Source organism: Grus americana, chromosome 17 (assembly GCF_028858705.1).
Source record: "Grus americana isolate bGruAme1 chromosome 17, bGruAme1.mat, whole genome shotgun sequence".
Taxonomy (NCBI): Eukaryota; Metazoa; Chordata; class Aves; order Gruiformes; family Gruidae; genus Grus; species Grus americana.
The window spans coordinates 15,722,319-15,866,497 of NC_072868.1; the positions used below are offsets into that span (position 1 = coordinate 15,722,319).

Consider the following 144,179-nt stretch of genomic DNA (forward strand, 5'->3'; position numbering starts at 1 on the left):
TCCCAGCTCTGCAAACAGCCCCGTCTGGGAGTAGCCTCAGTAAAAGCTTGTGGCTGCGTGGGCAAGAACTGAGAGAGGAACAGGCTCCTGTAAATTTGGGATCACTGTGTTTTGACCACACCGTCTCACAACACCCACCTTTGCATAGTTCCTGCTGTGCTGAAGTCCTCTGGCACCAACCCACCCTATGCTGTTGTGGGGTTTTATGAAGTACAGTTGCTTCCACATAGTTACATCTCTACTTAGTCCTAATTATCAATGTGAGCACCTAGGTGCACATCGGGGTTCACGGGAAGGTAGGAGGATGTCCCGTCCTGTGCTGCCATGGGCTGATCCGTTGTACGCGGCGTTGCTGGCCGAGCCGTTCCAGCCATTTCCAGGTACCGGATAGTTTTTATTGCATTTCTTACAATCAGCTGTGCCTAGATCTGTGCTGCTCACATTTCACCTCCCCACGGGAGGATTAAACGAGTGGAGACATTCACTGCGTAGTCTCAACCCAAGCCGGTACCGAAGCTAGCCAGGAGACATGCTTTTCCACCCAGAAGGCATTCCCTCTGGCACCATTCCCAAAGGCAAAGTGCAATCACTCTGTACTAACAAGACCGATGGCTGCTTTCACCCAACCCACATTTGTTTCTGGGCTTTGTTTATCTGATCTATAATTTGCTTACTTTTGTGAGCGTTACTCATTCAGCTATCACCTGGATTGTTTTATTGTATTATTTCCTCAATGTTGATTTGTAGAGACATGTAAGGCTTTGTGATACTATAGGAATCTGGGCAATATTGACTAGAGATACATAATGGGACAGAAACTTAAAGTTTAGGATGTTACAAATCCATGAAATCCCAGGGAATGCCATTTTGGTCATGTGTCTGTATAATGAGCTAGTTCCAAAAAGCCCTCCTGCAAAAGGTGTATTTTCTAAATACCACACAATCACCTGTTCTGCATCACCTCCGTCACCGTGATACCAGCACCTCTAGTCCAGTTACTCAAGTACTCGAGAATACACTGACGGATCAACGCAACATCTGAAGTCAAACAAATCCTCGGATGCCTGGCAGCGGGCAGGGGGGAATCCCCACTGTTTGTCCTTGGAGGAAAACCTGCCAGGGTTTGAGCTGGCGGTCAGAACATCACCTCTGCCATCCGGGGCTTGTCTTTGAACTGAATTTTGGGTGGTATGAGGACTGCAGTGGGGCCACAGATAGGAGAATGTGGTTACAACCAGTCCTGAAGGACAGGGAAGAAAAGACTTGACATTAAGTTCTCACCTTAAAAAACCACATCCGTGACATTTTCAGGTTCAATTGTGAGGGGACACAATTTATACGCTATTGAAGAGCAAGCAATCCACAGTGTTTGGCAATACGTCTTTGAAATGGGGGAAGAACAAATGTCTTCTTGCATCTCTTCAAGAGTCTGAATGTCTTTTTTTTGAAGCCCAAGAACAAGGACTTGAGGTTTGGCATCTCTTTAGATGCTTGGGAGTCCCTTTGCAGTAATATCTGAGTGCTTGCCAACCCTCTACACACTGGTGCTGAGCATGTGGTTGGAGGGAAAGTTGTCATTCGATTTTACAAGTGGGCAAAATGAAGCACAAAGTTGAAGGTTACATCGAAAGTAGAAATCCCAAGCCTTGGTCATGGAGGACAGGTCAGGTCATACCCTGGTGATCGAACGGCCCAGTGTGTCAGATAGTAACCTGTCCCTCCTGGTGACCTCTATTTAAATTAGGTGAATCATCTTCATCTAAAGCACAAAAACTGATTTTGAATCCAGAATAATTACTCCAAGCTGCATCAGACCTAGAAATCTTCTAATGGTTTGGGGTTTTTTGCTGATTTTGAATTCAGATGTGACAAATTAAAATCAACTCAGTTTCATTTCTGCCCCGGAAATATTGCTCCTCACTACAAAATGACTCTCAGAGAGCTTTCGTTGCAGCACCGGTCCCTTGTGCGAGGAACCGCACCGGGAGGTCAGAGCTGAGTGTCAGAACCGAGGGTGAGAGGCAGGCGTTTGGCTGCTAGCGTTCTTATGCACAGCTCTGCCTTTTGCTTTTGAGAACTTACAGTTTTAAATATTAAAATTGTTATGAAGTTCCTATCTGGTAATATTATCCCCTTCAGAAAATGTGTGATATTACTGGATTTGAGTATTACTGATTTTACTGATAATGAGTTACAGTTAGACTGCAGATCTCTTGAGCTGCAGTATGAATTCTGACTATTTTGATAACTCCTCTTTGCCTCTTTTTTACATCTTCACAATTTTTTTATGTTGATAATTAATCAAAGAAAAAACCAACAAAACTATCGAAATGTTTCTAAATGCATTCAAGCATAAGCACTGAATCAATACAACAATGAAATCCCAAGATGCATGTCATATTTTTTTGCCCATGAACAACTGGTTTCATGAACCAGGAGGATTTATGAGAAGTCCTCCCGTGCTGCCTGAAATTCCTGCTCACTCGTGTCACGTTCCCCATCTGCTGAGCTAATCTGCTGGTGGAATGTCACGGGCGGCCGTGGAGCTGTGCTGAAGGACAGGCCTCTTCTGGTTAAAGCTGGGACTTCTCCTGAAATAAAGCTTTAGCTCGTAACAATTAAGAACTTGCTGAGTAATACGGCGGGGTCAGGGAGTTTGAGTGAAGTGCTGAGATGATGATTCCAGAGAGGGAAGGGGCAGTGCAGGGGCTGGCAGAGGTCATATCTGATATTTCAGTGGAAGCTCATCTCCAGTGGTAGCAATAAAACCGTGTAATATTCTTATACTTCACAGCCATTCGCTGAAATTAATGTTTCCTTCTGTAGTTTAAAGCTTTTACCCCTTCAGTGTACCGACGGTAGGGCTAGCCACGCTGCTGTGTGCACTTGACGGAAGTTTAGCAAATCAGTGTCTTCCAGGAAGGAAAATTGGCTCCAGCTGTCCTAACCCTGCAGTGACCCGAGGGACCTCCCCGCGCCCAAGAGCAGCAGGAACCGCACACTGCAGTGGGAAGGGAAGGGGAAGGGGAAGGGGAAGGGGAAGGGGAAGGGGAAGGGGAAGTGGAGGGAAGGGAAGGGGACATTTTTCTTGGCCCAAAGTCATGAGGACAGCTGTTGGTGAGATAAAGGTTTAAAACCAACACCATGACAGCAAGGCAGGACTGCCGACACCACTTCACCTTCATGGCAGCTGGCACCAGGCATTTGCCAAGCCAAAACCTGGCTGTGCCTGAAAAGCCAGCGCTTATCCCCAGCTCAGCCCACCCCATGGCTGCTGGTACAGTCTTCACCTCACGCCTGGCTCCTCCCCAGGACAGAAGAGCATCACGGCCGGGATCCTCATGACGATCCACCCTCTTAAAGATAACGACTCCTCTTCCTGCCAATGCCGCTGCAGGTTCCTGCTCACGGTGACCGGGGTAGTTTCTCACTAGAATGAAGAATGAAATACGTGGTCTGCAATAAGCCTTTTTCCCCTACTTTTTCTGTTTAGTAAGCCAAGCTCTTCACGTTTTATATTTCGGTCATAGGAAGGGTGACAGACTGGCCGGGGGAAGGACAGCCAGCAGGCTTCAAAGCTGGGGCAGCTGGCGAAAGTCGTCACCCAGCCTTTGCAGAAGCTGTATTAATGAAGTGAAATATTTAACATAGTATTGTTATCATCAGTGCATATTTGACGGAAACATAAAATGCTCATACAGGAGAATAATTGTGGTTCAAATGCCTGTCCCACCCACCAAGGCACTATGTATACAGTAACTCTCTGTTTCGATCCTGACACAGTAACCTTTTATCTGTTGTAGAAGCTCCCACATGAAGAAATAGCTGGTATATATTTTGTAATTCTCCCTCTTTAAAAAAAAAGTGACAGCAGGAACCTGGTTTTTTGTGAAGGGGGAAGGAGGGACAGTAACCGATTACCAGTTCTCTTCCTACATCAACACTGTGAACCGCAGTCAGCGTCTGGAGAAACCAGAGGTTGCAATACGTGGTTTGAAAAATCATGTTCAGGCTCTTCCTGGTAAGCAGCACAAGCAAATGTTTCTCATTCGGTGGTGTTTCAGCTGAGGTGCGTGAGCCAAATTCTGCTCTCACATTAGCGTGAATCTGGAGGGATTCCACCGGGTCTGGCGGAGTTATTTCGGAGCGAGACCACAGTAACTCCAGCTGCAGCCTCGCTCGCGGTCCCCGCTGAGAGGTATGGGGAGCATGGTAATAATTACTGATGATTCTGCTTCCCTGGAGCTCCCTGCACTGAAGCAATTATTCTCTCCTTTTCATTACCCATTCAGACCGCATTGGCTAAATACAAGACAGATTCAACAATTAATATGGACTCCATAAGAGGCAGTGGGGAGAACCTACTTGCTGAAAACATAATTCTTCAGTAATCACTAGGAATCGGTAACTGTAAGGGAGCCAGATCCAATAAAGCTTAAAACTTAAGCAGAAACAGTTTTTCCTGTAACTCTGAGTCAGGCATTTCAGTTTCGGCGACACGTGAGTTCAGACGTGCTTTTCTTTGTCTAGTTCAAAACAGCACCTGCCCTCCAAAAGATGGGGATGTTTGCGTTGCTGCTGGGATGCGTCTGACTCTACCTCTGCACCATCTTTCGAGCTCATGTCTGTCCCAAGGATTATGGATTTCACGCCAGGGATCAGGTGTACAGGAACGCCAGCAACTTATTTTGGGGTGCAGCGGTCGTTGAAGCCCCGGGTCTGTAACAGCATCAGTCATTGCACTGCCCCTGAGTTTCCGGAAGCCTGCTCTGCGGTGGGTTGCTGGAGTGACTTACACTGGTGTGACAAATCTGAACCGCAGAGCTCTCGCTCAAAGCTTCCTAGAAATGCAGGGCTACACCTGAAGACTAAGAGTCGCTGTGCGGTGCCATCTGCCATCTGCGCTGAAGCGTCGGCGGGGACAGCATCTCTCCCTTTCTTCTGAAACGACTGTGCCAGTGTGCAAAAGCTCTCGCTGCCAGGACAGCCCTCCCCGAGACGTGGGATTAAATGACACATTTGGGCAACATTTTCATTGGGGAAAATTCCCACTGGGATATTCAGATGATATTAAATGTGGTTTGGACGTTCAGATTAAGCTGAAACCACAGAATGGTGGAAAGGGAGATGGTTCTGTAGCTCCTGATTTATTGAGTTTCCAGAGAAAAGACTCTACGTCACCAACTCCATTTACTTTGGTGTCTGCTTCATTCCGGCGCTGGCTGGAACCAAATCACCTACTTCAGACTTGCAACCTGGCTGGATTCCTTGTGCCTCAGCCTGTTTCTCTGACCAAAGAAGGCAGAAATTTACCCTTTCCACAGCATTCCTGGACAGGAATGAAATTGAACTCAATGAACTTGGAGTTTTTCACTGTAAACAAAGCATCTTTTAGTTCACAGCTCCTCCCTGTTCACGGCTGTTACTCAGCCCTCGGTGCTGGGCAAACCCTGCAGAGCTCGGAGGCCGGTGTGTCACCCCTCGGGCCGGCGGTCCAAACCTGCCCGGGTGCTGAGGGCAGGCGGGTCCTGGCTCAGGGATTTGGGTGGCTCACACGGCTCTCCCTGCTTGGGATCCAGGGCAAATTAAGCAATGCAAATATTGGGCTGGTCCTCCCTCATCAGAAATAAGAAGGAAGTCCATGACTCACGTCATCCATCCTCGGGACTGAAACAGGAAAGGCTGAGTCAAAGCTTCATTTGTATTTTGTCTGAAACTGTCAGAATGTGACTGGAGTTGTGCCTAATTTATTTATTTTTTTCCTCAGCTGTTCTCCTGCAGGTTCCCTCCCTCAGCTCTCTCTGGTGTTGCTGACGGTGTATTGCTGCTCTGCTAAATAAACCTGGACCGTAACAGCCAGATGGAAGTCCTCACCTTAAACTGATGTCAGCCCCTTTCCAGACTGCATCTAGCAAAAGGAGATGCAAATATAGACCAGTATTAATCTGCTTTTCAATTGTCAGTATTTGAATGGTGTTGGCTCTCATTCTGGACAGTAATAAAAGAAGCTGGCTAATCATATATAATTGTTGGGAGCTCCGTGCCATTAATTAACAGGAAGTTTTCTGCAGCTGTCATGCACAAGCTGAGCATTTCCTGCAGGGGAAAAAGATTTATTTGGTGGCAGTTTCATTATAGGTTTTGGATAGAAAAAAAAAATGCATTTTGATCACTGAAAAATGATGAAAGAAACACGCAGTTTGCTCTGCTTTGGCAAGGATTCTCCTCCAGGGCCACCGTCCTCCCTCCCCTGCCTCCCAGCTAAATAATTCCTGAGCACGAGGCAAACCACAACTCACCGTGTGCACCTCTGCTCTGTCCTTGATGAATACATGGCATGTCTTTGAAACGGCTGGAAAGGAATAATAAAACCAGAGCCGAGATCTGCCTCAAAGAATGGATGGATAATTGTCCATTAAGGTCACATAACTGGGAAAAATTAAATCGGCATAAACCTTGCTCTGATCTCTCTAATTTAATAAGGTTACACCAGTGTAATCAAGAGGAGCATCTCAGCAACTGCACAGCAGATTAGCTCTCAGTATAATTGCACTGATGTTGGAGGAGGCACAGCAGAGAGACATTTCCTCCGATACTTGCTGTAGTTATTTCTGTGGCTGTAAGCGCTGCCGAGCCGGGTCAGAGGAGGATGAGCTACGAGGAGAAGGGGAGGGAGGGACGGCTTTGATCTCAGCACAAATAGCCCTGATGCTGCGGAAAGGCAGACGGGGACGCGGAGGGTATTCACACTGCCTGGCTCCAAGCATCCAACTCGGCTGCCAAAATCCAGGGGTCGGACTCGAGGGAGAAAAGCACTTCGGACGGGCGGCACAAAGGAGATTTGTCCCCTCACTTAAGCACCTACGTTAAATACCCAGAGCTACTGACCTTTTCTTTTACAGGTTTCAAAATTATTCCTGCCCAATTCAAGTCATGAAGGGGAAAAAATGCCTGGATGAATAATGGCAAACACAGTTCTGTGGAAAATAAAGGAAAGCGTACAAACATCCTTTAGCAATACTAACATCTGTTTAGGCTCAATTCTAAGAATAGCCTTTTTTGAGGAAAAGCAGTATTTTTATTCTTATGTTCACAGCACATGCCATAAGGTGAAGTATATGATAATCCAAATTATTTTCTTCATGCTGCACATTAAGTTTTTAAGGCTGAATTTGATGACATTTTAGGAGCAAATAGCTCCATGGAAAGCAAAATACGGTGCAAACATATTCTGAATCTGAATGACATTTTCTTAAAGAAACGAAATATTTCTGGAATGAAATATTTGCATCTTGCATTTCAAAATTATTTCGTTATAATACTTAAACCCAAGAAGAAAGACCAAAAAATACTAAAAACAGTGAATGAAAACTAGTCCAGAGTCACTGAATGGGTGGCTGGTTTCGCAGCCAGGTTGGCGTTTTGTGCCGTAGCCTGCAGATACGTTTTGTTGCCACCACCGCATGTGCCGTCCAGAGACCATTCCCCAAATCAAATCCTTTCTCTAGACAGGACTATGAGACTGAACTTGTGGGGTTTCATCCCAGCTTGGAGGCAAAGATTACAATATCTAAGGTGATAAAATAAGGGAAAAATGATAAAGATGCTTGACCCAGTGCTTGAAGACCTGAGGGAATCCGAATATCCACTCATCCTTCCATGCACTGCTGCGGTGGTGGACATATCAGGAGCTCTGTTTTCATGCTTATAGTTTCTTCATCCTCCTCTGAAGCACCTGACATCATTCACAGCCAGCACATCACCCTTGTTACAGACCTGTTTCCGTTTCTTTATCATGGCTAATTACGGCATTATATTCAAAACCATAAAGCAACGCAGAAATAAAAGTGCCAGCTGGATGATATAAGCAAGTCATAGGGAAAAAGATCGCAGGGATTGCGATGATATTGCAGTTTATTTGGATCTTGAGACGCATACTGTGCAGACAATGCACCACTTGAAACAAGCTGATTAAAATATTTGAACACTTGAAGCTGACAGAGAAGTGATCTATGTACACCAGGCTTGGATGAAAGGAAGCCTAAAGAGAACTTCTGGGAATCCCCAGCCTCGGGATATTTCATTAATAATTTAGGAGAAGTTGACACTGTGCTTTTAGCATCCTCACATCGTGACAGTGTGAACAGGATTGCTGCTGCCACCCGCTGTGCTGGGGAGCAGCGTGGTGTCTCTCGGAGCTTTGCAGCAGGAGCTCCAGCCAGTCCCCACGCTGGTTGATGGTATCGCCCTGGGTGAGCCTTTCACAACTCTTTGCTATCGCTTTCTCAAACTATAAAACAAGGAATTTTTTTGTTGGTGTTACGACAGCCTGTGGGAACCCCGGTTCCCAAAAACAAGTTTTATTGGCTGAGGTGGTGTGAAAATTCAGAACAAAAAGCCTTTCCCTGCTCCAGACACCCCCAGTCTGAGCGTGGGCTTAGTGACTCACGTAAGGGAGCAGTAAATTGGGACAATAGGTTAAAAATATAAACGCTTAGTCAGTTTACACGTTATGGAAGGATAGTAAGATCCACTTTGACTACAGCAAACAGTCATATCATTAAATGTACTTTGGGGGGGGCGTTCTGCCATTGTGGGAAAAATCCGTATTTGGAAGGGGTTTTGGCTCTTCGGCACAGCGTTGCAATTTCCAAGAGCATCCATGTCAGGGTGCCCCAAAGCCATAAAGTCAGGTATGCATTTGAACAGGTTTGGGTGGCCAGAACACTCAAGAACAGAAAATATTTTGAGAAGGGCTGGGAAGGAGGACTACCCCACCCCTCCGTGTGTTTGCACCCAGTGTTTGAGAGCACTCCCTGGGCTGATTGCAGCCGGGGCTGGGCGAGCAGCTCCTCGCCCTGACCAGCTCCAGCTCCCGGGGGTGCTGGGCGCCCCGGCTGCCCTCCCCCAGGTAACTCCTGCTGCTGCTCTTGGTTTGGCTTTTCTTGGGTTTTGCTCTTGCTCGTCCTCTGCTGCCACTTCTGTCCCACGCTTGAGTAGAGCCCTACATGTGCTCTTGAGCTAAATGATCTTGGGAGCTCCTGCAAGTGCTTGGCTTCTTTCGTTTGGCCTTTCAAGTGCCCGGTATAAATGTTCCCTTTTGGCATGCTGGCTTTTTCTGCAAAAGGACAGAAGAATAAGAAGACCAGCTTTCTGACAGAGCATTTCTACCAGCCGGGTTGGGATTGTTCACCGTTGTGGCATTGTTGAACTGTTCCCTCCCTGAAAGCCCAGGGTGTGAATGTTTGAACTATTTTGCTTTTCCCATTTGGCTACAGTGCAGAGTGGCTGAAAGAATTGTATTAAAAACTGCCCCTAGAGCCTTAAGGACTGCAATTCTGCGTGTCCTGGATGCACGGCCAGCTGCCAGGTTGCTATTCAAATTGTTCTTGGGTGTTTCTTGTTTGCCCTGGGGTGAGTCATCTCAATCCTTCCTTCTCCTGTCCCTTCACCACTGTCTGTTGTGTGTCCACTTCTCCTCCTCACCGCCGACAATGCTCAGATCCATCTGTCCCCTGGTTTCATCATACCCAGCACGTGCCTGAGCTGTCTTTTTCTGCAGGAGAGCAGTTGAGAGCCGCACTGAAGGAAGGTAAGGAGACTTTCTAAAACCCTATCCTATGATGAGTTCTGCCTTGTCTCCGCTTGAAACAGAGCGGGAGCTTCTGCCCTTCTAGCTGGACACTGACGGACACGTCCCCATGTTCGCCTCTTCTCCAAGAGGCAGGATAAGGGCCAGGGCTGTACTAAAGAGGAGCCAGGGCAGGCTGCTTTCTGCACGAATTAACGCCTGCGAGGTCCTTCCTCTGCCTCTGGAATATACGCGAGTTAATATTTAAGTCCTTCCCCGACGCTTGCAGAGTGGACGTATCTATAATGAAATGAGACGCAAAGAGAACAAAGTAAAAAGTTGATTATTATTATTTTGTGATGGTTAAGTACAACATATGGCAAGTTTTAGTGAAGAATTAACTGGGTACTTTTTGTATTAACAGACACTGTGACACAGGCGATTGTAATATTCTGGGTTGGTCAATACATTTGAAAGGTCAGGCGTATCTGGCTTTTGCCAGAGTACACAGTAGATCATGGATTTTGTTGTAATTTTCTCTCAAAGCTTTCACTGCTCTGCCAGGACCAAAACAATGATTTTTGAGAGTGAGAGAAAAAGGAGGATTTTACCAAGCCTTGAGCTCATGCTCGGGGCACACTACAGTTCATATAACATTAAAAAAAAATCTAAAAAATACAATTTTCTTTTGAGTTATTTTCTGCATTACAATAGAAGCAGTGAAGCATAATTTGGGAACGGAACTGTTTCAGAGCTGTGTCTGATCGGGAGGCTGGCAGCGCATGTTCATTTTAAACCAGTCGGGCTGCATTCCAGCTGGTCTGAATGAGCCCCCCACAAGGATAATATCCTTGAAACTTAATCGAAAAATCTGTATCTAGAAAGGAAGCCTAAGGATGACAATGAGCTTACTCCAGTTCCTCTTGACTTCTAAGGGTTCTCTTCTCATTTTGAAAATAAAAGTGTTCTTGCATCAGGATCATCTCTTTTCCGCTCTCAATCCTTGAAAATTGTCTTTAAATGTTGTCAAACCTCCTCTCATAAAACAGACATCTTGCCAGCAACCCCTCACACGTCTGGTGGAGGTTTGCTCCATACTCACAGCTTACTACAGAGATCAGCGTTGTGCTTTTCAGACGTAGAACCAAGGACACAAATAGGTCCTGCCCGGTGGTTGTACCGCTAATAAATAACCATGATTAATAGCCGAGACAGACCAAAACCACCCAACGGAGAGACCAAGTCAGCATCCCAAGAGATAGCGTAGGGTTCTCAGCTGGACAGAGGTCCTCAGTGGTTGACAGCATCCGATTCCGCCTGCTAGGAACAGGCGTGTGGCCAGACCCTGGGAGGTCCCCAAGACTGGTGGTTCTCAGGCAAGTCCCTGCACGCTGGGAGCCCTCAGCATCTTTTTAAAGCCCACTTGCTTGTGTGAGGGCTTCAGCTGGGTGACGAAATGGGGCTTGGTGCTTCGCTTTTGGCAGCCCACATTCAAAATGGTGGTCTTTGTAAACGCGTTGGGGAAAAAAGACACCAAATGAGAGCCTTGCGTGAGTCCCTTATTTTTCCAAAAACCTCCTTGGCTCCACATTTAATAGTTTTAGCTTCAAGAGAAGGTGTTTCAAATGAAAGAAAAAAATGGATGAGTTCACATAAACTAGAGTACCGAGCGCTTGGGGAAAAAAGTAACCATTTCATGTTAATGACCGAGCTGGAATTGCTCGTTTATGCAAATCTAGAACCGCATATGGGTGCAATCAGATGCAACAGTCTCCGCAGCAGCAATTTCTAGATGTGATGGCAGAAGCGAATAGCTGTGACATTACTTGCTTGGCAACTTGAAACTCTGCCAGTTTGATACCATTTTGTATGTGTGTGCTATCACTTCTGCTGATACCCGCTTTTGTCTATAGGTGGCAGTGACCTTTCATTTTTTCTGTAAAATAAGGCAGACGCATACCTACATACGTGTCTTCCTAATTTTACTACAGGATCTGGGCCAGGGCCGTGAGGCTGTGCCACTGCCTGAGCTCTGTACCCGGAGTGATGGCCACACACCGGTCCCCGTTCCTCAGTAGCCACTTTGCCCCAGAGCACGCCAAATGGGCAGTTGTAATCAGCGCAATAAAATACTCAGTTACTGTTGTAAGGAGGGAAAAAGTCTGAAGACGTATATATGTGCATGGTGGAGAACTCTGTCTGGTGTTTTGGGATCATATTCCCAGAGGGTTATGTAGCAAGTTTGTCCCATTTTCAGCAAAAATCACCTCCAAGTCTTGTCCAGCTTTCCATGAGAGAGAGGGAAAAATCTTTAAAATTTCCACATGACCACCGTGTGTGTTTTATTTCAGTGAGAATTATAAACTTGATTGTAGAAAATGGGTAATCTCTCCTAGAGTAAAATATGCCAGAGATCAGAGCCTGTGATCTCTGCTCTGCATCAGTAAAAGATAACTTACTTGACGTGAGTAGAGCTGCATCAACAGGAAACCAGAGTAATTGAGAATCAAGCTACAAATCATTGTCAAAATAAAAGAATAAAACCCAAGGAATTTGCTTCTCTTACTCCCCGCAGATACGTACTGATTTTACAGCACATGTGAGAAAGGAAGCACGTAACCTGCAAATATTCCATCCTCTGCTTAAGTTGTCTCTTGGCATAAACCAGGCGGCCTTGTGAATGGAAAACAAAAGTAAATCCTCCAGATTCAAGCAGATACTAAATTTACTATCGAGACTAAGCAGGAGGATTTGAATCTTGTTTTCTTCTCTTCCCATAGGATAATACTTAAAGTTGCTAGGAAACAGCATTACATAGCGAGGACAAGAGGCCATTGTACATCCATGGGGAAACGTTGGCTGTTTTCCACCATAAATCAGAAGTTCTGATTTATAGTGGAAATATCAGCTGAAAAGATAAAACCCCTGTGAAATAACTCTGCACTCTGAAATCGAGGTTCAGTCCTACAGCCGCTACTTTTGCGGCGATTCTCAGCAGCACGACCGCAGTTCACGTTTCAGCATCAGCGGGGGCCGCTCAGCGTCCAGCGCAGCACTGGGCACTGACAGAGAACAAAAACCATCTCTGGAGAGAGGCCTGGCTTGGATTTCACCTCAGCTAGGATGCAGCATAAAATAGAAACCAGATCTGGACCATCCCTGTAAAGCAAAGGTTTGCAGATTGGGGTTAGCAAAAGCCCGCGGCCAGCCTCGCTCTGTAACCCGGAGCCGGCAGCAGCCCCGCGGGGCCGTGGGCTGGAAGGAGAGCCGCCCCCGGCCCTCGCGTTCAATTTCTACTGAACGTGATTTAGCAAAACTACGCTTTTCCTTCTCTTCTCCGCTAGCCAAGGGCTGTTTAATTAAAACGCTGAAGCAGTTGCTCTCATCCACGCCTCTGCAGCTTCACGGATCCATAGAGGCGTAAACCAGAGCGCTAATAAAAGAGCAGAGCTCTTGTCGCCCATGGTGATCCCCGTGGTGGCTGGGCAGGACATCCAACAGGATGAGCACCGAGGCTGGAGCTGTGCCCAGCCCGCTGCCTTCTCCTCTTCGGAGACCTTCCTCTTTCAAGGTGTGGCTCAGAATAACTTGTCCTTATTGTTTATTTGTGTAGCTTTAACAGTATATAAACATATATATCCTGAGCCAAAGTCAATAGGAACCTTCCTCTTGACTTCAGGCTGGTTTGCCCTTCAGCCATGCTGCAGGGAGTGTGTTTGGCCCCAAACGATTTACAGTCCTAAAGCACAGTGAGCTCAGAGGGTACCTACATGTATTTTAAGTTAAGGGGAAGAAAAAAAAAAAAAAAGAAAAAGAAAACCAACCAAAAACCCCCCCCACCCAACAGGTTTATGTGTAGTTGTACATAGGAAGGAGGCTAAAATGGAATCAAGCGCACTGCTCCTGAAACACAGTTTAAGGAAATCAGAGCAGTTTCGCCAAGTGTTGGGCTGTCCAATGGCCCGATTCCCCAGCTGGGATTGTGCCTGGGTTGCAGTGAGAGCAGGGACCCCCGCGGGTACGAACGTAACAAAGCCATTTTAAACCGACCGGCTTGGACGTCAGCAGTGCTGCACCCGTGGCAACACGAGATGCTCGAAACGCACACCCAGGGCCCTGGCGAATGCCGCGGTGGCTGGTTCACGTTGTCTCTGCCTGTCTAGAGCAGGTCCCACACTTCCACAGCCACAGGCGAGAATTTTCCCCAGAGGATTTGTTGTACATAACTACCTGACATACAGGGCCTAATTTTCAGAGTTTACATCCACAATTTCTTTACATGCTGCCTCTTTTCTCTCTTTTTTTTTTTTTTAAATGAAAACCAAACAAAAGTATAAACCCCCACCAAACTGCTGTAATCTATTCATATATCTTGGTCTTTTTCACTTTATTCTGCTGCTCACTCCACGTTACTATCTATTGAGCCTTAATGAATGATGCAGGTGTGATTGCACCCAGTTTGCCCCACCCAACAAGTTCGTTAGGTAGTTTGCACCATTTTTAGCGAGCAGCTGTGAGCCCCAAGCAGGGCTGGGGAGGGCTGGCTAGGGCAGCCTGAGGGGCAGGGCCGTTGGGAAAGCAGGCAGGGCTTATCAGGAATTTAAACAGCCTGTCAAAGCCTGTCACCATTGGCTGTCTCTTAATTTGAATTAGGCAATAAATTCATATTAACGAGAAAGAAAGGGCTATTTGGGTTTGGTTTTCCCCTCTGTGTTACAGGAGCGATGGGGAATACCATGAGTGTCCCGGAGGAAGCAGAAGACGACAACGCGTGCACAGTAAAGAGCTATCAGGTAACGGAGAGCTGCCCGCTCTCATCTTCCCTGCCTGTTGCACATTGCTGCTGCTTTTCAAATCCCGCGATGCGCCCAGTCTGAAGAACTGTATTATTTGCTCTTTCAGGCTCTATCTGAATCTCCTGACAGCATTAAGAATGGATCTGTTGCGTTTGTTCAGACTCACTCTGCTGCAATGAACGGTGAAGGTACGTACTGGGGAAGGGTGGCACGTTTGCACCTCCCCTGCCACCAGACAGAGGGAGGTTTATGCTGGAGCAACAATAAATACTGGTGCATAGTCTCAAATTAAAAGATGATGCCCTGTTTCAGCTCTTATTTGTGAATCAATACCTGTGGCTTCTCAGAAGCTTGAAAGGTTGAAGATAAAAAAAGAGTAAAATAGGAAAATATGTCCAAAGTCCTCTGGAAGCTGCTGTTACAGTATTGAGTGTAGCAAAGGCTGATGGCATCACGTGAGTCCAAAAGAAATTAAGTTATTAGCATAAATTATTTAAAGTCCAGAGTAATATTAGGGAAACAAAAGCAAAAAGAAGGGAGTTGGAAACTGGTTTGGGGGAGCTTCTTCTAGTGACTGCAATGAAAGACATTATTTTGAAACATTCTACATGCCCTCAGCCTTCTGGGGGTGTTTTGAGCAGTTTAACATTAATAAAAGAAAATTTGGCAAAACTCTTTGCAAGTTGGTTACAAAAAAAAAAAAAGTAAAATATAATCCGGGTCATAGCTATGTGTTCTCATCCCCAAGATTGTAAAGTCTTAGAAACTACCTCTGTGGGTTTTTGTGAAACCATAGTTCTGATACTTTCAGTAGCAACTTCAACAAGTGATATGATAAAAATGTGAGCGCCTTCTTGTTCATCTAAACTTTTCTACCTTGTTCTCTGATTTCTGGTCCTGTGTTCCTGAGTAGGCGCATTGCTTCGACTTCAAAGACACCAAACAATTATTTGCTGACAATGAAATATAGAGAGATACACGTTTTTCTGTCCTGTTTGTCATTTAGAAAAAGTGAATGGCTGGCAAAATACCATGAGGTGGCAGGCACGATACCTGCAGCGATGACGTTACACCGTAATTGCCTCTGGACCCGAGGGTTTGCAGTGAAATGCCAATGCTGATCCTGAGCTGGGCTTTAGTGGTTTCCTTCACATACAGAAACCTACCTTGCTCTCAGTTCAGAGGCAGGCGACCCCCTTGAAGGGAGCAGAGTACGTCTAATCTGCAGTGAGATCTTCGTAAACAAAATTTAACTATGTCAGCTGCCGCCGTTTGAATTGTAGAGAGTTTAGGTGTAGCGCAGTAATGTATAGAGCCAGGTAAGCGACAGCTGGGAATGCAGCACGGCTGACAGCGTTACTGCCAAGAGGTCAGTCCTATTTACCAGAAGTTACTCAAAGTGTGTCACAAGACCAACGTAACCCTGACCACCTCTCTCCCGTTACTGTTACGGGGTGTATTAGGAGTTACTCGACTACTGCCGGGGCAACCACAGCACTGGGGGCTCGTTCTCGCGCTCTCTGTCCACTGATGAATCCAACTGATCTGCCCCCGTTATACGTACGCCGTGGGTGTCAGTGCAGAAGTTGAACAGTGTCTGGCACAGCGTAGCTCTTCTTGCACACTGCTCTTCTATGCCATGCAAAGAGAGGAGAGAGAGAGGTCTCAGGTACTTTGGGGTGTGGTAAATCACCACTCGGGGCACCCTATTTCAGAGCGACTTGGGTGGTGTTCATAGCCAGACAGCAACCGGGTTCTGCAGTGAGCCCACGAGGGCAGGCTGGCCCCTGTGCTCCCCTGGCAGCCGCTGAGCCCGCTTCCAGCGCTGGCGTCCTGAAAACCTGGTGCGATCTGTATGGCCTGAGCATTAAAAACTTGATCCAAGTAGTTTTGAGAAGTTATCTCCACGTATCCATGGGCAACTGCGCTCATCCACAGACATGCGTCTCTCGCCTCACCTTTCGGTGCCTCATTAATTTCTCCTCCCACCTCTCGTTGGCTTTGGAGCCTTTCTGAGCAGCATTGAGGCAGCACCCGTCTGGAGCAGCGCTGCTTCGGTTCACATCTCTGCAGATTCGGCCGCGTTAATTTTACCAGTGTTTTCCTTGCTTGGGACTTCCTCCTGTTCTCAGAATACAATAAAACCCAACAATTCTCTCCGATCTCCGCAAGGAAAGAAAAATATTATTTTATTGTTCATTGTTAAGAGAACCCTCTCAGCCTGTTACATCCAGTCAAAAAAAAAATCTAAGATTAGACAAAAATAATCAAAGACTGGCATGGAAATATGCAGATGGTACTGATTACTGCTCAGAATCCCTGTTCCATGGGTAATTTCCTAATGCCATCGAGCTTTAATAAGGCAGTTTAAACTGTTGCCTACTAGAAAATAAAAGCCTGTAGCTGTGTGTTTCTGCTGGTGTAAACCAGCAGAGTTCTGGGAAGTAAATAAAAACCAGATGATTTACACTGTCTGAAGACCTAGAAAATAAGTGTACATCTTACTCTTAACATATAAAATGAAGCATATGGCATTGTTTTACTTAAATGGATTACCTAATTAATGTAATTACTAAATCCATTTAAGTAGCAAGTTGAAAAATTGGACTGTCCTGTGTTGATATTACTCCTATTTTAAGTTCATTAATGTTTAAAAAGCAGTTAAAATCATTAACTGTTTAGATACCACTGAAATATCGCTGGTTTCTGTAACGTAATCAGGGTCTTGGTGAAACAAAAGTGCAAGCGCTGTTTGGAGATAGATGTTATTCCTACAGAAAATGTAGTTGATAGTATTTCTAAAATGAAATAATGCAAGGAATAGTATTGTAATCCATTTTATGGTCATAAAGAGAGCACTTCTGGAGCAGACAAAAGAGCTGCAAAAAGGGCAAGTGAAGCAAGAGGATTTCATTAATAGCGCTGGATGTGTATTTGTGGTCTTTGTCTTGTTAGTTTGCATTTCTGTGATTGCCAGTGATCTCACCATGTGCTGTGCATTAAACGGTATAGTTGATAAATGAGTCTATGAAATCTATATCTGCTAATATAATGAAAAAAGAATCCAGAGAGTTAACTTAATATGACCAGAGGAAGTAATGTTATTTGGAAGAGTCCCGTCACCATCTGCTTCACATCTGGGTGAGCAGATTGGCGACTGGTTCCCTACATTTGCTGCTTCTGCTCAAACAGGCTGACAGATGTGTGGACTTTGGGATTCTTTCCATGGCTTGCCTTTCCTGCTCCTATGGGTTAGCAGGGATGCAGACACTGCACGGCGTGCTAGCATCCACCTTCTCCTCCAGCAACGCCACGTGAATAGCGGCGGTGCCCTTCCTGCCACTTCGCGACGTGTTGCTCTGCAAGTAATAGGATAGCAAATCTGATCCTGACTTTTCCTAATGTGTTGCGTTGGCCTTTTAGAACCTCAAATAATGTGAGTACTTGGTGGAAAACAGGCGAAGGGAAAAGGGCCAGAACTAACAGCTGTGTATCCGAGATTTGCACTACATGGAGTAGAAACGTATCAGGACAAAACGGGAAAAATTATGTTTGTATTTGGTTGGCAATTATGTGCAAATCCTTAAACCAGTGAGCAGCTTACTAATGCTCGTAAACAGAAAGATTGCACAAGAAGGAAAAGATCAGTTAAGATGCAACTCCTCTGTTCCAGAGGATAAATCTGATCCAGGAAATCCTGCTGCTAGCCAGCATCTAACAGAAATGGGTGTATTGCAATAACTCTGTGTGCCTGTAAGGTGTGAAACACAAGGCATTTCAGTTTGGGGGTTTTTTTTAAAGAATGATCACTACTATTCTTGCTGCTAGCTTCTCTTTCTGTATTGCCATTATTTCCAGTAAATCTGTTAGGTAAATTACAATGCTGGTTAACTTAGTGAAACAAAATTATTCTTAGAGCAAAAATGTACCGTCAATTTTATTTGTATGGAATAGTCGAGCGAGATTGCAAAAGAATATTAGTACATGTTTTCTTTTTTAAGAAAGGGGGGGAAATGCCTTATTTTAGAATTCTCTAATGCTTCTGAAAAGTCAGTCATTTAGTCTCATCAACAGTTTTTGGGCATTTCCCACACAAACACAAGATACACTTGGAGATCTGAAAATTCTACGTCTACCTTAGCGTTATGATACCAAGTCTGTTGTAAATATTGGAAGGAAAAATTAACCTACACGATATCTATAAACATAGATCCGAAATGTAAATTAGAAAACTCACTCTTTTGTTGCTAGGTATTTAGATTTTTAAGCCTAGTATTTGCTGCAATAATTCATTCAGGGCTATTACGATCCGTCATGCTGGCCTACACTGATGGACTTCTTGGTGCCAAATGTTGCCTTGTAGCCCTTAATGGCTCCTTCATGGCCATTAAAATCTATTGTCTCCATGATTGTCGGAACTCCAGGGAAGGAGACAATGCTGTGGTACTACAATTACATTGCTAAGCAAAAGATCTGTTTGTAACTGGCTTGTATTCAAAATAGTCAAAGATGCTAAAGCCACCTTTGTAGCCGATGGCCTGCTCAGTTCAGTTAAAAAAAACAAACAAACCCTGATTTTTTTCTAGGTGTGAAACACAAGGCATTTCAGTTTGGGGTTTTTTTTTAACGAATGATCACTACTATTCTTGCTGCTAGCTTCTCTTTCTGTATTGCCATTATTTCCAGTAAATCTGTTAGGTAAATTACAATGCTGGTTAACCTAGTGAATTATTGTCCAAAGCAACAATATCAGAAAACATTTTCTCATAGTATTTATTTTATGGCATGTTCACATGCTAATGGCCTACAGGAGATGTCTATGCTGAAGACCTTGCCAGTTCAAGTTGTTCCTCATTCAACAACTAAAAATGACTCGCACTATGGAAAAGTCAGTAGGATAAATGGCAGGAGGTGAGAGGCTGCCTACGTAAGACATCCCGGGACCTTATTTTAGATGTTCCCTACACGTAAGTATTAGCTGCGAGGGTGCGTATAAACGCTGAAACCAGCCTAGCTATCAAAGGCTGAGGAAAAGGTGCCAGCTTTACATCCTTCAGATGCTGTCTTAACTCGGGCAAATTCAACGTCAAAAATAGATGCCTACCAGTACATGGCTTAGGCTGCTGCCAGGAATTAAAAAAGCAAACAAAGCTTCAGAGCAAATCAGGTTACGGTGGAGAAGGGGGAAGGCAATCTGGGGGCGCTGGGCAGAACTGCTTTTGGTCCCACTCGAGGGAGTTCGGCTGCCATCTGCTTCGTGCGCCAGGCCGAAGTCTGGTTGTGTTCCCAGCCATCAGCCAAAGCAAAATCTGCTGACGAAAGCCGGGGCAGCCTTTTCGTTTGTCAGACTGGCGGCTCTGAACTTCCTTTCCTGCCAGTCGCATCCTCGGGATTCCTGCCCGCATCTGCCGTTCCCTCTGGCCGAGCGCCGATCCCGGTCCCAAACGCGTGTGGAACAGGTCTCCGCCGCAGGCACCCTGCACCGATGCTTCCGTGGCTCTCCGGGCGCGTTAGGGCCCATAACGAACAGCAAGAATTCCATACCGATGTGATCAGTTCTGCAGCTCGCGTGGGCGACTTAAAGCTTATGCCCACCTTAAGGCTTTGTCCGTTAGAATCTTCCCTTTGCTGGCTCTGTCTATTAAAACCTAAGCGCTTGCTTTTTAAAATTCAGTGATAATTCTGCAGATTCGATCCCCGTCTGTGCCAGCAACCACAGCGCTGTTGTTCATCCTCAGCCTATGGAAGTGCTTAATGCTAAAGTCAAGGATACAAAAGGAAGGGGGAGAAAGTCTGTTAGCAATTACTTCTGAGCAGGGAAACGGTATTGACATAACATTGCACTAACTATTACTCTTCTCCGTACAGTTTTTCTTATAAGAAAAGGAAAAAATGTGGGTCCAATTTAGCTAACGTCAGAAAAAAATGTCCTTATTTTGAGTGTGTTCTTACAGAAGAGGGACTTTGTGCAGTTATAGTATTGCCTTTTTTACATCCCCTGATGAAGTAGAGGGAAAGGAAGGACAAATCTTCTGTCGTGTGACTGTCTTTTGTTAAATACTTGAAAGGAAAATGCCTGTGTAGTAGCAGTATGAAATGCAATCTCACAGCAGTGCTGTAAATTGTATATTGATTTTCGTTTCAGAGCGGTTATTAATCTCATTCAGAGTGAGCAGCTTTGATCTACTTGCAGATCTGGCCTAGGATTTGGGAGGGTTTGCTTCTGTTCCTAATTCTGCCTCTGGATTGTGGAATAATTTGGGGAAGAATGGCACTTCTTGTGTCTCTTAAAAAAAAAAAAAAAAGTCATGCACTTTCAGCTCTGGCTTGTAGCTGTCTGTTTGAATGAATGCGACAAACGGCGTGGGTTTGTTATCAGGGTTCTGACAGAGCAAGGGGACAGTGGGACCCTCCTGGGGGTACGGAGACCGGGTGCTCCCCCATCAATGGGACAGAGGAGCAAGCAGTGGGGAGCTGCTGAGTTTGCTGCCGTACTGGGCTCAGTCCAAGTGCCGGTGAACTTGGAGAGACGCGTTAAGCTTTAATCAGGGAATCTGGAGAGGTCAGCTGGGAGGAGGTATCTGCGATGATGCTCTCAGACCTTGCGGACATCGTTGTGCCTTTACAAGCAATCGCAGGGACTCTGGATACGAGTGAAGCTCTGTGTGGGATCAAAGACTGAAACGAAATGTTGAGAGGTTGAACAGTGTTGTCAAAACCCCAACATTTTCACCCAAATACTACAATTTCAAAACCTTTTTCCTTCACCATTTTGCTGTGAATACGGCACGAGTCAAACTTCTGTTTGGCCCACCCCAGTAGCGTCTCCTTTCCGGTGGTGGGATCTGCTTCGCCTGGTGCCTGAGCAGACCTTCCCTGAAACGGTTCGAACTGTTTTGACACAAGAGACATGCTGCAGAGCTCATGCCGGTGATATTTGCCAGGTCTTTCATTCCTTCCATGATAATTAGAGATAAAAGGAGCTTGATAGGTTCATGAGCTACTTTTTGTTTGGTTGGCTTTCTTAATGATGAGCCTATATTCCTATTTTTACACTAACGACAGTTTTCTTGCGTTTCGCTTTTATCTGTTACACAAAGCAGAAGTTCAGCATCTATTACAATTATTTTCCAATGGATATTGTTTCTGCTTTCTTTCGCTGGGGAAGGGTTTGCTTTTTGCTTCCTTCCCAAGTTTCCAACTATAATTAGAAGTTAGTGCTTCAGTTCTTTTTCATATAGTACTACAGGAGGCTTAGGAAACCCTACCCGACACTCGGTGACCCTGGCTGAATAGGCGCCTGAATAGCTGCTTGCTTGTACCTTTCCTTTGCGTGTCACTATGTTGAAAGAGGTGCTCATGAAATACTGCAGAAGAGTATTACTGGCAAAGGACTCTTGCCAGCCTGAGTCATTTTCTTACATGAATAGTAACAGAGAGAATCCAGGGAAAGAATTTTTCCTTTATTAGAGTGCACACAAAGAAGTGAAAATCTATTTACCTGGACAGAACAGGTTGTACCGCGGCGCTCCCGCCCCGCTGCGTGCTTGCCTATGCCCAAAATACAATAAGAAAGCAAATGTCAGATTAAAAACGTTAGAAGTCGAGGAGTTAGGAGCCAGGTCCCCAGCAGCTGGTGGAACGCTGGCGGCAGTTGTGAATCCTGCCACCACAGCCCACACTTTGTCAGCCGTTGCCTTCGCTGCTGGCAAGCGGTTCAGCAAAGTCACTTGGCATTTGCGCCGGCACGCTCCGGCACTTCTCGTCTCTCGCGTTCATGGAAGCTCCCACCTCCTGCCAGTCGGGACGAACGCTGAACTGTGAAGCAAGGGTCTGGCGGGGACTCTCGGTCACCGGGTTAACGCGGCGGGAAGGGGATGTCACAGCTGGATGCTGGGGCTCTGTTCTCCTCCCGCATCTGCCCCGGGATGTGACCGGGGTCCCCGGGCGCTGCCGCAGGAGAACCGCATCAAACGGGCGCAGGCTCGTGTTGCGCGGTGCCTGCGGGTGCTTGCGTGGTGTTACGCAAAATCCGGGGGGGAGAGCGGAAAATTGGGGTAACTTTGCAGTGAAAAGCTAAGGGGTAGTTTTGAAAGCTGTGACTTAAAAATGTTTGGCTTTCCTTATCTTAAAGAGGAATTTAAAAACGAAACAGAACACTGAAGATCTGTACTGGGGAAGACAGGCGTTTTAGTCAGGTTTTGGTATCTGGGGGTTTATTCCTGTTAAATTAAAATGTGAAGGCATAATATTGACTAGACTATTACAATTATCATTTGAAATAATTTCAATTTTACACTGAAACTGACAATTTTAAAATTCTAATTTAGCAAGTCAGTTTGAGACTGTCAGTTTTTCACAGTTATAATTAAGTAGATCTAAATTCATCCTTGAAATCTGTGGGGATGACTGACAGGGAAATCAGATATATATTCTAGTCAAAGTAGGGAGGAGAAGCTCAGGCTGAGGGGCTGCTGCAAGGTTCACCTCTCGACAAGCCTCCTCTTGTTTACTGGGGTTTTGCACCGTATTATCTGTGATTCAGTCTCCCATCCACAAAAGAGATACAAGAAAGATTTTTTTTTTCTTTTGTCTTTTTCCTTTTGTCTTCTGTAAAGCAGGAGCCTTCTCTTCCCGTCTGCACCTACAGTACGAGGGATTTCCACCTCAGCCGTATTATCAAAGTGCCATTGTAATATAAAACCATAATATACACTTCTAAGATTAAAGATTTTTTTCACGTTTAAAGCGTGATGGCCATGTGTGCACACAAGAGGGAATTTTTGGTGAGAATTTTGAGGGGAGGGGAATGTGATTAAGAGCCTTATTGCTGGTGGGTAAAGAGGGTCAGCACCGTAAGGATAGAAAGCCTGGCTCAGATGTGATTTACAACTATTCAAATCAGGCTTAAACCAACCTACAGACAGTGGGGGAGAAGTGCAAGTCGAAACTGCACTATGGAGAGCAGGCAGCAAGGCGAGGAACAGCGCTGGAAAGATGAGTGAAGTTATGACCGCAAAGCCCTGTGGGGAGTTTGGCAAGCCAGGAAACGAAACCAGTCCTCACGGTTTCCATTCTTTTTTCCCATTTAACTTTGACAGAGGAAAGGGTAATATGCTAATATATAACTTTGTCTCAAATTTTATTGAATTATTATTTTTTTTGCATATCAGTTCTTTAATTTTAATTGGAAAGTAAAATATCCTCAGCAAGTCTGCTGGGCTAAGCAGTGAAAAACCTGGGCCATTTGCCTTTGGCAGCTGCGAAGGGGCTGTGGAGGACGTAAAATTTGCACCAACTTCAATGAGGAATGGCAGGAAAGAAAAATCAGACGGGCATCTGATAGATGAGCGGCAGCTCGTATTTAGCACAGGAAGACAACAGGGTCTCTAACCAAGCTGCGCGCTGTGTGGTCCCCCCCGAGGCTCCACGTTTCAGAATCAGTTTATTAAAGAGCGAGGTCACTGTGATTAATGGATACAACCAGTATAACTTCTTTGCTGTGCTAGATAATTACTGTTTTATGCTTCTGTTTGTAGTGGATGCAAAGGCAAGTGTTGCCCGGGATAATGTGGCCGTTTCTTCCCCGGAGACAATGGAGCAGAGCCCCGTTCCCGAGGCGGGCGGGCAGAGCCCCGGGAGCGCTGCCAGGAGAGCCCGGCCATCTGCTAAATCCCGCTCTGTCTTCGCGTTTTCATGGGCTGTACCAGGGCGTACTGAAGACCCAGCTACAGATTCATCAGTTGGATGGGCGAAACTTGATGTCAGCTCAGAGGCGCCCGGAGCGAACAAAGCACCGAGTGACAGCGCGGAGGTTCCCGCGGCAGCTGCGCGGGAGGAAGGCGCACATAAAAACCTGACCCGGGCCCCGCCGGCAGCGTCGCTTCACAACATCGATCTCACGGCATCAGTGACACCTGAGGGAGAGGATGCGGCTGCCTCAGAGCCAAAACAAGTAACCTTCTTTGACAGGATCTTCAAACTGGAGAAGGGAAAGGAAAGGAGTAAAAGGCAAATTGATGCCCGGGAGGAAAGGCAGGCTGCAGACCTTCCCGACGGGCGCATCACGGCGAAGGAGGCTGCTGGATTACAGAGCACGTCAGACGGTGTCCCGCAGGGGAAGGCAAGTGTTTGAACAGGAATATCCATTTCACTCTTAATGAAACCTCTTGGGAATATTAATAGCTCAGGACAGCTTGATGTCATGTTGGCTGTGTGAACGGATCAGTGTTGCTCTTACAATTATCGTGGGTAAGCCCCCGAAGGGGCGGCCGAATGGAGGTATGGGAGAAAGACCCGTGGCGGAGTGGTAATGGCTCTGATGTCCGCTTCGTGACCGAACGCTGGCAGCTGACCTCCAGCTTAACTTCATTTGTATTTCTCTGAAAGGTTTGGGCCACATAGCTGTCTTGAGGCTCCAAGTGCCAGGATGATGAACAGCAGCCAGCTACAAATGAAAGCAAAAATACCTGAAAGTAAAATTGTTTCTCCTGCTTTAGGAACTTGGAGTTTGACACTGGATGGCTTTAAGATGTTTTGTGCCATTCTTATAAAACAGTCACTCTTCTTAGGCAATAGCTGCTTCTTGCATACCCTATATACCAGAATAAGGAATATTACACAGGACCGATTTTTGCAGTCTTGGCTAGTGTGGTTTTTATTTTTAAATTAAGGAAATATGGTCCTTAGAATTGATTTTACAGGATGAGAATGTCATATAAGAAATTAACTTACCTGAGAGAGCACGCTAATTAAAAGAAAGGAGCTGAACACAGATCTGAGTTTAGATATTTACATTTCCTAGAAAGTTTGATATCAGCAAATATACTATAGGATGAACTTTCAGGTAGTTAACTACTGAAAAAGTCCATCTCCTGCATGGGGATAAGTGGCACAACCCTCATTAGCTCCGCTGGAGAGGTGCCAGGACACACTACCTGGGATCCAGCTCAAGTCCTCTCCAACGTCAGGAGCAGGAGGGAGGAACTAGCTGCATGGTTCCCCCATCAGAATCGGTGTGTAAATGCCATTTTAATAGGAACTGCTTTTATTGGCCCGGTTCAGGCTTACGAATCAGACTGCTGTATGATCGCTAATGCTTTGAACGGTAGTGAACGTAGTTCACGAGTTGCTCGCGTCTTGCACTGACGACATTGCAGGTTGTCCCCAAAGGTCTCTTCCATTTCTGTTCTTTCACCTTGTCTTCCCTGTATTATGCCTCCTCAAATTTGAAGATCATATTTCTTGTGTGAACTTGTAATATTTTTCTGAAGATTCATTTGTAAGACTAAACAGCTGCATTTTTGACCATTGCCCTCCAAAAGTGGGACCCGTCGCTAGAATTTCAGACAGCTATATCTGCACATTTAAGTAATCTGTAGCTCCAGCCCAGCAGAATATCGAGTCATTCACTGCATAAACAGAACGGGGTGAATAATTCAGAATGAATAATCTATTCAGTGCGCACTGGCACTTCTGTTTGTAGCTATGAGACTGAAGCTTTCCAAGACTGTAAATTCCCACAGATATTTTTGACTAATACACACAGAATAAGTTTTGCCTGTGGCTCACAAAAATTTACAGTCAAATGCAAAATTTATAATTTCTTATTTCGCTGTGATTGCAAACTATGGAGCGTGAAACTACAGTTCACGCTGTTGTAGTACAGCGTGGAACTCTGCAGTGAAACAACAGTCTGAAGTAGCTTTAGCCAGAAGCCTGAGTTAAACGCTTGCTGGTAGCAATCGTCACCTTGGGAGAGCTCCAGTAAGCGCGTGTTTGTAACGAGCAGCCATCGGGGACGGGACAAGGCAATCGGAATCTTATTCTGCAGTTCAAATGCATACTAGAAACGCTGTTTGTTCAAATCAAACGTCTCGATATCCATGCTGCCTAGCTTTCTTATTAATTTTGAGTTCTGTTCCAGTCTTCACCTTATAGCGATCCGCTCCCTGAACCTCACTAAAGGGATCAATCGGGAAGTCCCCGGTGCCCGTCAGCGGGAGGTTGGTTGCTGTGAAGTGCTTGCGGGGCTCCAGCCCACACCACAGCTTTTTGGTGCCGGCGAGAGGACGGGTCTCCTGTTGCACGGGATGCCTGTACATCTTTTACACGTGTGCTTCAAGCTGTGCTGCTGAAAATGCTTGAGGAGTCACAAAATCGGGGTTCAAGCTGCTCCGTGTAAACGACAGTGGCACAGAACTCTATCATGGGGAGAGTGAAATTTTAACTTTATCCTCAAATTTCTGGACTATAATTTTAGTCTGTGTTCAGATATGAGAAGGAGTATACTTGGGGGCAGAGAGGAGTTAAGGACCTTTTCTGAGAAAAATATATCCACCAAACACTTCTGATGTGTTGCCAAACTTTAACTCCATTTCTAAAACAAAGGCTGCGGCTCTGCCTTGCAGCACAGTTGCCCTCTGTTCCCTCTAAGGCTGCTGGTTCTCATGTAGGATGGGAGAATGACCAACGCTAATTTAATTGCTGTTACTGTGACCAAATAATCATACTAAAAATCCAGATATTGCTGCCAACAGTTTCTTTTTTCTTTTTTTTTTTTTTTTTGGGTGGATTGCGACTTGTAGTATCTGTAAAAGCTAAAAGCAACGCAAAGTTTCCCTGAACTGAGTGCCAGCACAAAACAAACAGCATTGCTGGTAAGTAAGAGAGAGGCTCCACAGTTGTAGCTTAAGAGCTGCACAAACATTCTGTGTTTGGTGAACCACTCTTTATTTTTGTGGTCTACAAAACTACATTCAGAACACAGCATAATTAAAACAAGGACAGAATTCATGAATTCATGAAGCATTTACTATGTAAGCCAAAGAAAAGATAAATTATATGCCTGAAATGTTTCACTGAGCCATGATTCATGCAAACAAAAGTGCTGGCAGGAATACATTCTTTTGATATGCTTTTCTAATGACTGAACTGAAACTACAGTATTTAAGGTGTTTATTACTCCCAAATTTGGCTCCCCAAAGAAATGAATTGAACATTTACAGAGTATCTGTTAACTTCCAATACTGGCTTTCTTCTCTGATTTCTAGAGTTTTCTTTCTTTATTATTGGCCTCCGGGGCTTTGCGCAGCATGTTACGCAGCGAGCTGCTGCAGAGCTTTTTGTGATTATCTGACTGTGGCTCTGAAAACGCGGCACTGTAGGGCTCCACATTATCTCCCTGATTTATACGCCGACGGCCTGAGCCTGTGCTCCTTCCTACAGCAGTATTCCCACGAAAGCGCGGGATGGATCACGGCATTTATCAAAGTTCAGATCCGAGTTGTGTCCCGGTAGCTGACGGCAGCCTTGGCTTGGGCATCCTGGCGCGGGGCTCCCCGTGCAGCCGTGGGTCATTACGGGGCCCGCTGGCGTTCAGGGATTTCGGGACGGCGTTGTGCCTCCAGCTCTGCACGGTCTGCCCCAGCTTTCACATCCGCAGGGCAAAGCGTGGCTTTGGCGGGGCCGTGCTGGCAGCGGTGGTGCCTGTCACCTCTGGAGCCGTGCCGGTGGTATCTGCTGCTGCCAACAGCTGTGCTCGCTGCTCGGCAGAAAGACGCCTTCCTCCAACACCAGGGCTTGGCTTCCCTGGGTGAAAAATAAAGTTTGCTTATTTTGTGTTTGATAACATCAAGTGGTGAAGAGTTTGATAGCATTAAGGTCTTCAGTAATGAAGCTAGTTTTGCTTAGCAATGTATCTTCTGCCTCCTGCTTCTGTGGTCTCTTGCCTTGCGCCTTTGTTGCCCCTTTAATATTTGGACTAGAGCCGGCCGTTCCCATGGGAAGCGGGGCTGCCGAAGCCGGCGTGGCCGCGCGTGTTCTGCGCGGGACGTGCTGTTCTTGGAGCCGCTCTGGCCCGTGACTGGCAGCTGGACAAAGTGCTGTGTTAGACCCTTGTAAGAAACTTCTAAAAAGCCTGTTGGAGGACTCTGAACTACTGTGCTGCGCTTCCTCCCGGGTAAACTTGGAAAAGGGTGGGTGGAGAATTAGACGGGAGTCTGTTCTTGCAAGTAAAATCTTGTGTGTTTTAACTCCTTAACTGCTGCATGGAGACTGGCTGCTTCGTGGTCATCTTTCCTGACGCCAAATTAGCCCTCTGAAGTTCTGTCTCATGCATCTTAGTCTACTCATTCCTGTAGTGACCTACAGAAATGTATGTCCTCTGCAAATCCTATACAAATATTGTTTTTAAATCTCCTGGTACAGGGAAAGGTTCTCAAGAGTACAATTTAAAATTTTCCTAGTAAAAATGGCACTGAACAAGTATGTCCAATTAGCAGGTCAGGAAAAAACCCTTGGTGCAGTTTAAACCTCCAGGCACTCTTTGAGGGGCTGTGACTGAAAGGTGCTGTTTACTGGAGACACCCAGACAGGCTCATCTGTTTTATTTCTTGTCCTAATTTTTCCTCTGGAGTAATCTGGGCATCTAGTATCCGAACTGCTGCTTCTCCAGCCAGGGTTTCCTAAGCGACCAGATGTGTGCGGCTGTCTAAATAGTTGGGGATGATAACTTCTGCAGAAGACTTACGGCACTGCTATGATTGTCCGTTCGATAATGTCTCAAATCCTCTACCGAAGTCGAGGCCGCCATCGTGCTACGCGCAATTTAATAATTAACAGATCCAGCCCTGTACTTACAATGTAGGCAGATAGACAAAAGGGAAGAAGATTATTGATAACAGACTCAGACATTACTGGCCAGATGTAGTACTCGCAAATATTAAAAAAGGAAAAGGTGAATGGGGCAGGAGGACTCGTCCCAAGCTGCGCTCTCCTGCACGACGTTGGTGTTGGCTTTGCCTCTGCAGGCTCGAGGGGAAAGCGGCCGGAATGGCAGGTGAATTCAGTGTAAAGGGGTGCTGAGCTCTGCAAAACTGGTCCAAGAAGAGGGGTTTGTTAAAAAACAGACCCTTGGTTAGGTGTCTAAACAGAAACTGAGGAACTTTAATATTACATAATTGTGAGTGCTTGAGCACTGGAAAACTATTTTTGGGCTCTGGGAATTGCAATTCCAGGAAGAAAGGAGGCAGCTCCATCTGGCTCGGAAGAATTACTTTGGGTTGTTGCCTTTTTCATTCTTTTAATCCGTACCATGTTTGTGTTTGCTAGACAAAAATTATTTCTGGAATTGCAGAATACAGGCTATGGGAAGCAAAATTTGTACGGTACAATCAGACACTGAGGGGTCAAAGGCCAAAATCTCAGCGTTTGTTCCTATTCACAAGTTCAGCCTTGAAAAGAGAAAAGCGGTTGTTTGGGATGCCGTGTGCAACTTCACTTGTGTTTGTTATACTTGGTAGCTGAGAACAATGTTCCTACAACCAACGGCAAATGCTGAATATATTAGAAAAGAGGGGAAAGAGATGTATAAATGCTCGATTGTTCTGAATACGTAGGCTGGAGAACTATGGTTGGAATTAGGGTTGTGACTCTCAGAGCAACATAATGCAAGTCACAAATGTTACTTTTGCATTCCACTGGAAATTAAGCAAGCTAGGACTGAGGAAACTCTGCCCCCGTTTTTTCAGGAGATAGATGACTGCAACCGAAAAGACCTACGGCAGGACTCGGCAGGTGTCCACGGTCTCGCTGCTGAGCAACCTGACAAGGCAGAGGTAAAACAGGACAACCCCCAACCAGTTGCTGCAGTAGACAACTCCGTCATGAGTTTCCTTAAAACGCTGGTAAGCTTTTGTCTTTCCGTTTCATCTCTAGGCTACGCTTTAAATTGCTTATGAAAATCCCCTCTGGACATGCTGAGCTAAATGTAACGTGCTCGCTGTCACGGGCACTGAGAAGTAATGAAGCCAAACAGATGCCTTGGAGAGTAACTTGAGTGGCAGAGAGATGTGTAGGTACCATGCAGTTGTGATCAAAGGGTGATGACCTACTCTGGAAACTTCCTCTTCTGCACAGATGCTTTTAGACCTGAAGATATTTAGCCGTCTTAAATATTTTCTGCATGTTGAAACTTTTTGTAAAAATCTCTAAAAGTTCATTTTTATGGATTAATTGGATGTATAAGCGTGAATAACACATCTTTGGTCCAGATATTTTTCATTTTAGCTGTTGACTTTAGGTTGCTATCAAGAAATACTTCATAACATAAACTTTTCCACATTGGGGGCAGGAAGTAACATTTGTACTTCTTTCACCTTTGTGCTAGAAAAACCTGCTAGTTTCAAACAGATGAGCTTTCAGATCTTTGGAAAGATAAGTGGGTGTGACTGGTTTTTTTTCTCAAATATATTTAAGGTCTCCCCAAGTAAAGCTGAAGCCAAAAGTGATTCTGAAGACAAGGTAGGCAGACTCTTCATTCTGTCACTGATCACTAGATGTTTTTCCCCAAATGATGTTATCATTTTGAAGTAATTTAAAATATTTTTCCTCTGAATAAATTTGAAAGGAAGATGAGTATAAACAGTGCAATTCTTCATATCACAGGTTACAATCGAGATCTGAACTGTAGTATTTTCTGCCAGTTGATGATGACCTGGTAATGCTTTTGGCTGTTACTCTGTCTTGTCCTTGACATAAAAAGTTATGGATCTCTGCAGTAAAATCCTCCTGATTGGAGGAGAAAACTCCATTTGCTCACAGAGCTGGGTCTTCATGTCCAGTTGTGTATATGCATGTCTCCTTCATCCCTCCCCACACCTGCTGGAGTTGCCAGGTCCTGGTGGGGAGGACAGGCAAGGTCCCCAGGTCCCCCTGCCTGTGGCAGCTCTGTGGCTCCCACCCTCCTGCCCTGCACCTACAGCTACTGCTGGGACCCCCTTGGGGTGCAGGAGCTTGGGGGAGGTTCAGGTCCTCACTGAAGTCAAAAAGCAGGAGGAGATCTCTCTGGCTGCCCAGAGAGGTGGTGGAGTCACCATTCCTGGAGGCGTTCAAAAAACGTGTAGACGTGGCACTTCAGGACATGGTTTAGTGGGCATGGTGGTGTTGGGTTGACTGTTGGACTTGATGATCTTAGAGGTCTTTTCCAACCTTAATGATTCTAGGGTTCTATGAACATTTCCACTCTGGGCCTCTGGCTGCAGCCCCGGTATGGACCGTGCTAAGTCAGGGTAGATGGGCTGTTCCAACACAGCAGCCGAAACCTGAGGAAGAGGATGGAGCGGCGCTGGGCAGGACCAGAGAGCTGTCCTTCCCTGACCACTCTGGATCCTTCCCTTCACGTGCAGAGATGAGGATCAGGATCTTTAAGCGGGGTGAACTGAACAGCCAAGCTGTTCGAATAGCAGGCGTTAGGCTGACCGCCGGTGTTTGACGTTCCCACGGGGAGCTGGAACCCGTGTTGGCTGGACGGGCACAGCACCAGCCTGAGGAACGCTCCTCCGTGTAACGGGCAGGTGTGGCCCCTTGCTTTGCTCTGTACAGATAATTTCTTCTTGGATTCCAGTGCCAAGAGGAAACTTGGTTTTAGCGTCCGTGAGCAGCGATGATCCTTTATTTGTGAATTCAGAAAAGCTTCAATGTTATAGCTTTCATTTGTTATTGCAGATACTGAAAATATCAGATTGATCCAATGTGTTTACCAAACTTAAACAAAAAAACTGTGGGGAAAAAACCCTAAACTGTAAAAAAGCTTGAAATTGAAAACATAATCTTCTAAAATGGAAAAACGTAGGTGTTTAAAGACTTCTCCTTTCCCCTTCTTTCCTGTTAAGTTAGTGCCAAAACATAGGTTGAACAGAAGCAGAAGAAAGACAATTTGTATTAAGCTGCCTTCTATCTTCTGGTGTTTCATGGCCTACAGGCGTATCACTGACTGTCTGCGTAACTGAGAACTTCCAGATTAAATGTCTTTACACAGTTTTTTCTTGCAATACCTGTGATAAAATTTAATTAATACATAAAGAAGAAAACCCTAAAAAAGGAAATGGTCTTTCCAGGCAGCTATTAGGTAGCCAAAATTATTGGCATCAACATTTTTGTTTTCATCCCATTTTTTTATCCCTCTTGTCCCATTCAATTTTTATACAGCCTGATACTAAAAGGGTGAAGTCAGTCTTTCCAGAAAGCTTGGTGAGTACATGGGGGATACACATCACTCCCTGATTATAGCTCAATAATTCTGGAAATCATCAACCAGGGCTGAGGTCTTCCAAGATATCCAGAAAAGGCAGATGTCAAATTGCCCCGTTTCAGCGAGACTTGCAGCTTTTTCAGCAGCTCCTGAAAAATCCAGTTGTTCAGTCCCGTTTGCATACCTGACTTCATCAAACGCCCCCGGGTGCTGCTATAGCAGGTGACTGGTGCAGGCGTACTCTAACTGGGAACAAATATGCTGTTTGGGTTTGGTTTGCTATCACACCTCTGAGGGTAAACAAATCCAGATGACTAGCAGGATACGCAAACTCATTATATCGAGGTTAAATGGGAGTTGTTTTTTATGAAGAATTCCTTTATCTTTACTAGTGTTTTCCTGACAGAAGGAATGACATTTTCACTATATTAAAGGAAAAAATATGTTAAAAAGGATAACTTGGCAACTGCCGTATAGAAAAGCTGCAGGTTTTACAGCTGAGAGATATATAGTTGCATAATGGCCATTTTTCCCTTGAGAAATAACTTCTGTCTCAATGGTAAAGACGTGCTCTCGAGCGAGCTTTCCCCTTCATGCAGCCCGAGCTGTGCTGAGGGCCGTGGGGCTGCGGGGTGGTTTGGCTGGCAGAAGGACCGCGGTGCCTTTGCGTCCCGGCAGCACTTCCACGCTGGCTGCTCGTGCACCCGGTGCCAGGGAGGAGCCGGAGTTTATCACGCCGGGCCGGTACGCTCCCGGTGTCGCTCCGCAGTGCTCTCCCTCCCACCCGCCCCAGCGTGCGCAGCAAAGCACGGCCGCGCGCTCCCTCCTGCCGCGATGCAGAGGTGTGCGGCGTCAGCGAAGCTGAGCTCGGCGTCATTGGAGCAGTGCGCTGTCATCAGCGACGCCTCTGGCTTCAGACACGTATGCTGTCGGCAGCCTGGGCACACCCGTAGGGGTTGTCACTTCATCCGTGTAAACACAAGAGTTTAACGTGAGTTGAGTCATACTTCCTTGGATTAATTGATCCTTTGCAAGTTTATACCCACCAACGCGGCATTCGGATCAGACCTGCCCCGGACCGTTTGCGTGACCCTCTGTAGCACATCCCGACTTGTTCCCGCATCGCGGTACGTGTGGGAATACCAGGAACGCACAGAGCACGGCACGGGCGGGCAGGCGCATTGGTGCGCGGCGCTTGGCAGGAACCGTGCGGCGGCGCCGCGTGGAACCGTCTTCAGAGCGCGGTCTCGTGCTCACGCGTGTCGCGTTCGGTGCTCTGGACCTCTCCTCCTGTCACCTGTGGCCAAGCACTGTGCTTGATTGATGCCTCGCGTTGTGAATACTACAGGCGGACTGGTTCTTCGGAGTTTGGGTCTCTTGGTGTTTCTGTAGTTCCTGGAAATTGTTGTCAACTCATTTTAAAGCTTTTTAGCGTTTGGAAGCTTTTATTTTTGCCTTGTTCAAGTGTAAAAGAGAACAGAATGAAGCTTGCAAAGGGACAAGCTAATTACCCAGAGGGTGAACACTTGAGTCATTTTTCATTGAAATACAATTTTTTAAATTTGTATTTCTTTGCTATATATGGGCCTGATTCTTAATTAAACCAGAAAATAGATTGCCTAAGGGAGACCAGAATGAAGTGCAGGATATTAGCTAGCAGTCAGTAAAAGAAATCCTACATCCTCCTTTGTCCTGGGTAATCAAAGGCATCTCACTGCTTTAAAACCTGACACTGAGACACTGCAGGGTGAAGAATGCCACCCCATTTGACTTGTGCTTAGTCACACATTGTGGGCACACGTACCGCGCGGTTGCCACAGAACACTCTTGTGTTAACTTGCTCGTACGGTGAAGCTCAGTTGAGCAACCTTGGAAACTTGTGGCTTTGTGTCCCCCTCCTTTTTTTATTATTGAAAAGGTGAAAATGGTGGGGAAGGAAGGAAAAAAGGAAGGAAAAAAGGAAGGAAAAAAGGAAGGAAAAAAGGAAGGAAAAAAGGAAGGAAAAAAGGAAGGAAAAAAGGAAGGAAAAAAGGAAGGAAAAAAGGAAAAAAGCCGATTGTTCCTAACAGGAAAACTTAAGCTTTTTTCTCAGACTGGTAAATCCAGAGGGTTGTGTGGAAGTTTATGGGGGAGGAAATCTGAACACAGAAATTTTGAAGAGGTTCTTGAATTTGGAAATGTATTTTTTCAATGGAACGTTTTAACAAAGGTTACGCAAGTTTTTCCAAGCCTTGTAGGAAAGTCCTGTATTTGAACAGGCCCACGTCTACCCTACGCAGGGCAATCAGAGCTGCAGGTAGTCTTTGTTAAAACAGCCTGATACTGCTTTTTCTATCTAGATATCAATATCAATGTTTTTCTTTAATTTATAGCCCTTTGTAGTGGGTTTTTCCAAGGTGCTGCCCAGATCTTTAGAGATGCAGTCTCTAATGTCAGTGGGCACCGCAGACATTTACCATGGAATGGAAAGGAAGCAGCACTTTCTGATTCAACGCTTTAAGTATCGGTCTATCGTTACTATTTTTCTGATACTTTTATTTCTAACTTATTTCATGAACATTACTGCAAATTTAAAATATTTTATGTAGCGTATATCATGAATATTCATACTACCCTTTTCATAAATAACGCGTTATACAAAACATTTTAAAGTTCCCTGTAATTCATTTTAAAAAGAATGAAGGTCTTGTCGAAGATTTATATATCTGCCTATTTCAAACTTATAAATCCCAAATTCAGTTGGTTACTCGTGAATTTAAAATACAGAAATCTCAGACTTTGTGGGATTTGAATTGAATTGAATGAAGATTTGGAAAGAGGCAAAATGTTAATTTTGAGTCAGCCGGACTGCCCTAGCTTTTATGTCTTTCACTACTCACGTGAGAGAAAATCTAAGGAGAACTGAGCAATCACCCAGAGGGAAATGTAATGTGTTGTCCAGGGGACAAAAGGAAATGTTTGGGTTTTAATACTACATGTACTGAGTGTTCGACTGTTTTTCATGAACCAAATAAGAACTTTGCAATAAGTGCTCAACTTCAAATGCTGTTGTACAAAAGGGATCGAAAGCGGAGAGAGGCCATGGTGGGCAACCTGCTCCGACAGCCGCAGAATCCCAAACTAAAGGAGCCAAGAAAAAGAAGGCGGAGAGTCCCAAGCTAGGACACAGTACATTTAGTAAACTCTTTAGGCATAAGGTCTGTATGAAACTCGAGCAAGAGCAGAACCCTGAGCAGTAACAGATGGCCCCCGTCACAGAGCGAAATTATTTAATTGGTAACTGAAATCAGCATCTGGCCAGCTGTGCGGTGCTCTGAAAACTCCTGGCGTGAGCAGTTCTGTGCCATGCAGTATAAAACCATCTTCCCGTGCAACGTTTCTCTTGGTACACCATCTGTGAAGTCAGGATTCTGAAGCAACGCCTCTAACCTTCCCCGCTACGCCCTTCCCAGTTACACTTACTAACGCCGACTAAACTTCCCTGGCCACTTCAAATAAAAATAAAATGAAAGGCACCGACAAACAGTGAATTATGCAGATGTGAACAGCACCTGCAATTGTAGGGCAGGTTTAAGAGCTCAGCCCAACTACAATTAAGGCTTAACATGCACTGTCGTCTGGCTAAAATTAGTGATTCGGTGAACTGGGGCATCTGATATGGCACGGAGAAGGTTGGAATATGATAAAGATACTTTTCAGATATAGTTACTTTTCACTGAAAACAAAAAAGTATGGATTAAATTCTAAGTTTAGTTTGGATGCGAAAAGTTTGGTTTTCAAGGATACGTAAAGTTGTTCAAAATGCACGCTTTTCCTGCAAATGGTTATTTCAGAGAAAATTAGCTTCTATCTTAAAAAAAAAAAAAAAAATCACTGAAAACTTTTCATCAGCTTTGTTCTCCAGGTCCTTATTTGGGCATTTCTGCATTCTCTGAAGATAATCTGCCATGATGTTCTGTGGCAAGGAAGCAGAGAATTGCAGCTTTTTAGCCCAAAGAATGGAGAAGCAGAGACCCTTCCACTGGGGGAGGAAAGTAATTAATATTTAATGCTCGCTCAAAACACCCACATGGGATTTCTGGTGAGTAGGGGGCTTTATAATCAAGGGCATGAGGCAAAGGGAGTTCTTTAAGATATTTTCAAAACAAAAATGTTCTTTCCACTGTCTTCTCATTTTTGAGATAAAAATATCATCTGCGTATCACTGAAGGAATAACAATCTTCCCAATGCATTTAAGGCTCCAGTTCTTGCCAACAGCTTGAAGTTGAATCTCATATCTACTACATTGCTAGCTAATAGTTTTGGGATTTAATACAATTAAAATATGAATTACATGTTCATCATGAATTAGGGCTTCCTGCTAAGTAAAACACATACCTGGCTAGCATTTTTTAATGTGCTAAGCCTCTTCTACAATAGCTCGAAGCCTTGCAAGGAGCTGTTGGGAGAGATGATTGGTTTCCATTAGGCTATTTGATAGAATTTTAAAGACTTTTGGTCTGGAATGAAAGCAGTTATCTTGAAGGAATGTAACAGCACTACATTTTTACAGTAATAAAATCTGTCATATAAAATGTCATTACTTTTTAAATAGTTTTTTCTAGTTTCTAAGTTTATTTCCACAGCTTGCTTTCCACATACAAAATACAGAAGCACTAAGTGGGGTATCGTTTATGACATACTAACAATAAAGGAGATGGATTAAAATGGTGCCAACAGTTTGCTTGTAAGGCTGATTGAAAGTGGAAATTCAAATCAGAGCAGTGATGTGACAGGCAAGCCCTGAAGTTATCACCTCTAGTAAAAAAAAAATAGTGGTTCTGTTTATCTCTTTTCATTTGAAATGCCTTAGCATGGTGTGTCAACTAGATGAATGGGTAATGAATTCCTTTATTTGAAGTGATCATTTTAATATATCTAGTCATATTTAATTTTAAGCACTTCACTCTCTCCTCTGAAAGTTCCATCTCTGCAAGTCTTCCAAAAAGCACTTCTCCATTCCTTAGTTAAGAATAGATTGACTACTAGCTTAACAAACATCGGGTTTCTGTGTCCTGTGCTTACATAAATTCTAACTTTAAAGCAACTTGTGACTGTTGTTTTCAAACAGCCATGTGCCTTCTGACATAAATCCACAGCATAACCTGATGGAATGGGATCTGGCCGCTTGACCTCACAGTCTGGATGCAGTTGACAGCTGGGTCCCTGTCAGTACTTTTATGCCCATCCATGCAGATTTGCTTTGCATGCCAGTTTTGCAGTATAACTGTACTGATTTATGGAATTTTGACTTGGAAGGGTTAATCGCTTATTTTCAGCATCAGTACTAGAAGCCAGCTCATGGCATTACGCTACTTTTTACCGCTTGCTCTGGATCTTGTTCATTAGACCTAACCACAAAAATAAGTTCTTGGCTCCTGCAAAATACCTCGCACCTATTCTTTCAAGAAATCTGCAAAGCGTGTGGCAGGCTGCCTAAACCCAGGGGTGCTGCGCTCCCGTTTATTTGAGTTTGTGGCTTGCTGCTCCTCTTTTTGTACGGCTCAGAGACTCATCCTCAGCATAAGCTATGCTGGACGTTAGGGTCAATAGACGCTGATCTGTATCACTGGCCAGAAAGGAGTTTAACAAACTGGATCCCTCCTGGCTGAGTGTATTTTGATGAAACCAGGAAACCCATCACTGTGAATGATTGATTTTTATTGTTACAAAAGAATAAATTCCACTTAATGCACAGAGGTGCGAGTGGATGGACTAAACCAACCTCCAGCACCTGCAGAGCTTCTCTTTGTAGAGCTGCAACTCCTGCTTCTCAGTTATAAAGCCACTGCTGTTCTGTGCCCTTCGTTTCCAGGCACTCATCTGCCTGTGTTTTGTATCCCAGAAAGCAAAGCCTCTCGCTTTGAAGGCAACGTTGGCGTGTCCCTGACTGATACGCCATTCCCCCAGTGGAAAAGATCCAGCTCTGGCTTGTACGTGTGCTTGGAAAGCTGCACACGGAGACCCAGCTCCGAAAAATCTCAGCTAGTAGCTTAAAACCTTGTGTAATGTCTCACCTGGAGAAACAGGGAATGCGTACGTAAATACACGTATTTTTAAAGAACAAGTTGAGGACTGCAAGCGCAGCAGCGTGAGCACAAAGCAACTCAACGCAAGGCTGCAGCGCTGGTGCAGGTAGAAGGATGGGAGCTGGCAGTCCCTTCGGGCAGCCTCGCCTCTGCCGGAGATCGGTTTCCATGGTTGCAGGAGCCAGGACTTTCACAAACATTCACTAAAAATAAAATAATTTGTGACACAGACAATTCCTGAACTGTGTAACTGTGAGCACTGACGTTGCCAGAGACAGACTTGTCTTTGTGTTTTGTTTCCCTTCAGGCTGCGAGAGAGACCCAACAGACAGCTACGACCAAAGTGAGTAGGATGATTCAAGTTATCTGTATGAATAATGCAGTCAAAGGGTAATTATTCTCACTGTCATTTGCAGTCTCAAAGACACCGTTCTAGCTTCTTAATCAATTAATCATCCCTGTTATGAAGGGTGGGTTGCTATGTAGTTTGCTTCCTCTGTTCGAGACGCTCCTTCCTTTGCAAGGACAGGGCTGCGGCTCCTGAGCGGCACCTTGCTGTGTCCTGTGCAGTCGTGGTCCGCTGCACGCTTGCCTCGCGTACCAGGTGATGCCTGAACGTGCTGCGAGCATCGTGTCCTTCACGTGTTTCCTACAGCCTGCGTTCGTGTTTCTCTCTAGCGCACCGAACAGCAGCCTGTTACCTCCGTAAAATCAGACAAAAACGTCCCTTCCTCTCAAGAGCCGCAGACGACTAAGCAGAATACAAAAGCCCCCGAGCCTGCAGCCCAGCAGCAGGCAGCGGCCACCGAAGCCCCCAAGGAGGGGACGAAGGAGAAGGCATCATCCACTCCTACGCCGTTGAGCAAGCTCTTCTGGAAAAAGGTACGTCTGGATGTGGGAGCCGGGCCATCCCGCAGCTCCATCTGCACAGAGCTGCAGGAAAGCAGTCGAGTCCGCAAAGCTGAGCGTATCCCACGTGCTAAATGCGTGAGGGGCGTGAGCAGTGTATGCGGTTGCAAAAGTATACGTGAGCTTTGGGCGGCCACCTATGCACGTGGCTAGTAACGGCAGTTAGGCTCCTGCTGGAGAACCCTATAAAACATAGTCTTTTAAACCTGGCTGTAGTATTTATAATGATATTATGGAAAATAATTATGGAAAATATTATGGAAAATAATTATGGCACTCGTTGCCACTTCAACGCGCTTGTTAAAAATTCTACGGAGATTATAGTAATTTTTTACCAAATTATATAATTAATAGAGATAGAGCTATAAAACATATTTCATTTTTATTTGATTTAGCTCGAAATGTCTGAAAACCAGGAATCTGGTGAGTCTCTTCTTACTCAATAGAGTAATTTTCATACCAGAGTAGATCAGTCTTTAAGTTTGGGGATTGAGGTCGATTGCTTGGGAAGACGTATTTTTCCTCAGGTTAAATAACGATTTTAACTAAAATTAGGACTAACTTTGAGAACATGGTTCCTGTTTCCATGAACCTTGGTGGTTTATAAGCTGAAGGTTTATTCCCTTCTCATTTCATTTAAGAGAAGAGCTGTGTTAAACGTTACTGAATCCCTGTATGTTGAGTAACTGCCTTCCTGGGCTTCCGTTCAAGTTCAAATCCCAGAAGTGAACTGCTTCCAAACACGCAGATGCCGACTGAGCAGCTCACCCTGCAGCTTCCTCAGCCGTGTCCTCCCTACTGAGCAGTGATACTGGACATACAGTTTGGGTCTGTTACTTGCATTAAAAAAAAAAAAAAAAAATCAACAAGAACTGAGGTGTTTGGGTATTTACAGAGCAAACGCGCTTGAAAACAAATCTAAGCTTGAAATATTTGTTGCTTGGGACTTAATTTCCTGTGGAACCGGGTACTTGGAATGAGAGGGAAGTTGTGAAGAAGAGGGAGAGGGAGGTTTTTAATATAGCTGTTATTGCTACGGAAGCCTCCTCCTCTGAGTAGCCTGGCTTGTTTGAAAACAGAGATGGGAAGCAGGATGTACGCTGAACATCAGGACAAAATCAGAAACAAAGAGGCCTTCTGGCAAACGGTTGTATGCAGTTTCCGTGTAAAACGGAGTAATAAATCTGGTCTGAAGTTCGGTATTTTCATAATGCAGTAATAAGGCCTTTTGTGCTTGAAAAAGGAAAAACATGTGAGAAGGGAACATTTTCTTGCAGAAAAATAGTGAAAATCGCTCCTGTGGAGGACCCGTTGCTGGTGACAGTTGGTTTAAAAAAAAAAAAAATCTGATTAGTTTGGGTTAATCTTCCAAAATAGCATTTTGAAACCGTACCAAAACCTGACGTAGTTGTAGATGTTTTACTGCTTTTATAATGTAGGTTCTACCCAGAGAGAACACCAGCTCCCCATTTCTCATAGCTGAGCTAAACCAGGTCTGGGGACCTGCCCTGTGTCTCTCTGACCTTACGGCAGTCTTCACGGAAGTCCTGGGATCTCAAACATCTCAGGGCTATGAACCTTGTTAGTTCACAACGTTGGGTTTAATGTATCCTACCTCATCATTACAATAAAAAGCTGCTTACATCAGTGAATGGAAAGTGTAGGGAACTCTCTACAACTCTGAGCAGGTTTTGGTTGCTACCAAAAATACTAAGGACTCGTCGAATCATTCACCCAAATGCACTGAACTACAAGAGTACGTGAACTCTGACTTTTAACTTCGTAAAATGAGGCCACTTCTGCTCAGTTAGAACTTCTTGGGTCTGGAATCATCCCGAGACAAAATGTTTTTGCAAGTTTTCTGGAGTAAATTTCTGCAGTAGGAACTGAATTTGGTCTGAAGGATTTAAAAAAAAAAAAAAAACCAACAACAAAAAAACCCTGCCTGTTTGAGCATTGAGTCCTTACCTATAAAAATCTGATGTTGCTTTACTGGATTTTCTTGACAGAGAATAATATTATATTTCCTTTGATGAAAGACCTTGGTGACCCCAGTCAGCTTGCAGCTAAAAAAAAAAAAAAAAAAGAAAGAGGATAGATATAAAAAAAAAAAAAGTCTTAGATTACAGGTTAGCCTCAAACTCAGCTTGGTTCAAGGAGTCTGTCTCTTTTTTTCTGCAGCGATTTTATCTTTCTGGCACCCTTAATGTTCTGCCCTTTTGCTAGGATAGAGAATCGAAGCTAGCAACTGTTCCAAATAGACGTGTAATTCAGTCATGTCGCTTTTCTTTGGAATAACAAATAGCGACCACAACGCTCACTAGATCCAGGATTCAGATCCAGCTCCTCTTTCCAGGCAGTCCCTCAAGTGTCTGTCTTCTGGTGAGCTTTCACTTCAAAGTAAAGCTAATGAAGTGCCTATCCACACGGTGCAGTTATTGCTGCTGCTCTGACTACAGACGAAAAAATATGTAAAAAAGAAAAAAAGAAAAAAAATCCTTATTCAACCCCTCAGAAACCACTTCAGCTGTATTTGCCCCTTTCCTGATCAGTCTGCACAAGAGTTTTCGTAGCTGTTACTCAAAGGTTTGTCATACTAGCTTTTGGGGGGGGTTTGCAAATAAATAGAAAATTACAGTTATAATTTCACACATTTGTGTTGGAAATTTGGTTTTCAAGACCTTGTAGATATCTGATCAGAGCAGAGAAACATGACGCTTCATTTATATCTGATCAAAGCATGCCAGTAAATGGAGGAAAGTGATTGAGGGAGTACGATTTAGTCTGCCCTCTGAATTCTCTTTAAAAGCGGATATATATTTTAAAAACTAGAATTTTAAGTTGTTGCCATTCTGTTGCCATACAAACACAGAAAAATCGTGCCCTTTCTACCGAGGAGGATTTATGCACTGATAATAAAACAGCAAACTGGTTAGCTATTAAGTGAAGCAGAATAACGCCTTTTATTGCTGAGCCTGCAACCATACTCTGCCATAGGAAAGCCAAGACAAATATTTGGTTGGAGTGTGCGAGATAAATGTTAAAATTACCAAGGACTTATCAAGTTCCCGTATATTCCAGGATGGGAACAGTTTACCTCTGTGGTCCTTGCACTGGCAAAGGAGGGCAGAGGGGGGGTTAACATCTCTCTAACCCCCTCCGCTTCCTGCCTGCGCGGCTGTGAGCACCAGGAGCAGATCTCAAGCACGATTGCTCTTTTAAGTGGAAATTTCTTGAGCAAAAGGTCACCTCATATATATTGCTAAGATAAAAGAAAAGCTGCTTCATAAAGAAGGTATGACCCAGGAAAAACAGAAGAACTCTTCCTCGTGTCTAATGAAATGCAGCGGAGAGTGCCAGTTCAGACTCTAGCACGAGATCAAAGCCGGGTATAGTGTTTACCTGTTGAGGAAAGATGCAGCAAGCAAAAGAAAAACTCTTATTAAAGTTATCCAGGTCACAAAATAAGTCACACTATCGTAAGGCAATAATTTGTACGGTCAGGAACCTAGATAAGAAAATGGTGTAGTAATAGTTCCCACCAACAACAGGAGGGTTTATAAGAACCAGAAGACGACTCAGAGTGGACACAAACTTTCTCCATAACTGTTTTAACTAAGCTTATTACTAGAAGAAAGTTGAGGACGTTGTCATTTAAGAGATGGAAGAATGCTTCCCAAACACAGGGACACAAAGAGCCTAGTAACAGATTCTCCGTGGTGCACAACAGTAGCTGCTGACTTTGGTTGAATTTATTACGATTTGTGTCTAAGGAAACTGGAGGCAGAATTTGGACCCACGAATCCAGCAACCTCAGCTGATGCAGTTTGTAGGTATAAGGTGATAACTTACATTTATGAGAACACTTACGCATTAAAGACTCGTGAAGCTGATAGAGCTGGGCTGTTTGCAACTCACTATTATATGCAAAGTGCAGTTTCCTCCTAAAACTAGTCACAAAACTTGATCTAATTTTTGTCTCCCAGGTGAAGTAAAGACGCAACTGAGCCCGTTGCTCTAGAGAACCCTTTAACCTGTCATCCAAAGGTTATTGACTTTTTATCTTTGTCAAGCTCTTCCTATCACACTTTCAATTCCTGCCAGAAACACCTTGGTGATTCCCTTGAATGCACAAATGGAAAATTTTCTTCCAGTTTCTTAGGGGAAACAGGAACAAAAATTAAACTTTGTTCTTAAAAGTATGTCAGAAAACTTCCTTAGCTGAAAGGGGTTTTCCCTTCTACTGAAAGCCCATGCACAGGCATTCTCCGCATCTCTGAAGTATGCAATATGCCGTGGTCACGTGTCATCAGTCTCCAAGGATGTGCCACCTTGGTCATTCTTCTTTGAGAGGGTTTTGTCATGTCTCCAGAGTTTTATTTTTGTCCCATTGTATCTGAATACCCTGATTTGATTGCACAGAAGTTGTGGAACCTCCAGCCTGGGAGATACTAAAACCTCAACTCGCCAAGTTCCTCAGCAACTTTGAGCAGGAGGTCGGACTAGGCCTCCAGACATACCTTTGAGATCACAAAATCATAAAAGAAAATCTTCAGCATCAGTTAATTCAGTCTTAGAGGGAGATGAATATACAAGAATGACTCCTGGAGATAACTGCAAGAAAATTATCATAAAATCTTTAATAGCAAGCCTAAGCTCTCCAACAAGATAACCTGTAACTTCTGCAACAACTTTGATATACCTGTTAGTACCAAATTAAAGTAACTGCATAGGTAGATTGGATATCTAAGTTTAAAAAAAATAAAAATAAGGTATTCTAAAACAGGATTAAGACTTTCCTAAAGCCTCCTATGGAATCCATCAAGCAATGTACAAAAAGTCACTGATTAAACAAATCAACCTCTCTGAATAGTTGACTGTCACTTGGCAGTGCTTTTCAGAGCTGGGCATCTCCCCCAGGATGCGTTTGCTGTCAGGAGAGACGCTCAGGCCATGGCGCAGGCATGGCTTGGGACAACACGCCCTTGGGTTGCGGCTGTAGCAGCACTGTGATCCCGAACCGTGATCTCCGAATGATGGGCTCCCTGAAGCTAGGCTGCTGCTTTATTGAGTCGCTGTTTCAACTCAGGCAATGAATCATTTCCTTCAGGCAAATAGATGGTGAATCGATTATATGAATGCGTGAATAGGCAGAAATATAGATTAAAATTATTATAGATTGATTATCTCAAAAATGTTCATAAATATAAATTAAATCTACAATTCTGTGGGGAAGCAGGCTGTGCTGCAGCCATCTGAGGCAGCAGGGGACAAGGAATATTTATTCCCTCATCATTCTCCTCCCCGCTACCCCACCCCCAAAATGTTTGCCTCTTCCACAAAAGAGGAGTAAAGAACAAGGCAAAATCTCTTGTGCTGCTGTAGAGGTCCATGGTGAGTCCCCATCTTGCATGTGGGGTCCCCTTCAACTCAAAAAGAATATGACAGAACAAAAAGGTATAATACTGAGGGGAAAATGCATAAATGTATTGAATGGCTTCTGTATGAAGAAGTACATAAATTAGGATTATTTTTTTGGCTCAGAAAGGAAGATGACAGCAGCATGCAGAATGACTACTGTAACACAAAAGGTAAACAGGAAAGATCAGTCATTGCTCAAAATAAAAGCGTTTTAAATGCCAATACCCAGGGTAACTGCTTCTGTTTGATTCGGTATTGGAGGCTGAGAGGATAACGTGTCCTGCTTTTGTAATGTGCTGCACCTCTCTGCAACAGGCTGCAAAATGAGAAAGGGTTTGCTTCAGGTCAAATTACCTGGATATTAGCATAATAGCTTCTTTTTATGGCAGAAAGGAAGATACTTCTTTATACAATTACAGTGCGGAGGGAATTAATTAGTAGTTCTCGAGGGCACAGAAGACTGCTCTTTAGCAAGGCATTTATAAAAGGCAGAGAGTCAGCTAAGGAAACGCGTGTTCAGGCTCCTGCCCAGCTGTGCCTCCACTTCCTACGGCAGAAACGTGCCTCTCGTTCATGTGTTCTGCTCTGCGCCGGACCGGTGGTTCACTCCGACGCGTGGAGCATTCCCAGGATAGCCCTGAGAAGGCTGTGGAATGAGACATGCAGGAGATTAATCAATAAATCTTACGGGGATCCATATTTCGGAGGAATATACAAACTGCATGCCTCTGGTTGAAGTACGATTATAATAGAAGGAACTTTCCAGTAATTCACAAAAGCTCAGTGGTTCCCACCACCCTTCTACAAAGGCAACGTTGCTGAGTCCCAGCAGCTGTTCTTGAACTCACACGAGGGCCACCACGGTCAGAGCGTGACTGTGACCCCCGGGGTTAGGGGAACTAACAGCTGAGCTGCTTAACTACCCTGTAGCTCCAGAGGTCGTCTGTAGCTTTGCAACCTGGAAGAGGAGCTGGCGTTGGGAACGTGACCAGCCTGAGAACGCTGAGGCTGGGACGCTGCACTTCTGTATTTCACTAAGAAGGGTGCTAAACAGAGTTTTAACAATTAATTAAGTCCATGATGTGTTTTAATGACTTGATCCTATTCTTCCTTTCGTGTGCAAACTCCTGGGTATGACCTTTGTCACTTTGACTGATTTTACCTGAGTGTCATCTGCTCAGTACTGTAAGTAATTTTGTTTAAGTCTTCTTTTTAAATCATCATCAAAGATAAATTATTGTGTTTGGGAACTGGTACTGCAATTCAAGAAAGGCTGTTTCTTCAATGTAAACAAGTGCTTAAAATCCCACCAGCTTATATCTTTTTTTGAACTGAGATGAATCGAATTCCTGAAGAAACCCGTACAGATACAGTGACGCTGAGAACGCTTCCATGCCCTGGTTGTGATGTACCACCCTGCTGCACTGCTGGAGCACTTTGATTGCAACCTCTTAAAAAAACCCAAACCTCACTGATTAAGTCTGAATGGTTTTTTTGTTTTTTGTTTTTTTTTTTTCCCCTCCACTTTCTTAATGTTTACCAAAAATAACCCCAGAATGCGTCGGAAGAAGCAGAGATCGTGAGCAATGAAAAAGCAGACACCTCTTTAGAAGCGGCGGCTCCTGACAAAGATGAGAGCAAGAGCCCCGAAGCCGCAGAAGTGAAACCCAGAAGAGAAGAAAGCAAAACCCCCAAAGCAAACCTGAGGAAGTTTTTTAAACTGGTAAGCACGACGCTCCCTCCCTGGAGTTTCGCGCGGGGGGTTCGTTGCAAGGCTGGGCGGGGAATTCCCGACAAATCTGGTGGAAAGAAATGTCTGTAAGCGCGCAGGAGCGAAGAGCCCAGCGCCGCGGGGTGTGCGGGACCCTGCCCCACGGCCCCCCACGGCCCCCCGCGCATTTCGCGTTCTGCATCTCCCTCTCGTGGCTCGGCCGGGAACAGCCCCGGGGCTGCCAGCGCTCCGCGCACGCCGTGGGCTGATCCGCGCACGCCTGGGCTGATCCGCGCACGCCGTGGGCTGTTCCGCGCACGCCTGGGCTGATCCGCGCACGCCGTGGGCTCCGCGCTGGCCCGTCTTGCACCGCCGAGGTGGCCCAGGGCGCTCGGAGGGGTTCGAGGCACCGGGGGAGCCTTCGGCTTCGCAAACCGCTTCCACTGGGGGACGTGGGACGCGGGTGGGTGGTCCTGGGGAAACCACCGACCGTCCCCCGCAGCAGCAGCCTGTGCCGCACCACCCTTTAATCCCGTCTTTGCTTCGGGAAGTCACGTTTTTAGTAGCGAAAGATCCTTTGGCAGCTTATGGTAGGTGAGCTAAAGCGGCACGTGAAAGGATGCGCTGCTGCTCCAAAGATGTCACACGTTAGGTGGAGAAAGGCACCAAGCAGGATCTAATGCTCCTTCCCAGAGACAACTGGGGGGGGAGAAGGAAAGCACTGAGGTGATCACGCGCCTGGTGTCATCTTGTGGTGACGGGCACGAAGCTATCCTAACGAATTGCGTACGGATGACAGCCAGACAGGATTCCTCAAAAGAGTCTAGAAAAGTGGCCAAGAAAGAAAATAATCCAAGTCTAGAACTAACACTTCTCTGATTAAAATTGTAGCAGGCCTTGAGGATTTATATAGCAATTGATCTATTTTGGCACGGTTTGCAAATGTGTATGAAAGATTTCTATTTTTAATCAATGCTGGTTTATTTTCAGGCAGCTACACGCTGCGGGTGTCAGAGCAGCTTATACATTAAAATGTGAAAAACGTAGTTTCCCATCACACGATGTAATAAATAGCCCAGGTTGTCTGAACTGTCTGCTCACAGGTACGTGCTGGTACACACAGCACCAAACAGTCACATTGTCAAGGGTTCAAATTCGTGAGTCAGACCCCAGACGGTACACGCAACAACCCAAATCCTGATTTTTTATTTCCAAAAGATTGGTGTTTCTTCTGTTTTCAGTTGTTTGTTAGATGGGTGCACTTACTTTTAGTTCTTCAGAGTTACTGTACTACCTAGCCACTCTGGTGTATTTGGGGATCCAAGCTAAAATTCAACCAAGGAATTGTGCACCCAGCGTGCCTTTAATTCCACATAAGATCTTACAAAATTAGTCAGTTTGGGAAAATCTTGGCCTTATTCCTAAGTCCGAGAGGACTTGTGGCCATCCTGCGTAGAGGCTTGTCACCATCGCACGGTAGGCGTGCAGAAGGTGACACAGGAGCAATGCGTGTCAAACACTGATGTCTGTGGCAACCATGCCTTCACATCACGTCACTCTCCACACAAAAAAATAGCACCGATTAAAAAATAAAGCTATGCTCCACACCCTTCTTAGTCACTGTGGAAGAAAACAAGAGCTGTGTTAAAAGTGGTAGACATAAGGCTGTTCTAACCAGAGCAGGGGTTTAATCCGGATTTTGGCCCAGAAAACCAGAACTGGTATGTAGACAAACACGTACCCACCTGGGGAACGGAATTGTATTAACTGTGCAACTGGTTTTGCAGCTTTCTGAAACCTTTAGCATTCATCTGCTCTACTTTTGGCTATTCATTTCCAAACAGATCCTGGATTATTTTAACATATTTATTGTCCTTGAAGTATGTCCCAGGCTGTTTCCTCTGAATAACTTTTGGATTACTGGATCACTACCGTGCTATGTAGCTGCCACGCAGCTTCGTGCCAACGGGTCAAATCTCTCATTAGGTAGTATTTCTGATTCCTAAGACAAACAGAAGGATTTTAAGCCGTTACTAAACAACTAGCTTCTGTAAGGCTTTTGAACTAGTGGTGAGTGCTGAAAACGCATGAAATGTTTAAGACTCCAAAATGTTTTAGCGTTGGCTTCTCCATTTACACCGTCATGCAGGCTTGATTTCCTCCCAGGGAAAAGGGAGAAGCTCCAGAGCTGTGGGGCCGAGCTGAGCACTGCGCAGAGACATCTAACAGGGCCCTTTTGCTCAGAAGAGCTCTACTGGCAGCCTGGGTTCCAGAAGGTATCATTTCCACTCAGAAAAGGTCCATTTCCACCGTAGTTTTCTCCTGAGGTCTGGCCACCCCGCAGTAACAGCCATGGAGCGGAGGAATTCCCCAGCCAGCTTTGCAGTAGCTAGCTCGCAGCCTGGCAGCAGCGTAATCCTGGCACCGCAGAGCTCAGAGCAATTTGCCCGTTTTGGGGGGCTGCCATTTGCAGCCTCCCCAGTCCTCATGCTACCATCACTAGTCTGCTGCTCATACTAATGCCACTTCATTTAAAACTAACTCAGTCGTATGAGAGTTTACACTGCAGCTCTGGCCGCAGCGTGGCCGTACGTTTGAGGAGCACAGCGAAGGGGCTGGCATCGGACCATCCCCTTGTGCTTTCTACCTGCGTGAGGAACTCAGTCCTTACACCTCTTACCTGAAGCACTGGGGGTAAAATGATGTCTCCATGTGGTTGCATCTGTTCAACATCTTTCACTTGCAAATCTGGACAAACCTCAGCCAATGCCTAAATGTACCTTGTGGTGTTCCATGTCCCACGGGTGACACTGGGGCAGGAGGCTCCTGGAGGTGTGGGAAATGCCTTGAGGTGGCATCAGAGCCCGTACAGACCAGGTGCCATCCAGGTGATGCAGGTCCTGGAGCACTCCTCCTGCCTCGCCGCAGATGGAGCGGGCCATGACCTCTTGGTAGACAGGGTCTTACCAAGCACAGGAACTCACGGGCTCTGAAACAAACCGTGCTTCTCGGTCAGAAGGAACGTGGCAGGACTTCTTTGATAAAACCCACGCTCCTGTTTACTGATACGCTTTATTGTTTAGTCGCCATTCTGGCAATAGATGGATTATTGCTCTGGCTGCTGAAAGAGACTGGCTTTTAATTTTACATTAATATGATTGTTTACTGGGTTTCTTTTCTGCCTGCAGAAGCTATCCTGATAACATTCACAGTTATGTTACACAGGTCGACCACCCAGGTGCCTAAGAATAGGTACCTTTTCTTCTTAGGATTCAAGACTGGGACTCATAAATTAAGTTTAATTCTACTTCAGTCTGTTGTGAGCCTCAGACAGGCCAGTCAGTTATTCTCCACGTGCCTCAGTTTTGACGTATTCTGCTCAGAGAGCACAAGCACAGGCCGATGGCACGTAGACGTTTAGATCCATAGCACCGTAGTCGCCACTGTTGCCACAAGGATGGCCGCTGCGGGAGCTAGGAGTAGTTGACTTTGGAAAAGGCAGCCTGTATCTCGAAGGCTGCCTGCCGACTTGCTCAGTGCAGATATCCCTGCGTGTTTGTCATGAACTGTTTGCAGTTGCAAAGCTCACGAAAGTCATCATTGTGGTTAAAATGAGAGAGTGTTAACTAATGCTGTAAAAGCTATTGGGAAATTATAGAAAGATGTAATGTAGTAGTTTAAAGCCCTGTGATTCAATAAGAGAAGAAGAAATACCACTGCTCTTTTATCTAAGCCACACCTACATGAATGTGAAATCCTGTGCTTCCAGTTGAAAGTCACTCATGCCTCATTAATCAAAATCAAATAGCGATCTCATTATTTCCAAGGTGGGATACATCAGCCCCAGTGCAAACGTATTGACAGAAACGGCTACACCTGAGGTGGGGCCCAGGCTCCCTGTAAAGGTGCTGAGCAGAGGTGGGCAGGTCTGAGGGCCCCTTAGGAGCTGTGTGCCCTGCAAGCCCTGCTTTTCTCCATAGAATGTAAACAGATGCAAAGCTAGGTAAGAGAACTCCTTTCCAACTGTCTGGTTTGAGATATCTTGTGGAGATAAGAAGGGTGTAAAATGGCATTTTTTTAATCAGAATGAGTAGAATTACTAGCTGTGAGCTGAGGCTGTAGGCTTTGTCCTCAGCCGGGAAGTTGGCTGGCAGCACGGCTGGTCTGAGATAGCGTTGAGTATGGTCTGCAAATCACGTGTCCTATTTCTGGATCAGTGAAGATGCTCCCAAGGAGAATTTATCTTTCTGGAATAACAAAAGGATTATTTCCAAATTGTCTGCAGTGTCTATGCTGGTCTACTTCCCTGCATAAATAAGCTTTTATGTAATAAATAGCATTTGGAATCAACAATAACTATTTTATGTTGTCCCACCTTAATTTTTCTTCACTATTCATGAAAATGTAGGAAGTCTATTGCCTGTCCCCACCCTCCTCCACTTAAAGCTATGCTGGTGTGCCCGTATTGCCGCAGAAAGCAGAAAACCCCTTCAGGAAGATTTCAGCAGCAGCAATCCTCAGTGACCATAGGCAAGGAGAAGAGGTCAGCAGTGCTCTAGAGAAATCCTCGTGATCGTTACGTACACATCTCACTGAAGGCGAGAGGGAACTTTGTCTAGGCAAAGACCTCAAGGTCTTTACACTGTTATTTATATTCTGGTTTAAAACAGAAAAAAAGAGAGCTGGATTATTAAAGGTTGGCTAAAGCAGGGGTTTGGGGTTTTTTCTGTTTGCTTTTTCTTTTGTTTTTTTTTTGGGGGGGAAAGGGTAACAACGTGGTTGCTGTTATAGCATGATTTTTTTAATTTTTTTTTAAAGACATACTGAAATAGAAATGCGAAGTAGATCTTATCACAATACATCTTCATACACTCTGGACTGAATTTCTATCCTGTAATGTTCAGACAGACCACACTGTGCTTCCTCCCCTCCATTTCTGCAACCTCTTCCACAGATAAGAGTCGCGAGCATAAACGTGCAAGAGACTGAGCAGCGGCATGTTCCAGAAAGAGATTCCCCCCCCCCCCCCCCCCCCCCAGTTTATGACAAGTAATGAATTATCGTAGAGTTAGTTTTCTATCAGGCTGCTGCTACATATTGATTTTCTGTGGTTTTATAGGGAAGTCGGAGACTGAACGAGGTCCTTGCAATAACACCATGCGTAGGATCAGGCTGATACTGGTGTGCTTCAAGTAACAAATCTACAAGCTGCAGAAAACCACAAATCCGCCTGATCTATCTTTAGAACAAAAGTCACATCCTTTCATTGTTTTCATTGAACTCATGCAATGAAAAATGACATTTAAATTTGGGCACTTTGAAATTCTGGAGTTTATTTTATGCTTTACTGCTAAGCTCTGTGGCTTATACGGTACTCAGGAGAATACCACGTCGAACCCTCTAACACGCTTTTTAATGAAAATGTGCATACTATTCTTTTTGTTTATTTTATATTACTAATTGTAACTAAACCTTAATCTAAATCTTGTCATATTTACTTATTGAGCTAGTTTTGTCAAACAGGGTTTTTTTCCTCATTTTTAATTCTAGATAGAAAGAGGGGATCGTACCTGAAAACCACGTTTCAGAGTCCAGGTCTGCTCTGAATGACCTGAGCTACAGCCTCAGGCTCTGCTCTGGTCGTCCGGCGGGGACGGACGAGCGGGCACCAAGAAGGGCCGTTACTGGGATGTACAGAGAGAGAAGGCATAAACTGGAAAGCAACAATTGGGAAAACTGGGTGCTGATGATAAAATATCAAAATATATCTATAAAGCTGAGTGGGTTTTAATTATTCACGGGCCGTGCACTTAGTATGATGGTTAAATAGAAAGGAAGTCCCACTAGATCTTGTAAGACAGATTTGTCTCCAAAAAGCAAGCAAAAGCTCTTTCCTGGCAAACTGTCTTGTTTACTGGCCGATGCGATCGCTGGCCCGCTGAGACCTCCCTCGCGTTCCTCAGCCCTTAATGGGAAAATTGACTTGCAAGAGACAATCGCTGCGCATCACGAGCCAGCAGAGCTCTGCCTCGGAGACGGGGTACGTCAAAAATGGTGGCAGAGCGGCTGAAATGTCTGGGTTTGGTTTAGTGTTGTAAAGAGAATCCTTACGTCAAACCGTGCGTTTTTTGATACATGTGTGTTTTCATCTTGAATTTACGCCTCAAACAGGAACCCAGTTAGAAGTCCTGTAACCTTTTGTTATTTTAGTCAGTCAAGGGTGATGGAGGGACAGCCAGTTCAGAAGAGGTAAATGGCCCAAACCCCCGTCACCAAGTAAGTGCCTGGATTTTTTCATCTTTTGGTGATGGGCTGTTGTCACCTACTTCCATACAACTCTAGCTTCTGAAATGTAAAAACCACTGAAAGATAAGCACTATGTGCTCGCTGAGCTTCATATATTTACATATTTCTTTACTTGTCTATTTATTTTACCTAGTCATACTACTAAACAAGATTTTAAAGGGTCACTACCAGATTAAAAAAAACCGCTTTTTTCCAGGTGTGTTCCTTTTCTTGAAATAATTAGGGGGTTTATGTTCAATTTTATTCCCATCTCTCTCGCTATTATTTTACTTTCCGCATGTACCCTGGCTTAGGCAGTGAAACTAAATACACACAGCTAGAATAATTTTTACTTTGTTGATTTACTTGTCTGCTGAGGAAAGGATCATTTAGGTGGAAACTCTATAGAAGAGAAATGAAAGTGAGAATGAAAACTGTTCACTGCAATTTAACAAAAGCCATGAAAATATTTTTCTCATTCTTTTTGTTTCTTTCATTCTATGTTCATAAAAGCTAAACCAAAACTTTGGATGTGACCTTTACATTATATTCTTTATGGCTTTAAAAATGCTTCGGAAAGATCACATTGTCATTAGAAATACAAATGCTGTTACCTTTTCTGAGAGTCAAACCCTCATCTGTTGCAAGTCAAGATATCCAGAATAATTACATTCCGTAACGAGAGATAAAACACAGGTTCTGTGTACAGCCATAGGGTTTCCTTTAACCTGCGAGCAAAACTGAGGTTGTATTGAAAACTGACCGTTCAGAATTTCCTGTTTTATTTCCTTTTTTGATTAGTAGTAAAATTATTTTCTCACTCTTCCTATTTTCATGATGTCCTATAAGATTAGTCTTTACGAATTATTTCTCTAAAAGCATCCAAATACAGAAGGTCTTGTCTAGTGACATTTATTCCTTATTTCATACAACAGCCTCTGTGAAATGATCTGGGTAAGCCACTAAAAGTTACAGTCCTGGATCTGCTTTTTATTATTTTATTATTTTAATTGGCAGCCAGTTTCCTTCCATTTTTTTAAAAATCAGTTGATGAGTCTTCCTCCTTCTCTCGCTTGCGCTGGTGTACATGAGCAGTTTTATTACACAGAAGAGCTCAAGGAAGGCTGTATCTGCTGTTGACTTTTTCCTTTTTTAGAATTTCTGTGAAATGATCTCCTTAAATTACGCTGTCGCATCTCTGGAATGCTGCGATTCTTCTTCGCTTTTCATCACTGCCATTCTGTATGCTACAGAAATGCATTACAACACGGATCCAAAACCTGCGGAAATTTAGGGGTCTGCCTTTTGTGCTTAAAAAGCAGCCTTGGAGTAAGGGCTCCTGTAACGTGATGGGGAAAAATACTATCCTCTTAATCTCTTTTTTTTTTTTTTTTTTTTCCTTTCCAGTGGCACTGTTGAGAGAGTAAAAGCAATCTGTCAGGTGCAGATCACCCTTTAGAATAAGAAACATTAACATGTTTCATTATTCATAGGCTTCACTTTGTATTTCCTGAGCTGCTCCCATCAATATAAAATATGCCAATTTCCTGCCTTTCAAGGTTAATATGAAACACCTCAAAGAGATTATCTGATTGGATTTTTTTTTTCTTATTTTGCCTGGAAAATGTATTATTAATTTTTTTTTAAGTGTTTTGTTTGACTAACATCAAAGGCCCAAACCTGCTCACAGAAATAGTCCCGTTGCATCCAGTTCAGATTTGGCTGCAGCACTGTAACTCTCCGGCACCTACACAAACACGTGTGGTGGGCACGACTCGACTCTAATTTTACTCCCACGGAATAAACCCACAGATTTCAGAGGGTGCTAATAAGGGTTAGGAGTTGTTCTGGCACCTTTGAACGCAGACGTACCCAGTCTCGTAGCTGTATTCTGGGCGCTGTGGTTATTTCTGAATTGAACGTGCACGTGTGCAGCCGTACCAAAGAGGAACATTTCAAAAGCGAGCTAAGGCAAGTAAGAATAAAAGGATTTTGTCAAACTAACCGACGGGTTCGGCGACTGAGAGCTTCCCTCCCGTCTGAGAGCTACAATGAGTCAGAAGGGAAGAGGCAGAATTAAATTTGGGTTTGTGAAGCTCAGCTCATCCTTGTGCCAGGAGAACTCCTGCAGCACTGGGGCGCTCAGCGCTGCATCCAGACGGGTCTCTCTCCGTCCGCGCAGCCCCCGACGACGGTTCTCGGTGCTCTGAGGGTATAGAATTTGCTTTCATAAACTATTGATGGTCAGACGGTGCCGGCCGGTGGTGCGGGGGGCTACCGATCCCCTGCGCATCCGGGTTTCACGTGCTGTGCTGTCTTTGCGCATCTCCTGCAGAACTAGAGCAAAGACTAGCGTCGTGACCGAATTTTTTAAGTCTAAAAGCAGACAAATCCAGACGTAAGCAAATGATCTTTAAGGTCCTTTCCAACCCAGGCCGTTCTATGATGATGATTCAAAGTCTGTCCTTTGGAAAAGGAAATGGTTAAATACAAGCATGTATTTTGTTGAGGACTTAAGCTAACTGGTCAAGACTGAATGAATTAAATGGTTGCAGGTTCTGTAATTGAAATGTGGGGATTTTTTAAGATTAAGTGGGGAAGAAAGGTGAATCAAGTGAAAAAGGTCAGTGGTAGTATTGCTACCCCCTCTTATTCTTGTTTCCCCAAAATCAGAGTGGCTTGAGGGGTTTTTTTAAAATAGATATGAGAGCTGTATTTGCATTTGGTTTCTTTAGAGTTTCTGCTTTCAGGTTTTTCTCTGAAATCATGATGTCTAAAAATGTATTTATTTTTTTTTTTTTTAATGAAAGCTAAGCTTGTCATGTAAGTGTATAACCCTAGGCCTTTAGAACACCAAATATTTCAAGATTTATGGTAAAATCCCCAAAGTTGGAAAAATTACACAGCATTAAGCTCTGGGCTGTGCCCTGAGGGCAGATGTAAGATTTCCAGCTTTTCAACATAGCAAATTTGTGTGTTATTTTAATTATTATGCTAATAAATAAGGCAAAATCTTTTTTTTTTTTTTTTTTTTTGCATAAGAAAAAAGAAAATCTCATTTGCAAACAGATCTCCCAGCAAAAGCAGACCTAGTCATCTGGAAACGGCGACAGTTTCATTGCCTTAGCCTTTGTTTGCCAGATCTGATTTTTCTCCTGTGAATTTCAAACATATCCCATACATCTCTGAGTTTCAGAATCTTTTCCTTTACTATAAATAGGTGCTCTGTCATTGTGTTTGTCTTTGGAATATTTGCTCTCTCTTTGTTTGCACTTGTACGAGAAATTTTCTATGATGCTGTGGCCTTCCATAGCCAAACCTTCCGTTGTTAAACTTTTGGCGCAGCGTTGCGGTTTTATAGCGGAGTTGGTTTTGTCCTGTGCTTTATACGGTGTCTTTTACTTCTTTTCTCTCCCAAATCTTTGCCTTGCGCTTCTTGGGTGCTTTCACAGCCTGGGACCCAAAAGCCGGGGGAGTCTCAGTTGGGAGCACATGCTCATGACTCCGCATCTTGCCATGCGTGTTCTCTGCCTCCTAAAACAGCTTCAGCACAGACGTAGCTGTAAACAAAGCAAGTCTGTGCAGGGATGGCTTCATCTCGCAGTCTTTGCTCGTGCAAGTAATTCTATCGGCTCCCTGGGAGTCCTTCCCTAAGTCGAGGCCGCAGGAGTCCGTCCCAATCTCTGTAAATGAAAACCTGTTGGACAGCAGGATTTCTCCCTGCCAGGTGGCCTTTCATTTTTTAATATATTTATGGATCGCCTTCCAAAATGTTTACATTTCGCACTAAAAATAACCATTGTTTGAAACTGCTTTAGACGTTAAACTCCACAGAGAGGCCACTTGTCCCAGCTGAAAGTGAACCTGTGGGCCAAAAGAGCAAAGAGAGTTCAAAAGCCAAGAAGCCCGCGGCGGAGCTGAGCAAGCAGAAAGGCAGCAAGCAGGAAGCCAGGGAGCAGCCAGACTCCAGGGAGCAGCCGGCAGCCGAGACCGACTCCATCCACAACGGGGGAGACGCTTCAAAGGAACCCTCCTTCAAGAAGACAGAGAAGAGGCAGTCACTTGGAGGGTTTTTTAAGGGCCTTGTACGTTAACTTGATATTATCTTTTCAGTCGTTTTTCAGCTGATGTAAGTACCCAGCCTGCAAACCGTTAACGATCTGGGATTTGCGCTCGGATGGAGCGCAACGTCACGAGCAGCTTGCAGGACAAAGGCCAAGCGACAGCAAGTTTTTGGGCAAAGGGGAGAAAACTTGGGCCTCGGGGTACTGATTCACAGGCGGGTACGGGTTTCCTACGGGAGAGCTGTAATTGTTCCCACACCCCTGTCTCAGAGGTTCATGCCTTGGCTACGGGGATGACTCAACCGTTCCTGTAACAGGTACGGAACCACCTACAAATTACGGTGTGTTTATTTAGGAAAAGTGGAGGCAGTGCGTCTTTACCAGAGTAACCTCCCGCCATGGTGGCGATCCGGGGCTGCCTCGGCGCGGCTGGGACAGCCCGGCACGCGGGAAAGCCCTGCAAGGTAAAAATCGAGGTAGATCACTGGGTGGGTGGGAACCAGCACAGTGCTCACAAGATAAGCGCCGCGTGTTAGCCATCGGTTATAGACTAGTTAAAGCACACACACACAAAAAATACACGTGGTGTTTTTTCTTCCTGCTTTATTTTGTTAAATTTTACCCTAAATTTGCTATGCCCCCTTCACTGAAACCTGAAATGTAGAACTGAAAGAACTCGGTGTACTAAAAATCAGGGTTTCTATGAGACTTGGTGTTACTGATGCAACCACTGGTTCCTCGGAGTCTTATACAGATGGAAACTTTTTGTTCCCCTTGTCCATGTTCAGGGGCCAATGTAGAAACAAAAGCACAGGCTGGACCTGGGACTGCCTCTCGAGCCTCAGCAAGGGGCAGATGTCCATTGGTTTTTGTACGGACATGGCAAGGATGCAGTTTGCTTCTTTTTCATCACACTGTCACAACAGCGATGAATCCACGGAGCCATGGGGTCATTTTTAGCATCTTTCGGAAACCCTGTGCGTAAGCTGAGCTTCATCACAAATTTCAAGTGATGCAGAGAACCTAAACAGATTTATGTTACCTGCAGTGATTCGTAGAGAACCTGGCTCCCCTGAGACACATACAGGTTTTGGGTTTTTTTAATTCCTCCCCACCTTACTTCTAAGGCTGTCAGGAAAGCAAAAGAGCTAGGCAATCTCCAGGTCTGGAAGAAGAAAAAGTCAAGCACTATAGATTGAAACGGTAACGTAGGTTTGGAAATTCACCCTGTTAGGACGCTGGGTTATAAAGTCAGGCTGCCATGCAGACCAGTGTGACTCATTCAGAGGCAGATGTTTTTCCACATGATCAGTAGTGTTTAATTTGCACGCATTTCACAGAATTACTGTGTACCCTTCAGACGGCAATTTGCATTACCAAAATACTTACATATTATAAGGGGAATTAAGAACAAAAGAAAAATAACTTTCTGCAATATTGATTAGCAACAGTTCAGCCACTTCTGCTTTCTGTTTCACCCCATTGTTCTGGGGTAAAATCCTGCTCCACCGTGAACCAATGGGATTTTCCTGTAGTTTCAATGGAGCAAGGAAGTCCTGGAGTAACTACTAACGTGCGTTGGCTCCCACTCATCTTGGCTCCCAGCGAAGTCAAGAGGAGAAATCTTTTTGCTTAGCACAATGTGAAAGAGCCAGGGTATTGGTTTACGTGTATCAGTGAATAGTACTGATCGAAGTCATCACGCACGCTCACGTGCGCTTTTCTTTCCTCGCTCCCTTTGCCTCCAAATTCTGTGTGAAATTTCCATTGTGCACATCGGTGCACGTGTGTAACGTGTGAGCCACGCTGCCAAGTGTGCTGTGCGGGTGTCGTATCCTGCTCTGGGTCTTGGCAACCCCCCGCAGTGAAATCGGGAGTTCTGTTACTTGAACCACTCAGATGATGGTAACAGATCTCTTACGTCAACCGGAGGGGAGGAAGGCAGCCACGTTTTACTGGCATAGGTTATCTAGAAATGGGGCAAATGTTAACTACCTCTTATTTCCGGAGATAATTGAGATTTATTTTTCTGGTCTGGAGATTTCTTGAAATGAAACAGTGGCAGCCCTCCTTTGTCAAAATTCGCACTGTAGCCACTGTGTGAGAGGATTTGTCTGGTGACAACTGCACTTTATTTTCTATGGTGTCATTCATCCAAGCTGTATCCAAAAATTGTTCAGAGAGCGTAACAATAGATACAAATTTAGAATTATTCCAGAAAGGGAGATAGAGGAAGTGCAAGCTAGCGAGGAAACGTGCTTTCAAGTGCAAGTTCATGAAAGACACAGAGAGAGGCAGGAAAGGTGTCTCAGATTCAAAGGGCAAGAAAAACCTTTTTGATCAAGAGAGTAGATTGTGAAGAGGTAAAAAGATTATTTGGGGGAAAAAAATCCAGAATAAAGGTAGAGGAAGTAGAGAGGTTCTGCGAGATATTTTTGCTTGCTCGAGTAGCATGCCAGGCAGTTTGGCCGTACGGTCCCTTATCTTCCGTTGCAATTACAGCAGCCAATAGTATCCCTATAGCTTCCCTCTCCCATTAACAAAAGATGGAACTTAAAAAAAAAAGTGAACCTTTTGACAGCAGTATAGCTGATTTGGTCAGTTTATTGTGCTTTTGAACTGGGAAGGAAAACAAACCCACAACAATGAGGTCTGTGTATAGAAAATATCTCACAGAAAATGACTACCTTTTTTTGAATATCCCCATGAAGATTACCCGCACCTAAGAAACCTAGTTCTGCAACGCCTCTGAAAATTAATCTACACGTCTCCTAGGTGATCATACTAAGTCCCAGGAATGCATAATCATTAATCTAAAAGTATTAGATCACACGCAAACCAATGCCAGAATTTCCCTTTCAAGATACCAGCTCGAATGTCTGGTAACAGCTCAGCAGAAATATTAAGCTTTATGCTGATAAAATGGAAGCAGGAGATATTAAAGAGGGGATCCAGCAGGCCCTACTTGCTCATGTAATCTGTGCCCAGCAAGCTCCTCCTAAATTCTGCTGAGCTATTTCAATAGCAGCTATTTTAACACCACTCCCTCCTGAATCCATCGATTCCTCTGGGAAAGGGCACTGAGCGAGAGGATGTCATAGTGCAGGAATGCAGCTGATGAGAACACTTCAGTTCAAGCATCTGCTCCCAGTTGGGAGAACAAATACTGAAACTTTGGACAGAAATGGAGCCACTTATGCAAGCAAACAGCGTTACGGCCCAGCTCCGCGGTTTTAGCACAGACGATAAGGTCTGGTGGCTGTTCCTATGGTAAAAGAGATGAATTTATAATCTATGTAAAATGCAAAGGTATTTAGTGAGTCTTAGAAAGATTAGATTAGAAAGAAAGAAAGAGAAAGAAAGAAAAAAACCCACCACCAAACCAGAAGATTAATGACATTGTTTTCTGAGCTGGAATAACTCATACTGAAGTTGTCAGAAGCTGGGAGTGCTTAGCATGCGGAAACTATTCTGACCTATTCTGATCAGAGTATCTGGTACACGGACACAAACTTCTCCTGAGCACAAACTGGAAAAAAAATATACTCCGACAGCATGGCATTCCTGTGTGTGCACTTTAAAGTGCTCTGCCCAAAATAATATCTTGCAGCTTAGCTGTCACAAATGCAACTTCCACTGCACTGGAAGGGTCAGGCAAAGTGACTGAGGGCGAGACGTGAGCCGGTGGTACCGGTGCTTCTGAATCTGAGGGCAGAGCTGGAATTCGTCTGTTAAAAGGGCAGGAACAAAGTTCTTTATTTCAGACTGGGCTTGGAAATTCCAGTTGAACGAGAACCATCAGCCCCAAAGCTTCCTGCTTTAATCAGCAACCACCTTGAAAATGGGTGCAGCAAGGGAGACTGTAGGGTAAGCAAATAACGTATGACGCTTCAGCAAATGTGCTAAATGAGTCAAAATGGGGATTATCTCAAATGAGCTCCCCCTCCTCGACTCCTCCCTCCACCCATTTGTGTAGGAAGAATGGCAAATAGTATCATCTTGTTTCTGAGATCAGCCTAGAAATGGCTTAATATCTTCATGCATCAGACAGGCACAGCTACAGCTGACAGACTCCATTGCTCTTGTAATGTGGGAAATCTTTTCACTGATGTGTCGGTTTTCAGGCTTGCTGGATACATTTGGAATGACTAGCTCGTTTGGTATTGTTTGATGGATATTAGAACCCATGACATTTTTTTATGTCTGTTCTGTTTGCCGCTATGTATAAGCGACCAAAAAAAAGTTACTCTGTTCTAGAGTGTCTTTCAAACTCAACCTCGGCGTAAGCAGAAGCAAACCATTGCAGCTGGTTGAGCTGCACAAGATTACGGTGAGTTTAAGACAGGGAATTCTTTTAGTCCATTGTGATTTTTGGCTGCTCTTTTTTATACGTAGATTTTCAAAGGTGAAACATTAAAAGAATATCAGCGAGGTGGAACCTAATCAGTATAAAAGCCCCACTGTTTTTACTTCCCTGAAAGGGATGAGGAAGTTGAGATGTTTCACTCTCCCGGTCAGACACAGAACAGTCCTATGGTGACCCGAAGTGATGAGTCAGGTTTCCAGCGTGAGACCGTACTGTGTGAAAGGACAAGTGGCATATCATTCTGCACAGTTCTACTGCAGGGACAGCACACAGCGCTCACCTTTGGCTTTGTCATGCTGCTTTGCTGTTTAGCATGTCATGGGTTAGGCATCTGGCTACAAACGGGACTGGCATCCGACGCAGTCTTAACAGTGACCTCTGAAACAGTGCTTGTGGATCCAGCTTGCCGTCGTGTTCTGACGTCTCGATGGCTTCAAGGCCAGTAAAATTAGGTCAACGCATCTTAAACTATAGCCAAGTTTTTATCAGTTACTGGTCAAAAATATAGTTGATCTAGCTAGATCTGTGTGTTTCCTTCATCTAAGCCGGATTAGTGTCTTGAACTGGTTCCAAACCCAGAATTATATTTGTAGTGTAAAAAGCTTTATCACTCTAACATTGTCAAATACCTGTCATGCATGAAAGTATTTAATGTTCCTTTAACTTAGAGCAGACCAAGGCTGGCTATAATACACTATTAATCATGCTTGAAGGACTCTTAGCGTGGTTTCGGTGAACCGTTCAGGCCAGGGAAATTTTAGAGAAAGTTATGCCAAAATTACAATACTGCAAGTACACAGCAGGTTGTCTCTGGTACATTAGTCCAGTTTCTAAAGACAATAGTTTTCCATGCTGACTGGGAAAATTATACTAAAATAATCAATACATTTAGGCAAAGTCGCAGGCAGCAGCTTTCTGGGGTTCTCACAATGCAGATGGTACTCGTATACTTACGCAGATGAAATAAAAGGCAAATTAAGAAAAGCAGAGAGGTGAAATGGGTAGAAAATAGCTGCTAGCAAAACTCTAACACATAATCCTAGCCTCAACTGTTCTGAAATATTTGAAATTCTTCATAAATTTCTGTATCTTATTCCACAGGGCTCCAAAAGGATGTCTGATGCGGAAGTGCAAACAGATCCAGTGTCTATCCTACCTGCTGGGAAATCCAAGTAATGAATACACGTGGCTGCTGAAGGCTCAGCCGCTCTCTGTGAGCTCCCTTGCAGTAGAGATGAATCATTCTTTTCCTTTACATGGCTGTCATCAAATGCCTGCGGCTAAAGCAAACATTGGTGTATCATTTAAGGTATATCATTTACAGGGTTTGTTCATTAGATGTTAGAAAGCAACTCTAAAGATCATCAAGCGATGTGTAGTATATTTAAAGAAAGGTCATGTGGATGATTTTAAGTCTATAGAGGGTAGTGTATGTAAGGTAAGAAAGTGGCAGTGAATTAAATAAATGGCAGAAAAAAATGCATGTGACAAAGGAATGCAGTTTGTGCAGCAAGGCATGAGCAACAAATCCTCAGCTTTAGAGAGCTTTAAAGCAGCCAGGAAAAAAAAAATCTCCTTTGATAAATGTTATACTTAATGTAAAAACAACCAAGTCACCTTTTGTGGTTTTCAGTAGAGCTGAGATTAGGAAGAAGGCTGCAGTGTAATAGAATCAGTGGTTATAAAGTTATGCTTCATATTGGTTATTAATGTAAATTAAAACGCTAAAATGCAAAGGCTTTACATGATTGAGACAAGTTCTCTCTCGTCTTGGTGAGGCGGGATAACAAATTAAAAGCTATTTAAGATTCTAATAGGAACACAAGGGGGCACCCGCGTCCCCCGCAGTCCTAACTCCCAGGCTGTACCTACAATCCTGTTATTAATGTGTTGCAGATGATAGGAAACTTAGTTCTTTCGTCAGATATTTGTTTATATCCATACCTGGAATTAATCCTAATAAAAACCAAAATCAAGGCTGTCCAGGCACCTCCCTGCTTCACAAGACTCCTGTAATAACCGTAGTTAATAAATTTTACAGAAAATTAAGTTTTCTGTGCTTTATTCAACCCTGAGCTAACCTGGACGGGGAACCGTGGGCCTGACGTTTTAATCTACACTAGCATCTGAATGATACAGTACTGTATATTTTGACCTCCTTATGATTAAATAAACAAATACTTATCCTTTCACAAAAAAATCATTTGCTGCTTTACTCTTAAAGTTTGCTGTTTACATCCCTGTTTTCTGATGATTGATGTGACATTAAGGCATAAATCAACACATAAAGGCACTGCCTGTAGTGTGAATAGCTGTCGTTCGTTCTTTATTTGAGTGAAGATTGTAACTGGAAATCAAGTGAGAATTCTGTAAAATCGGCAGAATTGCATTTCTAACTAGTCATAAAAGACAGGTAAAAGAGCCTTGTTTCTCCATATGAGCCGTTGTAGGTAGGTGGTATTTTTGCACTGGCCTCTGCAAACGTGTGACTTGCGGCAGACAACCAAAACTTGCTGCTGGTTCTATGCGCAGAGAGCACAGACAAAAGGTCCTTTAGTTATAATAGTACTTTCTGTTCTCCTCCCGAGCACAATGGGCCTTTGATGCCATATAAAGTGATATCAATCAAGACTGCTTACAGATTTCGAACCTGATTCGTAACGACCTACTTCTACATCTGTGTAGGACCGGTGACTTCTGTGCATCCCCATTTATGGTAGCATGAGAGAATCGGGCTTGTTATATCCTGCTTTGCTCCACAAAAAAGTCTTCAGCTTTGTCTACATGACAAGAGTATACAGCTTTAATTAAATCAATGCATATAAAGCTACATACAGTGAGACAAACACCATGGTTACATGCTGGTATGAAAGTGCCAGATGTCAGCATAGTGAGTGTTATCAGAAAAGAGGAATAAGCTATCATGCTATTTGCTGACTTCATACTGCTGTAATTGCCTCTGTATTAGAATAGTATTTAAGCAATTTTCAAATAAAAATATGCTCTCGCTAATTAACTATATTACAGACTGTATATATATTATTATATTACAGACAGCGTAGATATTAACATTATATTATGGACAGATCAGGCCTTCTGCAGGAGAGAACAACTCTTCCTTAGTCCGCGCTTTAGGAGCAGGTCCGCGTTGATTGAATTCTGTATTCCCGAGGCAATTAGGACCGCTGACCACGTGATTCGGCCGTATCACTTGGCAATGGGGCTAATTTCAGGAATCAGGAAATCCTCTTGGCAGAAAAACAAGAAAAACAGTAAGTTTGGCTGTGGATGCCCCTTATGCCACTGAGCTATTATTGCAGATGAAATAACGGTTAGTGTTGGCACTGCCTCCCACGTAGAAACTCCCTGTTTTGTTTGATTCCTCTCTGATAACAGGAACAACACAAGCTTTGAAGACGCGAGTCAGCCTTCTCATAACGCAGCAACACATGGAGCCCCAAGAGGAAGAAAGGTCTTAGGAGATGCATCCACAGTTAAGTTGAGCTTCCGCATTCCACAGCCATATAAGAAACATAAAAGTACAGCTTTTATGTTCAGGCCCGGTAAAGCTTAGCAAGTCATTTGGAAATCAAAGCTTTGGAAGAGGCTGCAATCCAAGACAAAGGGAAAGAGCAGCCAAAGCAATACATTGCATTTAGACTCTGTTGTCAACAAATAAGCTCTGGTTTTATGCATAGGATCTTTTGAGGGGAACTGAAGCAGATCAGGCTGCTTCAGGGATCTTAAGGTGTGTTTCATGGAGGCATTTTGGAAGAATTTTAAGAAGCAAATGCAATCTCATAAATATAAAAATTCAGGGAATAGATTGAAATTGCTACTTTCTGTGTAAACGGACAGATGTTTATTCTCCCGCTCACATTCCTGGGAGAGGTTCGTGGCTCTGCCGCAGTGTCCCACGTCTCCGGGATGAGCCCTCCGTGAGCCAAGCTCGCCGTCGAGGCCGGGAGAAGCAAGCAGCTCCACGGCAGGTTGGGTGCCGCAGGTTTTTGTGTCCCAAAAGCCAATTATCTCCCATGAAAGTCTGTCTGAGCTCAATTGTTCTTCTCTGGAAGCTGTCCAGATGTTTAACTTCACTGCACTTCAGGAAGGTTTTTATAGATAACTCCTGGCACAACTGCCCTGCACTGACTGTTACAGTGCGCAGCCTGAGTAGAACAATGTGATTTCCGGCATTAAACAGTCCGCCCATTAATTCTGCACATAATCAGCAGCTAATTACCAGCACACACAAAACAGGTAATTGCACTTTATCAGCTATTATTTACTTGGTGTAAGCATTGTTTACAGACCCTTGCCTAAAAAAAAAGAAACAAACCACCAAAGCCAGGTGGTTTGTGGCCTGCCCCGTCCAGTGGTTGTCTTGTGCGTGGCTGAGGGGCAGCTCTGAGGGGGCCCCGCTGGAGCTGTGGCTGGGGCGGCTGTAGTGAGGCCAGGCCTGTCTCCATGGCCAGGCCTGTCTGTCTCCATGGCCAGGCCTGTCTCCATGGCCAGGCCTGTCATCTTAACCAGCTCTGTCTCCATGGCCAGGTCTGTTCCCATAACCAGGCGGCCAGGTCTGTCTCCACATCCAGCTGACCACCTGGCCCAAGGTCGCATGTCCCCGTCCCCAGGGCGGGGAGGGGGACTGGCAGAGTTGGCACACTTCCCCCCACATTTTAGGGAGGAGGGAAACTGAGGCAGCGCCAAGGATGGGCCTGGCCCATGTCTGTGCTCGGGGACAGAAGGTTTGTGATGGCTGCCGTGACCCCTCCTGCCTTTTCTCTGGCGGGAGTGCTGGGACGGGGCCTGTTGGCAGCCACAGAACGGCTCTGAAGTGTAAGGAATCGCTTTGCAGGTCACAGAGAGAGACCTCGCTGCATGCGACCTGTGGGGGTGCAGCGTGCCTTTAATGCTGGTGCCAGAGCAGCGCAGGTTTGTTTTCGGGCACCACACCTCAGAGCCCCACCACCCCTCTGCAGTGTCCCTCAGCCTCCTCCGCCTCCCGCTCCTGCCCCGGCCAAAGTGGGGGGCAGCCGGGGGGCTTCTGCTGGTCCCAGCTCCTGCAGAAAATATGCCCAAAAATATCGTAATTACACTCTCGTTCCTGCATAATAGGATCTTCGGCGGTTCCTGTTGGGCCGCTTGTCTACCGAAAGCATTTGTTCTGTTGAATTGTGCGCGTCCATCAATCACACTGTATTTGCATTCCCAGGGAGGTTTGCAGAGCAATAAACACCTCTGAGAGTATCTAGAAAGTACAGACTTTCTCCCTTTTGACCATGCCAGGCCTGTATCTACCCTCAGCCTGGCGCTAAGCTGGAGCAGCTTTCCAGTCGGGAATGTGATTAGGATCTCGCCCCTTGTGCGTACGAGATTCTTTGGCTACGGTCTGCTCACGCTGAGAGCAGGACCTAACATCAGAGGGAGTACAAAGCTGCTTCCAGGTCTGTGTGTTTCACACTGCTAGCTCTGCACATGGGCACAGAGCATGGTTTAAGTGTACCTTAACACCTTTTTCTATGTAAATGTTTACAGCTGGCTTTGAGGCAACTTATGTAACAGAATCCATGGTTTCATACACAGAAAAGATAGCACAACAGGAGATAAACAGGCAGGGTTAATGCACAGATGAGTTGTGGCTGCGGGAAGTTACTCCATTTGTGAGGTTAGAGAGGGAATAGCTCTAACTTCTGTATACTCATTTGAGGATATCAGTGAAGAATCTGGATTTGCTATAGACTCCACCTCTTCTGGATAACACACCCAGGTCTTTACTGGCAACTTCAGCAGTTTAGCAGTTCTGAGAACACAAAAACAGGAAATTCTGCAGCAGCCTTGACGGAGGCTGAAGATGTGTATAAATTCCTGAAAGATTGTATTATTTTCTGAAAACAGATTATCAAAAGCCTTGAAGAAGAATAAATCCCTTATCAACACTCTTTGCTTTTACTTAATCATTTCCCATTAAATTTGTCACCTACCAGCCTCCTGCACAGGAAGCATTAGTGATTTGACTTTAAACCGGAAAGGTACAAAGTCCAAATTCCTTCTTTATCACATCCCGCTGTAAGCAGGTGATGCGGCATTCGACACTACCCCTTCACCTGCCTGGATGCAGAGTAGGAGTAAGGTCCTTTACGATTATCACAATGCATGGGGAATGATAAAGAGAGACCCTGGACACAATCTTCAGGACATTTAAAACATGATTAGAATTTTGCGGACTCATCTTTGTTGCAGTACTTCACAAATTTGAAGGATGTTTGTGATTTCTTCATTAGAGTTGGTTGGAAAACGTAAGGGAAGTGAGGATTAAGTTGCAGAGTTTTCACTATTTTTTTTCTGTCAGCAGTTTCTAGTCAATTGGAGAAATAGATTCTTAGTTGGTATAAACTGAAATTGTATTACTTGAGTAAATGAGATCGAAGCAACCCAGTATGTTGAGGCACTGTCATCACAGGAAGCTTTCTCCTTGCAGCTTTTGAGCACTGCCAGTGGCTGTCATAAGTGAAGGAAAAGAATTGCTTGTGAAAAATTTGCTTGTGAAATTGAGCTTGCCTCTGAAGCAATCTTTTTTCTTTTTTTTTTTTCTTTTTTTTAACCACTGCTTCACAGTATTGGAAAAGCAGGTAATTATCAAATGCCCTGTTCCTACACAAACAGATTATATAACCCCGATAAGCAAAAGACTGATAGAAGTAAGAACATATGTCTGTCTGGTAGAACTGAAAATCTTCCTATCACTCATTCACTTTAGAAGGCTGAAATCAAAACACTGCTGTCACGATTCCTCTGAGGCAGGTTGTCACCGAGTGCTGCATTCAGGGAGCGTCTCCCCCCAGGGGCACAAGCAGAGGGTTTGGAAGGGAGCGTGGGGTTTTGCCAGCAGCTGGCTTCAGCCTCCTCCTGCGCGGGCTGGGAGGGAGCGTGGGCTACCAGAGCAGTGGGCAGCCTGCAATCGCTGCTACAGCGCGAGGCCTGTAGGAACAGCGAGAGTTTAGCTTGCAGATGTCCTGCTGCCTGCTTCTGATCCGTATCTGTTCCTTCTCAAAGCCTTCTCGCTCAGCCTCTGTATAGGAGCCCATAAATTCCTATCTCTACATAGTTTACACTATTTCTAGTAAATAGATGAACATAAGTGCTTGTTGCCACCACTCTGGAGGTGATACCATGTTACATGTGAATGCATGTCATGCTTCATTGCTGAGGAGATCAGGTTCATATAAACATCTAGATAAATAGATACCTGGTGAGTTCCTACAGCCTGGCGATTCTCACTGGAAGCGCTATAGGAGACTTGCAGCAGTAAACCTGTAGCACTTCAGCTAAAATATCTCACAGCCTTAGATATTTATCTCTGCAAACTAAAATCCCTGGGTGTGACCTGAGATGACTGAAAGGTGTCCTCTTGCTCAGCTGCCAAAAGAATCAGAGAACAAGCAGGTGGAGACAGTAACCTCTTCAATGTCTGCAGCACAAATTAGCAGGCATTCTTCATCAAATTCAGTAATCAAGGCCAGATAACTTTATTAGCACCTATTTATTGATACAAAATGTCTGTGTCTCTATTCAAATCCCCAATCATGGAGCAGAACCTGGTCTTAGATGTTACAGAAACAATTCCCTGTGGCCAGAGAACCCACTAATGGTGCACACTAGCAGCATTTTGGTGATTGTGGCTAACTGCTTGCAACTGCGCTAGCAGAGCACCCCTGCCAGAGACATGAGCTACAACAAATTTAATTCCAGTGTGACTAAATCCATGCTAAGGCTTTTATCGATGTTGTGACTATACTTGAAAATCATTTTTGGCTCCCTTCTCCCACCCTCTCGCCTCCACACAATCCTGCCACTAAAACTGCCAAGTGAAGACTAGGGGTTTGTCTCCAGCAATCTACTGTTGCAGTGGGGTCTGCAGGTCCCACAGAGACCAAGCAAGGGCTAATTACTGCAGTGGGGTCAGGCAGCCCGCGTGGTTTTCATATAGGAGTTGCTAAGATTTAAGCCCCTTTGAAAGGGGTTGGGGAGGAAGACAGAGCTAGCATGTTGGCTGCCAGAAGAAAGGCTGGGTTTGGACAGGACCAGGTAGGAGCTGTGTGTTACTGAACTCCCTCAGACAGGCTGGTGGGGCATTGTTTTGTTGTCTTTTCAATCATGTATGTGCTCAGCCTTCCATGTGGAGTCCATTTATGGCCTCCCAAGGAGACACCAGTCCTTGATAAACTCTTGTGGGTTTAGCCTTCTCTGGAGTTTGTGTGCAACTTGTCTGGAAGTGCTGTGGCAGTTCCTCAGCTCAAGTCCTCATTAAAGCTGGCTGTTAGGAAGTGTTGCACACCTGTAACCTAGCAAGGTGAGATGCTCTCCTGCCTTTTCGTTAGAAGCCTAAATGTAGACTTGGCCACCTAACCTCAGCCCTGAAAACATAAACAGCTTTGACCTCCATCAATATTTTTTAAAGGTGAATGGCAATGCTAAAATGTAAATTTACTGAAGCCCAGCAGTACATAGGAACATTCATCACAGAAATAACAAGGTTGTTTTTTAAACCTGCCTTTCCCTGTAAAATGTGCTGGTGTTTTGTAAGCAGGGGACATGGCACTTCAGAGCCTCACTGAGACCCACGTGGGGCTTGAACTGAGCGTCTTGGTGTGAGAGAACGATGGTGGATTTTGGCAGGTCCACATCAGAAAGCATGCCTGTGCCAGACAGCGTGAAATACTGTTTCTTGGTGTGTGCACCACAGTAAATACTTCTTTGGTCTATTCGTATTGGGTTAGTCTTGGGGGTGTTTGGGTTTTGTTTTCTTTTCTTTTTCTTTCTCAGTAAGTAACAATCCCTACATATCTGAAGTTTGTAGTCTGTCTTTATTGTTGCAAAGAGGTTTAGAAGCAGTGGAAAAGGAACCTGAAGTCTGTGGTGTGTTCAGAGCACAGAGGAGATGTGGCGTGCGAGGGTTAAGGGAAATCTGCCTTCTTTCATTGTCCTGTGTCACCATGTCAGTCATGATAGCTGACCTGCAGTGATGTAATATAATACGGACACTGAGGCTTTTAACAAATGTCACTTTGAAACAAAGCATGTGCTTTTAGAGAAAGTTGTTTGTTTTAACTGAACCCAAAATTAAGCATTCATCATCTTGTCTCCTGTAAAGCATATTGTTCTAGCTTGGAGAAAACTGAAACTAAACCATATGCTGAAAGTAGAAGAATTTAGAAAAATTTACTCTCTTTCCATCAAGTCTGTGCCTCATTTTTCTAGCTTCAAGAAACAAAAAAAAAGTAATTGCTGTAGACAGGGTAAAGATGGTAGTTACTATTCCTAGTCCATTACACAAGAGTAGGTGCTTTCAAGTACTTGGAAACAAACATTGTACTAAAATTACTACTGGTTACTGGCAGAATTACTTGTAAATGTCTATATTCTAGGATGGAAATAGTATTTAGGGTTTTGCAGAAAGTGTTCCTTACGCTTTTTGTTCACAGATGTATCTTTGTTCTTATGTACACACGTTTGCCAAGAATTTCCTAAGCAACTAATGATTATGCATGCTTCAATTTTGGGGTATTGGGCTTGTAACTTCTCAAAGAACTTAACCTTTTATGAATGCTGATTCTTTGGCAGTGAGATATTGTAAGGGTCACCCCAAATTGACATTATTAGCATGCTTTCAACCTTCTCATTTATTTTGAATGTACTCCCCCAAGTTGACTCTTCATGAGACTGTAGTGTAAGTTTCTATATAAAAGTTGAAAAATATGATATTTGTTTGGAACTGGTTTGGGGACAATTTACTATCTGTTTCTGAGGAATATTTTTTTTATGTTTACAGGATCAAAGTTTATTGTCAGACTCCATGCACTGATTGCATTTATCTAAGTACTTTTTTTATATGTGACTTCCTCTCGATCCATCTAGTTGATCTCTGCACTGCCTGCCACCAAGAGAACATGAAGTACTGAAGTACTGCTGAAAGATCTCAATTTGCAATCTGAGACGAGAATTAAAACTAATGTGAGTAATCTAGTTGTTACCACCAACAACATCTCGGATATTTAAAGTGAGGTCTTTATTCCAGTCGTTAGTCTGAATTTGGATCTTGCTGTTAACTGTCTATAGAGGAGGGGAAAAAATGCTTCTCTGGCTGGAAAGATCAGTTTTTGCAAGTTAATGCAATGTCTGCCTTCGAAATAGGCACCTCCAGTACGGTAATACATTATTGTTCTTACACATACTCGTACTTCATGGATGTACTGGGCTTCCTTACATTAAAGGCAGAGATGCAGAAAGCGCTGAAAAACCGCCCAACAGAGGAGGGGAGCTTGTGGTGCAGGGAGAGCAACGCAGGTCACCCTGTTCCTCAAAGCCTCCTCCAAGTGCACCCTGAGACAGACGGGGGCCTTACGCACCCCCCGAAGGGGCCGAAGTGGGGCTCGAGGCTCGCTTATCCTCTGCCGCTCCCAGGAGCTCGCGGAACCTGGGACTTCCATGCCCAGAGGAAGACCGTGAGCCATGCAGGGACAAGCCAGGCTCTTCCCAGGATAGTCCGCAAGGAACATGTGAAAAGATAGCTACATGCATGCGTTTAGTTTCATTCTTCCCAGTGTATATTACACCTGAGACACTTCTCCACCAGACAGCTTTGGTAACTGTCTCCAGGGGACAATGCTTCCAGCCTCACCATAGCCCTGATTCACATGCGGTTGGTGTTCAAGTGAGATACGTCCACGCTTAGGCAAGACAGACTTTTTCTTTATTTTTCCCCATTCCATTTGGTGGGATATTTAACTTTCATTATCAGAACTAGTCCTGAGCTGTTTATGATTTAATATCCGGCCCATGAGGAGGTTTAGGCTTGGGCCAGATGATGAACACTATATAAAAGCTAATGTTGCTGCACTGTATAAAGAATCAGCTCAGGTGGAAAAGGGAAGGTGCGAAAAGGGAGGTGTTCACAATGAACTGGACTGCAAACAAGCTGCTGCAGAACCATATGCACAACCTGTTCTCGGCAGTGAAATATTAAAGATGAAGCAGATAAAACAATCCTTGGTATTGAAAATAAGATTCCTGCTTTCATGCATGTGTATTAGCGCTGCAGCCCTCTCCACAGATGGACACTATTAAGGGGAGTAATCAAATATCAACATGTGTTTCATACAGAAAGAGACCTTAAGCTAACTGGCTAGCAGGAGAATTTTTGTATTTATTTATTTTTATATCAGAAAGGTGACCAAGATTTTAAGCTTTTTTTTTTTTAGGCTGATTCTATGTGGCTGATTTGGTGGTGGTTACTGGGAAGTCAGTGTGATCCTCATCTCAAGTTCCAGTCTAACAAATGCATACATAATACATGGTTTTTAAGAAAAAGTATAATGCATGAACCTGATTTCATGCAAGGTCTTGTCACCATTTCTGGTAGGTTTCAATGTGTGCTAGGATAATTTAGATGTCAAAAATTGACTTGCTTTTGCTGTAATTAAATGGGTGTACATCAGGATTACCTAAACCGAATTTAGTAGAATCACGGAGTGCAGAACAGATGCAATGCTGCAGATCTTGAGTGGTGCTTGTCCTCTCCCAGTATGATAAATACTGCAGCTACTTTACTGAATTACTTAGCATATGATATTTCTGAAACTGATTCTGGACATAGCAGAGGAAAAAGGACACTGTACACAGATTTGCAATTGCATCAATCTTCCAGTGAGTAGTTGCAATCCAGTTCTATTCAGACTGCACGGAGCAGCCTCCTCCCCTGCCTTCCTGGCAGAAAAACAGACAAAATTGTCACTTCCCCAAGTTGCTTCCTCATGCGGCAGCTGAATCCCATCTCCGTCCAGCTCTCCTGTTCTGGGCTTCACTTCCCCAGCGCCTTTGTGTCTTGTGAATGCTGTGTGACTCTCCATTCTTGACATGGTTTCTTCAGTAAATCCAAAAAAAGTTGCTGCTGTTATTATAGGAATTGGAAAGTACTTTCCCAGAATTACATATATTTTTAACCACTAGTTTATCAAAGTTTGCTGCTTGAATTTCTGTTAAACTCTCTTTTCTTACATAGCCCTGCTGTTCTACTGCACTTAATCTGTTTATCTATAATAATGTTAGGTTTGTTTTAACTTTTATGGAGGCAGTTGGTAAGGTCCTGTGGATTACTGAACTCAGTAAAATCTGTATGCCCTATAATTGTATATTACACAGTACTCCTTGATCTTGCAAATTCACTAAATGTCAGCACAGTGGTACCAATAAAATTGTACACATTGCTTTTCTAACAGGGCAAGAATGAGTTGTTCTGTCCAAAAATGACTGTCTGAAACAGATTTTCCATGAACTGTTTTGTCAGCGTGTGTGCGTGCATGTACACACATACAATCCCGGCATTCCTGGGACCTCATGGATTAAGTTCCCATAAGCACACATGATATAATTTCTTCCAGGACCAGATTCATGTGGTAATGTCATTGTTGCACAACTGCTTTTCTCAGCTTTAAAATACAGACATTAAGTACTAAATAATCAAAAGTTTTCCTCCTTACCTCCCTCACTAATTTTTTCCAATGTGAACTTTAAAAGCCAAAAATTTTTTTTTAAAACAGTAATCCTCTGTATCAGAAGTACAGCCATTACTTTGCATTAAAACCTTCCATTATCTTCCCCACCCCCCAAAACAGAAGTTGTTTCAACATCCTGGCTTGTTACTGCTTTCACACCAGCAATCTGCTTTTTGGCATGGACTGTACGTTACACCAACAGCCCAGCCTGCCAACAATTCAATAGCTCTGCTGTGTGACTGTAGTTTTGAGGCCATACCCACTTTATTGACACAGTTTCCTCTCGCTGTGGCTTGGTATCACTTCCCCTCCCCGGTGCCAGCAGAGGGCACTTGGACTTAGTTTCTTGGACCTTGCAAGTCGCTAAAACTATTCAAGCAGTTGCACTTGCAGGTTGGGTTTTGGTTTGTTTTGTTTTTTTTTCCCTGTCGTCCCATTCATAGAAACCTGGAGACCAAAAAAAAAAAAAAAAAGCCACCAAACCAAAAACCCCAAACCTACATGATCACAATTTACAGCGCGATCAGGGAGGGGAGAGCGGTGCCTGTAGGTGCAGATGTGTCGGGCATTGGGATGCCACGGCGGGGGAAGGCACTGGGGGACACCATTTTGGCAAACTCCAAGTCATCTGTTTTCTTTAGGATGATCTTTCTGATCGTGGAGGGAGGCTAATGAAAGGGTCCTCCAAAATGTTTTCAGAGCAATTTCTTCACAGCGGTGCTGTGGGTAAATAACGCTCCTGCAGCCTCAGCGAAATGGTGGCCAACGGTACGCACCTCCGAACCTCCCTGCTTCTCCCTCTGTTTACTCTTTGATATTTTATTTCAGGATTTACAGCTCAAGCTGGATGTTGTGCCCGGTAATCTCTGTTCAGGTTTCCTGTTAATCCTACCCTCCTTCACGACGAATAAAGCAATGCCACTGTACAGTTTAATTCTTAATATTTGGCTCAGGAGAGCTCCTGCTCAGGGTATCACTGGAGACAGGGTTTCATTTGGTACCTGTTCTGGGATCCCACTGATGAACAGGCGATGTGGGGCGTGTGACTGGCAGTGGGGCAGACAAAAGTGAAGAGGTGTCACTGAAGTGCAGGGGGTGATGATAAAGGGGAAATGAGAGCGCTCTGGCTTCTTGATCTGCTGCCTTGCAAAAAACAACATACTCAGGACAGGAAAAAAAAAAGTGCCTAAAAATGTATCTGTGCACAGTGTGACATGAATGTTAATCAAGCGCCACAGAAGTGCTTTTAAATTAAAAAGAGAGAGGATAAATGAGAATAAGTGCCTTATGTATATGAAAAGACATATTCCCCACTCCATTCTCTCTTTGTCTTTCAAACGCAGAAGAAACAAAAAGGTCAAGAGAGATTTGGTCGACACCATAACACGGAAGTCACTTTCTGTGCTATTGTGGATGTGTTATTGTTCTTCTCTTACTGCCTTGTTCTTATTAAGAATGAAATAAAAACAATGCTAATGACAAGAGGGACAAAGCCGTGCTGGGTCAGATGGCTGGCTGAGAGGAAACACGCTTACCTGTGTACTTCACCACATTGCTTTGAAGAAAAACTACGCTGTTTACTCTCACCATATCCTTCTCAGAAAGCAACTTTCAATTTTCCGCTTGGGACCTGTGAAATCTCTTCCTGTAAACCTTTCTCTCCTAACGCTGCCATGCACTTGGGACAGCTCTTACCTAATAGGAGTGACTGAAGCATGTCTGGTGCAAAACATAACCAGGGCTGGTGGCTGACAATTGCACACAGTTAAGCAAAGGTAACTGATTTGTGATTTACATCCGTCATGAGTGTCTATACAGTTATACAATCAGTTCTGTGCTTTCAGTTCACATATAAGTCAGATAACTGTATAACTGCTTAGTGAGATACATAATTGCCTAGTTATGTATGTAATTAAATAAACACTGCGTGCAGTTGTAACTGCAGGAGTAAAACAGGCGTGCAGTCCTACCTGTCACAATAGGCTGAGCTTGGACGGACGGCTGAGTCGTTACTAACGAGAAAGCCTTGCATATACTGGGACAACTGGAGTCCTTAACCTGTCATCTGTGTAACCCCAGCAGCATAGCTGCTGCGGAATCAGTCGCTTCTAAAAGGAAGCATTCTTACCCTGCAGCCCGTACCAGCCCAAAGTATTCAAGGTCCCTGCCCTAAGCTGAAGCTCTGAAATAATTTGCCAGCATTTCCGGTATTATTTCTAGTGCAAATTCAACTGGGTTTAAAAAGCACACTCAGCAGGACCCATGTAGAGTGTGCGGTATCGGTTATGGCCTTTCAGCATAAAGGAAAATTTTTAATTTCCGACTTTCATTATAAATCGGAGAAGGCATTGTCTTTCTAAAGTATCTTGGTATTTTCATATAATAGTTCACACAAAGGGGGTTCTAGTTTGTAGCTCTTAGGAACTATGGTATTTCCTGAGACTGAAAAAAGGTGAAACTCTTCTAAAACTGACTAATACGTATTTCAGTTTAATAACGGAAAAAGTGCATTCTGAACTCTCTCTTTAAAGATAAAGAATGGTTCCTTCTCAACGTGGTGTCTGAAGTTCCTGGTATTTGGTGTCAGCATTCTGGTTCAGGCAGATATGACTCACGGATCCAGATCAAATTTTTGTGTAAATAAGGCAAATGTTCAGGTTCTGACAGGTACATCACTGCACTGAGATTTCTCTGGTGATAAGAGTAAGTATTTAAGCCTGTTGGCTGAAGCAATTAGCAGTTTACCCTTTAATCACAACTCACAGGTTAAAAGAGAATTTATTGGAAGGGGGCAGGTACTTAAATAACAGGGGCAAGGGCGGGAACACCAAGTGAATTTAATTTTAGGTCCTTGTGCTTACAACTGCTGTGTTTTCATTCCTGGAAAGTTTGGTATGTATTTCCAACTCTCTATGCATTTGAATCCTATGACGGACAAAGGCCTAGTTACCAGAGCCAGAAAGATTTTTATTTATGTTTTTTAACACGGTCTGGAAGGAGAAGGAGAAAAATAATTTGTCAGTTGGCCTAGTAAAGAGTATTACGTTTCCCTGTGGCTTTGCCTGCTATAAGTGCGGGCGGGATGACCGGCTCGGGCGTTGCGGGTGCGCTGCTGTCAAGCAAACGTCTCCCGTGGCGCCGGTCCCGTCCGGCCGCCGTCCTCTTGGAAGGGAGGAGGTGGCACGGGCTGGAGCTCTGCACTGTTGGGTGCCTGGAGCGGCGCCCGGGATGGCCGCAGGCATCCGCGGCAGGGTGACGCGTGCGGGGGCCATGGGTGCACACCCTGCCCTGGCCCAGCCTGGAGGCTCGCTGCCGCTGCCCCGTCGGGGGGCCGAGCTGCCTGTGGGGTCGGTCCTGAGCCCACCGCAGGCAGAAGGAGCCAGGCTGGCAGAAAACTTCTCACTTCTGTGCTGAAGGAGTGATTTCAGGCCAAATGAGGCAGAGGCAGCCATAAAAAACAGCTTGCCAGCAAATTCTGAGATGGCAGCGATGAGCAGCTGAGTGGGGACGGAGACCTGCCTGCGGTTTCAGATTCGGTGATAAGGTACTTCCAGCTTTTCCTCCGCAGGGAGGTATTGATTTATTATACAAAACAGGGAGTGTCACCGGGGTGAACCTGGGCAGCCAGCGTAAATCTAGTTTATATGCTTCCTTCCCGGTGGTCGTGTACCTGCGTAGTACAAGCAGATACGTAAAAGCTGTGGTTATGAAGACAGTAAGAAGCATAGTGAGGAAGGGCCTATTTTCAGATAGTGCTTTTCTGACCATAACCCCACGATGGTGAATGAAAGCTTGAAATAAAAAAAGCACAAAAAATGCCCATTGTACACTGACACACAGTATTTAGTCAAATGTTTGTTTGCAGGGCTGGCAGAACTTGCTAGGAGTGAAAAACAAAACAAAAAAACCCCCCACCCTACTTCACATCTGCCACTGCCTGAGAAACTACACAGCGTTGCCTGGCTTCTAATAAAGATCACACGGCAGCTAATACTCCATCAAAGCTTAAAGACCAAATAAATGCAGCGCTTACCTCCGAGGGCCTGTGCCCCGGTTTTATTGGCATGCTTAACGGAGGCAGTGTCGTGAGAGGCTTGTGAAATGCAACTTCCCACGTGCAGCAATGCTTTTTGAACATCTTGGTGCAGATTTTCTTAAGAGATATCTGTGTTCTTAGAAAGAGCGTGTCTGTGCTCTGAGAAATCACTTATTTTAGGCTTGTCGATAAAACTCCGGAGAGAGAAAGGGAGAAGGAGAGTACTGAAAGAAGAACGATCTACCAAGTACAGCTAAGAATGTGGTTTGCAAGGTACAGAGTGGTTTATTGGAACCAAGCAATCAATATTTTGCAGGATGATTTATTCTGTGAAGGAGGAACAGCGGTTCTTTCTTCCAAGCCTACCAAGTGACAATGGAATTGAGCCAGAAACCCTAATTCTGGAACCTGGTATGTCCAGGAAGGTTTGGGGATCTATACGCAGCCTGTGTGCAGTGCCTGGTAACCCATCCGAGAGCCCCTGCCTGTTGGTGCTATGTCAGAGATAGTTCTAGAAAGAGAAACTGCAGATTTTGTTTCCACGCAGAAGATACTCAACTATTAGTGTGCTTAAAAAGAAAAAAAGACTCACAGTATCTGGAGTAGTGCAAGTGACATTGATAATGTTAGTGAGAGTTAAGTTTGGGTTTGGAATGAGCGGGCTAGGCTGAGTAAAATAAGCGACACAAATTTGAACTGCGCAAGAGGCTCGAAACTTTCTGCTTCTTCACTCAAAATATTGCTCAGTGTGGCCCTTTATCGTGACACACTTAAATGCCTTAAACTTAGACACTGAGTAATCTGTTCAGATAAAAAATAGTCTTGTGGAATGAGATACAATAAGTCTCTTGCTGATTTGATCACAGTCATCACAAATAATCTAATTTAACTCTTTTCTGGTTTTAAATCACCTGCTTCAAGTCTATTTGATCACAATGATTCATCAAAGAGCTTGTGCAAACAAACCGTGTCCTGTGATTTTTCCGTAGCCTGTCCAGGAAGAGGGTCATGGTGTTCAGCTTTTGTCACATGGTCAGCCACAAGTCACATTCTGTTATTTCGGTTTCCTGCTTGATGACAGAACTAAGAGATGGCAGGTCTTGCAAATTATCTGATCTATTATGCAAATAAACCCCCAGCTTTTGAGAATTGTCCCAAGAACGCTTTTCCTTCAACCCAATATGTGTTTTACATCAGTACTCGTGATGAAGCTGCTTTTCCTCGGCATTCTGGAGAACAAGGATGCACACAGATCTTTGTTCCCCGCATCTACACACCTTGCTTTATTTCTTTGGTAATGCTTTATGCATCTTTGGTTTAAGAGCTAGGTCGAAACTCTGAAGCTGGACAGTTGTTCATTTGATGTATCGACGTTTCTTCATCTCCCTGTAGAAATGCCGGCAGTTTGAGGGTTTCATATGAAGACCACGCAGCTACCTGCACAAGTGGCTATGTATTGCCAGCCTGGCACTAATTGCACGCACTAATATAATTTAAATTAGATGTGAAACTCTTTGTGCAAAGGCCACAGAAACATTGCAGCCCTGCCGGCCCCTACAAAAATAGAGCTTTCAGTTGCGGTGGGTGTGCTGTTATGGCCCCGGTGTTATTGGCTATTAGTAACTGAACCAAAAAAGAAAAACAGTAGTACAGATGAATGATGGTTGAGGAAGAGATTTAAAACAATCCCACATTCATTTCCTGTAGCCTATATAACGCTTCTCTTAATAACCTCAGCCGCATCGTTTAGCATTGCTTTAAATGAAAATGAAAGACCACAACATAAGATCACAGAAAAAACAAAAGTTGCTAAAGTAATTCTGTACCTGCTAATAAAAGACTTGTTTTATAAAGGTACTTTTAGTAAGAAGATACTTGAGAAAAAAGCGAATGCTGACAGACACTGCTTGAACAAACTCATGGTCATTTGCCAGAATCACACTTGCTGATCGTCATTCGCTTTGCGTGACCTGTGGAAATGAAGCGGGCTGAAGGGGTAGGGAGGACAAACATACATGAGCACAACCCATCGTATAGAATAGATGCCAGGTTATACGAGCAATCTGTGCTAAATTCCCATTTTAAAAACCTATGGACTATCAAACAGTAAATAAGGGCCGGCAGCGCGGCACGTGCCCCGCGCCACTTCCCCCGCAGCGCGGCGTTCCTGCGGACGGCAGAGCCTGCTTTAATCGGGGAGCGGGATACTGCGCCCGCAGGAAACCAAGAGCAGGTTATCTGCAGGGCTCTTGGAGTTAAAGTGCTTTATGAAATCACATCAGTGTAACCGGAATTGGGTTCAGGTCAAACCGGGAAGGTTTGACAAGGTTATATTTCAACTAATTTTTAGGAGAAAAATACGGTATTTGTTCTTGTCTCTTTATTTTATGGTTTAGACTACAGTGCTGTCTATTCTAAAAAGAAATATACACAATTTTCAGTTCTACAAATGTGAAATCTTTTATAAATTTGGAATAAATCCAGTAATTCAGTATCTCTTAACCCAAAGTCAAGTCAAACTTTCTGCAGAACTGTAGTTTTATTTTCTGCTTTTAGGCGTATTGGGAATGGTGGTGGCTAAATGATTTTTGTTATAATTAGGTTAGAGCAGAATACTACCACTTAAAACTACAGCGTATGAAATAAATATTTCTAATTTTTAGGTGAGTTTGCTAGTACAGGAGAAGTATTGTTTGCAGAAATGCATGCCTGTTAAATGGCCGTGCTCGTTACTGCTATAGCAGGGTGGGCTTTCCTGGAAGTGCACCAGGAGCAGCTCTGTCCCAATAAGACAATAAGAATGACCACTGTCTGTTTCCAAATTCCCATTTGCTTTCAGATGAAAGCGAATTTCATAATTATGAAATTGGTCATGGGTAATTTCCAGCTGCAGTTATTTTGGATGAAGAAAGGGGATTTCTGTTGTTACAGCTTCTAGTTTTGTGGAGCCTGCATGGAACAGTCGCTTTCATTTTGGTCATTAAACAGGGAGAGAGTTACCTGGAGTATATAAACATCACAAATCATCACAGCAAACTTCACTGATTATGTGAGGCTTTGATGACTAGGTTGGATTTATACAACATATATCTAATAAAACAACGCTAGCAAATTTCGATTTTGCCATATACGTAGACTCTGTAAATCAGCGTGTGCCTCAGTTTGTCTTCATTCAATGCACTGATTTTAAACAGCAGTTTCTACTGGGCAGACTGTACGTGCACTTTTTTAAATTGCTATTTTAAAATGAAAAATTAAAGAAGTTTGGGCAAATGGTCCACTTACTTACTTACTTCCCTGTCATTTCAGGATTCTTCTATGTTCCTGACCTGTGAGGTTATTTGAATGAGAAAATCAACTGTTAGAAAATACGCGTTTAATAATGTTGCTGGAATAACCTTATTTTGGATTAAGGAATTTTATTCAGAGGCCAGTATGTGGGCAGCACTGCACAGAAGGAGGGTCTGTAGTGGACTTCATAGCGTGTTGGTCATTTCTGTGTTTCAGGATCAGAGTTCTTCTGGGATAAGAGCTTTGTTCATAGAGAAGTTGGGACAGTGGTGTGTCTGGGGTTTGTTTTCTCTTTTCTTTATTCATTTCAGCCCGTTGGTTGCACTTTGAGAGTCGAAGGGACTATCGATACTGTGCTTGTCTCCTAGCAGAGAGACTTTTTGAAGGCACCAGTTTTGCAGCGTGTCCTAAGGGTGCTCGGCCTCTGGATGTGCCTGATCTGTCGGTGGAAGGCGGCTGTGTAGCCAGCTCCCCTTGACAGAGAAAGCTTTGTCTCTGGCTCTCATGTGCTTCATCCTGAGCTTTGTGATCTGCATTTTCCCAGCGGGGCACAGCTGTCACGGTGACTCAGAGACTGAAAATCACCCTTTGATGTAGCTGTGTCTCTAACCATGTAGTATGTTCTCCAGTTCCTTGTCCAGTCTAGTTTTATGTGATTCAAACACCACTCCTGTTAGCAAAATATTCCATAGTCTAGGAGACTGTGTTGCTATTCCATCTAATTTAATTTCAGCCCACACTGTTTCATGCCAGTCTTTAATGTTTACACACGTCAAATATTTAGGCTGTTATCATATCCTCCCTTAGTCATAATTTTACCAAATTACATGCATTCAACCTTTCTGTTGTCATCTTTTTTCTTTTTTTAAAATAAATTACTTTACCCAGAAGCCTAGTTATTTTTCTGTTCCCTGAGTTAGCAATAGAACCCTATAAACAGATGGGCATGGGGGGGAGAAGGGGGAGGTTTTTTAAAATCAAAGTGAGTTCATACAGAACTATTAAAATATACTCAGCAATGCAATAAACTTTTTGTTTTAATTGAAAGGATTAAGGGGGTTTTTAGATAGAAGGCTCCCTAAGGATTACAACTGTTGTGCAAATTAAGTCTGGTTTATTGTTTTGGTTGTTTGGGTGGGGGTTTTTGTTTGTTTTTGTTTGTGTTGGTTTTTTTTAACAATCCCCTCCCTGTCAGTTCAGAGCTCCTTTCAGTAGTTAGATTTGTACGATTCCAAAATTAGTTGGTGACTTGTGTTATTTTTTTCCCCAGAGTCTTCAATGGTGATTTAATTTAGCACATTTATGATTTATGTGAAATTATTCATTACGCAGTTGACCTCGTGTAAGACAATAAATTGCCCCTTTCAAACAATTGACTGGCTTTTGGAGTGTAGTCCAGGCTGAAAGAAGGAGTAAGCAGATAATACCGAAGAGACTGCTTGGAATTCTGAAGTGATGTTAGGATGGTGTGAGCAGGCAGGGAGGCTCGGGCGGGCTGCCCTGCCTTCCCGCCGTGTCTGGGGCATGAAGTGTCCCAGTGCAGCAGCGGTGCTTCCTCTCCGGGGGAACTGGTCAACAGCTGATGGCTTTATGAAGTGGAAGGGCAGGGGAAGGGACGGAAATAGCTGGGAATAGGAAATTCCTGCAGGAGAGAGAATAGAGAAGGAAAGCGCTAAAGGCCTCAGAAGCACTGAGGAGGATGGAGGGAGCTGCTGCTCGCACTTTTCAATCGGTTCAGTTTGCTCGACCCTCGCTGCTGGGAGCGACAGGACCACGAGCGTGGAGCCGGTGATGCAGAGTCCACTCTGCAGCTACACATCACGTGTCCACCACCAGCAGCGTGACGCAGTCCTTCCCCCCGCAAAGCCTTTCTTCTTATTTTTAATTTCCTTCTCTTTTTCAAACATCTAATTGTCAATTAAAAATTGCAGTGTTTTCTCAAATGGTTGGGGAAATGCTGTTTTCCAGTGGGATAAGAGAAGAAAACTTTACAAGCTGGGGGAGGGGAGTAACAACAAAGCACTTATTCTTCCCTTTCCCCTCCCCCAGTAGAGGGAGGAAGCAGAGGAGTGGTGGTAGAAGTAGGAAGAAGAAAGGAATTAAAAAGTAAAGAAAACTTGAAAGTGGAGTAAGGAAAGGAATTTAAAGGGGAACCGTACACTTTTTAGCAAGTCTTTGGAAATAGGGCTAAATTCTGTGAGGTAATGAAAACGCTGGATTTCACAAGCCACATTCTTTAATTTTAAGCATGTGCGTTGTCCTGCTGATACCAGTTCTGTTACTCTGATTTATTCCAACCAAAGGTGTGGCCTAAAGGTTTTGGATAAAGCACGGATGAGAATGTTTGTGGAACATCCTCCCCGTTTGTATATTAGGGGAGAGGTAAGCAACTTGGATAGCTTCACTTGAGAGGTTTCATAACCTTTAAGCTGGGTGTGTGCTGATTCAGTATGGTAAAAGCAGTATTCAAAATGAGTTAAGCTTTGTGTGTTGCATACTATTTTCTGAGGATTAGTCCAACCACCTGTTACTAAAACATGAAACTCAGTCAGAAAAACAATTACATACCTTTCCAGATGCATACAGAAAGGCGCACCTTGGGTGAAATAACTGCAGAGCCAAGAAAATCTTTGTAGGGAACACAACAGCTTTTGTCTCTCAACACGAACCATTTCCAGCAGCTCTCACTGTATGCCAGCGTTGCATTTCTCTGATTTTTCTACTCTGACTTCATGCACACACATGTGCACGCACACACGTGCATGCACACACTCAGACAAAATCTACTGCTCGCTGAATCTTCTCTTTGATCACAGTTGCACTGTTCAGACTGTAGATAAGCAAAGATAAGCAAAATATACGTTACGCGCTTGAAAGCATCTGCTTTTCCAGTTGTAGATGTACACACGACATAGGCAAAGGATATATACTATTGACCAGCGTGCTGACCGGGGGGGAGAAACTTTTCTGACCGTTTCTCCTCTGTTAAAGCTCGGTTTCAAATACAGAGATCTTGTTTTGTTTTGGTTTAATTACTCTTGAGTACAGCTGGCTTGAAAAGCAGGGTTTCCAGTTTGCAGGGCTTTCTTTCCCTTTTTTTGTTTTGTTTTGTTTTGTTTGCTTGCTCGTTCTGAACTTGCCCTGGGTTCTGGGGCGACGATGTTTTCTGAACCTGAACCCCTTGCAAGGTGCCCCCCCCCGGCTCCGCAGCGCGCCGGGCGAATTGACAAGGACAGCGGTGGAAGCGCCAAGGGAGCCCGGCTGGCCCGGCAGCTGCCCCGGCCGGGCTGGACCCTGCCCCAGCCTCCGTGGCTGTTCATCAAACCCCGGGATGTTTTAAATAACATGTTCCAGGCTTAGCAAATTGTGATTATCCGACAAAACCTCGCTTTGTCAGAAAGTTTCTGACCGGCTTTACTTTTGAGTAACTTGCTACCTCTGACCCAAGAGAGTAAAAGCCTGGGCTTTCTTGGGCAGGGAGTATATAAATAACTGATAATGCATGCCCAAAGTTCTCCCACTGGGATTAATAATAGTACATAAATATTTATAACAAAAGTGAGTTGTCCCTGAATTCGATCTGGAGACACCATTCAGTTTTGAATGGAATTGAGCCTGCTTATACCAGATTTGTGTTTGGGCCTGAATTTCTGTTCTGGGAACTATTAAAGCAGAGGCTGTTTGGCCTCTTATGAATGCAGCTCAGTAACAACCCTTCTGCAAACTAAAACTGGAAAAGTTCCTCATTCCCTGTTCCTCATTACAGGGCAGAACACTTAGTTTTTGACAATGACCTGTACAAGCATGACCGGCTGTTTACTAGCAGTGCCTGACAACAGCTTTAGACCCTTTGTTCATTTACTTAGCAGCTCCAACAATAGATAGGTGTGTGAGAAAGCAGCAGCTCTTCCTCGTTCGCTCGCTGTGCTGGCAGCGCTGCATCAGCTATGCAGAAGACGACGGTTTGCAACACCAAGTTGCTCCCGGCTGTGTGGTGTCAGTTTTGTTCTTTTTCTGTTTCCTTAACAGAGAAGATTTGGGTTAAAAGGGGAAACAGAAATGTGCAGCTATTCCTATCTGAAAACCTGACTTTAGCTCCCGGGGTTTGGTTCTTTTCTTTTCCTTTCAAAATATGAGCAAGATTAAAAATAAAGAAGTGTCAGTGTGCTAATGTTTCAGTTTCTAATCAGTTCACAAATGGCAGGAAATTAACTGGCTTTTCATGAACATCTGTTCCACTTCTGGCTTGAAAGGTTGGAGGCAAATGCTATCTGTCAAATTTAATAGCGAGCATCAGTAATAAATATACTTTTCATTTTTCACACGCGCACTCTCCCCCATTGCTCTATTAGCCATTCAAAGTAGTACATTGTAGCCAAATGCATTGTTTTCTTTTCCTCTTATATTTTGGGGGGGGGGGGTGTAATATATGTTGTTAATTAAAAGGATGATGAACTGCCCCAGAATGGGGACCAGGAAAAAAGCTGTGGTTACAGTCCCGCGATGCTGTACACCTGCTGGCTGGGTGACGAGCTGCTGTAACAACACACCCCGAGTTCTTCTCAAGTGAAATTTTCTTTTTTGAAAACTTCATAATGGCTTGGGAAGCAAAGTCTCTTTTTACTGGTATTATTTATTTTTAAGTGACTTGAGGAACTAAGGTCTTGTTGCTGTAGCAACAGTCTCTATGGGGATGTCACATCAAAGTAACTTTATTTAATTCACCTTTTTGTGCCTAGTGTTCCCATACAGCCAGGTTCTTCAGGCTGAAGTAATAGTACTCCACAGGACAGGTGTAACTCATTTTGCACTGAGCTTATTTTTTTAAGGTTGATAGGAATTAATGAATATCTAACCACTCTGGTAGTTAGTGTTTCTCCCAGGAGAGGACTTTGCTACCACTGCGTTGCCTCACACTGGGACTGGAATGCCTGCACGTTAGGCTCTTTTCATTGCTGTTGGTACCGCGTGCGAGATGTTGTCTCCTCATTTAAAAAACTGAGAAGCATCCAGGATTTCTTGTTCACTGCCACGGGCTGATAGGGAATTCACAAGCCCAGGATCATACGTGGTGTGTGACAGCTGTGCTTTTCCTGGTCCCCTGCGGACATGGGACTTGAAATCCTTGATTGAAGGGACATGAGGATCTCTACGTTATAGTCTCGTACCAGTGATTACTCCTAAAGTTGGTTTCAGTACCAATTCAAAGAAAAGTTGCTCTAGAGAACAGGGAAGCTAAGTAAAACCTCAAGCAATGCATGGAGTACACCGCTGGGTTTTGAGCAATCCACAGCTGAAATAGAGAATGACAGCCCAGATAATGCAACAAATGGCCAAAAAAGCACCCAAAACTTCCCAGATTCCCTCATGGGGTCCAAGGAGGAGGACATTAATCAGGACAGACAGAGGAATCTGTAACCAAACAGGTTTGGCCATTACACAAGAATACCATGCAAACATGAAGCTAGAGGAAAAGATCTTTATCAGCACGTAGCATGCAAAAACATACAGAAGGGAAACTCAAACAGTATTATGTGCTGCGGTACAGTGACACAACTGCAGATGGATGCGTTAGCTTGTTTTCCCTCATTACTGGCAGTAATTACTGGCACCGCGTTGAACATTCAGTAAAAGTACTTGCCTGGGTCTGCTTGCTCGGCATCAGAACTGCTCTTCCCACTACTCTGCTTGCTTAACTGGACTTGTAGTAAGACGAGGGCTTTATGGGGCAAACAGGCCAACTTGAATTAAAGGACTTCAGAATGAATACATTTCTTCTAAGAAGAATTATAAGGTTTTAGAAAAACCGGTACACGCTGTCTTTAATCATCTGGCGGAGTTAATGCTAATCTGCAGCGCCATAAGGAGGGCTCAGACAAGGGGAGAAGGCTGTTTTGATATTTCTAGGTGAAGCAGGTCCCTCAAATTACTGATAATAGCTGATGTTTCTTTCTGTTCCTGCCCCAGTGAGAGGTACACTGCGCTGATACTATCCATGAGAGCACTTTTGTGATTTGCTTATTGCCTTTTCGAACACTGCTTTACTTTGCCCTTGCTTCTCGTTAGTACCACCCGGTGTGAGCCTGGCTGACAGTGGAGTAGGTGTGCCAAGGGAGAAAAGTTAGACTGTTACTCCCATCCGCCTAAATCCAACGCAGGACTCTAACCGCTGTGTTTGTAATGGGGGCTTACCCAGCTGAGGAAGGCTTCGGAAGGAAATCCTGCGGCGGAGAGGAATGCCACTGGCAAAAGGCACTCTAAAACGATGCTCGCTGCCGTAGCTCTTCTTCTCTGGGTCAATGGGACTACAGAGCCACGAGGCTCGTCCCGTCCTTCTGGCCATGTTATCGTGCCTTATCGCTGCTCGTTGTCCTCAGCGCTGCCCGACAGAAGTTTAAAAAGAGTGTAAGTCATTTACTACCATTCATCTCTAAATTCCCAAAGCTTTCTACCAAACTGGGGAAGAATTGTCCTTGTCTGACATGTGGGAAACTGAAGTGGAGCAGATGTGCTGAGAGATAGAGACTTGCTCACGCTACCATGACCAGCAAGCTGTAACTAGGAGTCAGGTTTCCTCAATTCATTGAATAGTAAATGCCAGGTTCACATAGTTTGTAATTTTTTAAACTGTGAAGGAACAGTGCACTGCGTGGTTGATCACTTATATATCCTTATTCAAACAGATGCACAAATCTGGTTTAATGAAAGGAAAAGCAATACTGTCTATTAATGAACTCTGAATAATTATATTATGCTCTAAGCATTGAGTACAACAATTCTCACTAGGGGGGGAAAAGTCATTGGGCAAGAAAAATAATTGTCTCACTAGTAATTACCATTAGAGTATTAAAGAAACCGATGTACTTATCATTAAATAGTCTCTCTGGAAGCTTTTGTTTCCTAATAAAGTGCTCATCTCATGAAGTATCATCAGGAGTATGGTAATTTGATTCTGATTATGAGCCTTTACCTGCTTACTAGAGAATTGCTTGTAAATATTAATAATGGATTCCCACTATGGGAAAAGAAGGTACAACTAACATTCCTAAATTATAAAAAAGAAATCATTAATGCTGTAACTGCCCTCCTCATCCTGTTAGCTATGTCTTCATGGCATCAAAAGCACATGAGACCCTGGTGACAAATTATGTATCATGAAGGAGCTCTACCGCTTTTGTTCAGGCTCCACTTGCACCCAGCAACGGGAGCGAAATCCACGCCTGTGCTGCAGGGCGCGTAGGTTGTTGGGGTATTCAGCTCGGGATTCATTTGCAGGAGCTCTTCACAGGTTGGCTTTCACTCTGTTAAGAATGGCAAATGAAAGGCTTTAAAAGAGAAGGCAGGTAGGAGGAGGATGTAGGTAGAGTGCAGAATTCTGGGCCACTGTTCAGAGTGTTACAACATGCTGTTCTTTCTCGAGATTGCACAGTGCAGCGCTCTGAAATTGTGCTTTTTGGTTTGCTTTTTCTTATCAAGATGGACTATTTTCCTCTGCAGCCTACTGTTTACATTGGTGATTCTTTTCACCCACTCATTACCTTTAGGTTTTTTTACTTGCAGGTGGAGAATCTTCCAGCACACTATATATTATCACCATAATTTCCCTGGTGTATTGGGTGGATGGGGAAAACCCCCACCAATAAATAGTTTGGTTTTTAGTTTTGCTTTGGCTGAAAATCCAACACAAAGCTATAGTTTCCACCACTATACTACCATTTCAGAAATCCTAAGTGTTTCAAGACAGAGAACAAATACATGTATGCTTATTGAAATGCCAGTAGGTTTCTACAGCCGCTCTCCAAAGTGGCAAGGCACTTATTCCCCTTTCTGAATGTATCACGCTCCCCTATGCGCATAACTTTAGAAACTCAGAGCTCTAGAAATTTGTTCTTGAGTTTTTTGATGTGCCCAGCACAGCCTGTTAGTTCTTGAAAAACTGCCACAAAGATAGCACTGATCTTGTAGTTTCATTTTTAAATGCAGAAGATTGTAAATCTGCAGAATGAGGTGTGAATATCCTAAGAGGAAGCCTCATAAGGAGAATTCAAGAGAACTTTTTTGGACACTAAGTGTTCTTAATACACCAAAAGTTTGGTATAAAAGGCAGGTAACACACGCCCTGCCCCTGCACGCCTCTGCTGCCCTTTGGCTGTCCAGGTCTCGTGGCTGTCATTTTATTCAGACACTGCCTAACGCTTAGGCATCGGTATGATCGGCGCTTCCCAACAGCAGCCCTTTATCCCTGCATTCATCCTTTTGCTAAGTTACTTTATTGCACTTGGTGGCAATAATTGTGGAATAAGGTGCTACATTTGTCCCTAAATGGTCTGGACTTATGATTTCATGTTATAGGGTCAGAGTCTACTGGTCTGTCTGGTATGAGCATGGCCCTGGGAAGCTCTGAATGCCTGTATTGTGCTTTCTTTGAATACCCTTACCTGAGAACGTGGAACTGCAATCAGAGCCACACTCTGATAGTGGTTATTACGCTGTCAGCCATTTAAAAAGCTCTTTACAGAAAAAAAGCTTATTGAAAAATAGGCGAAAACACGAATATTTGTCTGGTTTTATGTGTGGGTGGGAATTTCTAATGAGGGTTCCAGAAATTTTTTTATACGTCTTTTCTGTAGATTTTATTTCCCATCTCTTACATGTGTTTTTTTCATAATATTAACGCTAACCTTTGAGTCACCCACATCCTGGTATGCATCACCACATTTTCTGTATGAAACAGAAGAGAATCTTTACGTATTATCAGACACACACAGAGTAATAATTTGTATTTTTCTCCTCTTTCTTTCTGAAAAGAGGGTGACACACCTGTACTGGAAAAGTCTTACACAAAAACTTTTCTGAAAGGGTATTGTCTGTGGAACAGATACCAGCATGCTCTTCAGTCCATTTAGTTACGTGCTGTTCAGATACAATTGTTCTTTAAAAAAAATGTCATATTTCTCCAATGTCTTCATTTTCTCACCTTCTGTAACTGCTGTAGAAGCCAAAACAACCTCTGTCCTGTGTCGTCCTCCCCACCCCGCGCCCCACATTAGTCTTGCAAATGATTGCTATCTTTCAAGCTGTCATGGTTTTCATGAAGCTCTTTGTATTTAATTGAAAGCAAGCCTGCCGGGGCTGAGACATCTCTTTTGTTTCTTGGTTTGGTTTTTTGTGTCTGTGTGCTGTTTGTGTATGTTTCTTGTATTGCAGAGCTAAGAGGAAAACTTGAAAACATGAAGCCAGGACATACAACACACTCAGAGCGTGATCTGTTTTTCCCACACTTGGAACTTGGTCAGCCCTGGGTTTTTTCAAGCATCTCAGCAGGTCAGATGTCTACTCCTCCTCATCTTCCATCAGGTGGAAGATCAGTTTGCCTAGGAATACTGGCAATATTTCACTTCAGACTTCTTCATTTTCCCAAATCTTGACCTATAAGCTTTCTCCAGTTTGGATTACTTTCGGCTAAGATAGCCAAGGCTTTTAAGCATTGGAGCAGTAGAAACTAAGTCAACATTTACACCAGAGTGAAAGAAGAATAGTATTATAGTATGTACTACTGTTGCCGGTTTTAATATAGGTAGCACAGGTAAACAATAGCAACGTGAAGAACGAGCAGGAAGAAAAAGTACTCTAATTGTATTCAGGATACTCTAAGGCATTGCTCCTTCTCCTTTACACCCTGAAACCTCTTCTTCCATCCGTGTCCATCAAGCTCTGCTTCCAGCAGAGGATTCTACAAAACGTAGAAATGCCACCATGGCATCTCAGAAATTTCAGTTTATCCAGAAAACAAACAAAATAGGGCGTGGAATATAAAGAACACAGTTTTTGTCTCCACAGTCCTCATTTACGTGAAGGGGGAGGTTGACAGCAAAACCAGAACCCAGTCCTTTTACACTCACAAATTGCTTATGTAGAAACCTTAAACTCTCATTTGTAAACCTTTTAATGTTTTGGGAAAGGGTGTTCCAGTAGTGTTTTCACATTAAAGTCTATGTCTGCCCACAAAATAGATACAGATTCAGTCCAAGCCGGTGAAAAGAGCACCCAAGATAGTTAAATGAAGTCATTCTGTCTGGAGCTGGGAGAAATCCCTTGGGTGTTGCAGCTCCTCTAACAACCCCCGAGCTTTTTGTCAGTAATTCAGCACATACCTGACCAAAAAAAAAAAAAAAAAAAAAAAGTTGCCTGACTGGTTTTGTTGTTTCAGCTGTGCCGAAGCAGGGGAAGCAAACAAAGCTTTAGCATTTCAATTAAGTTTCAACTCTGGGGATATTTTCAAGTAAATATTTATCAGTGTTGATGCCCTCTGAGTAGCTCAGCTCCAGCAATTTATATTTAACAAATTGTTTGTTGCTATCAGAAAAAAAATAACGTGGGTATTTCTCACAAAGAGGAAAAATATGATCCAGGATTCCCTCCCGCAGCAGTCAACGCGTTCTGGTGGCAAGGAGAATAGTTGTTTTCTTGTCTCCTATGCTGGAATTTGTAACTGAAAAGGGGAAGTCTCACATCTGTCTTTTAACACTTCACCAGATCAATGACTTGTGGTATCAGAGCTTCACGATCTCAATACAATTTGCAGTAAATGTAGCTGCTTTTTTTTTTTTTTCAGCCTTCAGGAAGTGGGCTGCCAGGCACTGAGATTCTTTCTGCTCCAATGATATAAACAAGCACCAAAGGAAGTCAGGTCAAACTCTCATCTCTTCCTTTCCACTCCATGCTGTCATGAAGAAGAATAAAGTTCTGATTCGTTTTGCTGCAGGTTTCAAGCTGAATTGAGCAGATCATTATGAATGCATTTTTGTGTTTTCAATATTTTCAAAAGATCTTCCAATTAACTGATAATAATTCCAAACGCAGCATTTGCGAGAAGCTGTGGGTTTTATTGTGACTTGGCAACTTCAAAGCAACGGCAGCCGTGAGATGATCCCATCGCAATTCTTGGCAGCGGCTGTTAAATCTTCAATTGCTGAAACATTATCTGCAATGCAGTATGATAGACCTTAGCAAAATTGTATGTAAACTCACATGGACAAATTTGAAACTTGCATCCTTTCATACTCCAGTAAAACTAAAAAGTTAACTGAACGGGGAAAAGGCCTTAGGAAAGCAGCGATCACCAGACTGCATGGAGACAGCTTATCTCTTTGATCAAAAGATACTGGTTTTAAATCACAGGTAAACAGGCTTTTGAAGTATACCAGACTATTTAATCTGTAACCACCAACATAAATTATTTTTTAGCCGTTTTAATCAGGAAAAGTGAACATTTCAGGTTAGAGAGAAAGTGTCTTCAGCAAGGTTGCCAGGTCACCCTGCGAGATCAGGATGTGCTTACCACACCCGCTCCAGCACTGTTAAATAGCTAGAACAGTACTGACTGCATAGAAGCCTTTTTATAGGTGTGTCTGCAAAATGTAGGAGTGCCTTTGATTGGTGTTTATTCAGCCCAGTTCTTCAGCTGCTGTGATTAACACATGTGCTGATGTTTTTGTATTTCTCTATGCTATTTAAAAATCTACTACTTCTATTTCTGCAGAAGCAGCTAGTCTGTTGAGATTTTGAGAAACTGGCCTTGCAGAATTGGGGGTTGATGTGCAATGTTTCCTATCTCCTGATACCGCTTCCTGTGCATCCTTTCTGGAAACATGATTGCTGTAAGTAACTGAGCAATTGCTGGAAGAAAGAAAAACTAAATGTTGAGTAAAGTTTGAACTGGCCTTTTATTTACAAGCATATAGCACCATTGAAGCTGCTCTTTCTCACAGCACAGGTTTTCTTCTTTCCTCCTTTAAATCTAGGTATATAAAAGTTCAATTTCTCCCAACAGCTTAGGGGAGGTGAATTTGATTTATTGGGGGATTAGGGAGGGTTGTTATAAATGCAGGTCTCCTCATTCAGTAACTCAAGCTTGAGGTCAGATTGGATGGGGTGCAGTCACAATTTGTCTGTGGTGATGAACTTTCATTATCTTAATATCCCAAACAAGGTACCTGCTAGCAACAAAACCACTTCCTTTGTATCACTGGGTAAAAAAAAAACACCAAACACCTAGGTCTGTGTATTATTATCTGCCAAACTTTAAAAATCTGCACTTCCTGAAGAAAAAGTAGCACAACAGCTGAAACCTTAAGCTCGGTGCTCAGCTGGCTAAGGGCTGAATATTTGGCAGGTTAATCTCTCATTATATTGGGTAAATCTCTCAAAGTTAAATAACTTCATTCCTTTTATCCGGGTTTAGTGGGCTACACTTCAGCGGAAAAAGTGGAGGAAAAGAGCAAAAAGTAAATATCACAACTTGTCAGGCAAGCAGACTGCAGCCAGGAGCCTGGTCTGGTGTTGAGGAAGTACTTTGGAGAAAGACATTTCTGTCTGCAGTCTGTGTAATCATTGCAAAACCTTTTTTTTTTCCTCACAATGAATTGGATAGAATAGATCTGATCCTTCTAAAGTCAAAAGAAGGCAAAAGTTCTTTTTACCTCTGAACATTTTTACATCCCTGAAAATGATCTTTTACTAGTTTAAGGACATTTTACTACTCAGATGATGAGGTAAGAAGAGGAGGAACCATTCTTTTGACTCTGTGTTAAGGTCCTTGTGGTTCTGTTTTGACTACAGCAATTAAATATAGGAGTGCTCATACTGAAAATGTTATTAAGGAATAAGAAGTGGAGAGAAAGTGAGAGATTTTTGAAGGTTAACCATAAAAGGTCCATCTAAAGGCATACCACAGCTAAATTCTTTCATCCAGGCTGCATGGAATATCTGACTCCCCTTTCAGTTCTCACTGTCTTCTGCAAAGACTGAGTAGTAGAAGGTGAATTTGGAAGGAAAAAGCAAGATCTCAGAAATTTGCCCTGTAGATTCAAGTGTATCTTAGAGCAAAAATAGACACTGAGCTGTCATTACGGGCGGTTTTTTTTCTGCCCACTGATGTGGTATACACCGTCAAGTTATCTGTAAAGCAATTAAAAGCTTTTTGTCCTAGCTTAGAGTAAGAAAAGTTTCTCCATGTATTTTTGATGTCGAGACAGATCCATTAGATCCCTGCTGCGGACAGACACTAACTTCCAGCAGCATCTTGACATTGATTAAATATCAAACCAGTTATTATTTGTGACTGATCTTCACCTGAGGAGCATAAAGCATTTCAGAGAGACGGCTCCCATGAGTGACGTTTTTATGGCTAAAAATGTTTCCCCACTCTTCTTAGTACAGTACAACATGTCTGCAAAGAGATGTTGTAATATGCACATCTCCCGAGTATTTGAATTAAAATCATAAGCATAACCGTGTTAAAGCTGCACTGTTCCTTTTTCTGGGCTATACAAATACAGAAGTAAAATATACGGCTTGGTAAACACATGCATGCACTTCTGCAAACGTTGTATTTCATTTTGCGTGTAAGTGTGTGCTTACGTATATTTACATGCACTTTAATTTACAAAGAAAGTGTTGCTTTCATGTAGCGATGTAAGCGACGAGGTGCAGCTGGAGGATCTGTGACTTTAAATGTGCTTAATTGGGGAAAAAGTGTGGAAATCTTCAAACACGGGCGTGGGTGGTGTCTGAAAGAAGAGCAAATGTCTTGCGAGGTTGCATTGTGCAAACGGCGCTCTCTTTCACTAGATGTTTTGGATTATTTTGACCAGATTAGCTACCACAATGTAACGAAAAGCACCTAGCAAAGTGTTCAGATAAGCAACCTACTTCGGAGCCTTTTGTTTCCCTCCTTTTCGCTCCCGTCCCCTCCCCCAGCCCCGTGTGTCCCCTCCCTGGGAAGAAGCAAGGGGCCGCGGCAGAGGTTCATTAGGCTGCTGCAATTAAATCCCTCGCTGCCTGGGAGGAACTTCTGCCGTGTTAAGCACGGCTTGGGCTGGCCGGGCAAGGCAGAATTCGGGGCTGACGCTCCCGCTGTAATCTCGGTTCCAGCGCAGGAGCAGCATCCTGCCCAGCTCTGCCCGCTTCTGGCGTGGTGCTGGTGCTGGTGGGGTCCGGGCACCGCCACGTCCGCAGCCGCTTGTAATGCAAAAAGGAAAGAAAAAAATAAAATCTTAAGCTGGCATCCTTGCTGCTGGGGCCTGCTCAGCACAGGAGTTTCACCGGGTTCTCCCGGGAGCTGCTGCGTGTCTCTTCCCTGTAGTACTCAGGCGTTGCCAGGGTGAGGAAAAGTAGGAATTTTCTGTATTTCCCACTAGGTCCCTGTCTGCATCTTGCCACTACAGGTTGTAAAGATTCGGTGCAGCTTTCTGCAGGGAGCTATGCTGTGTTGAACACGCTTTAATGCAGAGGTCAGAGCATTGAGCACCTGATGGAAGAGCCACATACGTGTATCTCTCTTGCAGACAGTGACAGTCCAGATGTTTGGGTTTGGGTTTTTTTTGTTACAGTATGCCAATAATAAACCATCTTTGCTAATAACAAGAGGATTTTATGAACAGTTATCCCTGAAGCCATTCAGAACAGAGTTCTCGTTTGAGTCATTTCAAATCAAATAATTGTTTTCTCATGAAGCAAGGCTTCACTCCAGTCTGAGTCTCCAGCTGCACCAGAACTGGGGGGAGGAGAGGCAAAAATGTCTCTTTTTGCTAATACCTGTGCAGTTTCAAATTTTTAGGAAAAGTGAAAGGAAGTATAAAGCAATTAGAAGAACTAAGATGAAGGAGGAATTGCCTCTAGGCTACTTAAGTGATGGTAGTTCCATGGCATTTACACGTTTAAAACAAAAAAAAATTAAAAACGAAGCTCGAGCTGTTAACAGTCTCGCATATGTAGAAACTGGTATCAATAAAACGTGAGTGTTGGTGTAGATGCGTATGTGTGTACATGTACCTGCGTGCATAAAACCCAAGGACGGCTACCCGTAAGTCCACGTGCACAGGCAGTTGGTTACCTGTAAAGAGTTTGACCGTTCTCTGCCGGCGTGGGCCAGTGCTGCGGCTGGAGGACGGTACTTGCTGCTGGTTTTGTGCAGGGTTAGATGCCTTTCTGTGCCTCGGGTTTTAATCTGTAAAATGGATCTGGTAATTCTGCACACAGGGAAAAAAATTCTGTCTAGTTATTAACCACTAACTGCAAATAGCCTTTACTGACTGATTTTGAATAACAAATATATTTTGAGCAATTCAGGTTTTTTTGATGAACTGGAGCAGATAGGAGAATAAATCATTTGCCTGGAATTGTTCAGCTCTGATAACTGCCATTGTATAATGTAAAGTATAAATGTTATCCTGTGTAATTAAGACACAGAAGAATTTTTTAAAGCTATCAATCAACTATATTTTAACTAAAAAAACCCACAAAACCCAACAAACAATCATTGGGAGAGTTTTATTGATGTTCTAATTAATTGCTGTTGTTGATGATGGAATATAATCCATTTTATTGACAAAAATTAAATTCCTTTTAATGAAGTAGAGCACAGAGAACCCAAAAAGAAACAATTTTAGCTCTGATCTGTAGTCCTGTTTTTTACTGCTTTGTCTGCTATTTCTAAAATCAGTATTAAAAAATTAAAATCCAGATTAAATATGTTTTGAGGTTTAGCTGAGTGTTTAAGTTGTAACAGGTTGTGCAATCTGTTTATAGTTCCATTGGCAAACCGCTGCTTTAGGCCACTGAAGTCAGCCGGGCTCAGGGTGAGACCTGCCCATCTGATTCCCCGGGCAGGATCAGAGACGGTTTTTATCTGCGACGGTGTCTCCAGGTTTCAAAGCACAAGCGACAATGATAATTTTACAACTCTGGCACTTTTAGACTTGCTCAAGCAAAGAACACAATCTTTAAATCCAGCTGAATTCAACACTTGTATTTATTAACAAAGTGGCACCCGGCCAGAATTCTGAACACGTAACCTGTTTGGTCATAATGCTGCCTTTGTGAGGATATCTGAATTTCTGGAATTCAGACCCACCAATTTGCTCAATGAACCAGAAAGCATTTCTATTTCTTGGCAGAAGGAATTAGGAAAAATTACCAGGCTTGCATTTTTTTGGGGGTCTGTGATAAAATTATTTTTGAACTTTATTCTTCTGAGTATTGGGTTTCTCCTGTACATTCCAGTTGTCTATGGATGACCACATTAGAAGAAGAAGAAGAAGAAAAAAAGAACACCACGGTACTGAAACAACAGCAAATATTGTCATTTCCTAGTTTCGTTTTCCTAGAAATAACCTCAGAAAAGCTTCCTAAATAAAGATGGTGTGTAATGTAGGAGATTTGTTCAGGAGATTTATACAGTGTAACTGAAAAGACTCTGAAAAGATCAGCAAAGGATTTTTCTATGGCTTTTTAACTTATTCTTTCTAATTATAAAGCCATACAAAGTGGAAGTTAGCAAAAGGGAGGGTTGCTGAGCTTTATTTTGTGTTTATTTTGAGAAGCACTAGGCACTTCTAAAACTTATTTTGCCTTTAATTTCTTCTCTTGTGTAGGTTTTTTGTTTGTTTGTTTGTTTTTTAACAACAACAACAAAGCTTTTGTCCTCTCTGAAGAAGTGTGAAAATGTTTATTGTAATTTCTTGCATTACTTGAAGTGGCAGGACAGTTTGGACATTGCCAGAATGTCCCTTGATTAACATGTAAGTTGAGAACTTTTAAAAAAATGTTTAACAAAAGTAGCACCACCTGATGTATGGTGTTTAGGTAAGAATCCCTTCCACCTGGGTCTCCTTGGCTATTGTGATGCTGTTTCTCAGTAAGCATCACAACGTATCTATCTATCAGAAAGTGTTCAGGTTTAGGAGTTGCATTTCTAAATAAAATTAGCGGTTGGAAGAAGACCTCTCTCAGCTCTCTTCTTAGAATATATTTTTTTAATAAAAAGGCCGTGTATCTTCCATGTATCCATGAACATTAAGGAAAGACAACTCCTATGTTACAACTGTCATAATCCTCATCATTCTATTCTTGAGTTTTGCTGATAGATTTAGAGGTGCTTAGAGAAGGTCAATGGGCTTCTGACAACCCCAGTAACTCAGGCTGAGGCTTCAAATACGCACGATGAATTGAGATGTTTTGGTGGTGAATTGAGAAGCATTCCCCAAACTTTGAAGAGTTAACTCCCGAGTAAGTTAACTCATTCTAATACCTGACAATCTGCTCTCATTGCACAGCAATCTGGTTGAAGCTATAAACACTTGATGGCAGCTTGTAGATGTTCCAGTATGAACCAAGAGTCCTGGAGTGATTGGTCCATGCAAGCTGGATGCACAGGCGATATGATCTAGTGAATATGGGATGCCGGGGATCTGGGGAAGACTGGTTCCTATTGCTGGTTGTTATCTGACTTTCACCTTCTGTTTGGTATCTGCATTTGGTACCTGGATTTTCTCTACAAGTCATTTACCTGGATTGTGAAAGATTTGGGATGTCTTATGACTCTGATCAATCAAGTTCAGGGCTCCTAGGGGTTTATCGTAGCATAGGTTGTAAACTAAACTGTGAATTTCTAAACACAAGCCCAGACCTGCTAGTGATACCCAAGCCATTTCAAAGTGTTTCACCAAGGAAATAACCTATCCTGCGGCCTCCTCCCCAGTGGAGGTGGCAGTTGGCCACATAGTCCTCATGGCCCAGTACTTGCCACTGTTTTCTTTGCTGCGTGAGAGGAGAGGTTTGGGAAGGAGACGTGCTTCAGTCATGCAAACCAGCACAGCACCGTGTGCTCCTGCTCTTGTGCTCCAACGTGGTTCTGGCCTGCGGAGGAAATGACTGAGCGAGCTACACTTGGGAGCTTCTTGGTTAGATGGTTTGGAAAAGTATTTCTAGCATGGCTGGCTGGTAGAGAGTTTATTAGGTCTCATGGCAAAATCCTGATGTTCTCAAATTTTCTTTACCTCTAATTTGGACTGGAAATAAAAACTACTCCACAATTTCCCATAGCATGGAAGACCCTTGGCTTCATGGCATTATGCCTGGAAGGCTGACAAGAGGTTACCGACCTTCGAAGTCCTCGGTTTCATTCGTACGTGGACGACTGAGGATAAGAAGAAAGCATCCGACAGATGATTTCACTCATATCTAAAGCAAAAATTGCACCATTTCCATATGACATTTCAATTTGAACATATCAGCAAATATTGTCAGAGACAAATGCTATGTCTCATTCTTATTTTTACTTTTGAAGCCTTTCACTTCCTCTTTTAGTTGTCTCCTTGGGCTTATTTGTTCTAATACTGTTTTGTAACTGTATATGTCACATCCTTTTAAATGTAAATGGAAAACCAAACACTACAGGTGGATAAAATTATTCTGAAGCAGTGACAAAGATGCTGTAGTATCAGCTGTTGCAGGTGCTGCACCAAAAGCAGCAGTCCCTGTCCTCCTGTCCTTTGCATCCTCGCAGCCTCTGACCATAAATTTGAGCGCTCTGGACAGCATACGTGGTGGCGGGAGTGTAAAAGAAGGCAAAGATCACCTAGAACAAATCCTTCACTTTGGATCTGAGTAACAATAAAAAAGCCTTTGGTTTTGTGTTGTTTTTTGGTTTGGTTTTGTTTTTTTTTTTTTTACTTTCCTCTGTTTCCTTGTCTCTGTTTCTGTATCACTTCCCTTCTCCATGTCTTGTTTCTGCCCTCTTTGGGTATCACTCTTCAGTGCTTTCTCCCACCCTGCCGTGCCCCCCCGCGCTGGGTGGGCGTGCAGCCTCTGTCCCCAGGGCTGACAGCTCTGGTGTTGCTTCTCTGAGTAACCAAGGCTTGCGGTGTTGGTAATGTACGCTTCCTTTAGATACCACGTGAGCTGAAGTACAGACTTCTGCGTAAGGCATAACTGTCCCACTCTGTGTCATTGCGTCACCTGTATTTACGTTTCTGGTGTAATGTGCCCAGGTGACTATTTAATTTTAGAGCGCCAGGCAGTGGTTTTTGTCCCGGGTGTTTTGAACTGTTACTTTCTGACTCTTCAATATGGGTGGCATAAAACTGGCTTATCACTGGTATCCCTGTTTACCCTTGTTATTTCCATTTTAATAAAGAAATAAGGAAGGGGCTGCCCAAAAGATGGGGTACATGAAGATGGAGCAGATCTCTGAGCAGCCATTTGACACAAAAGGCAGAATGAGGGATGCCCTATGAAGAGCGAGGAGCAGGAGCAAGGTGTCCCATTTAGCCAGCCATGCCTGGTAAAGGGCATCTGAAGAAAATCTTCCTTTTTTTCTTCCCCCAAAACTGACCACTGTATGCCTCATTGACTTGCATGAGGAGGATGGAAGAGCTGGTTTCTCCAGGGCAGCAGGTGAATAGTTTCTATCCAAAGCAGCTGTTGTGAGCAAAGGTAGGAAAAAATCACTCTCACGGGATCACAGGGCTGTCGGATAATTCAGATTGGAAGAGGCCTGAGACGGCCATCTAGTCTAACCTCCTGCCAGCACATGAGTTCCCCTGAGTTTCTGTTGCAGTCTTAATTAATGAATAAATGGGACCCAGTTTACAAATGTACACCTGATTTATTTGCCAGACAACTCTCGGGGTGGCTTGTTCAGACTTCCAAAGACCAAGAGAAGCACAGTATTTGGCTGCTGGAAGCAGATCGCTATTTAAACGTTAACGTGACTCCGAACACTCCCTTGGAGGTCAGGCAGCCCAGTGAGCCAGAAGTAAATGACCCACTGGAGAACTGTTCTGGAAGTCTAGACGTGAGGTTTTGCTTCTACCATTAGTTATTCAGATTGACAACTGCAGTGCCATTATAAATGCAAAGCAGTTAGTGTAAATTTGTTGTGCTGTTGCACACACGCTGTAGCCTGTTCGGTTTCCCAGACGGAGGACAGGCAGGATGCTTCGGTTCTCCTTGTCGCCTTACCGGTGACATCAAAGTGCACCCAGCCTAATGAGAAGGCTTTCCTCATCCGTGCACGGATACGTATTCTTGCCACTGCCCTTGCGTTGGCACTGACACTTGTTTGTCATTTCATGGAGCCAGAGTGTCAGAAGAAAATTGTTAGTGTTTGGCTGGTTTAGCTCCCTGAACCAGATCTCTGCGGTCAGAGAAGCTGGCACCGGGGAGGGGAAGGGAGCGTGCAGCGGGTGAGCCGCTGGACTGCTTTAGCTGTAACGTCAGGCTGCAATCTTTGTCGATTTTTTAGTTTAATGTGAGAGGCCCTCCCTGGAAAACTAAATTTGTATTGTTTGGTTGTTTGGCACTCTTCCAATTATGCTGATTGTCTTTTATTGGATATTACAGATTTTAGCTGTATTTGATTAGAGCATTAGCCTGATTTCTTTGACTAATGCTTACAATTCTCGCATGTTTTTCTCTCTGCCAGCTCAGCTAGCAGAAGCATGACACCGAGTGTCTGCATTTGTTCTTCTTCAGTAGCAATATTCAAAGCAAAAAAAAAAACCCCAAAAAACCCCCAAACTTCTCTCTGAAGCAACCTGCTCTTGCCTAATCTCATTTCTTGACTTTATCCTTCTGAAGCTAAGACCAAAATGTGTATCTATCTCAGACGTTCGCAGTGTCTCATCTTACTGTGGCAGGAGGAGGCAAAGTAAATGAATGGACTGGGACTCACAGGCTTGAGTTTCAAGACCAGCCAGGCATACGAGTGCACGTGCGGTATGTGCTGGTGGAGAACCACCCGAGGATCCCCCCTTGCCATGGGCATCCCTGCGCTGCCTTCTGTCGCGCAACAGAGACCTGCTCTTAGATACTCCATGGCCAGCATTATAATTTAAAGCAGCACATTACCTGCCGAAAGACTTACTGGTGAAATGCAACCGAGGAGCAGTTGTTGGCTCCCACTAGGTACTTGCCCCTGCGTAGAGCAGAGGTCAGAAGTGGGAGAGAGTCAAGCTTATGGTTTTGATTTCATATTAAAATGTTTTATTATGGCTTCATTTCATGTCCAGGGATCTACAGTTGAATCACACATCATTCAGCCTCTTAATTTCCTGTAATAAAAATATAAGTGCTCAGATAAAGAAGTTCAAAGACCTTCTCTTGAAAACCATGGGGGCGAGGGAGAGAAAAATCTTCTCTACACTTCTTCCAGCTCTTAAACAGGTCTACAGTGTTAGATTAGTTGTTTGCATGGTGTCCTTCATTGTCACCATCTTCCCACCAGAGGCTTTTGAAGTCCATGCTTTAATATATTTAGTGACTTGACAAACCCCATTTGCTGAGCTGGCTGGAAGAGGCACACACCGCTGCGTTACCCACACTCGGTGCCAGCGGAGCTGCTGCCTTCAGCAAGGCTGCAGTCCCACGGCGGGAGTCAGCGCAGGACTCATCTGGTCACGCCGTGTGTCTGCAACCTGCCGGGAAAGCGTTTGGCCATCGCCTCGGTCAGACACGTGGCCACTAGGCATTGCCCCCTGAGAAATGGGAGCTTTATCCTAAACTTGAGTGGCTGCAGACCCGAGGCAATGAGGAGTGCTTTGGACAGCCTCACTCTATACATGTCTGTTTACCTTAGATTCCAGTTTGCATAACTGATTCTTCCCGAGGAGCAGGCTGTTACTGACTTCTGTTGAAATCGGAAACGCACGTGATTTTAGAAAGGACAGGCAGCGCTCCGAGGAGCTCGTTTTCTTCCGCGCAGGGATGCATGTGCCATGCCACCGTTAGACGTAAAGGCGTTCCGATTACTGAAAGCATCGAGAAGCCGTTGGAGCCTTTCACCGGGTTAGTCTTATTGAGGACGGTCAGTCGTTGGGTTAGTTTAACAGGAATGATAAACAAATTACTGGAAGTCTTTATTTCTACAGCGTTTTCTGCCTGTGCTCTCTGAATCCCGCAGAGGCCCCCGCGAAACACCAACGCAGTGACAAGGGAGCGGCAGCGAGCACAAAGCACAAATAAAGAGAATGCTAAAGCTGGGCTGCATAACCCTGCTTGATGTGCGGTCTCCTCTGATATCACAAACTTTTTCTATTAGGAAAAAGAAGCCAGAAGCCTTTGCCTACCAAAAAAGAATCTTTGATCTAAGTCTTTTATGTTCCTCTCTCCCCCCACCACCAACCCCCCTTGCTGAAAGGAGCCATGCCAGCATTATAGAAATAGCATCTGCAAAACAATTTGCAAGCTGGTGTTGAATACATCTTGCTTTTCAAAAAGCAAATCCTTCACATAATGTCATGTGGTGATTTTTGTGATGTTGCATTTTTTAATGGCCTATGTGTAGAAGATAGACGTCAAAGACATCAACCCAACAAACAACTGTAAATATTTGCGTTGAGAAAGCATGTGGTATATCCTGTAATTCTTGGCTCAGCATCTTAATCTGGAGGCAGCTTAATTAGTTGTTAGTGGACTAAAGCAAAGAAAATCTTTTAAAAATAAATTAAATAAACAACATGGGGCCTGATTTTTATGAAGTGCTATAGTCCACAGTGGCTTTTGTAGAACCTGAGGGTGCTCATCACTTTGAAAATTGGGCCCCGAACTCACAGTTGGAAAGTTAAAATTTTAGCTAAGTTCTTGGCACTCCATAAAATCACCCAGTTAAGGGTTCTCAGAAAAAATTGGCAATGCATAGTCCCCTAATTCCATATTTATTTTCCTGAATATGTGGCCGTAACTTCAGAAATACTGAATTTCCTTCAGCTTTTGCTGCTTTTTGGTCCTACGTAGAGGATAATGTTTGGGAAGATGGAGGCAAGCCGACAGGGTGCTCCGGAGAACAGTTCCCTTTTGTGAGAAACTCTGATGTCTGGGTATTTGTTTTCATTCTAACATCATCTTTAAATATAACTAAGGATAGTGAATATGCTAACAATTCCATTGACATATGTTTCCAAAGAAAAGGTCTGGTTTTTCCAGTGAGCTCTACAAGAGTGAAAAAAGACCTGAGCATTATTGAGGACAGTTTAATGGGATCTGTATTCAGCATTCAGTCAGGATTTCAATTTCTCTTTTAAAATATTAGGCTGTATAAGGAGTGCGATAGAAAATAAAATATAAAATGGTGATGGTGTGATGTCATCTGGAATACTGTGTTCAATCTTATTTCAGCAAGAAGTACTTCATAAATAAAGGTGGCTAAGAGATGAGTGACATGTTTAAAATGACTAAAGGAAATACTTTTTTCAGTGCAACACAAATATTCCATGGAACTCATTATCACAAGATGTTCTTGAAGCCAAAAAAAGTTAGATGTGTATCAGAAATAGCCATAGGTACATTAGACAGGGCAAGAAAAGAAATTACAGCTTCTCAGGCTCCAGGGCATAGGACATTATTAACAGATGTGGGTTAGAAAACGAATCTGCTATTGATGGGATCTTCTACAAGGTCCTCGGAATATCCCGAACATTGGACCGGCCAACATTAGGGAGAAGATGCTTATCTAGTGAGATCTTATTCAATATGGTGATTTCTGTACCGATATGAAGTAGCAATTTCTTCAGATAAATAATACAATTAATTTACTGCGCTTTGAGCAATTCTACTTGTGATTACAGGTGTAATTTTCCTAACCAGGAGCCCGAGAGAACTGCAGCAAGGCGGTTCTGGATTCATTTGTTATTAGGGGAGTGTGCCCTTCACCTAGCCAAACGGGGTTCAGGGCGTCACTGGCGCTGTGCGGTGTTACTTACACAGAACAAGCCTCTTCTGAGCGCAGGGGTTTGTGGTGGCTTTTTGTTTCTCTTTCGAAAACAGAGACCATCGCATTAAGCCCTAAGTTTAGAATTTTCACTAGCAGTTTTGCCTGTGCTGTTAACAAACTGTAGGTGCAAACATTGCCCCCCCTCTGTGGCTCCTGAGGAGAGTGTTTCCCTGATGGGTTAATATCTTCTTTTCTTTCCATGACCTAAGATCTGAGCAGCCACAGTATTCGATACAGTGCTTGCACGAGACAGAAGTGACATACCGTTCTCAGTTAGAAACTAAGGTTTTTCTATAAAAGTTTTCTGTAGGGACAGTTGAGCTAAGAAATACTTTAAAGTGTGGGAGGTTTTGGACAATAATAAATTACACATTTTTATGCAAAGTAATATACTATTTACAGCTGTGTTGCTCATGTTGCTATTTGTCTATTGCCATTTTTACTAACCTTACAGTTAAAGTAGATGTAATATAAAACAGGGCATAAACGTTAATTTTACTCGAAGTCTCATAAGGTTCAAGTGTTAACATGTGAAAAAAATCAGCAATCAGAAAATAGGATGCTTACAACTGAAAAGAATCCGGGTGTTATATTGCAACAAGAAATAGGGTGGATAATTGGAAAGCAGTTATGTGCCCTGAGTGGGACAAAATATTTAGCTGGAATTCGGGAGACCCTGCTTTGTTAGGAACACAGAAACTGCACTTGGACTATACCAACTAAAAATTAATTAGAAGTAGGCCAGGCCATTATAATCAGAGTTAGGAAGTCTGTATTCTATTCCGTGACACTGAATTAACTTAAGTTCTCAAGCAAATCATGTAATCTGTGCCTCGATGTCTGTACCTGGCGTGCGGACATTGGTAGCTGCCCTGACAGAACCGCGTTGTTGGTCACCAGGCTCTGCCTAGCACCCTTTGAGGAACTGGCCTCTGCTGTCTGTGGTCAAAGCAGCTGACGTAGAATAAAAATACTGAAATTCAGTAGAGCTTTGGTTAAACAAGACTCCCACCTTTCATGCATGCAGCTGAACAAATTGTAACATCAGTGGGAATGACGACATTTCCCTTCTGTAGGCAGATGCAGTAGATGACAATATGTTTCAAATTTTCCCAATGAAAAATACCCCAAAATATTTTAGATAATAGGAAGTAATTCTTAGTCAGAAATCTTGCCCAGACGCCAGATAGCTTTTAACAAATTGTAATGCTACCCATTCTACAGTCATTGACACAAACCCTAAACATTTTTACTGTAAGTCATTGCTTGAGGGGGTTTTGTGTGTAAGCACTCCAAATGAGTCATTAAGATGCCATGCCGATTAAAAAAAAAAAAAAAAAAGTGTTGAATCTGTCTGAATGGTTTCACACAAGGGTGTCCAAAATCTGTATGAATCAAATCCATGAGCACGGCACCTATTTCAAACCTCCACTAGAGCTGAACAAGTGGAGCAATTGGTATGAAAGAATTCTAAACTATGTGGAGGGAGCGATTCTCTCCTCACACGCTCCTTGGAATCAGAATGAGAAATTTCTGCTTGAGATATGGTTCTGCTTGGTCAATAGATATAATAATAGTAATAATAACAACAACAACAACAACAACTTAAATTTATCAATTCATATAAATTTTTCACTGTAGGAGCCTCCCGTGGTGAGCACTTCTACATTTATATAAGCATATAAACACAGTTACATATAATTGCCAGTTTGGGGAATCAGTAAAAAGTGTGCTTTGACCAAGGTACAGCTGGTGCCTGGGATGGCACTGCCGCAGGAAGAGCATTCAGGGACCTCGGCCCTGGGTTACGGCAGGTTTTCCTTTGGGTGCTGCCTGAGCTGCCCGTCGGGGACAGCAGCCAGCGCTACCTGCTCAAAGCACGGGCTGCCTTACGGCTTCGTACACCTGTGCCGGCTCTCATAGACAGATGTAGCTCCACTGATTTTTTTTGGTTTTTTAGTACTAAAAAAATAGCCCAGAATGGATTTGAGAATGTTTCGTGCAATTATGTGATGGCGTTTTGCGTATACAAGTGGCATGACCAGCGTTAAGTACCGGTCGATGGCTTTACAAAGCAGGTTGAGTACGGCCAGATTTGGTACCATCTCTTTGATTTCATCAAAGCTCTAGCAGAGTAACGAGTTGTGATGAGTCAAGGCACACTTAGGTATATCTTGGGTCTCTATTACATGGCTTGTTTATTCACAGTTTCAGTTTCTGATATCCCAGCACAAAAGTGTTTCCTTGCTTATCCCAAAACCTTTCCTTGCTTATCCTTCTTATAACTGCAAAGAGCATTCTCAAGAAGCAGCACATTTTGCTTATGGAGCAGGCTTTTTTGCTAGAGGAGGTGTTCCTGAAAATATGCAATCCAAAGGATTACTCTTTTAGAACTAGTGCCAAAAAAAAAAAAACAAACCAAACTTAACTGAAGTTCAGGATTCACAAAGCAGAGCTCTGAATTGAGGCCCTTAACTTTTTGATCCTGCACTGACCCACATTGTATGTGCACAGCAAATATTTAGCTTTATGTAATTCAGGTATGCAAAAAACTATGAGCGCTTTACTGCATGTACACTGGGTGGGGGAAAAAAAAAAGAAGGAAAAGCAGATCTGTATGTGCCAATAGTCTTGCACAGCACAACTGACCAAACATCTTCCAACGCCCGCGCTGGGCTTTTGTCTTGCTGTGTTTACATGCAGTTATGTTCAAAAAGAAAACAGCAGGGGTTAGGGCTTTTCTTTCCTTTACCTTTTTTTTTTTTTTTTTGGCGGTGTGCATGTCAGCAGCTTACATTTCATGGCTCCCACATATGTCATTTTCTAAAGCTAACAGAGAATTGCACCTAGCATTCTCGTGACCAAAGTCTGAGGTTTCCGCAGAAAGTTGAAACCACTGAAGGATATTTTAGTCTCCTAGTAAAATATAAGTTGTATCATTTTTTTAAATAAATAAGCAAACCACAATACTATATGAGAATCTATGTGTAAGGAGGGCATAACTCCTCTGAAACATCTTTAAGCAGAATTATGGTCCTGTACCTAGCTGCCAAAATAGAACCAAATCCTCCAGGTATCGCCCCAACCCCACCGAAGGTTCCTGAGGACCAGGGATCTGGTGGGGATGCTGATGTGCGGATCCACACCGGAAAGATCCCATCTGTACTGTCACCAGCTCCCTAGTGCCCACACACCTGGAAAGCGAGCGAATATTCAACCTTGGGCAACCGCTGCTCCCGCAGGGGCAGGGGGCGGTTAAGTGAAGTTTGGTACTCTCAAAAACTCGGTTGCTCCTCTGGCGGTTCCTGCGTGTGCCAGGTCTGAGGAACGAGGTGTGACGCCTGTGAGCGACGTGGAGCCCCAGTCCTATGGCCAGCTCTGGGGCAGCGGGGCTGGGGGTCCGCGCCGGTGTGGGGTGCTCGCCGTATTCTGCTGTAGCCCTCTACGGATAAGCTCTGATAGCCGCCTGCTCCTTCAGCTCCTGTAAAGATGATGGCACTTTGGGAAAGACAGGGACTTGCTCTGCAGTTCGGGACTTGCGTGGAGTCAGTCATTATGACGAGCATGTGAAGTCATCGCAGCAGGGAGCCGGGACGCGTACAAGTGGAGAATATTAATGTCTTCCTCCTAACCTTCTTTTGTTTTGAGTTTTGCATTTTATACCATGTTTTTCTCAGTGCTTATAAATAAAAACAAAGCTCGAGTTCTACTGTTGCTTTTTAATATTCACAATCCCTTAAATTTAAAATGTTGCTGTAAAATAATTGGATTTGTGAATAAATTGCCAGAGGTTTGAGGTTTGGTTTACATTTATCTTCCTGAGGAATGGCGTTTATCAACTCCTTGTGAGCTGTCATCACCTTATAGGATCTGCTAAATCCACAATGTTGGGGCTGCTGTTTCAGCAGAGTGCTAAAGGCTTGTCCATGGTAATTAACATATTCGCTGAAAACATTTAAACATCAGCATTTGAAACCTTTACTACAGTAAACTGCCCCACTGCCCGGGAGGGGCTGGCAGGGGGGAGAGGCCCACGGGAAAAGCAGCAAAATAAAAATAAAATAAGAAGAAGGGGAAGGAAAAAAAAAAAAAAAGCTGCTCTGCTTTCTTCAAGGAAATAGGACAGAGGCAGTTTCTTAATTGTTTGCTTGTTTATTTATTTACTTCATACCATTATTTCCTTGAGGGGAAAAAGCTGTTAGGAATGAATTCTTATTCAAACCTCCCAATCAAACGTGCACTTTATCATCTGCCCTCGGTTGGGTCCGATGCGATAGGAAGAACCCTCAGGACAAAGGAACAGAACAAAAAAAGCCATTTGGAGAATCATTAAACCACAATCGAGCCTAATTGCTTCGTATTGGTTGAGAAAGCGTCCAACATATTTAACTTCACCAGACAGCTGGTATGTGGAACCGGTAACTGTTCTTCTAGAGGGTTGTTTGGGGGTTTTTTTATTACACCTGAGAATTAATATTTTAAAGCCTCTGGAGTAAATTTCTCTCTCTGGAACAGCAAAATAAATCTGTAGTGAGCGCATTGCAAACTCCTCGAGTTTGGGATTGTGGCTTTCCAATTCTGTTTGGGGACTTTGTGTTCAGCTAATAAATAATAGTGGAATGACATTTGGCCTTAAATATGTATTTAAATGAGTCACCTTGAATGAACTAGACTGCTCTCGCTGAGAAGGAAGGAACATTTAAGGAGATGTTTTTCAGCGTGGCTTGGGCAAGGCTGTCTTGTCGGAACTGTAATTTATGGGTGCAAATTTCAGTAGTCTGAACCTTACTTTATCTGATCTCTATGTACATTCCTCGGGGGGGAAAAAGTGACTATTCAGATTTTTGCTTGTACAGAAAAGGGGTCTGAAAGCAAGCTGGATGAAAACAGGCACCGCGGGGGGCGGGGCGGGGGGAGTGCCTATGTTTTGTGTTTAAAACCCTTCTGCTGTTCCGGCAAAGGACACTAATGAAATGGCAGATTTTCATAAAAGGGAGACTTCCTCAGGCGTGCCCGTAGACAAGCCATCACTGCCCGGATGCAGCTCTCCGGCACAGTGGACACGGCTGCTGGAGCCTTCCGTTTGCTTTCAGGCCAGTAAAACTGGAGTGGTTTCCATGAGTCCGGCTAATCTGTCTGGGTCCAAGGCACCTCTCCAGCATCTCTCGAACGTTATTGTTTAATAACTGCAAGTCATTAGATGGAATCCAGGTTTGGGTGTTGCAGCAGAGTGCACTTTTCAATAGTTCCTCCCTAGTCCCTTTGGTAACGTTGACGCAGTACGGGTGGACGGAACCATGCATGCTAAGAGACTGAAGTTTGTCTTTCATTCCCTATTCATAATTGTCAAAAGCAAGAGATGTCAGGAAGATCTTTTAGAGATTCTCTTTCTCTCTCCTTTTACATCACCTTGCTTAACCAGAAGGGATCCCAGCTGGGATATTTTTGTGCTGCCACTGTGTGAGCAGCAGCCACCATTTCACAGCAACCCTAGTGTTAAAACCAAATGGTGGCACAAAGGGCTCTGCTCATCATTCATTCCCCAGCTGTCTTTTTGCCTCTGCCACCCTCCTCGTTCTCCTCCTCCAATAAAACCTTTCACTTACAGAAACTCAAAAAAAAGGGCTTAATCCCCCCGTCCCTGCAACATCAGCCCCACAGGTTAATGCACACTTCAATAGTTAAAATCAAAGAAATGGGCCTTCTTACAATGGGGCCTTTTAAAAAAAAGTCCTATACATCGATTTATAAGCCATCTAATCTCAAAAATCCTTATTACCTATCGTGTTACTTTAAATCATGGACATGAAGGAAAGGGAGTCTTGGCATTCAATTATCCCTCTTGCTTTAACAAGGTGTGTATAATAAATGAGCAGTTCCTAATTGACTTCAATGCAATTTGACACTACTGGAGTAGGAGGAAGAGGGAGCCAGAAAGAAAGAAGACATGCAGCTTAAAGATGTTAGACAACGCAGTTATTTATAACGCGAGACATTATTTTATGTCATTATATGAATTAATCAGTTTTTAAATAAACAATATTTTGTGAAAAAATATTTACGAGCAATGTTTAGCAAGTAACTGTTTTACAGGTTTTTGTGTTGTCATAGATAACATTGTATCATTGGTTAAAAGGTAAAATTCTCAAGATTTTGACAGTCATTGCTAAAGAAGTGTGCTTAAAATGTAACTTCCTGTTTTATGGGTTTTTTCCTTTAAATTAGACTTTATAAAAACAGATATTGCAATAATAAAATCCCTGCTCATAAATATTTTCTCCGGGCAATGAATGATGCAGAAACACCTTCAACCAGTGTCTGAGTTTCGATGAATTCAGTTAATTTCTTTAAGGTGTTTACAAGATACTGGGCAGGTCGACAGAAGAAACATTTGTCAATCTAGTCATGCCGAGTCAGGTTACGACATTTTTGGGTGGCATTTTTAATGTAAACATAAGCCTTCAGGCAGGCTGCGGGTTTACAGGAGCTTTAATCTGGCTTAAATCCTCCCCGCGCCTGGGTTCATCCTCGGCCAGGTCAGTTCCCTGCCCTGGCATCCGTGCAAGCACGAGGAGGGAAGGACGGGGAAAGGCGGCACCGCCGTCCCCAGTGGCAGAGCAGCCCCCAGATGGCTCCGCTGGGAGCAGGGCCCGCAGCAGAATGCCACGCGTCTCCTCTGCTCCCTCCCCGGGACCCCCTGTGTGCTTTGGGGTGCTGCGGCAGCTTTTCCCCTGGTTGCAGAGCAGTTTGGTGGAGGTGAGCTCCAGCGGCTCCGGCGCGGAAGGACGAACGCCGCGGCTGAAGAACTGCTTGGAAAACCCGCTTCGCCCTCAGCAGCAGAACTGCTCTGTACGAAAACGTGCCGGTCGTGCCTTGAGGAGACGAGGCGGGCAGAGAGGCTGGGCGCCGGGCAGGGGGAGAGCAGCGTGCCCAGCGCCTGCAGCCCCTGTCCCCACCCCACCAGCACCCCGAGGGCCCTTTCCTGAGGAGCGGGACGCGACTCAGTTAATGGCACTGATACAGCTCAAGCTTCCTGAACTCCGCTCCAGTGATTTATCTGTTGAACCGTACCACTTCCTACTAGCCGTGAAAAGCGGTGTGCAAGGGGGGGCGTGCGTGCATGTGTGTGTGTTTCAGTGAAAGCTGTTCCCTGCTTTGGCGTACTACGTGTTGAGCCAAAAAACTCCCAGGAGAGGTAGTTTGCCTGCATTGATCTGCTTTTAAAAATGGTTTTGCTAAACGGTCTTACCATAGATATTTTCGAAACCAGTGTCATTTTCAGTTAGAACAGGCGGTTTTGCCATTCTCCTCCACCCGCAACTAATTTTCTAGCATTGCAACTTCAAATATATCTTTCAGCCTCTGCCCTCAGCAGAGCTGGGACAGGAGCCAGAGCGCAGTAATTCTTATCAAAAGATCACTTTAAAACTTTAACCACAGGAGTAAGGTGTTACAGATTCTTAGATCTAATAAGGAATGTACTTCCATCCCCTAACTTGAGCAAAACCAGGCTTGTCACTGCTCAGGAAAAATGAAATGCCACGAGAGCGGAGCAGCGTTGCTCGCAGGATGCATAATAGGCTCTGTCAGCTCTTTCAATCATTTAGGTATGATTTGCATCAACGTTTACAGCTGCTGACTATTTACAGTTACACAGCTATTATGTCTTCCATCAGCTGCTAAGGGAACAGGTGTTTACCATTGTGCAGGCTGGAGCAGAGTGATGGATGGAAACCAACAGCCCTCCGATAGGAAAGCTGGTCCCGTAAGGCAGCAGCACAGTGCTGAGTGCGGATATAAATTTAGCTAAGTTGCCTAACAACCTCTAATTTTAATACGGACTCTTTCTTGGTGTGGGTAGGGGAGAGAGAGGGGTGGCAGAAAAGGAAAGAAGCTCGGGTGGTGGACAACTGTGCTGCCTGGCTGCGGCTGAGATGGAGGACGAGGCTCCTCGCTTCCTGCCTGAGGCTGTTACTCGCTCGCCCTGGGCCAGATAACGGCACGGGTGGTCACTCCCGATCCGCTTTAATCTTGCTTTTTACTTTTGTGGGGTCCGTTTGGCATTCTGGGGCTAGGGAAGAGCTGTGTGTGCAGCTGGGCTTGTGTCTGCTGGCTTCTGAGGAGCCCAAAACGCCCTGCCGAGCTCGGACATCCCACCAGGCACCCCCAGCGCGTGGTTTAAGTTCTCCCTCCGCTATTGCTTTGGCAGCACAAGTAGGGGAGACAGGCAGGTTTGGCCTGAATAGGGGGGTCCTCCTTCCATTGCACTTTCGGGGTACCCCGTTGTCCCCTCGGTTTGAGGGTTTTCCCACTCCCGCGCGCTGTGCTGTCCCTCGGGAGTGTGCCAGCACCAAGCTCTGCGGGGCTGCTGGTAGGTTGCAGCGGAGAGAATGCGCTGGGACTAGCTGTAGCTTCCCGATTAATAATGTTATTAATAATGAAATGATTAATATTAATTAATCCGTGCAGTCATGGGTCAGGAACTTTGGAGCTAGGCACTGTAAAATGCTAAATGAGAAAGACAAGTCCTTTCCCCCAGAAGCCCTGTTTGCCAACACTACGGGATTATACGCCAGGACTTAAAGTCACGTGGGCTTGCCTACACGGGCAATTTTCCTGGCTTACTGAATTCCTCTTACACAACTGTACGTAGCTGACTGCCTGTTTTCCAAAATGAAGAGTCCTCAATGAAGTTATATTAATACAACCGGAGCGGTTTAAAGTCACTGCTTGGTCTGTACCGAGGATGTCGGAACCATATAAATAAGACTTTATGATTTGTTTTCAGAAGAGCAAACAAAAATGATATGAAGGCACAGTTAACATTTCTGGGGGGAAATGTATGTAATAAAAATCCAGTTGGCTGGTTATGAAGCCAGAAGTCTTTGGTGTAGACAAAGATTGTATTATAGCTGGTTTTAGTTCAAAAGAGGTTTTGAATCCATTTTTGTGTTAGTTCTGTGGTAAAACTGTAATCTGCCTTATCAACTCTGTCCCTCCAAAGACATACGTTAAGCCATTCCTATTTCCTTAAGCACTTTAAACATGTGCTTAACTTTAAGCACATGGTTCACTGGGTTTTATTAAATAAAGAAGTAAAAAAAAATAATTGGCATACTCTTCCCATTTCAGTTCCCAGTGCAAGCACCGATGACAATCTAATGACAATATAGAGCATGCTCTCAGCTTTAGGTTTGGCTCTCTGTGGGGAACATATATAGCCTTTCTATAAGTGGAACACTATATTCTTGAGAGCTGTTTCTGGTGCCAAATTTTCAGGGGCCTGAGTAACTGCAGACCAAAAAACAGGAACAATTTAAGCAACAATTTAATGAAATGTTGTGATCCTATTTAGTTTTTATGCCTTTCAAAGCAGGTCTAAGTTCAAATGCTTACAGTTTTACACTGGCATGCCTAGACTAAAATAACCTTCACTTTCTCGTGCTGCTAAATGAACTTTTTTTTTTTTTTTTTTTTTGCTTTCCTGACAGCCATGAATGGCCTCTCATACGAAGAACAGTTTCCTTAATTATTTTGCAAGAGCTCCATAGTGTCATTGCCTCTCCCATGAATCCGATGTCCTGGGTAAGGCTGGGCCCCACCTTAATTGGATCCCGCTTCTCCCGGGCGTCCCGCTGCGGCGCTCTCAATGAGGAAGACTCTTGATGTCCCGGCAGAAGGCAGCGAACGCCTGCCTCGCCAGCGAGGGGGAGGGAGGGGGCTGGTGTTTTACAGCTGCCAAAGATGAAACCAAAAGACGAGGGTGTCTGCCACCAGGCAGGCAGGACCTGGCAGATTTCTGTTTTTCTCTATCCCTGACCTTTTGCAGATTATTTTTTTTTTAACTCAGCAGGCTTCGTTGCTATCTGCCACTTTCTGTTAGGTGCGTGCACGTGACGTTTTAGTGGTGGCACCCTCTGGGTCTGAGAACTTGGCTCTTCACCGTGCTCTGTACCTCGGGGAGGTGGGAACCACCACTGCCGGGCTGAGGGGCACTGCACCCCGCCGCGAGTCGGGCAGGGGACCCTCCGGAGTGGGCTGAGTGGCTGCTGTGGTACCCTGGCTGTCCTGCCCCGTGCACGCAGAGTGCCCTTCACACTCACGCTTGTTTTAATTTTACACCGGATTGATTTCAGTGGAGTCACGCCCAAGGAACACCGGCATACCTGAGGGCTGAGTCAGGGCTGGTGTACCAGCTTAGTGACTGAGTTTCAGTTGTGCAAATTAGAAAACAACAAAAAAACCCCCAAACCAGCTGAATAGAAGCTAACCTTCCAAATTATCACCCGTGGGGTGAAGAGTCAGCTTGAGGAAATTCAGCAGAAGACTAATATTTTTTATTTTGTCTTTAATACAAAAACAGTGACTATGAGGCAACCAAAGAATTACAGTAAAAAGTCTCTCACTGTAACGATTGGGCTTCAGATGTGACACTGCAATCAGTGACGTATCTGAAGTATCTTAATTTCTTCACGCAGAAGTATATTACAAGAATAACTTTCGTGCATGTGATGAGAGCCAGCGCACGTTAGCGCTGCTTCTTTCTCCTCTTGTGCTTGTGTAATCATGCAATCATGCTGCAGTAACAAAAGACATTCATCTTAGAAATATGTTTTTCACATCTCCAAACGGAGGGCCAAGGCCCGAGAGGAAATTAGGAGCTTTTTCAGGGTTGGGTTTTTGTTACTGTGTTACATCCTCAGTTTCTTTAGGCTATTATCTGAGTTTAAAGAATTGGTGGATATCATTTATTATTATTCATTATATTTTGGGGTGAGCATGTTCTTACTGTAAACAGCTTGCCTTACAATTAAACTTACTAATTAGCCTTATAATAGACTTACTACCTTTTTTGCCTGAAAGTAAATCAGCAAGCGTGTCGGAGCGTTCTGTTGAGGTATGACGTTGAGGGCCTCGGTTGTGTGTGCTTAGGAAAATTAATAGCAACCAGCAGTAAGCAGAGCTAAGAAACTGCATTATTTTATTTCCTTCTGATAACATCCTGTTAGAAAACTTTATTTCCTGCATACACCGGGATTTGGTTGTTCCACGAGCAGTTATGCTTAGGTAAATACGTAGCACGCATAAGCTCGAGGTTTTATGGCCGTTGTGTTTACATATTCTTCTAAACCAAGACCAGTCATGGGGTTTGTTGTTTGCCCATGGTCTGCAGTCCATGGCAGCCCTCTTCCCCGTGCCTCTGCGTTGGTATTAGCGTTTGAATGGCTTCTGAAGTCAGAGATGGCAGGAACGGTGCGCTGGGTGTGAATAAGGTGTGGGTCGGCCCCCTCTATTCATTGCAGGGCGTGTTTGCGTTACTCAGCCTGAGACTCCTCAGCCTTTTCCTCAATGCAAAGCCCACGCCGCAGCAGCCGTGGTCTCTAGGCTACTATGTCACTGGAAAGAACACACGCCATAGTATTTCTCTTGTAGGTACTATTTTCCTAACTGGTTCCTAAAGAAAACACACCCCCACACACCCCCCGTAAGTACTTTCATATTTAGAGCCCTGTAATCTCTGAACTGTGGTGCCTCTGGGACAGGACCTCTTCAGCCCGGGGCAGGATTCTCGCGAGGTGCCGATTCATCCCTGGGATTCCCGAGTACGACCCAGCACACGGCATATATGATCTTGCTCCTAATATTTTATTTTCTGTAGGAATTTTCCAGGCTGATTCTGTGTGATAGCTCGTGGGAGCTACGTGTTGTTTACCATATTTTTCTTTGATCCCTTTTTGGTGAAGGAAGTTTAAAAAAAAAAATAAATCACTGTTTCTTGATATCTGAAGCAGGCTGCAGATCTGAACACTCGATTACAATCTGTACAATATGAATACTTGATTAATAGTTATTGTAAGCATTCGTAAGGAATTTGAGGCATCTGGTTTGAATAAATATCACACAGGGATAAAGATATCTAAATTCAGCCTAATTTTCATCATCCTGGAAATACAGTCTTGACTATGGAACCTGGTAACTGTGGGGATCTGTCTGTGGTAGAAATATTCACTCTGTCCTCTTGAAATTAATGAGTTTTGCTACTGATGCCAAAGGATTCAGGATTTCCCCAGAATTTCCCAGATAATGGAATAGTAAAAATCAGAAAATTTGCATACAAGAATTAATTCATATGAATCACTGGTGGTGTGCGGGTTTGGGCCTCTGCAGTCGAGCCCCCCGCTTACATCCCCCACTCCTGCTACAATTCTGCTGCACTGGGGCAAAATAAAAATGCAAATATTAGTTTAAAATGATAGATGTGCGCTGCTGGCTGCTGACTCCGCTGTTGCTCGTTTCTCCTGGGGTCTGGATGCCCTGAGCACAGGACAGGCTGGGAGCCCGAGTCTCCTGCGCAGCGGCAGCTGTAGATCAGGACATCGCCAATGGTTTTAGGATTCTGCACCTGGCAAAACCCCAGCTTGGTCCCTCTGATGGCAGTGCCTGTTTCCTTCCGTCAAATAGGTGTTTTTCTGTCGAGTGTTAAGAATCCCACCAGTTTAACTGTGAGCAAATGAGTCATCCTCAGGTTTTTTCCAATGTCAGGGGCAGTAAATCTTCAGTACCTACAGAAATGAGTCCACCACTTAGGCTGAGATCTTAATCTTCGCAAAAGAAATTGGCAGGTTCCTATTTACTTCAGTGGAATCCCTTCTGATTTCCATCTCAGACCTGACATGTTTTTTCTGGGAAGGGAAGTGTTTCTTGCTACTAATTATTCTTGCCTGATTTCCCTCCACCCTCTTTAGCAAGCACAAAATCCCTAACGAGGATTCAGTTTGCTTCGAGGATCAATGAGTCCACTGATTTGCTTTGCCTTTTCTTAGGTATGGCCACAAATTGAGGATCTAGCTCTTCAAAAGTTCTGCTTTTGGTTTGAGAGCATTTATTTTTTTCCAGGTATGTTTTGTTTGCTACTTTCCCTTTTTCTATTTGTCTCTTAATACTACAGACAGTTCTAGCTCATTTTTAGTATGACATGCAACTTCTTTTTTATGGTTGTCAGCTCCTCCTGCTTTGCCATAGCAAGTTAAGCAGTTTCTGCTGTCTGTAAAACTAGACTGCCTTGGAAATACTCCATGGGAGAAGCAAGAGGAAATAAAATCCACGACTGTGTTTTCATCGTGATAATGTTATTTAGCCGTTGGCCTTATCATAAAATATCTTTTAATAAAATATCCTTGAATACATTTACACACACATATTTATCTGAGTTTCCATTTACATCCCTAGAGTTGCAGACAGTGAGCCCAGGCACAGTATCTGTTTACCACGCTGCTGATATGAAAGGTCATGATCTAATTTCTTAGCTTTGCATCAAGGCACAAGAGGAATACGCGACCGAGAATTACTCAATTACAGAGTATTCGGTTTGAATAAGCTGAGGTAGGGTGTTACACAGAGCCCTCAGCATTTATGGGAAGCAGTCTGGTTTTGCACAGGACTGTTTCTTCCAAACGGGGAGGGAAGACAACACGACCCGTGGGGAGAGTCACGAGTGATAATATTGTCCTTTAGTGGGTTAACTGCAGTATGCGAAAACAGAGAGCTCTTCTCTAAAACGGCCAAAGCAGGCAGGGCTTGCCCAGCAGGTCAAAGCGCGTGAAGGGCAGGTGCCAGCCCCTTCCGAGCAGCGCTGGGGGTCTCAGGGGCGGTCACTGTGTGTTGTGGCCGCAGCGCCCTTTCACTGCTGGAACAGGTGGGCACCGGGCTGGCACGAGGGTCGGTAACATCAGGTTCCGTGTGTGGCGTGAAATCTAATGTTGTTTGTTCGTTAACTATCTTTGACTTTATAATTTATTTACATACCCCCCCCGGTTATTGACAGAGTCGGTTCAGGAGCAGTTTCGGAGCTCACATCTCTTTGTTCTAGCCCAGTCGTTCAGAGACGTGAAATCTCCCCGTGTGGGGATGGAAATGCAATTTTCTGCGAAGCCGTGCAACTGGCCAGGCGTGTTTAAAGCTGAGAGAGTTTAACTCTATTGACTTTACTGCTTTGCTTTGCTGTTTAGTTGTACTTGAGTGACTTCATTAAAAAGGAGGGCAGTTACTTAATCGTACAATCCAAACCGCTGGTGTCATTTGCAGTTTCCTGTTCTATTCTTAGTGAGCTGAACGCAAATTCTTCTTTAAACTTCTCCTTGAGATTTCATCCGAACAAAAATCCTCTCCCTACGCTGCGAGATTCCCTTCCTATCATTTTCTTGAGAGAGCACGTTGCAAAACAACTATGCTTTATGATTTGCTCTACGTGCGTTTCTAGCTGGGGTAATGCCACTTTGAAATTCTACCCGCCTGCGCCGGCGGACGCTGCCGTAGTTGACAGGGGCCAGGCTGCGTCTCAGCATACCCCTGGCAGGAGCTGGTCACCTTTGTTCGGTATCGGTAGTACAGTAACACCAGGAGGCCCACCGCGAACCCCTCATAAACGCGGGCGCTGTGCACGCAGCCATCGACGGGCGGGAGACAGTTAGTGAAGAAGCCAAGGGGAAGCGCACCGTGACAGCCGGGGCACTGGGACGCGCGTTTCTGCAGTCCAGCACGGATACTGGTGCCTGCCAGCAGAGGTGGCATTTAAGGAGGTGCTTGGAGGGGTGTAGTGTAATATCTTTGCTGTTTCTTTTTGATCTAGGAAGTTCCCTTCAGACATTAATATTAATTAAGTGATTAAGTCCTACTACTGCCGTTATACAGGCACGGCCACTGAGCCAGATAGCAGGGTGTCGGTGTCCGACGCTTTTACACATGCGCATGCAAAGCTGTGACGCTGCTTTTCGGGCACAAGCTTCGGTGCGAACCCTCTTTTAAGGAATTTCTTTTCTGAGGAGAATTAATGAACTTCAGTTTCACGTGCATTTCTGTTGCATGCGCTTATATCCTGCCAGCGTAACACCAGACACGATTCTGATTCCCGCTCGGTGCGGTCAGCCCCAGGCTTCTCCCCATCCGGCCGCAGTACGTCTCTTTTTGTCTGCTGGCTGGGGGGGCTGGGGCAGGTACGTGCTGATTAGTTACCTGACAGTTAATTGCCTACCGAGTTTTACTTGCCTTTCCCTCGGTTTGGGTGCTCTCTCCCCTCTGCCAAATCACTCATTTGCATAAAACACAAGGGCTTAATCATCACTGCGATGAATTAATCAAGAAATCAATTAAGCAATTTCAGCAGTGGTCTGCAGGCTCTGAAGCTGTCAGTGAGGGGAAGCAGGGGGCTGAACCTGAGCCCTCTGCCTTCGCTGGGCTGCCTGCCCGCTCAAGGGTCGGGCGTTTGGGGAGAGGAAAATGTGATACCTGATCACGTGTGAGGTAAGAAGGGTTGAAGAGTAGAAACACAGGGCATTGCACCTGTAGTTTCCTATGTAATAACTTATAAAAGTAAATAATTTTACAAATGCACATGAAATTATATATTTAAATGCATGAATTTGTGGAAAAGAATGGGCAACAGCGAGGAAGAACCGTAATTCTAAATTGCCTGAGTTTGTAACGAAGCATCCCACCCGCGTGCTCTGACGTGGTCCCTCAGCCCGCCCTACGTACCCGGGCGGGAGCAGCCTTGTTAAAAACATCGCTTCCACCTTCTGTTCCGTGCGGTGCAGCTGCTTTCCGGGTGCTGCTCTATGTTTAGGAAATAGCCGATGGCTCTGGGAGCAATCTCACTTTGCGTCTTCCCCAGCGCTATTCTGCGTCGCCTTTTATTTAGCTCTGTTCTGACAATTAAACAGTTACGTGCAATAATCTCAGGCCGTTTCACGCACTTCTAGGGCAGTCTGGCAAGAAATGACGCTCAAGTCCTGTGAAAATAATCTGAATTTTATCTTCATATAAATATTGTAAATATTGCGGGGAAAAAAGTTCAGCGTACACGTAAGGTTAGGGTGCGAGAGTCCAAGACGGCCTCATTTTTACTTAATTCAGGGCCCTTTTAATTTTTCTGTAAGCGTGAAAAAAATCTCAGCAAACATTTTTTCATAATACTTTGAAAATAAAATTACTTGTTTTGTAGGTGTTTAAATGTTATGGAGAATACCAGTAAATAGGAGGAGGAGGAGGAGGGAGGGGGTATCTATTTGTAAGATGAGAAAAGGAACCACTGCCTATTGTCTGACCTGAACGGCTCCCTGATTGACTGGGAGCAGGAATATCTCCATGGGAACAGATGAATGTCTGGTTTTCACGTGGTGAAATCCCCAATCGAGCTCACAGTGCCTTCACTAACGTGCCACTCGAAATTGGTTGTTTGCATGCTGTTTCCTACCTTTCGCTAAACTAAACAAGAACACTTCTTCCAAAGTTACTATCCCCCAAAATATAATAACGAAATAAAAATGCAGGAGAAATAACAACTGAAAGTAATGGTTTGCCTTTTTTTTTTTTTTAAATTTATTTTAGGCTTTTAAGTAATGCAGGCAAAATAATTAAATGAGATTAAGCATTTAGTATGGAACAGTCTTTTCAACGTGCTCCTTTTTGCAGGTTTGGGTGATACGAGAGGTATTAACATGCCTCCTCACGACAGAAGAATGCTGTTAGTTTGGGGGAATTTGGAGAACTCCTGAATCTATTGTGTCTACGGGTTTGCTACAGCCAGTTACAATGGTCTGTTTCCCCTCCTAACAGGAGGAAAATGTCAGTTGACTTCAATACTGCTGGATCTAAAAATAATTTTTTTTTTTTTAAAAAAAGAGATTAGAGGTAACAAAGGAACCTCAGTTAATGCAACAATAAAAAAATCACAATCCAGGTTGGGCGAAGGAGTGATTCCTAAATATTAAAGCCCCAGTGGTCTTATCTGGACCAGCTGCTTATAATGTCTGTGAGGAATGTGGCACATCAAGTGTGTGAACACTGCAGCTATTGTATCCTAACAGGCTGATTGAACCCTGGATAATTGGCATGTAACCTTCTCTATTAATAGTGCAGACAGATATGTGAATTAGCTGAATGCCTCAGACATATGCCATGCATTAACCAAAAGGGCTTACAATTCTCATAACAACTTGGCTAACTATTACACCAGTAATTATTCTTTAGAACTTGATAATATTAGAGAAAAATCAATAAATAATTTGTAGTTTCAGGACAGATTATGAATAATCAGTGGCACTGTAACATAATCGCCGAAGGTTGGATTCTAAGGAAGATTCAGGACTGATAGTGTGGCACTTTGATGTTTTTAAAGGGGTCAGAGTGTGATTCTCTGTCTTTGTTTAGCTCTTGTAACTTGAAGGAATCGATAGGCATGTGAAACATTTAGAATAATTTCAGGATTGCTATTCCTTCGGCTGTACAAGAGATGTACAGTCAGGGCCACTGGCTTTGGAAAGACAATAGATGATTTTCCTTTGTGAAATATGATGTAGAGGGCTCAGTTGGATTTCTTAATTTTTATTTTTTTTGGCATTACATTATCTTACTGTTCCAAACTTCTCATCTTTCCATTTCAGTCGTTTGTCTAGGATGAAATGGCAAAAAACCCACCTTTTACTTTTTAATTAGGCTATTCTTTTGCTAAAGTGATAGAGCGTATGATTCAGCTCTGAGTGATCTTGAAAGAATGCTGCATTACAACACTTTAAAAGCAGAGAAATATCAACTACGGGCAGAGAATATTTAAGTATGGGAGCCCCTAGAGCTGCATAACCTGTCTGGGAGTGTGTGTGTGGTGTAACAAGCTGCAGCAAACAGAACGATCCGACAGAGCGATGGGGCTTTTTGTTATCTGAGAACCTTTTGCAAAGGACCTTTCCTTAGAAAACGTTCTTACAAATTAGCCGGAAATAATTAGACATTTTAGGATAGAAATTCAAGTTTAGGTTGTTCCAATACTTACGAAGATTGTGCTGTTGTTTTGCCTAAGGAAATGGAGATGCATGCAGTCTCTTTTGCAAATGCTTTAGTCATTTAAATGCTACTCTTAGTAATTGCCATGTCAAGTTGGAATCAAACACGCACAGACATAAAAGTATTTTAAACAGCTACAAATACTACACAAATAGAGACTCTTTCATTTCTGAGGTAATTTTATTTACATTTGCCATATCCCACAGAGGCTGAGTTGAAAACAAGGTATTTAGAAGAGGTTACGGCACCAGGACCAGAGCTGGAAGAGCTCCCCAATAAAAAGCGAGCACCTAATCTCACGTTATTCTTTGGCATCATTCTATCTCCATGCAGAGGCTAAAACTTCTTTCTCACCCTTATCTGATTGTGTCCTGCATGCGAGCTTCCCATCATCGGCTTGCAAAGACCGTAACGCTTCCTTCCACCTGCTGCACTTGGTTCTCTAATTAGCTGGCTCCTCTCCGAGGATCCTTCCAGGAGCTCCTCTCTACGGGCTCTTCAGCCGCAGCACGGCAATTAGACCAAGACTCACCTTTCAGGTTTAATACAAACTTCCTTCCTTCATGTGCCCTACGACAAAACCCCTGCCTAATCTCCGCTCCTGCCAGCGGCAGAGAAAGCCCCCAGTTCACGAATGCGCCCGGAGATCTGATTTGCACCAAGCAGTTGCAAGTGTTTGTAATATGCACCGTGTCTAGACAGACTGGAAATCAGATCGTTGGTCTGAACCGCGGTGGTTTGGTCTTGCTCGTGCCAGTTCAAGAGTATTTACGAGGGAACTGAGGCAGCGCAAACGTTGTAAACCTAACTTGGCAGCAGTTAGCCGAGGAGCCAGCGTGGGAGGGGGTGAAACACGCTCTGTTGTCTCCATGAATTTGGCTGCTCGTCTTTCTCATTTCCTGTCTTCCCAACGGAAAGATAAAAAGAGAGAAAGCTCTAACAGGCAACGGTGCGGCCACGCAGTCGCCAGCACGAGCCAGAGCTGGGCTCCTGCTTTCGGGAAGAGCCAGGTTTGCACCGATCGCTGCCGCTCGGACCCGTCTCCCACCGGCGCAGAGGTTTGGCGTGGAGGCCCATCTGCGCCTGCCTTGCAACGAGCTAATTTCCTATCAGCAGTAGGACGTCAGCAAATCAGCACGGTGGAAGTCCTGCCGCCTTTGCCGTTTCCCTTTGGAGCTCTCAGGACGCGTGAGAACAAAGCAAAAGAAGCAGCCCAAATTATTGCACCCTTTACTGGTGAAAACGGAGGTCGTGCCCAGTTTCTGAAGGTGACTTTACAGGGCTTGAATCTCTGCCAAACGTGGTAGCTGTAGCCCCAATGTATAATTCCAATTCAATGGATTGCCATCTAGTTCAAAAGGCATTTTATTCTGATTTGTTGGGAAGTCAGAACAATTTGGTATGGTCTTTCACCAGCTCTTGTGGCCATAGTAATAATTTATATAAAGATTTATTTTTTTTTCTATATCCTGGCAGATTTTGGGGGAGTGCATATCTAAGAAGACTTTAAGTTGTGCGTGGTTGAACTCAGGATTTTTTTTTTTGTTTGATACCTATTTATATTTTCATGTCTAAACTGTGTCATCTATAAAATGCAGATAAACTCATTTTGTGAGAAACATACATTAAAATGTACATTCACTTCTGTCCCGTCTACAGCAGGTACATTTTAACTGCCTCTGTGTACACAAAATATATAACTATATAAGCCTGGATTTGTGTCTGTCTCTGCGAAGATGCAGACAGACATATACGCTGCTTCAGAAGTTCCCTGGCTGTATCCCTCTTGCAGGTTTCATGTTTTCCTCGGCGGCAGACGTGCCACGGTCAGCAGTGAGGAGAAGACTAGTAGAAACTGGCAGATAGGTGACCTTAACTGGGATCAATACAGAAAGCTTCAGGAGCTTATGAAATAAAATACTTTGAAGTAAAATGCAAAATCGGATTTCACAAGCCATCGTTACCGTTTGTCACTTTGGGGAGGGGAGAGAAAGACCTCTGTGCCGTATTTAAAGCGTTCACATAGGAACAGGACTTGAATGAGCCGAGTTCAGAGCAAGCTTTAAAGATCACACTGCCCGTGAGCAAATTACTTCAAAGTCCCCTTGCTTAAGGAAAAAAAAAGTCTAAGAAATAAGCTGGTTGATTTTGTGCGTCACCGACGATGGCCGGTGTCAGAAGTACACGCTGAACTGAGAATCCACGTATTCTACAGCTCCAGCTTCCCCAAGGTTTCGGGCTGTGTTTCCTACCGCAGATGGGTTTAAGCGGGACAGCCGAGGCACTCGCACGTGTCGGGGGGCACCCACCTCCCCTTCGGGTGCCCGTGGCCCCAGGACAGCTCCGTGGGCCTGGGTCTGTCCTGTGCCGCTTCCGTAACACCCGACGGACTGCGCGTGGAAAACTAACCACGGGGCAGTTTTCTCTAGATGAGAACTTGCGTTACAAGTCGGCGTCGTAGAGGATGTCTGTATCGTCTGTCGGTCCTACCAACGTCAATTATTTCCCAAGTGCATCTCGATTCTGGCTGCCCCGTTGTTGCTGTTCTGAGATGATCAGATTTATTGGGGCTATTGCCACCTGACGATTAAATCAAAGTGTGTATTGTCAGGCAGGGTTTTGAACGACCGGTGAGAAGGCTTTACTGGTAAGTTGAGGGAAGGTTTGGTGTTTTCACCTGTACTTCGCAGCCGGGAGGGCTGGTTCGCCAGGCTGGGTGAACCCGGGGGGGCTCCACAGTTCCAACTTGTTGGAAGTTTCTTGGCTGGAGGGTGAGGAAGCGTTTGACCGAGGGTCTTGCAAAGCACTGAGCTGCTCAGTCAAAAGGTTTTGGCATTTATCCGACAAAGCAGGAAAATATGTTTCTGTTTTGGTCCTTAATGCCCACCCACCATCACATTTTTCCCTCCTGCTCCTCAGAAGGATTAGGTGAGGGGAACAGGAATCTGTCTTTGATTTAGACACAGTTTTCTCTCTCTTTAAAGGACTGAGCAACGATTCTCAGCTTTTCTTAATCCTGGGAACACCTAACCTTGGGGGGAAAGAAGTCCAAACCTGGTGAAAGTTAAAATAAACTTTGGATATATCTCTGTTTGGGTTTTTTTTTTTTGTTGTTTCTTATTTACTACCTTTGGTTTGCACTCATGGGGAAGGTTTACTGTGTTTCATTTGGCAACGGCTTTGTGTACTGCTGCCTTCTCGAGGTTTAAAAGAGCAGTAGTGGTGTGTGGCCCTGTGGCTCGAGAAAAATCAAACTGATGCTACTGAAACTGCCTGCTTGGGTCACGCAGATGGTTTATCCCAGGTGGACAGAGTTATTAATGCAGATTTGGCTTCTGCATTTAATCCAGATGGTTACAGTTAATAGCGGCCACTGCAATCAACCAGGATGCAGAGTAAATGTTTCAATTTGATGTTGACATAGAAAAAAGCGCAAGGTTGCACAAGCTGTGGATCTGTCTCAGGTCAGCTAAAGAAGACGCTGAGATCCCGATGACAAAATACTTGCGCTGCAGGTGGGAACTTTGTGAACTAACCGAGGAGCGGGCTAGAATTTCTGTCCCAGGTGGCGTTCGGTGAGCACGGACTGTTTAATGGGAAGGCGCCGCTTGCAGAATAACCGACAGCTTTGTGGCGAAGGCCCCTTCTCAGGATGGGGGAGCACCACTTCTGAGCCTCTGATTTGGATTTCTGTGGGATGGAACGTTGCTCAGAAGCAGGCAGGGGGCTGGACCCGCATGTCAGTAATAGGGCATAGGTGTAGAGCGGTAGCATCCAGTGGGCTTAGTGGACAGGAGCTATTTCGTATCCAATTTCCTCCTAAAAACATGGAACCACAACAGCGAGGGCTAATCAAGACTCTGTCTTTGTAATTCAGCATCCAAATCAGAAGGGAGACCAGGAATTCTCACTATTAGCTTCTTAGAGAAGAAATCCCAATGTTTATGGAGATTAAGAGAGGTATCGATTTGTCACAGGCCATAAGGTTTTCTGTGTGCCTGACTTTTTCTTTAATTCCCCTGGGTTTGACAACATTGACTTTAATCTATTTAAGGCCCTATGATGAAGGATAAAACATCACCATCTGCTAATGCCAGCATTTATAACTTACAAAAAACCCATCAACTTAAGACAGTGGGATAGAGAATAAAATCTTCATGTACGTCTTTAACGTGGTGAAAGAAAAAATGATTCAGAGTTCTTTTAAAGCATACACAGGATTAGCTGAGGAAGGAGATCAATGGATAGAGAGCATCTCCTTGATCACAAACAGATTTTGGCTTATGATGAAGTGATACAACTTAGTAGGCAACAGGATGTAGTGTATTTAAAATATGTGTTTTGATTAAGATGTCTTTGTCAGTAAGTATTGTTGAAATCTCTATTCCACATCCAGTCGCAGACAGACACACACACACGAGCTGTGCTCACCTTTCCTTACAGACGGGATGAGTCACAGAGCAGTTTGGGTCTCACTCCCCACAGACAATGTACCAATAGCGATAGCGTTTTGTAGAATGACAAAAAAGTGAATCACTAGACAGCTTGGTTTCATCAGAGATAAGTTGCTGGACCCTTAGACTATTATTTGGTCCGGTGCATTTTGAAAATGGACCCCTTGGATGCGTTTTGTGTAACAGCTGCCGCCACAATTCCTGCAAATCCCAATAAACAACGTATTCTCTCCATCTCCGTGAGTACTAACGCCATGGCTAGGCAACATCTAACAAGTATTGCTGCAATCCTTTAAGAATATGCTCCCGCGGCTGAAATTAGAATACTGAAGTATATGCATCTTTCACAGCTTTTCAATGGCTTAGCTTAAGCCCACCTTAACTGGTAGTGCGAGATTAGGTCCTGCCCTACCTCAAACTGGACACACCAGGCATGGACATCCATCCTCCCAGCTGTGGGGCAATAATGTCCCATCAAAGCCGCCCCACTTTGAGGGGGGAACTTTGCACACCAGGCAGTAACAAACAGCTGGAGGCAGTAACTTCTTAAACTGCTACGGCTATATCTGCCTTGAACATCAGCCCACAGCCTGTGTCTGTAGCGCAGTTGAGGGCATGATTGCAGGCTGTGTTGACATATCTAACCCTCACTTAAATTAGCTAATTTAGGTACTGATAGCTGTAAAGCTCTGAAACATGGACTTCAGGCACTTGTACGGTCTGAGCTTGAAGCGGTGCTGCTATAGCTACTTGTTATCTGCTATCTTGATTTCCCATTGTGTTGCATAGACTAAAATATGCAGCAAGTAAAGCGGATTTACCATTACACTTAAGCCAGCCTAATGGCCAACTGGCATGAAAAAAGAATAGTCTGTTACACCAGACTGCATGCTTAACCATTAGCTTTAAACGTCCCCAATTTTGTAAACCCAGCGTCATTTACACTTTGTGAAGCTCACTTGCACAAACAGATGTGCAAACACAACTACGTTGCTTGAGTGTAATTCTTCCGAAACTCCTGTTTATGGCTTTCAGGATCCAGCCAGTGTAGACGCTGGTCTGTGCGTAGCCCTGTGAGTAGCAGGTAGGAATTGTTTATGTTGATAACCATGATTAACACTGCGCTCCTTGCTATGAATAAGTGCGCGTGAAGGTTGAACCATGCTGAGTTTATTAGGCATCTTAGTGAAAGAGCACAGTCCCTGTTAAACCTCTAATTTTGAGGCTATTATTTTTAATAAAAGAAACCGGTTTTGTCAAAAGAAGATGTACTGCAGCGTATTCCTTTTAGATCTCTAGTGTAATGATTATTCCATTTTTTCAGCATCTCTCAGCCTGCACAGGGCACAGCCTCAAAGTCATTGAGGCCAACCGGAGTTTTTCTTTTGATTTCAGCGAATGTGGATCAGGCATATGGAAAACCGCACGTGAGATCCTGGGAAAGGGCAATGTATCCAAACGAGAGGTTTGTTAATGTAATGTAGACATAAAGCCCAGATTTAAGCAGTTCACTAGCAGAAGCCTGTGGTGTAACTGCAGGAATTCTCGATACCTTTACTTCCTGCGCCTCTTAAACACACAACGAAGCGGGAGGGAAATCGGTCATGATAATTAACTGGTTAAAATAAGAGCGAAGAAATCTAATATCATCAGGGTTCAGCAGTTATTGAGTAGTGCACAGAGCTCATGCTGATTCTCTGTAAAGACATTAACTTCAGCTGCAGAAAACAGCCATCTCCTACCTCGGTACGGACTGGGGCCTCCTTGCACAGATGGACGGTTAGCAGCGTTGGGGGATTCGCAGGGCATAGTTTGATGATACGTTTCCTTCAGGGAAGAAATTTGCTTTAAAGGGTAATTTGGATGATCTGGGTTACAACACAATCTTATAGACATTTTAATCTATATGAATTAGAGTGGTGAAGTCTGGCCATGGCAGGAAAGGGTGACGGGGAGGGGGTGGAAAAGGGGCAGGAATGTCTCGCTTAGCTACTGCTGAAGAAAGCGCACAGCATAACTACACCAAATATAACGTATCATTTAACCTGCGTAAAGGTGTTGCTTTATCTGGACTTAAAGAGAGCTTTAACATAACATTATGTTATCGTATGTAAGATAAAGATTAGCAAAATATAGTGTAAGAACATGGGCACCCCTTCCCCTGCACTTTGGAGGGAAAAAAAATGTTACTGATTATTCAAAATCTACAAAGCTGAAGATTTGGTGACAGACAGGTACGTGGAAAGACGAGAAGTGGGAGCGGGCGCACGTCGGCAAGCTTCCTTTGAGTAAACCTCACGGAAAGTCCTAGCAAAAGAGGAAAAAAATGTTGAAATGGAATTCGTAAAGTCAAACAATAAAAGTACGTTTCAGGTTTGGAACGGCTTGGCGGCGGGTGCCATTCAGTCCTCTGCGGGCTGAGCGCGCAGTGTTACCAGATGAGTGGGTTTCTCACCCAGTATATAAAGGGTGCTTTACCCAAATGTTTTTTTAATGAGTCCATTTTTAAACAATGTAAGCTGACAGCAGCCCTTTAATATGCATCACCAAGGCTTTCTGAATCGTAAGTAGAAAGGACGAGTAGATTTCCCTGAATTTAGGAGCATGGTCTGGAATTTCATAGGTGGAGAGAAAAGGCTGCTTCGCTTTGAAGTTTTCTGCTTTATATGCTAAATAGTGCTGTTGACTGATTTACTGCAATTTCACATTCAGGGGGCGGGGAAAAAGGAAAGCAGTGACTTTTTGTTGAGTGTGATGAGGAATTATTGACAGATAGGGATACAAGTTCCACTTGCTTGCAAATTTGCTTTCAAACACAACAAGTTAACACAAGCGAGGGCTTGTAGCGGTGCGATGCAACATTTAGTAAAGACCTGCCACATCTGGCAAACTTAAAACGTTACCTGGTTTTCCACAGGGCTTAGGAAAGGCTGTGCTATTGAGGGAAACGCATAGTTTGCAGCTAGCATAAACATATTTTTTATTTTACTGGAAATGCTTTAGTGTACCACACTCTTTCACTGGTATTAGAAAAGCTCTTTTACCCTATCTGTCTGCTGAATGTTTAAGATTCCTGGAATATTTTGTTTCCACTGGAACATTTACCCAGCCTGATTATGCGTCAGTGGCAGGGATGCATCCTCAATAATAAATTCTTCTGCATGTGGTGAAATGAACTGTAGCATACGTGGAGTTCCAGGACCCATAAACCTTTGAAACAAAGAAATTCTTACTAAGAAGTGACCTACTAAATTGTGTTCTAAACTCGTTGGTTAGAAATTATATCTTCCCAGTTTTCAGGAATAAATGTCAGACAATGTGAAAATACTAAAGCACCTTGCACAATCTCATGTCAGCGTCTGCAATGTTAAGCATGGTAAAAAAAAAAAAAAAAAGCAGTGATATGAAGCTATGAGCAAGAATTCAATAGAGGTTTTGTTTTAGTGCCTCTGAAAGGAAACTGTCTCCTCTAGGAGAACACTTCTTCCTCGATAGCATATCATTAGCTACTTCTTTACAGGCTATGGAAAGATCTTTCTTTGAATCTTTATGTGTGGAAAGAGGCAGAAAAGAGTGTATGATAAAAGAGTCTGCTAAATATAGCATAAGCATCTGAATGCACAAACGCAGTGCGTACTCATATGCAAAATGTGTAACAAAGGGAAACATGCCTTATCACATCAAAATATTGTGTTTTGCTAGTGTGTATTTATGTTCTGTAATGACATTTATATTGGGAAGGAAATGCTTCCTCCTCCTTCGGCAGTCACCAACAGGACAAATTTCATTAACTGTGCTCCCCAAAGTGGCATTCGCTCATGTATAGTCCTGCTTAACCGAACCCTTCTGTGCCTTAGTTTCCTGGCTATCAATTATACTTGTTGAATTCTCAAGCATATTATTAAGTCATTTATATGTTTTTAAAGCTCTTGGATATCTCATAAAAATGATTGCATAAAAGTGCATTTATATTAGTACACCTTAATAAAACCAGATCATGCCAGGCACAATTAAACTCTTTTTTATGTCCTACCATGCAAATCTGCCTGTATAGCTTGAAGTTTAACTTTCAAAGCTCAGCTGAGTTTATTCAACAGATTACTATCTAATCCACCCACCCATCATCCCACACTCCCTCAAAAAATGTTAAAATCCTGCCCAGAGTGATTTTTTTTTTTTAAACTTGAATGTCTAAGCATTCCTCACAGATGTGAGAAAACTTGAGCCTTAATCATTACAGTAAACCCATTAGACAGCACACAGTCTTTAGCAAAAAAATCTAGATTTTCATGAATAAATTGGCTGGTATCTACCAGCCCGTACTGTAGAAAGCCACATTTGAATACCTGGCAGCCTTACATCTCCAAGTAGCGTACGTCACCGCAATGCGTCGCTTGCTCGTTACGCTGGGAGACACGAGTCACCGTCCTCTCCCTGCTCCAGCTGTTGCAACATGCTGGAACTTTTCCTGATTCTCCAGAATGAAAGCAGGTATTGCACCCGACGGAAAGCTCCTTTGCTCAGATGCCTTTGCATGGGCAATTGTTTGTGGATTAAAATAATGGCTGCGATGGGTCTTTGTGATCCGGCCCGTGCTGAAGCGTGGGGCAGAGGTGTGCTGGGGACAGAGGGGCTGGGGGGGTACGGGGTGTCGGAGCCATTTCTTGGTGGTTCGCTCTGTACGCCCAGGTGACCCTCCTGGCTCCTATTCTTCCCTTTACTGTCTCGGTCAGCTTCTTGCTCTCAGGGTAAAAACATTTGGCTCTTGTTTGACTCATCCTTGTCCAAGCCCATGTCCAGTGCCCTTTGAGAGTTTGCCTCCTCGCTCAATGCTGAGAAGAGGATTCCCAAAAGAGACGAAATTTCTTTCTGCCTAAAATGTCTGGTCTAGCTTGGTGAAACACCAGTCTAACCAAAAAGCAGACTTTCTTGGCAGTGGAGGAAGGGGATGGCGTTATTCCTGTGGAGGCCACCCTAGAATCTGTTGGAGGTTTTGCTGTACATGCTTTCATCTGCTGTGCTGTACGGTACTCACAGCAAGCTGTTTTGTAGGAAATATTTTATTACATGGAACTGTATAATTCCCTGGGCTGGTGTAAACAAGTATAACTTGTTGGTACTCAGTGAAGCTATGAATATTTATGCCTGCAGAGTATCTTCTCCATTATTTTTAATCTAACTACATTAATAACACTAATTAACTATTAGTACTCAACACTATAGCAAGTTTTGCAAAGATATAAACTCAATATCTGTCAAAGAAAGATGCTGTGTTGATATAAAGATTACTGCCGCGTGATATGGGAAGTTTTAGTTACGACTGTGTCGTTCTGGGGTATAATCAGAACAAAGTTCACTGTGCACAGCACAGACTTGCATTATAGCGGCGTGCCACGGTAGCTGATCAGGTCCAGCCATAAAGAAATCAGCAGTTTGGTCTTGCTTGAAAGTTTTAGCACCTTGCAAGGTGATCCGGGAGGGCCTGGGAGGCAGATGGGGGCTCCTGAGCACCCTTCACTCTCTTGACCTTTGTGGTTTGTGAGACCCAACACTCTTGGGGGTTTTAGTGGGAGGAAGGAATGATTCCCAAGAAGGTCAACCCAGAAGGAATTCTTTAGGACAGCGTTCAGTGGCAAATCCTACTCACGAAGCCACAGCAAGTCCTCCTTAGACAAAACACCTATTTTTATGCGTAGATGCGGCTGTTGGGTGAGATCATCCATCTTTGGGTCTGTAAAAGTCTAATCTATTTTATATGAAAAAGGCTAGTGTGCCCAGGTTGGGGAGAAGGAAGCCTCTTCCAAATGATCAATGCTTTTGTTATTTGTAACAACATTGACGAGGTTATCATTAGTCTTCTGATACTGCACACGTGGGTAGATCAACAGAAGATTAATCACATCTGATTACATACAATTTTAGGATCAGTTCCAATAAAGCCAATTACAGTGTTTCATAACTAATAAGACCTCTTTGAACTCAACGTACCCCTCTTGGGATGCAGACTTGCATGGTGCTGAGCACCTCGGGTGAGACAGGGAACAGGCTCTGTTGAATCCTGAAGTCTGAGAAAATCAGGCCTCCCATGAGTTAATTACGGGGGATTAACAACCTATATGAAAAATAACAGATGTGGCTGAACAATAAGTTTGCAAGCAGCAATATGACCAATCAATACAAGCTGTGTTTAGCAGGCGATTATGCACCAAACATGGCAGGAAGATTAAATAAAGCAAAACTCTTCATACTTAAAACATATTTGAAGTGCTGGGAGTATGCAAAACATCCAATTATGAAAAAAGCATGCTAGAACTGCTGAGATAACGTCTCATTCTTCTCCTTATACAAGGTGCTTTTTAAAAGGTTTGCTTATTTTCATGGTTTCTTTTCACTCAAACTAGAACAAAATGGAGCACAGGTAATAGAACTGCCTTAAATAGTTACTTTGTTGGCAAAGCATAATTTAAAGTCCATTTTAAATCTATATACTAGAGTGATTAATCTAAGCTGGAAAGGATGGGAAAAAATAAACACTACGATAAGTAGATATGATATCAGGAGCTGGCTGTGCTTGAAATTTCTCTTGATTATTGCTGCTAATGCTCTAGACAGACAGGAACTGCAAATAAATAAATACTTTCTGTTAATATTTGCTGAAATTTTTGAACACGTTCCCTTTGGCTCTACTCGTATCCCGTCTCTCTTTTGCTTTCTGAGAACATGTGTATGATTGAGTTAGGGAGCAAATGTTTGGAGAAAAAGTTCAAAGTTTCTAAAACTGGCACACATTAGTATTTGTGTCAGAGAGATCTGTGCACTTTAACCCCAACTCATAAAAGCCATTCCTGCCCAGGAAAGCGCTGGCACATCGGGTACAACCCTGTCTGCACCAAAGGGTGCTTGGATGGGGACAGGACTTCTCCCACGGCCCTGAAAATTTGTGCGTATTTGGGGTTTTAATCCTCCCGCAAAGTCTAGGAAAGTCCATGAAATCAGTGCCTTTGGATTGCGATGGCCTTTGAGTGAGGCTCCAGACCGCAGAGAAGGGTTTATGTGACTTGGGTCCAGTGCTGCAAACTCCAGGATTCAAAATTTGTAAGTCAGACCCTGCAGAGTTGTGGCAAAATCATATTTGAAATTATAAAAGTGGGATCCTTTTATTGTCTTTTTGTATCTTGAACCTGTGTGGTTCGTATTTTCCAGCTGCCCTGCTCTGAGGGCTAGAGACTCGTTTTATATTATACAGGGAAACTGAAAGTCTCAATGACCGCGTAGTTCCTGAAGCACGGGGCTTACCGAAGCCACTAACTGCCACATCATTTTTAATAAAATGTTGGTCGTTTAGCAAAGTAACTGCTAACTGTATTTCAAATATCAAATGCTGCAGATTAGGATCATTTGGCAAAAATCTTATTTTTTTGATGCGAGTTTTCCAAAACACTTTAGTAAATCACGTCCAACTAGCAAATCAAAACATTGTAGGAAAACTTGACTCCAGATGGATGTTTCGCCAAGAAACAAAGAGTTTAATATGAATTTATGTTTATACTTACGGATATTCTCTACCCTGCAGCTGGGAGGTGTGATGTGAAAGCTCCTAAAAAAGTGTTCACAGTGCTCCTACACGCAGACTGGTAAATTCTCTGAATTTTATGGCACCTTAGCTGTGCTGTTTACTCGGGCTAGCTAAAATATATATCACTCCAGCCTCCCCTCTGAGCTCAGTTCTTCTATGCGCCAGCCCAGAGCACGCTCGCGCCGTGGCAGGCTGGCTTTCAGAGCAGGACACTGGTAGCCGCGATAAGGGGCAAAACTGGGCTTTGTAGGGTAGACCGCGTGGCCGTCAGGGCAGTAGCACCTGTCTTTATACAACTTTATCTGGCACGCAGACACGATTCGGGATTTTGTGTCTGTTTTTACCCCCCGAGCTCCTGATCTGCAGGATGTGACAGTGCTTCTTCTGGAAGCCAGACCTAGAGGTCAAGGGGGCACAGAGCACCCGCTTCACCCACAGCCCGCGTCGGTTCCTTTCCGTGCCCTCAGCTTCAAGGACGTCCGCAGCGCCGACAGCCGCCCAAGTTCAGGCTGCCTCGAGGTTTCATCTGTTCCTGGTCGAGGGAATGACCCCGGAAAGGGCGGGTGGCCTGCGTGATAGGAACTGGATTAGGTGCAGCCCATCCAAACTGGAGCATCCTTGGGTCTGTGTTGAGTGCAGATCCAGTGGGCACAGCTGGAAAATCTGGTCGGACTTGAGCATATCCTTGCTGATTGAGGAGAACCAGTTAAAAAATCCTCCCAGTCAAGCAGATGCACCTTACGTTGCATGCAGAAGGTCACAGAGTTCCTGATTAAGCTATCTGCTTGTTATAAACTAGACTCAGGTTTAAGGTATGTTCCAAGAGGCCAAAACTGTAAATCTGGCTCGTGAGAATAAACTGCGTTGCTACAGGTAGCTCCAGTTCTGTGATTAAAACCCAACAGGTCAGCCATTAGGTTATTCACCTATTTGTTAAAAACATTAATGAAATGTTTTCCTCAGGAGCAGGAAAAACCAAACCAAACAAAAGGTACCATAGTGCCAGCGAGTTTCAGAGCTATTATGGTCTTTGATTTATGAGTTTTAGCAGGTTCTGGAACAATGTCAGAAGGAAAACTGGGAGAAGCTTGCTGTTACAGCATAAGAATACTATAGCGTTCTGAATTTTTATTTCAGAGGATTTAATCTTTTCTTTTGTGGCTTTATGACACCAACGGGTTGCATTATTTGCAATTTGCAGACTCACAAAATTGTAAAATATGGTGTGGTTACATTTTGGAATTAAAAAAAGGTTTTCACAAATAAATCTAAGCAGATTGGAAATAATACAAAAATCTGTTCATTTTACTAGAAGAATTTGAACAGAAACTGGGCACGATTTCAAAGTCAAAACACAATACAAAACTTATTTGGGTTTGTAGCGCTGCAAAGATGCAACCAGTTGTCATTTACTCACTGATCATTAAATCAGAGCAGATTGGTATTACTTAAGTGGCAAGATGAAATCAGCATTCCTCTCCTGTGGTTCAGTCTCTGTTTATTGTTCTTATCTTCTGTACAAGTGGATAAGGGAAAAAAATAGAGCCAGAACATGAGCAATTACAAGGTCCAAGTGCTCTGGCTTGCCAGTGTTAAGCTGGATCTATTCTGCATGGAAAGAGAGACCGAATGAGAGAAAACGACATTTTTCTTCACATGAATCATCCTATCCAGTTCCAATAAAATTCCCATGGAAACTTCAGGGCCATCCGGCAGATCCTGCGCTATTTGTTAAAGGGAAATGTGTTTTCAGATTTGTCTTGGGTTCCTAGCATGCCATCCATGGTCTCTAGCAGCACAGCTCCAATAAATACAGCAAGGCCTGTGGTCCACTCTCTCAGGCATGGAGAACGTTCCAAAATGTTGCATTTCCCAGTGCGATGGTAGCTGGATCCCTCCTGCCAGACTAGCAGGGACACTAGATGCAGAAGCTAAAGAGCTGATAAGAAAAGTATTGCCTGCATAAAGCCTGCAAACATTAATTCCCACTTTCCCAGAATCTACCTATATCCTGAAGTTCCCACTAAGTTTTGGGGTTTTTTTTAATTATCTTTATGTGTATTGACTTTGACGGGATCAGGTCTGCCCCACACGCAGCTCTCACTCCAGCACGAGCATCTCAGCGTGTCAGCTGGATTTGCCTGTGCTGCTACAAGCCGTAACAACGGGGAACTGCGCTGGCGTAAAGGCGCTCTGCGTCCGTCCCGCGCCGTGCCCCTCCTTCCTACGGAGCTGTTGTAAGTTGAAGCAAGGCCGAGTTGTTACTACATAAGTTTTTGCTGCTACAACTGCCGATTTTGCTAATATAGCTGCTGTAGTTACTGACTCATCAGTGACGCAGCCGTGCTGACAGAGGACAGCGAGACAGATGCAGTTTCCTCTGGTCAACTGGCTCTTTGTCTGGTTGTGACCGGCATTTTTTTCCCAGTAAGTTTTAGCAAGAAAAACAGAACATTTCACTGGTAGCCTCTGCCCAAGCAGGACTGGGTCTCCTGCCATAAAGTTTGTTGGCCGGGTCATGCATTTTGATTAATTTTTATATAGTAGGGGAAAAAAAAAAAAAGAAAGAAAATTAAAAAAAAGGGTTTCCAGAGATTTTCTGACTAATTTTGTTTCTGTAATAGGGCAGTAGTAAAAATGCTATTGAACTCTGAGCTACATGGAGAGTAATACCAGTCACCAGGCAACTAACTGGGGAGAAAGGATGAATGTTAGTAGGAAAACAGGGATATTAGTAAAGCCAAACAAAGCAAAAGCATAAAAAATCAGGACGCCAGCTAGTTCTGGCTGTTCCAAAAAAAAAAAAAAAAAAATTACATCAAACCAAATTCCAAAACAAACAACACTTTTCACTTAAAAAATCCAAAACAACACATCAGCATTCTAGTAATTCCTGCCATTGAATGCTTGACTCTTAAACAGCAGATATTTTAGGAGGAAATATTTGAGCTATATAAATAAAAGGCATCCAAGAATCTGTTTTCCTCTGAAATGCAAGGCCAGTAACTTATCTCTTATTAACAAGTTCATCTTTTGTTTCCCCAAGGTGCTTTTTTTTTTTTTTTTTTCTGTGTGTGTGTGTGCGCGCTCTTGGCAAAATTGTTTGGAACAAAAAGAAAGCAGCTTCCCCTCCTGTTGTTTTGCTGCCTTTGCAAGCGTTTATTTTCACGGAGACAAAGCTGGGTTTCCTCTGTGGCAGCGTTGTGTTGCGTGAAACGTCCCAACATCCCTATGAATGGAGGCTTCTAAAGACAGGCTGTTCTGTTTTGAACTTGTTATGACAAAAATAGCCAAAAAAAAAAAAAAAAAAAAAAAGCCAGCTTGTCAAATTAGGAATTACATGAGGTCAGCAAATTTGGGAACAGCCGCAACTGGAGGAGAGGGAAAGAGAGAGACCTAATTACGACTTGGGGGAGGGAGGACCTCTGGAGCAAACCCAGAGCCGCTTTTGATCTCTGAGCGCGGTGGGGCACTCGGGACCAGTCTCCCACTAATTTTGGTGGCAAACGATCGAGCCTTAATATGCCTAAAAATAGCATTAATGCTGGCCAACATTCCGGCTTGCCCTCTGCACACCATACAATTATTTCTGCCAGATGCATGAACTATTTGAATTGCGAGGTTTAACAGTGCCCTAAAATCCTCTGCCCTCTTCTGACTTTCTGGGGTTTTTATATAGTACCTGTCACTATGACATCAAAAGCTAACTTTGGTAAAAGCCTGGCTCTGGGCAGGGAACTCAGCCCATTTTGGAGAAGTTTGGCATCACAGCACAATAATTTTACCACTTGGACCTTTGTCCGGCCTCAGATGTCGCCAGGCCCAGGGGTTTCTTTCAACTTGGTACAGGAATAAGGACAAACTGTAAAATTCACATCCAGACCCCAGCAGTAACTCCAGAAGTGGTTTTGATTTGTGCCAAAGTCTAATACTATTTGTATACGTAATTATAGAAAGCAGTAGATAAGGCTAGCGTAGTCTAGGAGACTGCAGATGTAGTAGTAAGCCAAAACTCCTGTATGCTGATCTTAACGCCGTGACTCAGTTTGCTTATCTCGTTCAACGCAGATGACAATCACGCTGACCGGCAGCGGCACCGGCAGACGTCAACAGGCAGCAGAGGCCGGGGGAAGCTGCCGGGAGATGCTCTCCCTCCACCTGCCAATTTTGCAATGCTTGATGAATTTTATTCTGGATGCTGGATTTTATTTTTTTCAAGCTCCATCTATCAGTCCCATGATTAAGTGTAAAATTTTACATCCCTAGTAGAAAAGGGTTATCTGCGTTCGCTATTTCAGAGGGAAGTTAAAATTGAGACTCGTCTGCAGCCAAACATCTCGAAGACAAACAATTGTTGTATTTTCTCTGGCCCCTCTGATTCCCCGGCCGGCCGGGGGTGTGAGGCTAAAGGACGTCCTGAGTTCCGAACGCTGGGGGATGGCATTCCCAACCGCCGGGACCAGCGCCGATAGAGCACATCAAACCAGAAGGCGGGAGGTTGTGGAGTGCCCGGGCGCCCAGAGGTGCGTGACGGAGCAGCGCTGCTCTCCCTGCTGTCCTCTGCTCACGTGCAGATGCAGAATCCAAATCACCATCTCGACATTAACCAACTATTTATTCAAACCAGACTCAACCATCTAATTGTTCCCAAGCTTTTCCCTTCACTATTCATTATTTGGCATGTACAATCCGTCCCCTAGGACCTCGGTCATATGACGTGCCTCTTTTTTTGGGCCTGTTTGGATTATTAGGAAGTATGATAAATAGTAAATACCGAATTCACCGGGCAGCAGTCAGTGATAGACACAACCACCCTTTCTCCCCACCCCCTAACATCCCTGCTAAGAAAAACTCATTCATGCCACTGCTCACAAATTGCAAATGAAACGGGGCACAACGCCGAGCGTGAAAAGCCAATGTTCTTTGCAAACGTTTGCACATCCTACCTCGCGGACTGCGAGTGCTCTGTGAGCCAGGCGCGTCCCGGGCCGGGAGGGTGACAGGTACTCAGCGGTGCTGGCGGCGGGACGTAACTCAGCTGTAACACGTGCGCCAGCTTGCAAGTATTACGTCTGGAAGCGGCTACCATATTTTCACACACATTTTTCAATCTTGTAGTTAAAATATATTCCAACCTTTCGTTGTCTCTGATTAGAGAGTTAAAAGTCCAACATTCTGACTTGTTAATTTTTAACCTGGGTATGTAAAAATGTTCTGATTTTTTAAAATGAAGATGTAAAATTAGCAAACTTTCCCCTCCATTTCTACACTTCAGTGTAAACCACACAGTTAAGCACCACTTGAACAACACTGTAATAACTAAACTAGATAACCTATCTGGATTTAATCCAGCCTGAACAAAGACAGCAGTTCAAGTTGAAACTGAAAGCCAATATTTAATATATGAGCTGGTAAAGACAGCATTCGATGTAACTTTAACAGAATCACAAAAGTTTAACAGTTGTGTGGGGTTCGTGAATTTTAACCTTCTATTTATTGCAAACAGAAAAGAAACGTTATCAAATAGCAGCTGAAGAAGCTTACAAATTAAATTACACCAATGTGCCTAACCTGGGAAGAAGGAAGTTCTGCCTCAGATGCATGTGTTTTATGCAACAGAGCTGTTTACTTTATTTGTAAACCCTTCAAAATACTGTCCAAAGTTCATTCTTTGTTCAAGGTAGGAATGTAATTGCACTGCCTGAAATGCAATATAAGTAATAAAGTTAGGATTCACTAGAGAAAGACAATTTGGAATTAAGAAAAAGCAATTTAAACAATCTTAATGCCTCCCCTCCCTCCCCTCCTCCTTAATGACTCTCTCTCGTCCCCTTAAGAAATCTTTGAAGTCAGCCAAAAAGCACGAGCGAGTCTGTTTAAAGGTCATGTGTATCTCTGCTCCGTTTCCCCTTGGTGCAACGCGCCTTTGACAATCCCACGAGTGTAGACTGTTGTTTTACATTTTCATCCAAGTTTCATTTTTGGGGAAGCCGCAGCAATGGCCAAGCGTTATATACAACCTTTGATATGTGTTTAATATTGTTAATGATGCTCTTGTTCAGTCTTTCAAAAGCAAAGCCTATCAGTGGAAGTTCAGTGGAGATTTATTTGTAAGCACAGAGCGTACTTGTGGAGAAATAAAATTAGGGAAATAGGAAGGCGTATTGAATATAGGCACTCCTTCTGCAAAGATAAATGATTTAGTAATGAATAGATTCTTCAGGCCATAAAAAATCCATTTATTTTCTTTTGAATTTCAAGTGGAGGACTTGCACTTTCCCACTCAGTTATAATCAGTTAAAATTAGAACACAGAGAATGAAACCGGTGTACGGGCAGACCAGACGACAGCCATAATGTATAATAATAGGAGGTAAATTAACAGACATTTGAAAAGAGGCAGCATTTCCACAGAAAGGTACATTCAACATGGGGTGAAGATGTGACCTAAAACACACACCGCTTTTACAAATTATCTGCCTCATAACAACGTGCTGCCAGATTTTAGTCGACTCATTCAAATGAAGGATCCGCTTGACCTCTCCTGTAATTGTGGAAGTGAACCAGCAGCGCGATTACTCCGGTGACTCCAAGGGTTGCTCCACATTGAGCCTGCCCTATCAAGGAATCTGATCTCGAACGCGCCCAGCGCTGGCTTCTGCCCCACTCGTGCTTTCCCGTGTTCTATCTGCATGGGAAGAAGAACGCCGACGCAGTCCTGGCTGCGGAGCACCACGGACTCTCCTCGCCTTGTTTTCAGAGGGGACGGACATGTCAGAGGTGGAGCCGTGGGGGCTCGTCCGGGTCGTAGCCGTGCGGCGGGGATTTCTGGCCCCAGGACCGGTGACTTGCCGACGGCCACGCGGGAGGCTGCTGGGCAGGTCCGTGGGGACGGTTCTGTGGCCCAAAGGCTAAGCTCAGCCTGGGCAAGGCAAACGGTCTTGTTAGGGCTGAAAGAGTAGTGCCGCAGGGCGCACACGCGAAGCAGTGCCCAGGTACTCTTGTAGCGCCGTTTCCCCTTCCCCCTTTCATTTCTGTGGTTCCCAGGGTCTAGCTGAACGAGATATGTATTTTTTTCTTTTTAAATATGAACTGGAAGCAGGTCCAGTATTGCTACCTGTGGGCCCACGGGGACTTTCGCTACTGACAAGGTCCCAGCGAGGTCAACAGCCAGAGCTATTTGCACGACCAAGGGCTTACTGAAACAAAGCGGGGACATTGGCGAAGTGGCTGTTTAATTTTTGTGTTACCTGTAGCCTTCATGTTCTGGCATTAATGTGGGTAAATGTGTTGAAATTAGCTGGATGATTACAGAACGGTGAGATGGGAGCCAGTCCTGCAATAGCTCCATTCCCAACACCGCGGCTGTTTCTCCTCCATACGAAGAGATAAAACTCAGTTGCCTCCAGGTCCAGTCAGACCTTACCACCTCCTGTCTGCTCTGATCACTGAATTTACCACACCATTTTCATCAGAAAATGTGTTTTTCCTTAAAATTCCTTATAATTTTTAGCAACATTTCAGTTGGACATGTAGTATTTTATGAGGCTTCAATATTAATTTTCAGATGACCATGCTCAATCCCCCCTGCTCCTCTGCAGGCTCTGAGTGTGCAGTAAAGGCAAGTGTAGGGACTCTCCGTTGTAAATGCCAGATGAACAACTCCAGTGCTGTTTAACAAACACAATTCAGGCAAAAAGAACTGGGGATTGATCTTCAAAGTATCTTCTGACTTAATGGCTATAAACGTTATGAATGGTTGTACGGTGCTTTGAAAGCATACAGGTTTTAACATTTTTGTCTGTGCAGATTAATAACTGGAAAAGTCTGTATCCCAAACAGCTACCCTGAAACACTGGAGTACCTGGAACCCATTTCTCTAACGATAACCCATATATTTTAGAATAGAAACAGAAATAGAAGGGAACAGAAATGAGCTTGAAGAGAGGCTGAGTAAAAAAGTTAGTCCTGATTTTATCCCGTTACTGTTTTCTCCTTCCTGATGCTGCTCAGCAGAGCTGCGAGTGAGCTCCGGCCCCGACCAGATACGTGTTGGGCGCACATCTGGCAGCTGAGCGCTGCTGGAGGCATCCTGCTTGGTCATTACAGCTGTGCTCGAAAAACACATTCAAGCCAAAAGGATCTCAGGGTTTGATCCATACTTATTATCTATAATTTGACCCATGGAATTTCTGTATATCCTGAAGCCCAGGAATTTTAATCTAACAGTTTACATGTTTAAAGACAAGACCTTTTGGTTACACGCTGAAGCTGCTCAGTGGATGACTATAAATCTAAGCAAATTGCTGAAGACTGAAACTCCAGAAGGCAGGAGGAATGATGCAAACAGAAGGTCCTGTTCTGACTCAGTCACTTACCAACTTGTATTACATTTTTATTGCAGGTCAAAAGTCGACAGAGTATGCAAATTAAAAAAAAAAAAAAGGTTCTTGTTTTGGAAAAATACACCATTTTAGTATTTATAATTACACACTAAGGGGCTTTTATGCTCAGCCTCATTTATCTTGGATTTTTGCATAATTTGAACTAAAAGTGGCAATATATGTAGAGCTCATTTATTCAAATTATACAGGGTTAGTGTTTTCCCTCTCTTGAACATGGTGTGCATTTTGGGATAAGTGCCAGATTCAAGGAGGGAGGAGGAGGAGTATAAAAAGAAGAGACTGGAAAAAGACTACAGAGATACTTATTCCACTTTTAAAATGGCTTCCAAACCCTCATGAAAAATTAGATGTGTAAGTTGAATCCCCTTCCCTTTGTAAGACAAATATATTCTCTGCAGAGCTCAATAAATCCCGCTGACATTTGCAGTGCTACTCACGCCATCTAAGGTGTACAGAAAATTGCTGTTCTCACCTGTGTGATTTAATAGAAAGCAGCTTTTCTGCGTCCTCAGACACCGCGTCTTCCCTTTTCACTTGCCATTCTTTACAATGACAGATGTCAAATATTTTAGCTTAAGAATTGACCTACCTTGGCTGTGTGCACGATGTTACCGATTTTACTGTACGGATTACTCACTGGGCATCCTGTTGTAAATAATGCTGTGAACAGATCTTATCATCCATCACAATCCAGGCAAAACATGTTTACAGTGTGGTTATCCAGTAAATGAAGTGTTTTGTATTCAGTTTTGCACTATACTAATGAACACTTAATGTGGTTCAAATTAAAGGTATGAAACTCCTGCTAACCAAAATCTCCAATGCAGCAGAACTCCTGTGCCAGACAGGATGGTGTCGGTCCTTAAAGCCAGCTAGAGTCTTTGAGGCTTAATTATTCCCCAACATAACGACTGCAGCTTGTCCTGAAGTTGTTCCAGTCCCTCCTGTGCGAAAGGGGATCTTCCCTACCTTCCTGCGGGCTACCTGGGGGCTTTTGCACAAACACGTCTGGTGAGCAAGCTGAAATGAAAGCGTGCGTTTGCCACGGGCGCTCTGGCAGCTCACAGGGAAGGGAAGGGTCTTCGCTCCCAAATGCAACCCGGGTGCAGAACACTTCAATGTATTTGGAGACCTTCATGCTCTGTACTGAAAAAGTGAATTTGCTATATTCTCCGCTGGTGTAAATCAACATTCACCCATTAAGTGCAGCATAATTTTATGCCAACATGACGATCTACTCTGAAACCCATAA

The 144,179-nt window shown here is 43.9% G+C and overlaps 1 protein-coding gene and 1 long non-coding RNA gene across 11 annotated transcripts; one reads left to right on the forward strand and one right to left on the reverse strand.

Moving 5' to 3' along the window:
- Positions 1–8,841: 8,841 nt before the first annotated feature.
- BCAS1 (brain enriched myelin associated protein 1) lies at positions 8,842–64,244 on the forward strand. Of its 10 annotated transcripts, XM_054845552.1 has the most exons (14): positions 8,842–8,911; positions 9,503–9,592; positions 14,291–14,364; positions 14,474–14,555; positions 23,907–24,490; positions 29,898–30,053; positions 30,625–30,669; positions 35,458–35,595; positions 38,775–38,810; positions 39,146–39,349; positions 46,353–46,520; positions 52,719–52,784; positions 56,612–56,878; positions 62,325–64,244. In XM_054845552.1, exons 3-14 carry the CDS (start codon positions 14,296–14,298, stop codon positions 62,397–62,399), a joined length of 1,890 nt encoding a protein of 629 aa, XP_054701527.1. In that variant the 5' UTR covers positions 8,842–8,911; positions 9,503–9,592; positions 14,291–14,295; the 3' UTR covers positions 62,400–64,244. The 10 variants fall into 10 exon arrangements, with proteins under 10 accessions (XP_054701527.1, XP_054701530.1, XP_054701531.1 ...); XM_054845548.1 differs by lacking the exon at positions 8,842–8,911 and having other exon boundaries at positions 9,006–9,592; XM_054845550.1 differs by lacking the exons at positions 8,842–8,911; positions 35,458–35,595 and having other exon boundaries at positions 8,973–9,592.
- Positions 64,245–128,230: 63,986 nt separating this feature from the next.
- On the reverse strand, positions 128,231–139,588 carry LOC129214213 (uncharacterized). The gene is made up of 3 exons (XR_008579628.1): positions 139,470–139,588; positions 132,936–133,059; positions 128,231–129,254 (listed from the first exon to the last, which is right to left on the reverse strand). It is a non-coding gene; the product is annotated as an uncharacterized LOC129214213 (long non-coding RNA).
- Positions 139,589–144,179: the final 4,591 nt, after the last annotated feature.

Coding starts and splice junctions, on each gene's coding strand:
- BCAS1 (XM_054845548.1), top strand. CDS start 9,352: ATGCACGGCCAGCTGCCAGGTTGCTATTCAAATTGTTCTTGGGTGTTT. Junction 30,670..35,457: donor AAAGTGATTCTGAAGACAAG/GTAGGCAGACTC, acceptor GTTGTACAAAAG/GGATCGAAAGCGGAGAGAGG. Junction 35,596..38,774: donor GTAAACTCTTTAGGCATAAG/GTCTGTATGAAA, acceptor GTTTCCCTTCAG/GCTGCGAGAGAGACCCAACA.